Source organism: Sciurus carolinensis, chromosome X (assembly GCF_902686445.1).
Source record: "Sciurus carolinensis chromosome X, mSciCar1.2, whole genome shotgun sequence".
In the NCBI taxonomy this organism is placed as follows: Eukaryota; Metazoa; Chordata; class Mammalia; order Rodentia; family Sciuridae; genus Sciurus; species Sciurus carolinensis.
In genome coordinates this window covers 15,970,083-16,096,571 of record NC_062232.1, presented here as the reverse complement: position 1 = coordinate 16,096,571, position 126,489 = coordinate 15,970,083, and the positions used below count along the sequence as shown (strand labels likewise).

The window sequence follows — 126,489 nt, the reverse complement described above, 5'->3', positions numbered from 1 at the left end:
CTACCTTGGGAAGACTCTAACTGCCCTGCTCAGCTCCGATAAGCCACCTCTATCTGGGCCTGCCACCCGGGCCGAGCTTTACCCAGTGGGCAGACTCACCTGTGGCTCTATTTCAGTCCGAGTCTCTCAATGCCTCCCCTTCTTAACTCCTGGTTCTGGAGCGACTGGGGGTGCAGTCACCCTCTAGGCTGCCATCTTGGGTCGCCCCGTGAAGAGAGCCTGCGGCCGGAGTGGGCAGAGCCGCCTGAAGAGGTGTCTGGCTGCCCTGCCCTGATCCCAGAGACTGCTTGCGGATCGAAGCTCTCCATTGGTTCAGGGACTTGTGGCTGGTTCTATGTAGAAAGCCTCTCACTGGGCGGTCAGCTCCGAGAAGCTAGACTTGAAAGGCACCTCCCACCGCAGGGGTCCAGGCTACTTGGGGAAGTCTCTGGCTGCCCTATCCTGATCCCTGAAGCTGCTTGCGTGCCGGAGTACACTGCGCTGCACTGGCTCCAGGACTTGGAGCTTGTTCTGATCAGAAAGGCTCTCACTAGGGGGCCCGCTCTGAGAACCTGGAGAAGCTGGCTGTGTGGGAGGGGCCCACCGCCGGAGTGCGCAGGGCCGCCTTTGGAAGACTCTAGCTGCCCTGCCTGGCTCCGATAAGCCACCTCTATCTGGGCCTGCCACCCGGGCCGAGCTTTACCCAGTGGGCAGACTCACCTGTGGCTCTATTTCAGTCCGAGTCTCTCAATGCCTCCCCTTCTTAACTCCTGGGTTCTGGAGCGACTGGGGGTGCAGTCACCCTCTAAGCCGCCATCTTGGATCGCCGAAAGTTGCTTCCATAATATTATTCTTTATGGCTGAATAATATTCCATTGTGTATATATCCACAGTTTCTTTATCCGCTCATCTGTTGAAGGGCATCTAGGTTGGTTCCACAATCTAGCTATTGTGAATTGAGCTGCTGTAAACATTGATGTGGCTGTGTTACTGTAGTATGCTGATTTTAATTCCTTTGGGTATAAACTGAGGGGTAAAACAAACCAATCCCAAAAAACAAAGACCAAATGTTTTCCCTGATAAGTGGATGATGATACACAATGGGGGTGGGGGGTAAGAGAAGAATAGAGGAACTTTACACAGAAGGAACTGATAAGGGGAGGGGTGGGGGTAGGGAAAATGGTGGAATGAGATAGACATCATTACCCTATGTACTTATATGATTACATGAATGGTATGAATCTACATTGTGTACAACCATAGAAATGAAAAGTTGTACCCCATGTGTGTACAGTGAATCAAAATGCAGACTGTAAAAATAAAACAATGATTTCAATAAATGATGGATGCAAAGGCTTTTGATAGTTCCTTAGTAATAGCTTAAGATATAATAGCATAATTATTTCTAAAGTTAGAGGTAGTTATTGTCACCTTAGTGCAATAACTGGAATGGAGCTTCCTATATGGAAACTGTTTGTCAAGGCTCTAAAGAGAAGAGATCTCAGCAATGACTTTGGTAGGTCACTTCAAGCCTTGCTGCTTGGACCTAGATAAGAGATGATACTGTCAGTCTCCTCTTTTCAGCATACTCAAAGAGTGGTTTCAAATAGAAAATCTTTTTTGAACTTAATTTTCCTGTTTTCCCCTACTGTGAATAAGAGTTAGCAATCTTTGCCTTCTGGGACAGCTAGAGCACTCCACCCCAAAGAAATTCATGAAGTAATGTAAAATTAATAAGTAAAATAATTATAAAATTTTATATGGTAGAATCAAAGTTTTGGTGGCCAGAAACATGAACTTTTCATTAAGAGCTCAGTAGATTCAAAGGTAGGGATACTCAGGAGAGATCTGACAGCTAGGCTATTAAACTGTAATTGTGGGCTAGGTATTGTTTCCCTTTCAATCTTTGTGTCCCCAGAACCTACAGGTTCACTCAAATATTACTGAGTAATTGAAATGGGAATGTATGGTAGGCCTTAAGTTAAAATGAAGATCAAGGGCCATGACAGGAAAATAAGTTATTCTGGAATGGAGCCTGAAGTAGCTTGATACTTGATGGCTTGAAATGAGTCCCAGTTTAAACTGACTGCAGTCAGCATCCAAAAGACCAGAAAGAGGGGAAAACAAGGGAAGAATATGAATAAACCATATCCCTGAGCTTGTTTCAGCAGGAGCGCATCCAATAATCAAAGGCTTTTGTTAGCTACTTTTTTTTTGGTACTGTGGATTGAACCCACGGTGCTTAACCACTGTGCCACATCTCCAACCCCCCTTTTTTTTTGAGACAGGGTCTCACTAAGTTGCTTAGAGCCTTGCTATGTTGCTGAAGCTGCCCTCAAACATGCAATCCTCCTTTCTCAGTCTTCCAAGCCACTAGGATTACAGACATGTGCCACCACACCTGGCTTCTTTTTCACTTTTTGTTTGGTATAGTCATGTATGGACTGGAGGATATGCAAAGAGAACAGGAAAAGAGGACTCTCAAATTTCCTTCTATATTGGTCATGGCCCTGTGTTCATGAGTGGAATCCTCATGGACCAAATAGCATGTTTATTTGGGTCAGACATCTCTCATTGTTATCTATTCTGTGCTTCTCTTGTGGATGTCAAGAATTGAGAAACATTTAAGCAAGGTCATCTTACTAGCTATCAAGAATTTAAATGTTAAATAGGAATATTAGAAAAGTGGGAAATCAACCTATCTGCCAGAGGATAACTGTTCCTTCAACCTGGAAAAAAATTCAGGGGTTTATGATCACTCTCCTTGGACACCCTAGACAAAATAATGACTCCCAAAAATGTTCAAATCCTAATCCTCACAACCCTGGAATATGTTGTATTACAAGAGGGAATTAAGGATTCTGATAAAATTGCTGATGGACTTAAAATAGGGAGATTTTCCTAGATCATCCAGGAAAAGTGATCACAAGGGATCTAACAAGTGGGAGAGGGAGTCAGAAAAAGGAGTGTCAAAATGATGTGAGGCAAAAAAGATTGGACTGGCCATTACTGGCGTTGTAGACATTAGGGGGCCATGAGTCAAGAAAAAAAAAAAGGAAATGAATTCTCTCCTAGAGCCTCCACAAACAGGAACTGCTGTCACCTGTCATCACCTTAATTTTAGTACAGTAAGACCCATTTTGGACTTTTGACTTCCAGGACTATAAAATAATAAAGTTGTGTTGTCATAAGTCACTAAACTTTTCATAATTTGTTACAGCAATAAAAAACTTACACCTCTTCAACTTCTTTCATCTATCATTTATTCATGGGCACTGAATATGGAAACAAATGGAAAAATCAGAGACTCAGTTGTGTTAATGTGAGTTTGTGTTCAGGCTACTAAATGGCATCTCATCAACATTTGTCTAATGGAACATGACTACCAAACAAGAAAGGAAGGCTGGTTATCTTTTCAAGGTAGGTAATGAGCCATAGCCTGCCACATACCTGATAGATGATGACAGGTTTTCTCTAGCCTTGGAAATTTTAGAGTAACATGATTATTTGCAAGTATAGTAAGTTGAAAAAGGTCCTTGTGGAAAGGACAGAGTAACTCCATATTCTTTCAAGTATGATTTCATCATTTCTTTTTAAATGAAAGGTTACATATCAAATATTTTTGTTGTATCTGATCATGAGAACTCTTCTCTTAGAAACATAGTATGTTAACCTTGTGGATTAATTCCTTCTCCCCTACCACCCAAGAAAGAGTAAGAGAAGGAGAATAAAATGGCTTATAGGGGACAGCACAAGTCAACCCTACTCTCATCAACTTTACCACTTTTGATCAACTGTAGCTGAGATTTAGCCTACATGGTGTCTTTTCTGGGATATAAATAATGCAGTACAGAAATATCCAACATATGCCCTAGTTACTATCTACAGATTTGTGTTGTTAATGGTGTTTTTAGATTTCATGGATTATTTGTTGGTTTGTACTTGATGGTTTCTAAAACAATTTGATCACTGGGTTCACCAATATGTGTACAGATTGTCATATTCTGTCTGAAAAATGTCCTGACAGCTCCTGCTGAATACCTGAAGTCCCTTAAATATTCAACTCCAATAGCCAGTGAGTACTCCAACACAATGTGTGGAAACATTTTTTGTAGTGTACCTTTTCCATGGAGTTCTGTGATTTAACAAAGGTTAATTCTCTTTGGGTCAAACATCAAAGTTCTTAAATATAAGTTTTTTCAAGCTTAGAATTCACTGTTTTCCCCTGGAGAATATGTCTGAGGTATCAAAAAGTCAAGAAAAACCAGTAACTTTTGCTTTAAATACAGTTTGTCAAGATCATGTTTAATCTGTATGAAAAGACCAAATAATGTGGTCCACAAATAGCAGGTATTGCTTTAAAATTTATTCCCTTGATCACTACATCCCTAGCTTTATTTATTTTAGAATCCAGGCTAATGTTAGAACTAGTCATTTCCAAGAACTAAACCCCTCCATATGGACTTAATGGAAGCTCCTAAATTCAGTAAGGGGAGGGCATAAGCACACTGTTCAGAACATCAACATCTGCCTTCACTATTGACATTTGGGCATGATTTAGGACTTCCACCTCCATCTGCCTGTCTCCAGCTGATCAAAGGTTTATTCCCACAATAGAAAAGTATTAAAAATGACCACTTCCCAAAGTCTAGGTACACTTGAAAAGCATTCCATTAAGTGGCAAAGTAGGAAAGGTAAATGGAACCTGAGAGTCTTTTGTCTTGATGCTCCAAGTATGGAAGTGAGATCACCAGTGATGCTGGTTGTGGAGGCCCCAGAGGACTGGAGAACCACCTCTCCAGCTTCCTACTCAATGAGAGGTAAGCACTTTCTCCATGCAGAGACAGCATGATAACTTATAGAAGCTTGGGGGAAATGCATGGTGCTTCACAGCCAAAGGAGACTTCAGAAACCATTTCCTCCAACCCTCTCATCTTACAAAAGTAGATAGAGACCAGAGAAGTGAAGTGATTGGCCAAGGTCACCAAACAAGTGAGTAGTAAGACTAACAATTCAGGTTCCTGACTGGGCTCACCACATGACTTCCCCTCCAGGTGGCTCTGTTCTTAAGTTCACCTTTTTTTTTTTTTTTCTTTCCACATTCTTTAATGGGTGCATTACTAACTTAGCTTTTAAATCAAGATGTGGGACATTTGGCAACTTCAAGACTTGGCCCTGTTCTGCACAGTGCAGAGTCAGATCCTTCCCAGTGCTGGGGCCACTGCTAGGCAGAGCCAACCAGTGGGCTGGAACAGCTGCTCCAATGCCTGTATTTTTTCCACATTGAACTAGAATTTCTAAATAGGAACACACAACAGCACGCTCAAGAAACACAACAGGCAAAAGTGCAATTCTGCATCCCTTTATTTATAAACAAGTTGGAAATGCTGTATTTGGGAGCAGGAGTGGGGATGGAGAAGGGGTATGGGGAAGGGTACTGATTCCAGTAGTTCACATTATTCAGCACCAGAGCAAATGCTTGGGCATAAGGTTGGGCTTTAACCCAGACAAGTCATCATCGTCTTCTTGTCTTATATGTACAGCAGAGTCTTAAGTATGTATGCTCTTCTTATGGCTTTGTCCCCAGACACATTGCAGTGACACAACAAAAAACTAGAGAGGCATCTAGAGAAACGGAGAATTGCAAATGCCTCGTAAGCTATTTTTTAAAACCAGACAGCCAGGACTAATGCTGCATGAATGCCTGAGAAACAGGCACATCTCTGCTAGTTAGGGGCTCATCTGATTCAGCTGAGCCAGTGATGCCATTTTTGCATCTCTCCCTGGGGTATGACTGGGTGCCAAAATAAGTCCTAAAGATGGAGAGAAAACAAAACTATGCTCTTCCTGTTCCCCTCCCCTTCAAGGATGAAATACAGCATATAGGAACCTAAAACATGGAGAAAGTTCCAAATTCCCCAGCTGTGTCTTCTACACAGAGCAAGTCAGAAGCCAGGCTCCATCTCTCTTGTTCCTCATGAGGCTGGCTCCCCTTTGCCTTTGTAAGGTCCTGACACACAGGAGTTTGCTTGCCAGAAACAGGCCTTTCAGTGTGACTATGGTGTTACAATTCCACCCTTTAGCTGAAGGAAGGATCAAAATTTGATTTCACGGTTCCTGTTAGGAGGATGTGGAAGCGCTGAAATGTGAAAGGCAGAGAGGCAGGGCCCCACCTGACACCACCTGTGCTGCAAGCATATCCATTGACCTTGGAGGTATGTAATAGGAACGCTTCCTCCTTTGCCTGTTATGGGTCAAATTAACCTTGGAAAGGGAACAGAAAATACTGACCCTCCCACTCCCACCTTTCTTCAGTTCCATTTTCTCCCAGCTTCATAAACTGCCCCATCCACAATCCTAAATTGCTCTCTTCTAGCTCTTCTCAGTCTAAAGTTTCCTTCCCTTTCTACAGCAAAACAAAATTTATTTCCTTGCTTTTTGTAACTTCTGCTTACCTCACCACGTTTGTAGCATACTTCATATATTTCCTACTGCAGCCTTAACTTGCTCTTGGCCATGACTGTTGACTGGATGACCCAAACAAAGGGCAACTCCAGCTCCTGGGTGCAGGGCAAGTGAGGATAGGGGCTGGGAGAGACTGAGAAATGGCCAAAAAAACAACAAAGGTTGGATTGCAGAAATGTCCCCATTCCCTTATCAGTAGACTTGTGGTCTTAGGAAGGTGGGGAGGTGTTGTTAGAGGTTAGGAGGACGAGATTTAGAACCTATTTATGGGTTGTTGGGGCCTGTCCCTGCAATATCCCAGATATTGGTCATTTCCCATAATTGGCAGCTATGGTGGCACTATCTGATGAGTCACATATGTGGCACCTGTCAGTATGCTGTATAAGCCCTGCAAATTTATAGTCAGGCTGGTTTATCAACCACATACTGTTTGCTCCAGAGCAGGACTCAGGTAGAAATGGATCTTTCCACCCTGGGTCATGGAGTCAGAGGATTAAAAGACCTCCCCAAGAGAGTTTAACCTACAAAATGAGGTTCTGAAATGGTTTAAGAGAGTGAATGTTCATTATCCTCCTTCTCTCTCTCTAGGAGCCTCTTTCCTCATTCACACCTTATTTCTCTTTTCTTGCCCAGCTGATCCCTTGTCCTTTCACTGGTACAAGTATCAGTTGAGTGAAATGACAGGCATACAATACATGCACAGTGTGCTCTGGGTGCATGGTGGAAGGCAGAGGCCAAATGGACAAAAAAGGAAGAAAGGAGCCCTTGCTGCTCTCTGTAGAGCTATGCTCTGGGAGGGTCTTGACTGCAAAAAGAACTTTACTTTTCAAAGGCCAAGGTCCTGCTAGCCCTCTGTCTTGCTTGAGTGCTTTACAGAGTTCTGGAGAAAATCAGGAACAAGGAGGTTCCGAGCCAGCTTAGCAGCATAATTTTGCTTTCCAACAAACACCACTAGTCTCCAGGTGGGCAGGGAGGTAGTTTGACCCCAATACAAAGGGGAAAGACACGCCACCTTCCTTCATCAGTTGCCCCCAAAAGGATGGTTCCCAAGGCCTCTGAAAAGGGATGCTTCTGTCACAAGAGGTGCTGGGCTGCACCCACATGTTGCTGGTTGGGGCCTCTGCTCAGGTCCCAGCTCTGCCTGACATTACCAGGGTAACTGGGCAATATCTACATCTGCCCAAGAGTTTGGTTCTAAACCTTGATTCTACCTGCCCATTTCCTACATGTGATAGGAGCAGTAACTTCAGACAACTCTACAGGAATCTTAAAGAGTCTTCATCCCATTTAACAAAGCTATGGCCAGAGATAACTAGCCCATTCAAAGAACTAGCCCACTGTTCTTTGCAAAACTCTTCAGAGCCTGCCTTCACCCAAAAATGTTATGGGAGGCCATGAGAACAGTAATTTCCTGGTTGGAACAAAACATTTCTACAAGAATCTGGTATTAGCTCTTGACAAAGTGCCTAAGTCACAAGGGAACCAGATGGTTCTTTAGATAAGGATTTCAGCAGGCTATTAGGGTGGAGAGCAGGAGAGGAGTATATCATAAAATGCCACCACCACATATTCATATTGCATATGGTATACACCCTGGGGTGGCATATTTGGAGCATACACAGAACAGATACGTGCAGGTAGCACCCCCTATCAGTATACTATGTGTTTGGTACATCAAACTGTTACTTGAGGTCTATGAAACTGTTAACTGGTCAGAAATGGGAAGAGCCATTCCATAGTAGCATCCTTTAAGGAGAAGCTTTGAGAGATGTTTCTCATCTGCCAAACTCGGAGCCAAAGCAAAGCAGCTCCTCTTTTTTTTTTTTTATACAGGATATTTTTCCTTGTTGCAGTTTCCACCGATTAAGGTAATTTCTGGAAAACAATAAAGTCACACCAGTAATGAGAAAGTACAGCCAGGAGCACATCAGGACTTAGGTGGAGTTCTTGCCAACACTGTCCTCTGAATGAGACATTAGAGTTCACACTAGATCACCGTTTTTATCTGACCCAAAGCGAGGTTTTGGCTCTGAGCCATGGTCCTGGCACTGGAAAGAGTTGATGTGTTGCCACATCAGGTCTTAGTGGCTGCACTGAGAAGTCTGGAATTTGTTTTTAACATGACTATTTCAGAAGCGCTTTTCACCTCTGTTGGAAACAAATTTATTCTGGCAGAGCTTGGGTGGTAAGAGGCAACGTGCAAGGCCCTTTGAAGAGCCAGAGTAGCAGGTTGAGGAAACAGCCACTTCCAATGGGTGGTTTACTTGATAGGGATGGGGGTACGGATCAAAGCAGAAGTCACCTACTCAGTGCAATTCTCCCTGGGGTGCTCTGCTCCTTTCTTTAGCAAGGTTAAAGTAGAGTGATTCTAGAGGATGCTAAGAAGGTTTATGGAGGTTCTCTGACTGGAAACTTCCATGCTGAGCCCAGCTGGGCTGCATGGAGGATGAGGGAGAACAGGTCAACCTTCCCTTAGCAGAGCTCAGGGCCTCCCTACTGAGCTGCAGCTCCAGTGACTCTTCCCCTTCAAACACCACCCAGGCATCCCCATTGCCCCTCCTGCTCCTGTGTGGTGTGGCTCTTGCCTGCCAGCCACCTTTACTTTTCATCCTCATCCCCCTCACTCATGCTGCTGATGGAGGCTGAGGCTGCTTTGGGCGAGGAGGGAGGTGAGGTTTTGATCGGAAGCCACGAGAAGGTGGGTGACGGGGAGCGGGAAGGGGACCGACTCCTGGTTGGGCTGCTCACAGGGCTCTGCTTGGGTGATAAGGCTTGTAACATCCGGCTACTCCTCTCCTGGAACATCTGCTTCTAGAGAGAAATTTGAGAGAAGGCATCTGTTAATGTAGCAGTCTCAGGTGGCAGCGAAACAAAAAGGAAAGGCAGGAAGGAAAACCACCACCCCAAAACACCTGTGTCAGCATCACAGACTTTTACTACATTCCACGTTGCCAAAGACCATGAGTGGTAAGGCATTGACTAAAATTCTGAGACAAAGAGATGCTGATACATAAGATTATGATCACTGCTGGTTCTTGGAATTCTTTCTTTACTTCAGTCTACACAGTTTAACTGAGTATCTATTATTTGCCAGGCAAACAGCAATGTCCTAGGTATTGGAGGAGCAGGATAAAATAAAACAAATATCTCAGTCTTCATGAACTTGAGGAAGAATGCCACAATAAACAAAATATTTGGCATGTCAGATGGAACCATGGTCTGTGAGAGTAATGAGTGAGGATACAAGTAGGAGTAGGGGTGGGGGACTGCATTTGCAAATGGGGTGCTCAGGGAAGGCCTCCCTGAAAAACATGTTATTTGAGCAAAGACCTGAAAAAGATGAGGGGGGGACTCCATGAATGGAAATCAGGCAGCGAGCACCAAGAATGAAGAGCAAGCAGGCCCTGCAGTTGCAGTGCAGTCTGCTAAGTGTAACAGGACAAGGGAGGGAGTTAGGGGATCACCAGAGAAGTAGCAGAGAGCTGTTCTGCTAAGTGTGTTAGCAGCCATTGTGGGAACTCTTATCTTTCACTGTGAGAACCACAAGACATGTTCAAGGGGAGGAGGAAGGCCATCATGGCAGCAGTAGAGAGAGCTAGTGGGTGAGGAGTGTGGGTGACATTGGGGGATATTAGGCCAGTGAAATAACAGGGTATTGTTTTATGTAGGGCCTTCTCTGAGAAGAAAAACCTTTAGAGAGTTCTGAGTAAAGGAATAACAAAATTTGCCTTTGTTTTCTGAGAACCAATCTGGCTGCTGTGCTGAGCACACACTGTAATGAAGGAAAGGCAGGAGCAGTGAGACCAATGGGAACAGACCATTCCAACAAGAATCCAAGGTTATATGGCACCTAGCCCAGGGTGATGGTGGTAATGATGGTGAGAAAAGGTTGGATTCCCAGTATATTTTTTCCATATTTTCATTAAGGTATATTTATCTCACCTTTCTCATGTACAGTTCTGTGAGTTCTGACAAACACAGTTGTGAGACCACCACCATGATCAAAGTGTAGAAGAGTTCCATCAGCCCCCAAATTCCCTCATGATATGGTAGGCCTCTCTCCCCACCTCTGGCAACCTGTTTTCTGCTTCTACAGTTTTACCTTTTCCAGAATGTCATCAAAATGGAATCCTAGTCCAGAGCACAGTAGGTGGTCTGGCTATATTTTGAAGGTAAAGTCAACAGGACTCACTGACAGTATGATGAACACAGGAAGGTAAGAAATCAAGTGATTCCAGTTTCTGGAAAATGGCACTGCTATTCACTGGGGTAGAGAAGAGTGTGGGGTGGGAGTAAGTTTTGGCGGTAAAATTGGTTTTCTAAACTGGGACCTCAGGTGACTGTTGCCAGGTGCTTTTGGAAATGAGTCCTTCCCTGACACTGTCCTTCAGCTTTCTGGGAAGCCCAGTCCTGTCCCTGAGTTCCTCCCTGCCAGTCCTCCAGGTACTGGCAGGCTACTTGGCCTCCTACCCTTTGATTAATGCTCACCCTCCCCTCTCCCCAGTAGCTCCATTGCACCGCCTTCTGAGTGTTCTGCCTATGGTGGCTGGGGTCTTTTGATTGCTCATAGTTGACCTTGACCCCCAGAAGCTCAGTCCAATATTTTCATCCTAAACTAGTGCTGAAAGCCAATTTTTCTATAGATTGAGTATCCTTTATCCAATGCATGAAACAAGAAATGGTTTGGATTTTGAATTTTTAAAATTTTAGAATATTTGCATATATATATATATATAATGAGAAATCTTGGGGATGGGACCCAAGTCTAAACACAAAGTTCATTTATGTTTCACATACACCATATACACCTAGCCTACAGTTAATTTCACATGATACTTTCATGCATCTGTGTTTTGCCTGTGACCAGTCACATTAGGTCAGGTATGGAATTTTTCACTTCTGCATCTATTCAATGCTCAATAAATTTCAGATTTGGGGACCTTTCAGATTTTGTGTTTTCAGATTAAGGATGCTCAACCAATATTAGCCATTTTAGATTTTGCTTATCATTTGGATTATTCTGTTTTACAGATTATTATGAACACCCTCTCATACAGCCTGGGTGCTGCACAAGAGAAAGGGGAAGCAGAAGACAAGAATAAAGCAGGTGGCCGTGTCTGAGCTGGTTCTTTGATAATGTACAGGAAAAGGGGTTAGAGTTGGGGATAGGTTTGTAGGGGCTGGTGGAGAGAGGACCAGCTTTCCAAGCAGAGGACCCAAAGTAGAGAGTACTAAGTGAAAGTTGCTTGGCATGACTAGAATGTATGGGGTGGCAATAGCCTGGGCTTAGAGCTCCAGAAGGAGGCTGGACTGCCTCCCTAAAATCCCTGGGAAGATTTTAGTCAAGGGAGGGCTATGATCCAGATTTGTTCTTTAGAAATATCTTTGGGTTTAAGTATAAAAGAAATCGTAAGGGAAAAGATTGAAAGAAACCATGAAGAAAAAGGTCAAGTTTAAAACTTTGGTACTTAAAAAAATACCATGAAATAAGATGAAAGGCAATGGAAAAATAGGGGGAAATTTTTGCAACATTTAACTTCAGGGGCTGGGGATTTGGCTTAATGGTAGAGTGCTTGCTTAACATGCATGCAACCTTGGGTTCAATCCCCAGCACCATAAATAAATAAATATTATAGATCCTGATATATAAATAGAGATCATAAATTAAAAAGAAGGTAAAAACTATTAATAAAAAAGGAGCTTGGGATATTCCATATTGCAATTCACACAAAAAATTTATAAATGAACTAAGCATGTTTAGAATCACTGATAATCAAACAGATGCAAATGATTGTAAGGAGAGACTTTTTTGTATATTGGATTGCTAACTTTCTTAAAAAAATTGCAATGGCTAGTGTTGATGGATGAGTGCACAGGAAAAGTAGGAGGACAACACAGTAGCACCTTTCTCAGGGGTATTTGGCAATAGGTACAAAAGTATTTTTTCTTTCCTGAGGAGATAATCAGAGATGTATGTGAATATTTATTGTTTATATGAATATTTATTGCAATGTCAGACAAAACTGCAAACATGGACTCAGTGGTAGGGTACCCACCCAGTGTGTACAAGGGCCTGGGTTCCATTCCCAGCACTGTGAAAAAACAAGCAAAACAAAACTCATACAACACCAAGATGATATACTAAGCAGCTGAGGAAAGTCAGGTTCTTAAAAAGTATTTAATGTGAAAAAAATGTTCATGGCCAATTGTAACATGAAAAGATTTTAGAATATGTTCTGCATGATTTAAATGTTACACAAGTAATGTATATAATGCAGAAGGAAAAAGATATGGGCAATGGGACTACAAGTGATTTTCAGTCTCCTTTTAGTCTTTATTTTCTAATAATTCTATGATGAATACAGTTGACTCTTCATGTCTGTGAGTTCAACGTCTATGGATTCAACCAACTACAGACCAAAAACTGCACTTGTGCCAAACATGTACAGATGTTTCTCTTGTTATTTTTCATTAAACAAAATAGTATAAGATATATGTATGTAGCATTTACATTGTATTAGTATTATAAGTATTCTAGAGATGATTTAACGTATACAGGAGGATTGTACAGGTTATATACAAATATTATACCAGTTTATATAAGGGACTTGAACATCTGCAGATATCAGTATTCAAGGGAAGTCCTACAACCAATCCCCTGCAGATACCAAGGGTTGGCTGTATATTAATTTTATGATCATAAAAAAAGTATATGGTAGGAGGGAGGTGAGGAGTGATACTGGCCAATTTATATTGTTATATTGTGTGCATATATAAATATGTAACAACAAATCATTATGTACAACTATAATGCATCAATAAAAATGTGGAAAGAAAACAAAACAAATTATCAAAAAGTATATGGTAGGAATAAAGAAAGATAACTCAGATGTCTTGGGTAGGGAGATCAAGCAGAAGGGCAGACACTGCAATAATGATGTAGGTGAGAAAATATTAAGACCTCAGGCACATCATCAATTCTTTCAGGTACTCATTTTTCCTTCCTAAGCTCTAGCCCATTACTTCTTAGAGTCTCAGGTTTCCTGTAGCAGACATAAAAGAGATGACTTGCTGATCACTAAAATCCTTTCCAGATTTAAAATTCCACATGCTTATGAATACGCCAATTATTTACCTTCCATTAAGGGCATTGATAATTCTGTCCAAAGACATCCAACTCCCCTCAAAAATCAAATAGAAAAAAAATAGTGCAGTACAACAGCATTACCTTAGATTAAGCCCATTTATGAGACAAAATCAAATGCCAAAAGGATCTGGTGGCCTATTATTAACAGCAACATTAAAAAAATCCTTGAACTTCTAGTAAGCACTTTAAAATATGTGTTTTTATTACTGTAATCTTTAAGTATATTTTTAGTGGCAGCCATTAGCCCTCCTGCTGTTAATGGATTGTCACCATTTCCATTAGAAACCCACTTTCTAAGAAATCTACCTCTTGTCTACTCTAGTTTGAATCAGACTCATAAATGAGAATATTCTGCCTAAGGGAATGAAGGAATTTGAATCCTTAATGATAAACAATGGTGTCACACTTCATAAAATGTGATATCCATGCAAAACAACTCCAGGCCTAGATTTGCAGCCTCTCTGATCTGTTTCTGGTACATTTTGAAGGGTGGTTCCCCTGCAAAGGAGCTGAATTAAATCAGGTCAGGAGACAGTTTGTAATGAGCTTCCTGGGAAGAAAAGCACTTTAGAAATATAACAAATAATGAAGACCATGGCATGGCATTTTCAAAGAGAAAAGGTATTTAAATTCAGTCTTTTACTGTATTAAGAAGTTTCCATTTATAAATTTCCACCAAGAAAATAATCCCATTTATAGTCCTGTCCATATGAAAGTAATTTTCTATTTCCCTCCTACAAAGTTTTCCCTTTTAAGAAGTACTTAACATCTAGTGAGGCAATAAATGTCTTGACAAATGCCTTTAAAGGTTTCAGTATTTCAGATATATTCTAGCATGTCTGCTAGAAATGAAAAATATTGTAGTATGATTGGTTTGAACCTCTGCTAAGCAAGATCAAACTCAAGGAGAGAGAGGGATGGTGTTTCAGTTCTGACCAAATTGATAAACAATGACATCATCAACACTAACCCTTACACAGTGCCTGATGTGCATCTGGGTGCCAGGTACCATTATAAGGGTTTTACAGTGTGAACCAGTTTAATCCTCCCAACAACCCTAGCAGGCGGCTAAACTTACTTTCCCCATTTACAGATGCTGTGACTGAGGCCTGGAGATGCAAAGGTACTTGCCTAAGACCACCCAGCCAGGAACTGAGTCCATGCTCATGACTACCTCTCTTGTAATTAGCCACTTTCACAGTAAGAAGCTTTTCACATTTACTTACATTTTACTTGTGCATTTGTTTAAAATTATCCCATTTTTTTGTTTAAAAATCCCAAGTGGGAAATCTATCTTAGATACACAGACTTCATTTTATCTCCTTTCACAAAATCAAAACAATCTTTGAAATTAGCAGTGCCTAAAATGAAGATGGCTATTATAAAAAAATGAAACAAAACAGTAAGTGTTGGTGAGGATATGGAGAAATTAGAACCCTTGTGCATCGTTAGTGGGAATATAAAATAGTGCAGCCAAAGTGGAAAACAGTATGGGATTTCCTCAAGAAATTAAACATAGAATTACCATATAATCCAGCAATTCAATTTCCATATATATACCCAAGAGAATTGAAAGCAGGGACCCAGACACATGCACATAGCACCAATGTTCATACTAGCATTATCTACCATTGCCAAAAGGTGGCAACAACCAAAATCCATCAACAGAATAGATATACAAGATGTGGTATACACAAACATATAACAGAATATTACTCAACCTTTGGAAAGCTGCTACAACATTGATCCATGCTACGACATGGATGAACCTTGAAGATGTTGTATGAAGTAAAATAAACCAGACACAAAATGACAAAAACTGTATGATTCTACTGATATCAAAGTGTATACCTAAAGTACACAAATTCATGAGACAGAAAGTAGAATTATATTTGTCAGGGGCCAGAGGGGAGTTGTTTAAAATGTAGAGTGTTTTTGTTTCTGTTTGGGACAATGAAAAAGCTTTGGAGATGGATGGTGGTGATGGTTGCACAATAATGTGAAGGTACTATACACTTAAAAGCATTAAAACGGGAATGTTTATGTTTTATATACATATTTTCCATGATTTTTAAAATTAGCAATGGTCCTCACATTATGTAAATCTGTTCTTTGAAAAAATGAACACACAGTTCACTTTATTAAAAGGTAATCTCATAGGGCTGAGGTTGAGGCTCGGTGGTGGATCACTTGCCTAGCATGTGTGAAGCACTGGGTTCAATTCTCAGCACCACATATAAATAAATAAATAAAATAAAGGTCCATTGACAACTAAAAAAATATTTTTAAAAAAGGTAATCTCATATATCAGACGGTGCCTGCCTGCTTGGTTGGCAAAGGATCTATCCAATTGATTGGTCTGGGACAAGAAGAGTTTACTGATCTAATATGAACTAAAAACTTGCACCTAGGGCTGGGGTCGTAGCTCAGTGGTAGAGCGCTTGCCTGGCATGTGTGAGGTACTGGGTTGGATTCTCAGCACCACATAAAAATAAATAAATAAAATAAAGGTCCATGAACAACTAAAAGAATATTGAAAAAAAAAACCTTGCACCTGGCTTAAGAATATTCTCTCTTAGTTCTCAAGGAAATAATCTGTATTTGCATGGTAAACTCAAATAGAGTCACTTCATTTTAAACAGGAATGAATTCTGTTTTCAGAGTTAATGAAGCAATGGGGCAGGTCATTCAAAATAATGCATAATGTTTTTAAAAACAGCATATGTGGCTGAGGTGCTAATATTTCAAAAGAATGTGTCTAATCTTAGAAGTTGGATACTTCAAACAAAAACAACAAAGTTTTGCTAGGAAGACCCTACCCCTAAATCAAACCCTAGGTCAACATCTCCTGACCTAGGTTCCTCGACCCTCAGTACTAAGTAATACTTTGGAAAGTACTACTACAGCATCACTTCCAACATGTTAACAAAGCTTCAAAATTAATCTTATTTAAAGACCCTTCCTTTAGATGGTCTGTCTTTCAGAAACACACCCACCAAAGAGAGGTAATACTGTGTCTCTGTTGGAAAGGTGCTATAGTTTGGGTTTGGAATGTCCCCCAAAGGTCCACTTGTTAAAGGCTTGGTCTTCCGCTCATAGCACCACTGGGAGGTGGTGGAAACTTTAAAAAAAATGAGGCCTAGTGGGAGGTCTTCCTGTCACTGGGAGGAATCCTCAAAGGGAATTCTGAGACCCTCTCCCTTCTTCTTTCCCTTCACTTCCCAGCTGCCATGAAGTGAGCAGCTTCCTCTATCACATACTGCTATGATGTACTGTTTCACCACAGACCCAGAAACAATGGGACCAATCAACCATGGACTGAAGCCTCCAAAAACTGAGAGCCAAAATAAACCTTTCCTCTTTTAAAGTTGATTTTGTTGTTGTAACACAAAGCTGACTAACACAGAAGGCTTCCCTTTGTCACTCTGGCTGGGTTATAGGCTACCTTCTGAGTATGAGTCAAGACGCCTTAGAATTAAGCAAGCTGGGTGTAGCAGTACACGCCTGTAATCCCAGAGCTCAGGAAGCTGATGGAAGGAGGATCTCAAGTTTGAGGCCAACCTTGGCAATTTAGTGAGACCTTGTCTCAAAATTTAAATAAATAAATAAATAAGAAGGACTAGGGGTCTAACTCAGTGGTAATGTCCCTGGGTTTAATTCCTAGTACTGGGAAGGAGGAGGAGGAAGAGGAGGCGGTTGCACATGCCTGTAATTCCAGCTACTTGGGAGTCTGAGGAAGGAGGATTGTAAGTTCCAGGCCAGTCTCAGCAACTTAGCAAGGCCCTCAGCAACTTAGTGAGACCCTGTCTCAAAAATAAAAAGGGTTGGGGATGTGGCTCAGTGGTAAAGTGCCCCTGGGTTCAATCCCCAGTAGAAGAAGGGGAAGGGGAAGGGAAAGAGGAAGAAGAGAAGGAAGAGGAAGAAAAAGAAGAGGAGGAGGAGAAGGAGGAGGAGGAGAATCAAGCAAAAATAGTTGAATAAGTAGAGTGATGAGACTGAAAAACAGCAGCTTGTACTCTCATAATTCACCAATAAAACTGAATAAGTGGCAAAGATAATCCATTATAGCATTTAAGACATCCATGGATTGCTTGCTTTAAATTCTCAAAAACTGTTGTGGCTGACAGCCTCCAAGATGACCCCCAATGTTTCCACTTCCTACTATTCACATCCTTATGCAGTGTCTTCCCATGATGGATAAGGAGCAAATTTAAATATTCCTTGGAGTCAGGTGGGCAGCATAAATGTGTGAGTCAGGTTGGGGGAGAGGGAGAAACCATGGGGAATGATGTGGCCATAGAAAAGCAGAGAAGTTCATGCCCTCTCAAAAAGAAACTGTAAAATATTGTTGAGGGCCAAGCAAACCAACTCTGCCTATTGAATTTGATCCACCAAATACAAAGTTTTAATCCACACCATAAGCAATGAAAAGCTAATGGTATGGAAGATTCACACCTCATCATATTCTTTGTAGATGCTGGAAGGTTCTATGAATGGGTCCTCCTCACACATCTATTCAATCATATGTCCATTCAATCCAGAAACATTTATGGAGTACCCATTATAAGCTACATACTATGCATACTGATCCTGTTGTACCAAATTTTGTACTTTAAATCCTTCTATTTTGTGCCTTTCCAAGTTTGGGTAATTTGTATCAATACTGTATTTGCAGGTAATGCAGATCTTCTAGTTTAAGAAATGAGTTCCAGTCCCAAATCCACAAATAAAGAATTATTATAATAATAGCATATTCATGAAAAGCAAATTACTTATCTTGGCGTTTAACATCCTTGTAACTATTTCCGTACTTTTAATGTCAACAGGAAAAAAGTAATGTCTAAGTCTGGCTGATACAGTAAATTAACGTTAATAACAGTTTTGACACTAATAGCAAGTTTGAAAAAGAAAAACCTCCAGTCTCTAAGCTGGGTTTCATTTCTTAAAAATCACCTCAGCTCACTGTCACCAGACTCCCCAAGAACAATTCCAGCTACTATTTTGCCTTCACTGGATGCTTGAAAAGACTAGGGCCATAGAGTTGCTACAAAATTATATCCTTCTCCTGCCTTTGCTCACCTCAGGTGGAGAAAACATCCACCCCTTGTATTACAATATGAGGGCTTCTCAGCAGATACACATTTCTGAATCCCTGTAAGCAAATGAATACCTATATGGTTTCATTAAAAAACCACTAGCTATTCCTTCAGAGTCTGAAAGTTAGTTGTGAAAATGTGGTAAGGTATGCACGAGATTAAATAAGAAATTTCAGACTTCATGTTATAGAGATCAGAGAACAGTCTTCATTTTGCCTATCTTAGTGTTCTTCCATAGTGCTGTGCACAGACAAAAACATTAATAAATGTCATGAATTAAATTGTCTGAACTGAAAATTTTAACAGGCCTGAGGAAAATGGAAAGGAACCCAACACCTGGCTCTTCCACTCTTGCCAGCTCTTTCTAGAAGTTATTAAAAGCTCAAACAGCCCTTGCATAGTTTCCACCTCTCCCCACTCAAACTCAAATAGGTAGGATAAGGTTAGCCTATAACATTCACCTCTGTAATCACTTAGAGGCTACTAGGTTTTAAGCAAGTCATCTCTTCCCAAACATTGTTCTTTTTCTATTATTAATTGAGTGTTTTACTTTTAGATAATCCTATAATGAATGAGCTCAAATGAGCAGAGGCAGCAGTGACAACCCATCAATAAAATAATTAAGTCAATGTGGATTTCATTAGAGACTTCTCATATCATAATAGGAAATCTAGGCTACTTAAAATCAGGGAAAGCAAGCGGAATCATGTATTTTTGTTTTGTTTTACAAGGAAAGTCAGCCTTAAAAGTATTTGTTTCATAGAACCCCCCTCAGTTCTGCTGACTATGCCAGTTATTTACTCAGGAAGGGCAAGCATTGTAGAAATACCAGTGGAAACCTAGGTGATTTCCAGAATATTCTTTTTTCCCTTTCCATAGTTATCATTCAAAGTTGTCCATAGAATTTAGGCAAGAAGATGATTTACATTTTTTTCTCAGTTTATGGCCTCAGTCCCTAAGATTTTGTGACTTATCCTAACCCTTGTATGCTATGAAAAAATAAGAGAGTCAGGTCATGATAGGCACAGCTACAGGGCAAAATTCTACTTCTTCTCTCTTCCTCTCTTCCAAAAGAGAAAGGAGAAAGATTCCTGACAACGAAAGGTAACCAAGGCAGCTACGCTTCTTTTACATTCTCCTCCTCAAAACATAATTGCCTCTGGTAGATCCAAGAGCCAATGGCCTTGGCTTGCAACACAAGCTCCATGCCGCCAATGATTGGTTTACCCTTAATCCCAAGCTTTACATCATCTCCAACTGGGAGATTGGGATGAGCTACTAAACTCTGCAATAATTGACATTCAGTGATTACTGAATGGCTAGTAAGCTCTGGACAAGAAAGAGAAAGAGTCCAGGCCTGGCTTTGGGTGCTACTATATACCATATTGAGGAGTAAAGCCATAACTCAATAAGGAAGTGACATGGTCTTAAAGTCATTTGGGTTGATGCCCAAGCAGAGGTCACATAGTGGTCTGAGGTAAGGGAAGCACTTGTGTGGCTCCATGGAAAGGAAGATAAACTGAAAACACTCATTCCTGTGGGACCATGTGAAATAATTACATACCCATGCTCCATCAGGTCCAAACAGTTCTAGGAAGTTGCCAATGAATTCCCTTGACTTTTCTTCCCACTTTTGAATTAGATCATGACTCTTTTCTTCCACTCTGTTAACAAATTCCTTTGATCTTTCCTCCACATTCTTGACCTTTTCTTTCATCTTGTCCACCTGGTTCTGGAAACGGTACTTCTTTTCCTGAACACAATTTATAGAAGAAAGAAGTGGATTTATCCAAGAAGGCATGAGAGAGATCACACTAATGGTAACATTTTATGTCAACTTGTGTTTGTTCCTAACATTAAGAGTCAGGATGTTGCCATTTCCCAAGGGCTAGATTGACAGGAAGGGCAATTCTTGTAAGAAAGTCATTTGTCATTAATCTATTTGGATATGTAAAGGGAAGTAAAAGTCATTTTAATATTTCCATTCTGTTAAATGTCTATGAGCTAAATTCACTTATATAAGACAAGAATAAAAAAATATACAGTTGCCCTTTATTGGGCAAATATCTCACCCAATTCTTCTGGGACTTAGACAAAAGTACAAGTTGTGTACAGAATGTTTTTCTGGTTAGGCAGGACATTGTTAAAACCAATATTGCTTGTCATAAGTGGACCATTTACTGAGTTTTTGAACCTGTGTGTTATACTGAAATTTTCATTGTAATGATATTTTCCAGTAAGCTAGTTGGACTGCATCAGTTTCCTTGGTGATGAAGAAAGTTTTTGTTCTGATAGCTTCTCTGAACCTTGGATTTTGTTCTTAGGGAATTTATGCAGCAGTTCTGTCTACCTACATGCCTGGAAGCCACTGTGTGTTTCGGAAGTCATACATCACCTCTGAACCTGTTTTCTAATCTGTAAAATGGTGGTAATAATCCTCCCTACCTCACAGGGTCGCTGTGAAAATTAGGTAAGACACCTCATATAAGTGCTTGACACATGCCTGGCATTTTGGAAATTCTCCATATGCATTGGCTGTTTCATTGAGATTAAGTGGCACTGGCATTTATCTGTTATCTCATAAACATGATATCAAAACAATGAAAATAACATGAGGCAAACAGTCTTCCCCCATAAAATCATGATATGTTTTCTGCTTAAAGGGTAATAAGATATATATATATATATATATATATATATATATATATATATATATATTTTTTTTTTTTTTTTTTAATGTGTGGAACTCAAATTCATTTTGAATTTCAGAATTTTCTGAAACACCTTGAATATTGTGAAACTGATACAGATCTTCCTTGGATCCCTGACTTAGATCTTCCAAACCTTACTGCAGCCTCAGGGTGAGGAATGAGCTATGTAAATGTCACCACTCAGTAATATATATACACATATATGCTGTGGGAAGTCATTCAGTCTTTTCTGACTTACTGTGTGAACTTAGGTGAGTTGTTCAACTTCTCTGGGCCTCTGTTTCCTCACCCCTGTGTTGGATAAGGTCATTATACTCAATGTTGTAGGCTTATCATGAAGAGTAAATTAAATAATCCAGGTAAAACACTCAGATGGGCACATGATATGCTCAAGACATTTTAGCTGTTGTTTTTATAACATTCTCTTCCACAGTTCATTTTGCACAGAAAATGGTTACTATGTACAGCTCTCAGGGGCAGCATGGGGAGCACTGGGCTAGAAGTCATGATACTGGGAGCTGCTGCGGCCTCCACTTCTCCCTTATTTGAGGGATGTTGGCCAGGTTCCCTCTCTGGGTTCTGCTTTCTTCATCTCTGAATCAAGGGACTTAGACTTAATGACTGGCCCCCGTCAGGTCCCTGCCACTTCTGAGGTTCTGTGATTCATCTACACGCCCATCCAACACATTCAATTTCATCTCTGAGCTGCGGCCAGGTTTGTTGTCACAGAAAGGCAGGGAGTGCATCCACACTGTCTGCACGGTTCCTTGAGCTAAGTGGCTTATCTAAAGACCATTTAAAGAGAGTGAGCAATAACTTTTGGAAATGGCTTGCCATGCTTGGATGGTTGACTGAATTCAATTTAAAAGAACAGACAGTTTAATTTATTGAAATAACCAGGGCTTTATTCTCTGTAAGATACCAAATAATCACTTTGACTGAATTCTTTTCAGCCACTTGTTCTGGTGCCACTCAAACCCGACATTTTCCATTTTGTTGCCTGGCTTGTGCGAAGCAACAAAGCTGGACTCCCAACACTCTCTGCCTCAGGAGGACAATTAATAATCACTGATTTACAATTAATGAACCTCTCCTAGTTTGAAGGTACCAATGATCAATTATGTAGATGCTGGATAATTATGTATGCATGTGATGACAAGTACCTAGTATGGAGTTTTTAAATTTTTTTTTGTACTGAGGATTGAAACCAGGGGCATTTTACCTCTGAGCCACATCCCCAGCCCTTTTTATTTTTTATTTTGAGACAGGGTCTCGCTAAGTTGCTGAGGCTGACTTTGAACTTGTGATCCTCCTGCTTCAGCCTCCCAAGTAGCTGGGATTACAGGTATTCACCACCTAGTATAAGCACATAGTTTTCAAGACAAATCACTCTTTCAAACTATAGTATCTATTTGTGGGAGTTGAAATTATGTATGTATGGAGGACTGTCATTTTCATCAAAGGTATCAGCTCCTTGGAGGCCAGGCAAATATAGTTGTCCAGACTCGCTAACATCACCTCCAGCCATGGGGCTGCCCTTTTGCTTTGTAACAGCTTGTTTTGCTTGTTTTAAAGATTGTTTTAATAGTTGCTCTATTATTAAACTAACAACACCTCTGTGGGAACAATACAGTAGAAATACAAAAGGAAGTCAAGGACTTTAGACTTTATTTAAGCAGCTGTAATTTCTCTGGACAATAAAAAATGGTTGTTAAGGTTTCTAATGAGCAGGTGTAAGCCCTAAAGAAAATGAAAAATTTTAAATGTTAAAACAAGACAGCATTTTCTCTGGGCTTAGCCCATTGTCTCCCCTTGCCCTCCTTCTTTCCCTTTGAGCAGAAGACAAATCTTGCCTTTTACAAGGGGAAGGTTTCCCAGAAACCCTTTATGCAGGTCTGAAAACTTAAGAGGGAGGTTGTGGCGAGGGAAGGGAAGTGAGGAAACTCTATAATAAATGTGAAGCTCACTACCTGTTTCTTGTTAACTTATTACCCCTTTGGAAATTGATTTCCTCAACTGTAAAATGGGGATAAAAACACATCATTGGGTTGTGATGTGGAGTAAATGGAACAATAAATGTAAATCATTTTTTTTCAGTACCAGAAATTGAATCAAGGGGCACTTAACCTCTGAGCTACATCCCCAGCCCTTTTTATTTTTTGTTTTGAGACAGAATCTCACTAAATCGTTGATGCTGGCCTAAAACTTGTGTTTCTCCTGTCTCAGCCTCCCTGAGTCACTGGGATTACAGGCATGTCCCACAGTACCCAGCTAATACAAAACATTAAGAACACTGCATGGCACATAGTAACCACTTGGTAGATGGCAGCAGTGGTAGTAGTGAAGGTGTGATGTGGTGGTCCTCAGGGGACATGGAGGGGCATGCTTACATTTATAAAGCTGACATTCAGTTCCTTGGCTGTGTACCCTCTCTGAAGGTTGCGTCGGGCATACACATCATAGTCCCGGACAATTCTGGTGATGATGTCTGATGTTGAGATGCCTTCTGTTCTCTGGGTGGGAACAAACATTCCTGTTCAAATAGGAAAGGAGATAAAACTAAGATCAGTTTGGTTGACCCATTTCCTTTCATGGTCCTCCTTTCCAGGACAAAGTTGGAACTCTTAGCTATGCCAGGAAGGCCTTCAGGTCTGGCCCCAGATCTTCCAGCCTTAGTTCCAAACACTTGCCCCCTACCATAAACCCTGTGGAGTCATCTCAGTCCTGTTCACAGGGTACACCATGCACTCATCTGGCTCCTAATGTTAACTCATGCTGAGCCCATCCTTTCTGCCCTGGATACCACTTCCCTGCTCATATCAACTACAGAGCTCCTCCTCATCCTGCATGGCCCAGCTTCAAGTTTCTACCTCTGGGAAGTCTTTTCTGATATCACCAGGCAGAATCCATAACATTTTGGACATAAACACATCTTCTGTTAACAAAGGGATTTTTAATATTTGACTCCGCATAGAAACAGACATTTCAAAGGTGCAGATTATGCCTTGTCATTGCATCCCCAGCACCCAGCTCAGAGCCTCTGTGTCTAGCACATGAAATATGCCCAATAAATGCAAATCTAATGAGTAAGTGAATGAAGAATAACTGAGTCAATGAATTAGTCATATCACAGCAACTCCTGTTCTTCCAGGGAAGTCTATGTCACATTATACTGAAGGAAAAGAGGAGAAAGTATACTGCTTTCGTTATCTCTGATCTAAAAACATGTCTGTGCAGGTCTGGATGATTTTATCTAAGAGTCTACTCTGCATGGAAGTTTTACCACACAAAGATCCTTTCATCTGGAATATGTGGGACTGAGTAAAATAAGCACACAGGGTGCCAAGATCTAATAGTTCTATTAGATTTTTTTAAAGTCTTCAAAGATATGTTTGGGTATGCCAACCAATACAGGGTATAAAGAGGTCATAAATATTAATATAGAAGTGGATTCATGCTCAAAATTCTGTTGTCAACTGAAATGATATGTTAGCAACTGGGATGTTTCTACCCAACATCATTATAACCACTTAGACACATCACTCATGGGACAGCATGATAAAGCCTGGGGAAAAAGGTAGTGGGTTCTCAGTTTACAGGATTGGGCAAGTCACTCAAACCCTATGAAGGCAAGTTACTTAACCTTAGTCTTCTTAACTGAGAAATAGGGTAGCCAGACAGAGTGACCTGGGATTCATCTGTGCCTTTTCTCTTGCCCTCAGTCCCCATAGCTGATCAATTTCCAACCCATTTCTCAAAAGTTTTCCTAATTCACTCACTTTTCTCCATCCTTATCCTCAACAAAACCAATACAATCTTGTTCAAAGATCACAGCAGGAGCCTCAAAAGCAGTCTCCATTTGTATCCTTTGTGTGTGTGTGGTGCTATGGATGAAACCCAGGACTTTATGCATGTGAGACAAGTGATCTACCACTAAGTGACATCCCACTTCAACTCACTTAACACGATCTACAAAGTTATTATTATTATTATTATTATTATTATTATTATTATTATTATTTTGCAGTACTGAGGATTAAACCCAGGGGCGCTTTACCACTGATCTACATGCCCGGTCCTTTTTATTTTGAGACAGGATCTCAATAAGTTGCTTAGGGCCTCACTAAGTTCCTGAGGCCGGCCTGGAACTTGCAATCCTCCTGCTTCAGTCTTCTGAGCTGCTGGGATTATAGGTGTGCACCACTGTGCCTGGCTCAGTGATCTTTCTAAATTGGTGAGGCTGGCTTTGAACTTGGGATCCTCCTGCCTCAGCCTCCTGAGTTGCTGGGATTACAGGTGTGTACCACTGTGCCCAGCTCGAAGTGAGCTTTCTAAATCTGCCTACTCAGACCCCTTTATTGACTTTCTACTGTCCTCTGAATTTAGAGCCAAATCCTTAATTTGGTTCTGAAGCAGTTTGCATGATTTCTTCCTTGTGCTTCTTTCCAGCCTCATCTCAGACCCTCTCCCCTTCACTGCCTAAACTAAGGCCCCTGTGCTGCATTACTGCAGATTTTGTTCTTATTGTATTCTGTGGAGCTAGAAAATACATGAACATGCCTAGCCATACTGGACTTTGGTGTTCTGAAAATGTTGGCTCTCCTCCCCTCCCTCTGTCACAAACACAATCTATCTGGTTAATTCCTGGTCATCCTTTGGGTTTCAATTCTGGTGTTACTTCCTCAAGGAAATCCCTCAACCCCCAGACCAGGTCTTTTTGTTTGTTATCCCCCACCCATGTGCCACTGCTCTTTGTCTTCAAGTACTGCAAGATTTTTATAGAACACCTTGTTCAGTAACTGTTTTCTCCACCTGCCTAGAAGATGCATGAAAGAAGAAACTCTTTTATGTTCTCAGCACTGGGTGACAAGCAGACATAGGAACGTTGTCGAATGAATGACTAGATGAATATTGATCTCTCAGTGACCTCGTTCACCCTGAATTTTTCATCCTTATAAACACAACTAGGATGTTCCTTCTAGAACTTTCTTTTGATGTCATCTATTGGTCGTGCTGCTAATGTTAGGAATGGAATATTCAGTTTTTCATGTACCTTGGCTCAGAGGACTGAGTTAAGGTTTACCACTAGGTGAAAAACTTTATCATCTTCTAGGGGAGTGGAATCAAAAACAGAAAACTAAATGGAAGGCAGAGAGTGCAAATATCTAAACACATGGGCATAAATAGCACTCCAACGACCCAAGTGTGTAGGGTGCTCTGGTGAGTAGAGGAACCCTGAGTGGTCTCAAGCTGGTGGTGGTGGGGTGCTGGAAAAACATCCCTACCTTGGTGGGAGCAGTGGAAAACATTCTGTTGAGAAATCCATCCCATCTTTCAGCAGGCAGATATTTCACCCACACCCCAGCCTGCTGTGATGTTAAGAAGACTCTCTAGCTATGAACAGATTTTAGCAAGTGATTTAGACATTGGTGACATGAGCTCACCCCTTCTTTGAAGCCAGAAGGTGAAGTGTCTAGTTGAGTAACCAAAAGTAGGTTTGGGGTTGGGGAGAGATTTGCTTTGGGTGGTTGGGAGGTAGGTCTCTGAAAGAAGCCAAGCCCTCTGCTGACATAATGAGGCACCCGGCTTCCTCCAAATCCTAATTATTGCTCTGCTAAAAATATTCAGTAATGAGCATGATCAGAGAACCTTTTTTGTCATGCTTTTTAGAACTGCAGCGTTTGGTTATGGAGTTATTTTAAGAAGCAGCAAAGCACATGTTAATGAAGGAAATTTTCAACAGTAGTAGGCAATATTAGAATGATGATGAGTAATGTGGACCTTACAGTCTATTTCATTTCAGCTCCATGGTTTCATCCAGCCTTGCTAGAGGATTTTGATATGTAGTTCTGACAAGCAGAGCAGAGTGTTGTAAAGCTTAATTCATGCTCTTGATATCTCAGGCTTCATTTAAAGTGATTTTTTACTTTCAAAACAAACCACAATTAGAGTGTAAAAGTCAAATATGGATGCTCAGGCCATTTCTGAGCATCTTTATCTCACAATGAACTCTGGTCCTCTCTACCTGGGCTCCAAATAGATCTATACTGTGACTCTCCCTCCTGGAAAGCAGTCAACCGAGCAGGATAATGGACCAGAAGGAAAAAAATCTTCATGTACATGACATGTCATACAGAATCTTAGGGCCCAGAACAAGTAAAATACCACCTGACTATTTAATTTGGAAAAGGAATTGTGGTGGATTAAAGATGGTCATAATTCCCTTTCCCTTGAATTTGGGTTGGCTCAGGTGACTTGCTTGTACTGTATAGAAAGGTATGTGACACTGTGTGATTTCCAATGCTAGGTCAGAGGAAGCCTGTGGCTTCTATCCAGATTGCTTGTGCTCTAGATAGTTCCTCCCAGTTACCATGCTGTGAGAAGCCCAAGCAATATGGAGATACCAAGTTTAGGTACTCCAATGACAAACATGACTGAGCTCCCTGTTGACAGCCAGCATCCAAGGCCAGCCGTTAAGTGTGCAAGCTGGGAGCCCCAGCCCAATAAGCTTTCAGAGAACTGCAGCCCCTTCCAATATCAGACTACAACTATGTGAGAGGCCCAAGCAAGAAGCACCCAGCTGAGTCCCTATTAAAATCCTGCCCACAAAATCAAGAGCAAAATAAAGTGACTCTTTCAAGCCACTAAATTTGGGAGTCATGTTGTTACACAACAATAGGGATGCTGGATTGCTAGAGTTAGAAAAATGTTGGACTTGTTCTTACACACAGTCAATTGGAACTCAGCGTTGATTTTATTCCCTAAAATCAGGAAAGCAACTTATTCTTCACTCACTAGAGGTCACTCACTGCAAAAGAAAACCAGCACCTAACGCTTATTCCTATATTACAAGGTAGCTGAGTAACCCCAGGAAACAGTGATTCAGTTAGCCTTGGGGGATATGTGACTGGACCCCAACTGCTAGTCTAGATCCAAGTGGCTCTAAATAAGGTCTATAGTCCTGCAGCATTTAGCAACATGTGAGCTCATTAGAAATGGGAATTTCAGGCCCCACCAGACTTCCTGAATTCAAATCTGAATTTTCACAAGATCCTACAGATGATGTGTAGGCATTTGAAAAACAGAGGTCTATACCAGGTCCTTATGGGGATTTTAGGGAAGGAGCACCTGACTCACAGCTCAGATCTTAGGAAACCTTAAAAAGTCTTCAATCACCCTGTGTCATAAAATCCATCTTCATGTAACTGACAGTTTTTTCTCCCCTTCTCCCCACACTGTGTTTCCCAGCTTCTCAATGCCTTCCAAGTTTGAAATGTAAAGAATTTCCTTTTTTGGAACTCCTTACAAATAAGATTAGGACTTAAGAATGTCAGTTCTCCCATGCTTATCCAATGCTCCTGAACCCTGAGAAAATCCCTTACTAAGAGGATAGTACAAGCCTGACTGGGAGTGACATGGAGCTTCCCCAATTGACCAAAAGAGTGGGAACAAGCCAGAACACCATTGTGGAGAATAAGTACATTCTATGTAGCAGAATAATTCCCTGAACTATTATCCAATGTCATTTTCACTTCTGGTATCATGTCTGTCCTGAGGCCCTGTTCCCACTGACACTAAGACCTCTATCATTTCAACAGAAGGTAGATCTAGCTGAGATTACAAGAGAAAGTATTCAGCCTTTGACTTCTCTACACAGGCTGTTTTTAAGGCTCACTGGAAAAAAAGAAGAGTTAATAAAGGCAAGTACAAAAAGAGTTTTCTAAATCCCAAAAATGTTCCTGGAATTATTAAGGACCAGAGGCTGAGCAGACTCAGGCTATGGAATGTTTTACCACAAGCCCTAAAGTGGGAAAGTCATGAAATTAACAAAGGGGTGGTTTTAACCATTTTATGATTTTAATCTGATGAGCCCTAAAATCGAGCCTCAGACCTGAGCCTGAGTACTTTGGTGCTCAGGCTAATTCTTATATAAATGCTTAAATGGTGTCTGTGCTGTGACTGAGCCTTAGCACATGTTAACAGAGGCCGATTGGGAGACTCTTGATATTCCAATGTACTGTATAGCTATGCTACAGTCCTAGGGCAGATGTCTCTTCTTGCACCTGATTAGTTGGTGTGGTGGACAGGTGAGCACAGGGCAATACCTCACCTGCTTCCTTTATATGCTTGTAAACATCATCAGAGCCAGCAGAAGAATATGGAATATCATCATGAGCCACAAAGTCAATCTGTTGGAGACAAGAGTAACATTACCGATGGAATGGATGGGCATGTCTGAAGATTTGAAGGGATCTGGTGACTCCAAAATGCCTTTTTTAAAACTTAGAGCTTTATGGTTATACATAGTAGTTGGGTTCACCTTGACAAACACATACATGCATGGAAATCAATTTCAATCTATAATTCCCCCTTTTTCCTCCCTCTCTTCCCTCCCATCCTCCCTCTCCTCTCCCAGTCTCCTTCCTCTACTAGACTTCCTTTCACTCATCTATTAATTTTTATCAAAAATGCCTTTTTGAAATAGGGCAACAATATGTTACATTTATAGTGCAGATCTGAATCCTTGACTGAGAGTTTTATAACTGTCACCATTTCCTTGAGATAACATGAACTGAAAGAATAAATGTTTGTTTCTCCTACTTTGCTGACAGTAGATTTCTACCTCTGACAGTAGGTTTTCTTGATCTTCTTTTGCCTCTAAACTTTCTCCTTCAAAGAACTCATACATTTCTCAGACTTTAATCATTCTTGCTATGAAAAGGACCCCAAATCTCCGTTTCCTGTCCCAGTGAGACCATAGTCCCTCACACTTAGGTCACATTTTATATCATGAAAATGAACTTATCTCTTTTCTTATTTGATCCTCATAACCTTGCGAACTGGGTAGGGCATATAGTACTACTTCAGTTAGGATATAAGGTGCTGAAATGAGATAATTTCTTAGATATGTCCAAAGTCACACAGCTGATTAGTGGTTTAGAAATGGGGGTGGGCAACCAGGGAACAAGGCCAGGCTTTCTTAACTCCCACTACAGCCTATTCTCTTTTTTCACTTCTTGCTGTCACTTAAAAATCAACCTGTTCTGAATTTAATTCATCTTCCTGAAAACTGGTGCCCACTTCCAATGGCACCTCCATTTTCTGTTTTCCTTTACCAAAACCTTGGAATTGACCTTCATTCCCTACTTCCTTCACTTTCCATAGCACATGCACATACATGCAAGTGCTTGTTCCCATCACTTCCTCTATATTGATATCATAACAAATCCAGGGTCCTGTCACCTAGATTACTGACACCAACTTGTATCTGGACCTCCTCAATGTAGTTACAAGGGGTGTCATCCTTAAACAGAATTTCCTTCTGGTCTTTGTCTTGCCTGCTAATCTTCATCCCTGTTTCCTACTACATCCAGCAAACTCTCTTTGCACAGCTTTCAAAGTCTTTTACAACAAGGCTTTACTCCATTCTGAGAGGTAGTTTAGAGTAGTAATTTAAATTGCTGGGCTATGAGTCTTGTCCTATCACTTGCTAGCTATACCACTACCAGGTTGGCAGGAAGGATTCAATCAGTATTTCTCAACCTCAGTATTAGTAACATTGGGGACCGGATAACTTTTTGGTATGGAAGACTGTCCTGTGCACTGAAGGATGCTTAGCAGCATCCCATGCCTTTACCCACTAGATGCCAGTAGCACCTTCTAGCTATCACAACCAAAACTATTTCCAGACATTGCCATGTGGAGAATTACTGGATTAAATGATATAAATATGTAACTATGCCTAAAAATAATAACTGGCACATAGAAAGTACTCAATAAATCATTATTATTGTTATTAATTATATTCTCAGTACTCAAACTTAGTTCCTCCTCTCCAATGTATAATAATAACTTCTTGGGGTAGTCGTGAGATTGAATTGAATTCATATAATAACAAAGTCTTTAGCAGAGTGCTGGGCACAAGGTAAATAAATGGCAGTCATCATTATCATTATTAGTATCTCCTATAATGCCTATCACATGTTGAATATACAATAGATGCTTAGTAAAAATGTGGCAGTGATTACTGGAAGTCAATCATATTGTAGTTTTTCCCTTTTCTTTTCATTCTCACTAGGAAATTGTCTCCTTTGCTATTACCCATGCACATTTATCACTGTTCTCTATTCTCTTCTGCATTGTGAATTTAAAAATAGAAAAGAAAATTCTTAGAACAGCTTAATCTTATTTTTTTTGTACTGCTTATGAGAGGAAAGAATAGCTCCTAATGTGGGGCTGGTAGGGAGATATAGCACATAATTTGATGCAGATCAAAAGAATTTCTCATGTTTTCAACTAATAAAAATCTTATGTCAGTAGGAATCTTAGGGTTGCAAAATCAGAAATAGAAAGTTCTTTCCTTAAAGGCTGGCCCCTGACCTGGATAAGATGTATGTTCATTTGTTCTACATAAAAGGATGCCTGTGAATCTGCAAGCAATAATGATGGCAGTCATGGTGATGAGGATGACACCCTTGTAGCTCTTGCTACAGACCAGCCAGGTTTCCAAGCGCTTAACTTACATTATCTCCTGAAGTCCTCAACACGGACTCCAGGAAGAAGATACCACTGTCACCCTATTTTATAGATAAGGTAAGTGAGTAGCATGGTTAAATATCTTGTTCAAGGTTGCACAGTTAGGAGAAGAGAGAGGCAGCATTGGACCTGGGTGGTCCAGCTCTAGAACCTATACTCAAGGAATTAAGAAGACAGTGGTCCCCACGATCAGGTAGAAGACAAGTGCTACATCAGGTGACACCACATGACAGCTTCCAAAGCTACCTCTTTTAGAAAGTGGAAGAGTTTGGGGGGGCTTCTGCATCCTCTGATGCAGAACCAGACTCCCTAATCTTGTTACTTAAAGAACATGGGAGAATGAGAAGTACCTTGTGTTTTTCTAGAAACTCTGGTGTGAGAGTCCACGGAGCGTCTCTGATGACTTCATCCACATAGCGACAGTGTCTGAGAGCTTCATACCTCTCTGCTTCATTCATCACAGTGAAACCTTTGAATTTGTGGGTGAGATCATCACTGCAAACTGAAACAGTCAAATGTATTAAATACTGTTACCAGCTGCCCTGGTGCAAACATGGTTTCCTTAGCAAGACAAAAGGAGCACAGGCTGACTAGGTGCTTGGCATAATTGAACACAGCCTTTTTACAGGAACAAAGGATCAGGAGAGTGAAGCAAACTTAAATCCACTGGGAATTCAGAATTTCATTTCAGTGCTAATTACAAGTACATTCTCCATTGAGACTTTTGTTAAAATTATTCTCCACTTACCCAATGTGATTTTCATATCTTTTTATCTCCCTATCCCACCCTTCAGTGAAAATTACCATTCAGAAATAAAATGACCAGATGAACAGAGAAAGGAGAGAGAAGTCAAGAAATCTGAATTATAGAAGGTGTGAAAAATCAGTTCCAATTATTTTATTAGATTGTTCATACTTAAAAACCCAAGTGTGATCCCTCCCAACACACTTCTATTCCTTGGATGGAGGTCCACTCTTTACACATCAGCCTATACAATCAATCAAGAGGAGAAAGTCATAAAATAGAAGGTCTGATTCAACAGAGTTCACCCTTCCCATATCACTTATCCATTCTGGATCTCAGGTTCCTGAACCCTCAAATGAGAATAGTAATATATTTACTATCAGTCTTAGGTAAGAGTTTTTGAGGGTTTACATAAATGTGTTTTGAAATAACCTGAAAAAATTTTTAAAATATTCACTATTCCATCTTTTGGTTAGCCAAGGAAACTTTCCTAATGTTTGCTACATGCCAGGAAGAAATCCCACCGTGGGTATAGTCCCCATTTGCACAGATCCTGGTGAGGGTCTTGCTGCAACCAGTCAGAACTACCCTGACTGGTCCTTGTAATGAGATTTATCTCTTTAAAGTATTATGTACACACAATAAATTCTCTAATTTTAAGTGCACAAGAAGTGGTTTACGAACAAAAATATGATCATTTTCATGCCTAGAACCTGTTTCATGCCTAGAACCAAAGCTGGCCACAGAGTAAGTACAGTCCACAGCAACATTCAGCATCCTTGGAAACCCTCCTTTTGTAGCCCCTTCCTATACCCCACATCCAAACCATCAGCAAAATTACTAGATCTACCTTCAAAGGAAAAAGAGGAGAAGTTGATCAAAGGGTACAAAGTTTTAGACTGGAGGAATAAGTTTCATTGATCTAGTGGACTGCAATGGTGACCATAGTCAATAATAATGTACTATATATTTTTAAATGGCTAAAGTAGATTTTTAACATTCTCACCACAAAAAATGATAAATTGGTGAGGTAATAGATATATTAATTAACTTGATCAAATATTTCTCTAATGATTGAAACATCACATTGTACCCCATAAATATACACAATTATTATCTGTCAATAATAGTCATGTGTTGCTTAATGACAGGGAAAAGTTCTGAGAAATGCATCATTAGTTGACTTCATTGTTGTATGAAGATCATGGAGTGTACTTACACAGACATAGATGGTATAATAGGTCCATCACTCAATATAGCCTCTTGATGTAATCAATAGACACAGTAAACATTAAATGAATACATCTACTACTGGCAAACCTAGCATATTATTTACGGTAAACTTTTTAAAAATAAGTACACTCTAAATTAACAACAGAAAGTATAGCATCATAAACACATGAACCAGAAGCATAGGTGTTCCTTATCATTATCCATATTATATACTGTACATAATTGTATGTGCTATACTTATGTCTTATGACACAGGGTCTCAATATGTTGCCAGGACTGACCTCAAACTTGCCATCGTCCTGCCTCAGCTTACCAAGTATCTGCAATTACAGGTACACACCACCACACCTGGCTTATACTATACTTTTATATGACTGGTGGAGCAGTGGGTTTATTTACACCAGCAGCACCATAAACATGTGAGTAATGTGTTGCGCTGTCATATTCTGATGGCTTAAACATCACTAGGCGATAGGAAGTTTTCAACTCCATTGTAATCTCATGGGACCACCTTTATATATGTGGTCCACTGCTGACTGAAATGACCTAGTGTGGCACATGAGTTAAAAAATCATTTTTAAAAGTACACCTGGAATCTAAGTTCTTCTCACCACCTTCACTGCTCCCACTGTGGTCCACTCACTTTTATGGATTAATACCAGGGCCTCTTAACTGGTTCCAGTTTTGCTCACCCCCAACAGCCTATTCTCATCCAGAAAACGCCCATTAAACCTGTCAGATTATGTCTTTTCATATTCAGAACCCTCTCCATCCCCCTCAGAGTAAATGCCAAAGCCCTATAATGGCCTACGGACCCCCTATACGACCCAGAACTCTGCCCACTCCTTGCCTCTCTGATCTATCTTCTATTGCATCCCAGCCCCCAGTCTCCTCACTGTTTCCTGCAGCCACTATGATGCTTCTCCTCAGGGTAGGGTTTTGTACTTCCTGTTTTCCAAACCTGGAATGGATGTGCTCCAAATACCCATAGGCCTCACTCCCTCTCCTCCCTCAAGTCTTCCTCTGGCACCCTATTCTAAGTTACAATCAAATCACTCCCTGCCATCACACTCGCGGTCATGCAACTGTCTTATTTAATTTTATTGTTGGTATTCTCTTCTAAAATGCAAGATCACTGGGGGGGAAGGGACTTTCAGCCATTTCATTTTCTGATGGAACAGTACCTGGCCTCTAGTAGGCTCTTAACAAATACTTGATAAATGAATTAATGGTACCTGATGCATATAGATGCTCAATAAATGTTCATTTTTATTTAAAATAATAGATGTATATTCATCACAGGTACATTTCAACAACATACATGCAAATAAGAGACTAATGCATCTCCGAATATGTATATATATATATATATATATTCAGAGATATAAAATATATCAGAAAAATAAACATTAATGTTTATCACCTATAAATATTTTCTGAGATATCTTATTGTAGTAGTTTACATTACCAAAACAACACCAACCATGTGGCTGGCTCAAAAACTTTGATGAGTATCAGAATCACCTAAAGAGCTGGTTAAATACAAATGTGTGTGGGTTCTGCTCTTTGACAGTTTGATTCAGTGGGTCTGTAGTGGGACCCAAGCAGCTCTGTTTTTCACAAGCTTCAGAGATGATACTGATGCCCACTATATGTGCAAACCCCTGAGGAATATTATGAACAATTTGAGTAAAGAGACTTGTCTGTCTTTGAATCATCCATCATGCCCAGAGGCAGGAGGCAATGGGGGAGGCTGGAAGGCAGGGTCATAATGACCATGTATTGATTGACTAATTGTATCAACATTTGTCTCCATAAATAGGAATTATTAGTGGGTGGGTCACCCTATACAACTTTAAAAAACTGATCTAGGACTTATTAGACGTTCTTTTGGAACTTTATTAAAATACAAAATCAAGAATCATACTGAGGGCCTGCAGTTGTAGCTCAGTGGTAGAGCTCTTGCTTGGCAAGTGTGAGACACTGGGTTTGATCCTCAGCACCACATGAAAATAAATAAATACAATAAAGGTATCGTGTCCATCTACAACTAAAAAATTTTTTAAAAGAATCATACTGAGCACAAAAGGGATTTCAGATCCATCAATATTCTATCTCAAACAGCACAAAACTAGGTTAGCTGATATCTTCCCCCCTTTTTGAATCTGCACCTGAGCAATTTAGTATAACTTCTGCATGACCAAGATAATGGCCTCCTGATAGATCACAAAGAAAACAAACATCCTGTTTATGCCAATACAGGGCTCTATTTTCATATCCCAGGAGTGACCTCAAGAAGCAGCTGAACATGCTGACCAGTTATTGTCTAAACATTAATTACACCCAAAGCAGCACTGTTGTTCTTGAGTCTTGGCAAATGCACTCTGACAACCAGATGGAGAACTGTGAGCAGTGGTATTCCATGGATGAATTCATTGAGCTCTCTGGGAGCTCATGCTGCAACTAACCTATCCTGGCAGCTCACTGCGCTCAAAATGAAATACCCTGCAGGAGAGAAAAAATAGCATAGGGGTTGAACTTTAGAGTCAACAGATTTGGATTCCAATCCCAGCTCTACTACTTATTACTTGCAAAGTTATTCAAACTCTCCAAACCTCAGTTGCCTAATCTTTGAATGTGGTGAAGTTTTGAGAATTAAATTTGATAAACCACATGAGCAGAAAGTAATGCTCGATTATGTTAGCCATTTATTAACAGTAGTAGTATGCAGGATCATTTATAGGAATATTCCTTTGGGTTTTGTGTTGTCTTTTCCCTGTCCCAGCTCCACACAGGTGTCCAGACCTCTTGGTACAAACTCCCTTGCAGAATTTGTAAAGTTCAAGTTACTGGTAGACAGCCTGTCTTCTTGGCAGCTGTTTTTTACAAAGCCAGAGCTCCTTGGAGGAATTATATAAGGAAGAACACATGAGAGAGAAGATTCCTCCATATAGGGAGGAAAAGACCAATTGACTGTGAATTCTACAAGCAGCAGGGGCCAGTGGCAGAGCCTCAAGGGGGATGAGGACTTGAGGCCCTAAGCATCGGAGCTTCCACTTGGGCATAGACCACAGGTGCCTCACTTGCAACGGATCTACTTTCTGCTATTAATTATGTGGGCTTGGACAATGAGGGCAGTGCAAAAAGTGTCACTGAGTTGAAGACTAGAAGCTCCTTTCCTTTTTTTGCAAATATTTTGGACATTTGTTGATTCTGGGGAGGTAAAGAGAACCCAATAAAAACTGCAATTGCGTTTCTCACTAGTCATGCAAAATGGAATCAGAAATTTTTTACTGTTTTTTGCTTGTTTGCAATACAGGGGTTCAAGCCCAGGGCCTCCTCCCTGCTAAGCAGGTAGTCTACCACTGAGCTACACACCCAGCTGTATTTCAATTAAAATACAATAAAGTATAAACCCAAGCTAGTGGAGTAATATTTACATCAACTATAGTAGCAGTACTAATATATCTATTGCTCCTATTTTTATTCCCCTCCTATGATGCAGAGGTAGATGCTTGGTGACTCTCATCCTTTAAAAATATTTTTAGGGGGAGAAAAAACTGCTATAAATTGTAATTTCTTGACCTGTTTTCAAATAACATGAATTTTTAAATTAAAATGAAGAAAAAAGTACTTTACAAGTGGATCATTTCATTTCATTAAAATAATGCTAATAAGCTTGCACAGAAAAAATTTCAAATCATTATTGGCTATTTGCTCAAAAATTGTAAATTCAGGTATTTTAATCTTAGTGTGAAATCATGACAGTTGTGGTGTCTATTACTGCCTAAGGTTGAGAAGTATAGTACCTACAGTTATCCCAGTTTCTGATCTTTTGATAAATTATTTCTGATAACTACTAAGTATTTCCACCAAATACCTGTCCATGTACTTGCCACAAACAGAGTGACTTCTTAGGGCAAAGCCTAAGAAGAGTGCGGGTTCCTACAGTGAACCTACCTGTAAATATAAGGGGTACTACAATTGACATGGCAGGCTCTTTTGACTCACTGTAAGCATTTTTATTTGTTAACTACACACATAATATCAAGAGCCAGCCTTTCAACTGACAACACAGTATACCTATTCTTCAAGGGCTCTCTGAATGTCCTCAGTATATAATTGTCTGCCATTAAATTGGTTTGTGATAATCCAAAAAGATAATCTAAGGTGAAGGTCCCCTCAAGCTAGGGTAAATATACCAGGGACATGCCAAGATTTTCAGGAGGTAGTCAAACACACAGTTTTAAAAGAATCAGTGTCTGGAACCTCAACTTCTAATAGCACCCTTCCCTAAAACTAATGGGTCTGAAAAAGTCTATATCCAAAACCACTCTTACCTCACTTCATAAAAGAGAAGTGCCATCTAAACCTTACTATGTTGCATTTCAAGGGACAAAGGGTTTCACCCTCAGGCCAAACCAAATGGAAAGCTCATTCAATGACTCTTTGAAGTACCATGAACCTATAAAAGTTTCCTGTATTTCCCTCTCATGTACATACTTCTGTTACAGGTGAAATCTGGTGTTAGAAACTGAATCTGGTAGAATGGAGAATAATGCAAATTTTGACCCAACAACTTTGCTTCCTCTTCTCCCAACTATTATCAGAAAACACATGGAAATTTAGGGATAAGGCCCAGGAGGAATTCAAAGCAAAAGGAGCACTGGAAAGAAATATTGAATGCTAAAAATGGCTTTTTCATGTAGTTATGGGTAAGCATTTTTCCAGCTATTCTCAACACTCATATTGAATCCTAAAAATGGCTTTTCTCTTGTAGTTAAGAGTAAGCATTTTTTCCAGCTATTCACTTCAAAATCACTTTAATAAGCCAAAGCTGTATAAGCTGGTACTGCTGCTTCTCGGAAATGTAACTGGAATATTTTCTGGAATTATCAAATTTTTAAAGATACACTGGAATAAATGTATGAGCAAAACATTAACATGATTTTTCCAGATTTCATATATGCATTATTTAAAAAGGAAGTTAAAAACCTATTTTATAAATTCACATTATAAAATATTCCATTTACAGATAATCTTTATTCTATTTCATCTTCTAAAATGTTTATTTTCTATCTCCTTATAACAAAAAATAAAATTACATACTTCCAGAGCAATTACTTTTAGTAGGTTTTTTCCTTTCCATCTTTAAATACATAGGGAAAATTTAATCATGATGTCTAACAAAGATAGTTATTTCTGATTTTTATATTTGATTTTATGTAATTATTCCCCAAAGTCAAATACAAGAATTTGTTATACACACACATACACACATACCAATAATTAGAGAAGGAACAGCATACCTTTAAAAATTGTGTTTCTCTCCTTATTAATGCCATATGATTTTTTCTATAAATTACATTGCATTACTACAAATTAAGTACATTGATTTATTGTCTCATTTATAATTTATTATATTAGATCTACAATATTTTAATCTTAACTCATTCTATTGCATATAATCCATTCTATAATTTATTTCTCAGTGGTTTTATAAAGCTTCTTGAAATACATTAATACATTTGATTTAAGATATTTTCTTGGCTTCTGGTAGTTTTGATCATGAGGACTACTTTTACCAATTAGGTTAGAAAATATGCTCTGAAAATTTAGTAAGCTAAAACTGCAGCCCCAAAGTTTTCCCTTTTAATTTTGCTTTGAGACAGGGTCTAACTAAGTTTCTCAGGCTGGCCTGAAACTTGCAATCCACCTGTCTCAACCTCCTGAGTAGCTGGGATTGCAGGCATGCACCACCATGCCTGACATACCTGATTTTTTTTAAGCAAATGATAAAATAAATTGTTTCAAAAATTATTGGACTGATGCACAAGGTCCTGGGTTCAATCTCAGCACACACACACACCCCCCCCCCCACACACACACATACACACAATACTGGCTTGGTAATGGTGTAATGAAATTACCAGTATTTCCATTCTCCGAACCCTTTCTGCATAGATCTGGTTAAATAAGTTGCTTTCAAGTAAAAGAGTAATGGTTATAATTAAGAGTCATTTGATAAGTCTTGATATAGCCTTTTGTTATTATTCCCAGAAAGGGAAAAAGCAAATGATTCTAATAGCTTTAACAATTCCTTTTGCAGATCAGGTCATTTCCAATTCATTGCTTGCAACAGATTTGAAGGAGGTTCTTAGCAAATAGTCACTTGATAAATTACATTGGGTGACAAAATAATAATAATAATAATAATAATAATAATAATAATAATAAAAAATTATTTTTGTGGGTTTTTTTTGGGCCAGTAACTCTGAAGGAATTCAAAGAATTGAGTGGCATCACTATAACAAACATCCCATTCTGATCTACACAGCTGTGCGAACCAAATATTTCAGTACCTACATGTATAACAAGGAAAATAGGAATAAAATTTATGCTAAACATTGTCTCATTCTAGCAATAATTATATTTATCCACAGGTACATCCACATATAAAGAGATCCTACTCATCTCATTAAAAGACAAATTTAAGGACCTGGGGATATAGCTCAGTTGATAGGGTGCTTGCCTTGCAAGCACAAGGCCCTGGGTTCAATTCCCAGCACTGAAAAAAACAAAAAAGAGAGAGAGAGACAAATTTATGCTGATCAAATTTATGTTCATTTTTAATAATTTATTAAAAGGTATAATGCAGTATTTTGGTTAGTTGTATGCTAATTTATATACAAAATTCTGTTTCAGAGGATATGATAGAGTGATCACTAAAACATTTCAAGCAGTAAAGCACCAAATTAGGAAAAATTATAGGACAGAAAAGAATGAATGTATAAATGTGAGGAGAAAAAAAATTTGTAAAATATTTGAAAGTTTAAAAAGAGCTTGATATATTTTGTGAATGTATAATGGTGCATTTCAAAGTTTCATATGTTTTAAATGCCACTGGTACATGCAAGTGATTAGGTAACAATTTTGTTTTAAAATGTCAAAATTGATTACACTACTGGTGTGACTCTGTACCATGTTCATTCAGAGGAAGGAGAAGTTGTGCTCCATTTGTGTACAGTGTGTCTAAATGTATTATACTGTCATATATAACTAATTAGAACAAATCTGAAAAAGATAAAAATTTAAAAAAACAATACCTTGTAAATCTGCCATGATCAAAACAATATTACTGTCATACAAAACAGGTGTATAGATCAATAGAACAGAGCAAAGAGGCCAGAAATAACATGTTATCAACAAGTATTTAACAAAGGTGCCAGGAATAAACAACGGGAATAGGATAATCTCTTCAATAAATGGTTTTGGGGAAACCGAATATCCACATGCAAGAGAATGAAATTGGACCCTCATCTTACATGATACACAAAATTAACTTGAAATTAAAGTCTTATGTAGAACACCTGAAAAAATAAAATATTGACATTGGACTTCTAGTTTCTGGTCTGGCATGTAAGAAGCTTGGACATTATCACTCCATTCTAACAACAAGTGAAAAGGAGAAGCAACTGAAAAATCAAAACTCTTCATAGATTTGTGAGAGAAATTATGTCACAGGGTAAACTGTTGCCCCCAACGTTGGAGAGACAGACAGATAAAGAGAATCACGATTTACTGGAGCATAAACCTACCAGCAGAAACCTCTGAGGGATCTGGTGCAGGGGAGGAAAATTTAAACTGACAAATTGCTGGGGGCTCAGTGTGGACAAGTGTGAGTTTAAAACTCCAGGAATGCAGAAAACATTCACTGTGATCCACACCAAACCATCTCCAAGCTTAAGTTGCCAAAATGACCAAAACCCAAACACAGCAGAGGTCTCCCAGGTTTCTGGTAGCCTAGGACCAGCCTCCAGGTATCTATGCTCAATCAAGAAAGTTTTCCACTCAGGACGATGGGAAGCAAACAAGAGTTGGGTTTTCTGCCCATTTTGGATATTCTCTGCATGATTTGTTCATTAACTGCTGCCTTTCACCCTCTCTTCCTTCTGAAAGGACTCCATTCATTAGCCACATGATCAGCACCCTTAGCAAAATCTGCAGAAGAGTTCCTCTTAAATATACAAAGAGCAGTTTTAAAATTTGCAGAAGATACCAAAATACTTAAAAAAAATAGTGTTACCAGCACTGTTTTTTTCTTACAGTAGAAGTTTTAAGATGGATGGTGAAAAAAATTAAATAAATAAAGGTGGATGGTGTCCACTTTATACAGTGCCACAAAAACTGATCATAGTGAATGGATATGCCGCTTCCAGAAGCTACAGAAGTGAGACAAAAGTCTCCCAGTCAGGTACTATCCCTTTTGCCCAAATTGAAATAGGTAGGCCCTCCAGGGGAGGAAAATTTCTATCTACATTTAACCATCCTTCTCTCTCCATAAACTTAGAAAGTAAGTCCATCCCTTCATTATGAACCAAGATTACTTGGATACATAAATCTCCATTTCTTTAATACACTGAAAAAGATTCAACTAATTAGGGCTATCTTAAGCCATTATTGTTAGCACGATACTGTCCTAAGTGCTATCTGTAGGTCACACAAAGGAAATAGACAGTGACCTTGTTTGCCCTTAATCATTCTAAACCTCTTCAACCTCTTCGCCAAGATTTTAAATCAGAATAATATTGCTTTTCTCTTAATCATGCCTCTGGATCATACCCCAAATACCATTTGAAAGGTATTGGTGGAAATCGCAAAGCAGCTACCCTTAGTGGAATTATTAATCTGTCTCTCTGAGGATCAATGGTACATAATCTCATGATGTAAATTTCCCTATGGTCTTTAAAATGTCATTTTAAATTTCAGACAGTGAACAAGTGAGCCAATATGGGATGAATTGGAAGCATTAACAATGTCAGATTTTACTTATGGAACTCTGAAAGGGGCCCTTTTCTGGAAGCATATTATAAAGGAGTTTTCTGGGCAAAGAGAAAATGCACTTCTTACCTCCCACCAACAAGTAGCTGTTAGGAAACAGTGTTTTTGCTTGCATAAGTGCCCTTGCGTGACCTGAGTGAAAGAGGTCAAATATTCCATCTGCATATACTCTGACAGGCCTGTCAACTGTGGAAGAAAGAAAACACTGTTAACAGAACTGCAGAATAAGGAATTCCAGTTACCTTCTATTAGGATAGTGCCATAAGAAGGTTTACCTAGATAAGATGCAATCTCTATGAATCATCAATTTCATATTAGTGCATGAAATTGATTTTAAATACAAGTTCTTCTAAAGACATCAAAGCAAAGCAAAAACAAAATTAAGATCAAACAAGAACACACATTGTTAGCCAACAGGAAAGACAAACACAGAGCACTGGGGAGTTCTCTTGACTCAGAGTGAAATCTAGATGTCTGAGCTGGCAGAATCGGCCTGGCAGGAACATCAAGACATGAGTAACTGAGGAGCTCAATGGAAAGGACAAATGACTATGTCCTTGAGTCTGGCAGTCTTGAATGAAGACTACGAATCCTATTTCAAAGGCAAAGCTGTGCTGGAGTTTGTTCATACTGCTCAAACACTTTTCTTCCCAACTTCAAGTCTCATTGGTAATCTGTGAGACATAGTAAGGGTGTTTTCATTGTAGAAATTGGCAAATGCTACAAATCAGGGTTTATTTCCCTCTGAAGGTCCAGTTGTTAAACATGTTCCAGAATATCATTGCACAAAGTCACTCCCTAACCTTTTTGGTATCATAAGAGATGGGGCCCTATGCCCCCAAATGGAGGGGAGTCAGGGAATAAGTGTTGCATATAAGGATGGTGCTTGGAGGTAAGCAATCAACACTATAGTCCTTCATGGTCCTACAGGACATTTGCTGAGCCAGGCCAAAGACCTATCCCCTTCAAGTCAGAAGGGGGAGTTTAGGGGTTCCATTAATTTGGTGGATGAAGCAAGTCACACATCCTGCTAGTCTGGAAAATGCCTGTTACATTTGTTGAAAGTTTTATCTGTTTGCAACTTTTACACCCTTCTCTACTCTCAACAAAGGAACAAGAAAGTGAAAATCCAAGAAGATCCAAAATTAGATAACAGGAGAAAGAAGTAGTTTCTCATAACAAAGTACTCTTGTCCCAAGCACATCTGTCACCTCTTCTCCATGGTTACATATACCATAGAGACATTTTATTATCTAAGAAGGAAAGAGATCTATGTGGTCACAACAATACTTCCCCCGAAACTCCCCAGTACTGTGGATGGAACACGGGGCTTTGCACACACAAGGCAAGTGCTCTATCACTGAGTTACACCCCCAACCGCACAATGGGTTTTTAAAAAGAGGAATATGAGAAGTCAGGTGTAGTGGCATGCACCTATAGTTCCAACTACTTGAGAGGCTGAGACAGGAGGACTCCATCTCAAAGAAAGGAAAGAAAGAAAGAAAGAAAGAAAGAAAGAAAGAAAGAAAGAAAGAAGAAAGAAAGAAAGAAAGAAAGAAAAGAGAGAGAGAGAGAGAAAGAAAGAAAGAAAGAAAGAAAGAAAGAAAGAAAGAAAGAAAGAAAGAAAGAAGAAAGAAAGAGAAAATAAAGGAAAGGAAAAAGAGGACCATGAGAACTTATTTTTCCTAATATTAACATTGTACCTATTAACCAACCTCTCACCCTTCCTTCACTTCCTACCCTCCCAAGTCTCTGGTAATCACTATTCTACTCACTAAACAATTTGATTTTATTACCCAATATATACATGAATCAAAATGTCACACTGTACCTCATAAGTATGTACAATTATATTCAGTAAAAAAAGATAAAATATAGAAAAACAGAACATGAGGATTATCAGTTAAATATGGTGAACTGAACATGTACATTTATCTCTACCTCCTCCCGGACACCAAAACAAATACAAATAAAAGAGTTTAAAAGGTATCATTTTGCAGGACTCAGTGGCACATGCCTGTAATCCCAGCAACTCAGGAGGTTGAGGCAAGAGGATCACAAGTTTGAGGCCAGTCTCAGCAACTTAATGAGACCCTCAGAAACTCATCAAGACCCAGTCTTAAAATAAAAATGACTAGGAATGTAGCTGAGTGGTGGTGTGCTTGTCTAGCATGTGTGAGGCCCTGGGCTCCATCCCCAGTTTGGTGAGGGGGAAGGCATAATTTTCACCAAGGTTAGAGAGAACAAGGAAGACAGTGACAATGAATGAGAGATGTCAAAAACATTTTGTAGTCAGTTGTCAAGTGTTAAGTGCCTACAGGAAATAAGAATTAGAGGTGGGCAAGAAAGGAAAGGGATTGCTGATTTTACTTATAAACCTAAGTGTCCTACTGACTTTAAAAAATAAATGCATGTATTATATTGATATTATAAATGAATTTTTATTATAATTAACACATTAATTGTACAAATTAATGGAATTCACTGTGATATTCCATACATGCATACATTGTACCTTGATCATATCCATTCACCCTTTTATCTTCATCCTTTCCTTCCTCCCTATCCCCTTTCCAGTCCCTAGTAATCCTCTTCTACTTTCAGATTGTCTTTTTGTTTGCTTGTTTGTGAGAAAACATACTTGTCTTTCTTTGAATGCTTTAAAAAGAAAGAAATCAATGGAAACCTCTATTGAATGATCTTTAGAACTTAGATTTCAAATAGTGATTATTTCTTGATGCAATTCAACTGCATTAATTTAGAAACAAATAAATGTTACATTAATAGATTCAGATGGTACAATGTTTTTAATAAATTTCTAATAAAATATCTAGATATTTATGTCAGATTAGGAACTGCAACTATTTTCAATTTTACACTATTTTGAACAAACAGAATTGCCTTCACAGGATCATACTGTATTCTAAATAAAGCACAGTAAACAGAAAATGCTTCGAAATAACAAACTGTCTAATGAGGGATCCTTGGTTTCAATGCTTTTATTCAATTTGAATTCAATTGAGAAAATTTGTTTTAAGATATAAACCCCATGGGACAGCAGATGGCAGTTTTGTAGAAGTTTTGTTAATGATTCAGAGGTGATCAGGATAAATGAATTCAGGAAGCAGGGAAGAAAGAAAAGAAAGATGACATAATTATGGGGAAGAAGGACGTTTCGTAAATTTGAGAGTATTTGCAGAGTTGATTTTGCAGTAAGTTCACTTTTTAAAATTGTAATGTTTCAGCAATTTCTAGACTGTGAGAAGCTTTATGAGACCAAAAACAAGAGAACCTGGTGTCTTTATCTCTTCAAAAATTAAACTTCAAGGGATCAAAAGGGGGGAGAGAGAGACAGAGAGAGACACAGACAGAGAAGGAAAGAGGACCTGCAGATTGAAATTTAAAAGACATATCAATATCAACTTATTGTAATGTGTGGACATTACTCTTTCTTGTTCACACACCATCCATCCTGAAGGATAGTGTTCAAAGCCCGAGCATGTTTTCACTGAGCTCCATGATCATAGGCTGAGGACCATGCCTCACAGAGCAGCCCCTTGTGATGGACAAAGCAGAGATTTGAGGTGAAAGGGACTCAAAGTTGAATCCCAGTTCTACCCAGTTGGGACATTTAACAAGTTACTTTTCAGTTCTTTAAGTCTCATTTGCCTCCTCTGCAGAAAGGACAAAGTCATAAACACCTCACATAGTTTTTATAAAGATTAAATGAGATGGAGTACAACAGATGTAAAATAAGTTCTGCTTCCTTTTCTTTTCCCCAGAAAAGTAAGGTCTTTTTATGCTTGGACCTGAAGCTCACTATTTAACTTGAGGTCAAATCTGTTTTCTTCATAGCCACCTTGTTATGGATTGGATCTTAAATGTCTCCCACAATCTCATGTGTTGAAGACTTGGTCCCCAGCTGATGTCAGTATTGGGAGATGGTGGAAACTTTAGGAGGCTGGACCCAGTTGGAGGAAATTAGGTAATTAGGGACATGCCCTTGAAGGATATATTGGAACTTCAGCCCTTTCCTTTCACTTTTTCTTGCTTCCTGTCCACCGTGATATGAGCAATTTTGCTCCACCATATGCTCCCTGTCATGATGTTCAGCTTTGCCATAGGCCTGAAGCAACAGGGCCAAGTGACCATGCAGTGAAACCTCAGAAACTGTGAGTCAAAATAAATCTTTCCTCCTTTTAAGTTGTTTAACTCAAGTGTTTTATGACAGAAGCAGAAAGCTAATACACACCTGGACTTTCATTTGGCATCACTTGGATTTATTGCTGGGTAAGACCAACTTAAGAATTATCTGGGCTCTTTGTTAAAAATGTAGATGTCCAGACCCTGTCCCTGATTTGAGGTTTTGGTGTGGGTGGGGAATAGAGCATGGATTCTACTCTAACAAGCTAACCAGGTGATTCTTGACACATTAAAGTCTGCTCTGAGTTACCTCCCCAAGTCTCTGGTTGCCCTTTTCAAAAGAAGCTCATGAAAAAGCTTACTAACTCGGCTCATCTTCTTCCTCACTTCACTCTTTTCAAGGCTATTCTTAAAGAAGAAGCAGAGTGTCATGGTTAAGAGGTTAAGCTCTAACAAAAATAGGTTTGAGATATCAAATAGCTTTACCACTTAGAAGTGGTTCTCCAAGTGTGCTCTGAGAGTGGCAGTATCACCCAGGAACTTGTTAGAGCAGCAACTCTTGGAATCAGAAACTAGGGGTTGGGCCCAGCCATCTGTGGTTAATTTTAAATTTTTTGGTACCAGGGATTGAATCCAGTGGTGCTTACCACTGAGCCACACCACCAGCCCTTTTTATTTTTTTTTATTTTGAGACAAGATCTCACTAAGTTGCTTAGGGCCTTGCTAAGTTGCTGAATCTGGCTTTGAACTTGCAATCCTCCTGCCTCAGCCTTTGGAGTCTTGGGGATCACAGGCATGCAATCCACTGTGCCCAGTAGCTATCTGTGTTTTAACAAATACTCCAGGTGATTCTGATGCAGACTCAAGTGTGAGAATCACTGCCACATAGTAGCTGATAAACTTAGGCAGGTTCACAACTTCTCTAAGCCTTCATTTCTTTATCTGTGAAATACTAAGTCCTAGCTGTATAGAACTATGATAGTTAAATTGCATGATACACATAAAGACCTTAGTACATAGTAAGGATTTAATAAATATCCATTATTGTTGTTAAGCAAATTGTCCTTTGTCCCATGTATTCTTCTAAGTTTAGATTGGTTGTTTTTGGCAAAGGCAAGTAAATAATAAGTTATGTTATTGTAACTGGGTCAAAACTTACCTGTTCAACTAGTCTTATTTTTTACTCATCCCAATCAACTTGAATTACACATTTATTCTCATAGACCTCTCTATCTCTATGTCTTCATTGTTTTGGTTCCATCCTTCTGGGAATACTTTTGCCATTTCTGCCCACACAGTTCAAATCTTATTTCTTGCAAAAGTATCAACTCCATTTTTCTCCCTCACAGACATCTTGCCTGACCACTCCAGGCCAAATAAATTTGCCCTTTTCTCAACTGTCAGTCATCATATGTGTTGCAGGAGTTAGCCCCTAAGCACATGCAAGCATGCTACTTGTGGTTTTTATTTCATATCTAATTGTCTTGTCTCTTTAATTATCATGAAAACCTTGGGAGACAAATGATATTTTATATTTTTAAATCTCTTCACTATTCATTCTCTGGTATAGCCTAAAGAAAGAATGAACGAATTTCTATACCAGAGCCCAGTCTTTTTAAGGCATGATTGAAAGATTTTTTTTAAATGCTGACTTTTAAGAATAGTAATAATTACAGTAGCTTAGGTTCATAAAAGCCTTCATGGTTAAAAATATGCTTTGGACCAGATGTGGTGGAACCTGGTATAGGAGGATCGCAAGTTGGAGGTCAGCCTCAGCAACTTAGCAAGACCCTGTCTCAAAATAAAAAACTAAAAGGGGCTGAGGATACAGCTCAGTGGTAGAGCACCTGTGGGTTCAATCTCCAGTACTGAAAAAAAATGCTTTGGTACTTTTAACTGAATTTAACTATCACAAAACCCTTGCAGAACAGGTATTATTGTACCCATTTTGCACATGAGGAAACAGACTCATATCTCTCATGACTTGCCCATGGTGTTGAACTAGTAAATGGCAGAGCTGGGGCTCAAATTCATGCATTAGGCTGCATCTTTTACTTGGATAGTTTGATTGGTCTAGGTTACCAATGGTAACATTTACCCTTCTTGCACTGTGCTATAATCTTTAAATTCAACTCTAATTAAAAACAAGCAATGCTCAAATAATGATGGGGCTTTATGATACTTCAACTATCAAGATAGAACCCATTTGAGGAACAAGAACAGCCTCACCTGGTGTTCCTAAGCGGGCCTGAGCAATGGTCAGTTTTTCATGGGGTGCTTGGCACTGGCAGCTGGTTTCATCTGCAAATGGGCAGGTGCAGTCAGGGTCTAGAAGGGAAAAAACAAAACAAAGGGAGCACAGTCTCACAAGTTTTCCTTCAGCACCATCTTCCCCTGAAGTTGACTACACAGGTATGAATAAGAAGTAGAATATATCTGCTAAACCTCTCAGAGAAATATTGTACTGCTAGAAATAAAGATGGTATTGTCATGACCTCCCCGCTGCTTTCTTTTTTACTGATGCTTCAGAAATAATAGCTTTTCAGTGTCTACCTCTGCCAGGTACCAGATGAGCTACTCTGGATCCATACTCTCTTTTAGGCTTCACAACACCCTATGATGGAGGCACACTTCTATAGTGCAGGATAAATACAATGACTATTTCACAGAAAAGGCAACTGAGGCTCAGCAGGTTTAATAAAGATGCTAAGTCAAACCCTTGTAAAGGCCTAATGCCCAGCTTTGAGCATTTCCCAAGCAATGAGGGCAGTCTTCAAACATTTAGACTCACCCACACCCCGGGTACTCGGCTGAAAGGAGCATCATACTCGGAAGCGTGGCACGACATCTCCTTTATTTCACAGGCCAGCCTGGCCAATCATAAACTCTGACGTCTCTTCAGTGCAAAGACCAAGTCCGTTATCTGTGCTCTGGGAGGGCCTAAATATACAGCAATTCTGGCGGGCTGCAGACAACTGTTACTGTGGTAGCTTTGCCAGCCACCAATGGCTGGAGGCCCCGCCCCAGGCAGCTTAGGCTGGAGCTCTGGGGAATGCTATGAGAAAGATGTAGTCACTTGGAAGCCTGCCCAGGAAGTGGCCCTGCATTTTTTAGTCAGCCTCTTAAAATGAAAATCTCACTCTCTCCAGACAGGGGAAGACAAAGAAGGCGGTGTTTTTGTAAACAGGGTAGATGCAATCCAGAGTTGTCCTTTTGTAATCTTTGAACTATGTCATTACCACAGTCAGCACTACATCATCTTTGGTCATTTTTAAGCTCAAGTTGACTAGTCACTGTAAACAGTAGTCATACTGCTGCATGAATAGTTTCTTAGAGATGGAGACAGGTGTTCCTTAAGTTGGGAAGATTCAACTGAAGAAGGATCCATACATTTTCTAAAAAAAATTTTATTGATGTATGATAATTATACCTAATAGTGGAATTCATTTTGATATATTCATACATGCATATAACATAATTTGATCAATTTCATTCCCTAGTTCCTCCCCTTTCTCTTCCCTCCTTCTCTCCCTGATTCCCTTCCTCTACCCTGCTGGGCTCTCTTCTATTTTCTGAAGATTCCATTTTTCCTTTTTTCTCGCTAGCTTCCACATATGAGAGGAGAATCCACACACTTGAACAGAAACTGAAACCCACTTCTGCCATTCATTTATTCAATCATTCATTCATTCAAATACAAATCAGGCACTGTCTTAGAATCTGAGGCTAGAAGTGGGGATAAGACCAGTCCCTGCCCTTAAGAAGCCCCTATTCTCTGCATTGACTAGAATGGATCTATGTCTCGGCCCCATCCCTTCTCCCCATTGTAATGCCTTCCACCCTAGAAATGGGAGTCCTACCCCAGTTTTGTTTGGAGACCTTCCAGTTGCCTGAGACTTTCTTAACCCACACCCTCTTTCAGGGCTCTGGAAGCAAACCAAAACTTGGGACAAAGATTCAGAAAGCTTGAGTCCACTGTTGATTCTTTTTCAGACTTATTAAGGTGACCTTGTGGGTCGTGGTGGATCAGTATAGCATTTGTAATGTGGCAAAGGGGTATAGTGACAAGAGTAGGAACTCTGTGCCTGCAAAACCAGGGTTCAAATCCCCTTTGCAGCACTTATTGGCTATGTGTTTTAACTTGGCTCTTCTGGTAAAAAGGAACTGGCACCCACTAAAGTTAGCCCAAGGGATGAGGAATTTATTTTAAGGCTACCCTGGCACAGAAACTATGGAAAAGGAAGAAAGGAGCAGAGTGTGGCCCCAGAATGCCAAGTGTTCTGTACCAACCTGGTTGTTCCCCAAACATGATTCTTTCTATTCCATTTCCATTCACCCTATATCCTTCTACCACACTGAAGTGTCTGCTTCCCTTCCATTCCCCATAACTTCAGCTTGATGATGGTTTATCATGGCCTTCTCAGCCTCCCTTCAGAACACTCATTTATCAACTTCTGATTGTGTCTTTCAGTCTCATCTCCTGCTACCAACTTATTGCTTCTTTCTATGTTGCCTGATTCAAATTCCTAAGGCAGGGCTGGGGGTAGGGCTCAGTATAGAACCTTTGCCTAGCATGTGAAAGGCCCTGGGTTCCATTCCTAGCATCACACAGATATAAAAAATAAGATCCTAAGGCAGATTTTGACTGGCCAAGCTCATCTTTTCACATCAGGCCATAACCAGGATGAGCTGGAGTTGGAAGGTGAACACCCTATAGACCAACAGCGGTGGCGAGGAAAGTCATGAGTGGCCTATTGCCACTTTAGCAGAAGCTTTGGATGGGACAAGACAAGTCTTTCACTTTGTGTGCTCTTAAAAGCAAGTTCCTTAGCTTATTGGAACGTCAGCTTCATCTGCAAAATGGGTAACTATCTTATAGGGTTATTATGAAAAACAGATAATATGTATAACATACTTGATACTCAATAAATTATTGTTATTGATACCATTACTCATTCTTATATAACATATACAATACTACATATTTTGAAATAATAATAGCATAGTTCTCCATAGGAACAAGTAAATTGACTTATGAATGGACTTATAGTACATGATCTAAATGGGCAAATCAGTTGACAAATGAAACTAGCTTACATTAAAGATGCATTACCCTTTAATATACATGGACAGTGAAACTTCTTCACATGATCTAAAATAAATTACTATTTGGAGAGCTTTTACACTCTAGTTACAAAGTTTATTAAAGAGATGAGGGTTGCCATTTTCTAAGAAAGGTGTATTCTAGAGGGTGTGAAATCTGATAATTAAATCAGAGATAGATAAATTTGTAAAGTAACAATAATTACTCAAAGGTTAGGAAACGGTTTATGTACACTATGTATTTTGGTCCTAATTATTTTGCCCTAGCAGTAGGAAAAAGGGGGAATTGAACTGAAGAAACACTCAAGATTCTTAGACAATTAGAATGGAGAGACCTCAAAAAGGAGATACTGAAATTCCTGATAGAGAAGAGGATCCCGAAAAATTAAGTGAAGAAATAAATACATGACATATTTGTACCTAGGTTTGTTGAAGCAGATCAGGTGACTCACACATAGTAACTGGCAAGCCTCAGTTTAGACTCTAAATTACCCAGATCATGTTTAATTGATGCTAGATGTTTTGAGGGTAGATAAATGGGAGAAAAAATAAGAAAGGAAGAAACAGAATTGGTTCTGGGACAGTAATCTTCCAAATTGAAGAGTAGCCCTTTTAGAATGGGAGAAGGTATTAGTTTGAAAAGATATGTTCAATTTTCAATATTTTCATATTTGGAACAAAAGTCCTACTCTTCTCAACATGCAAATCATAGACACTAAGCCACTGAACTATTGGGGATGATCAGAGAATACATAATTTCCACCTAGAGAGCCATATCCCAAATTAAGAGTCTGGGGAGGCATATGACATTATTGCTAAGCAGAAAAGAGTGAGGATTTTAAAGAAGCCCAGTAACCTGGACCACACATGTACAAAGGTCTTGCAAGACCACAGACTTGGAGCTAGCTCATAATAAAACTTTTTTCTACCTAATATGTTGCTCATTCATCATGCATGTTCTGCTTTTGTAAACTGCACCATAGTACTACACAGAAGACATATTCCCAGCAGGTTTTTTAAAAGGAAAGATGTTATATGTTGGACATTTCATTTGCAGAATCTCTTTAATTGGACATTTAATTGGACAAATATTTCCTTAAAAGCTATGAGGTAATATATAAAATATACAATGCAAATATTACTTGAGTGCAAAACATGACTGGTAGGATCTATACTTACAAAATGTGCATTATTGACTGAAAATTGGACTGATTAAACTCTAGAACCATAAACTGAGAGCTACCAAAAAAACACACAAAATCTCATTCCTTAGTCTCATACTAAAGTTTGTTATTTACTCATCTCTGAACATAATTGCTAAGACTGATTTAATTTGGGATCAGAATGTTTTAATCTTTTTGGAGATAGAGAAGAAAATAGATCTTACGGCTTTCCGTAGGTCTGACACATATGAATCACTGGATTCTTTGTCATTGATTATGTAGAATCTCACATCAGACAGCTGGAATGAAGTCCTCACCAACAGACTTCAATGGAGTGGAAGAAAAAGAGGCCCAGAACATGGCTCAACACCACAAAGTATCCATTTTTCATTTAGTTAAGTATGGTATGCACGTGCTATAAAGTAATTGGCATCATTAAAATAGTAAGACAAGGCTGGGGATGTAGCTCTGTGGTAGAGCACTTGCCTAGCATATATGAGGCACTGGGTTCAATCCCCAGCACTGCAAAAAAAGGAAAAATAGTAAGACAGGTATGTATGTACTAACAGGGAATGATTTCATCGCAAAAAGCAGGTCACAAAACAATATGTATATATGTTAATAGTATGATGCCATTTATGATGAAAAGAGAGGGAGAAATGGGCAACAGTGGTTAGTGCCTATAATCCCAGCTGCTTGGGAATCTGAGGCAGGAGGAGCACAAGTTCCAGGCCAGCCTGAGCAATTTAGTGTGGCTCCGTCTCAAAATTAAAAAATTTAAAATAGGTCTGGGAATGTAGCTCAGTGGTGTAGCGCTTTCCTAATTTGCTTGAGGCCCTGAATTTGGTCTCTAGTACCACTAAATACTGTTTTAAAAGGCCAGTATGTCTGGAGGAAGTGAGCAAAGGGAAATGTAGTATGTGATATAGCCAGAGATAAGGCAGGGAGGAAGTTGGTAGGAAGCACATGGGTAAGGGGCTTTTAGAACACTACAAGCACTGATTTTCACTCCAGGGAGATGGGAACCATTACAGAGTTTTGAAGAAGCCATGATCTGATCTGACTTAGCTTTAGCAGGGCCACTTGGCTGATATGTTGATAATAAACAGTAAAAGGGTAAAGGTATAAACAAGAAAACCATTGAGGTGTCTGATGTAATACTCAGGCAAAAGAAAACAGGCTGGAGTGATAGTTGTGGTCAGATTTGGGGTTGGGTGTATGGCTTAGTGGTAGAGTGCTTACCTAGCATGCACAAAGCCTTAGGTTCCATCCCACAAACACACACACACGCACACACACACACACACACACACACGCACACACACAAAGTGGTCAGACTCTGGATAGATTTGGTATAAATAAAATTTGGAAGAGATTGATGGAGAATGTGAAAGAATGAGAAGAATCAAAATAATTCCAAATTAAATGGCCTAAAGAACTGGAAAAAACTATTGCCATTCCCTAGGATGGGGAATACACTGGAAGAGTAGGTCTGGGGTGCAAGGAACAGGGATGGAAAGATCAAGAATTCTGTTCTCTCTGATTTGATTTGACATACCTACTAGAGCTCCACATGTAGAAGTCTGGTAAACAGTTGAATAAATAAGTCTGGAGTTTGGGAGAGAGTACTAAGCTAGAGATATAGGTTTAGAAGCTGACACAATGTTTAAAGGATTAGACTCAATTTGCTCATTCAGCTAAGGGTATAAGTGCATGTAGAAGAGAGGTTAAGGTTGTCAAATGAGCAGACAATATGTGTTTATGCTCAGGCTCTCCCCACTGTTATAGAAGCTCCAAGAAACAAGGACTTGTTCTGTCGTGTTCATTGCTGTATCTCTACCCACTAGAGTGGTATCTGGCACATAGAAGGTTCATCAATATTTTTGAATGGGAACTAGAGAGAGAATAATTATTGATAAAGACAAAAGACTTTAAACAAGAAAATCTATGTATTTATCAATGTTTCATTGATTTTTTCTTATCTTCATAATATATATTATAGAAAACTTGGGAAGATTAAGAGAAAAAACAGAAATTACCAATAATTCTACTTCCCAGAGATAGCTATTGCTAATACTTTTTATATTTAATTTCAGCCTTTCTGATATGTCATATATACATATCAACAACTCTGGAATCTTACTGCATAGGCAATTTTTCAATCAATATATCAAGATTATTTTATCACATCATTTAAATAGTTTTTAACCTCCCTAATTTTGAGAGCTATAGAACATTCCACTGAAGAGAAAAATCATAATATGAATTCTTTATTTTTGAATATTAAAATATTTATATTTTACTAATAACATTCTAAACATAATTCTGAACCTCTGATTATTTTCCTAAGATAGATGTTCAGGAGCTGAATTACTTAGATCAGGAATGTTTAAACATAAACATTTGAAGAACGTTTTAAAATGTATTGGTAAATTACCTTCTACAAAAGCTTTATCATTTATACTCACATTACAATGTATGAATGTACCGATCTTGCTGTCATCTCACTAGCATTGAGTATTATCTTTGTCAATTTTATAGACCAAAAAATGGTATCATGCTGTTTCAATTTGCATTATTTTGATTACAAGAAAGATTGAACATTTTCAAATGTTTATTAGTCATATGTATTTTCTTCTGAGAATAATCTGTCCTTTGCCCACTTTTCTATTGTTGAGAATAAGTATTTTGACGTTCGTTAAAAGCAAAACAATAGCACAGTTAAAAAGTTACCTGAAATATCCTTTTTTAACATATTTTCCAACTTTATTTAGAGTTCCTTCAGAAGAAATCCATCTTTTAAATCAGTGTGTAAACACCAACATCTAGGACAGTTTAATAATTAACTGCCCTTCTGGAGATCAGAATCAGAATTTTTATTATGCTCTGCGATACAGGCTTCCTTAAAACACTGACCACCTAAGCCAGGTGTGGTGGTGCATACCTTTAATCCCAGCTACTCGAGGGACTGAGTCAGGAGGATCACAAGTCCATGGCCAACCTCAGCAACTTAGCGAGACCCTGTCTCAAAATGAAAAATAAAATGGGCTGGGGACATAGCTCAGTGGCAGTGGTAGAGTACCCCTGGGTTCGATCCCCAGAACCACCACCACCAACAACAACAAAAAAAAAAACATAAAAACAAAACACTGACCCCTCCTAAACTGCAACTCCCTCCCATGTGGCTACCTTTAGAAACCCAGGGCAGCGAATCGCAAATAACCACATACTTTTTAACATCTTTGAGGTTAGGAGGGGTCTTAACAATAAATATTGTCTTAAAGTCAGTGTTGACCAATTTTTTACATTGTCACACCTCTGAAATGGAAGTGCAGTTTACAATGAATAGCACCTTAGATTTATGAAATGCATAGACACTATTACTAATATAAAATAATCTTTGTCTAGAGATAAGAAATTCCATACCTTAAATCACTTTTTCCTTTGGCAGTTTTACTTAAGGAGTTTATAATGAACATCAACAATAATCATGTATCTCCCTAACTCCTAAAACTTGAGGTGACTTAAAAATAATAAAATTTGAAAGTTTAAATAGTTGCAAGATCTCAGGTAAAGGAGGAAATATTGTTTTTTTTTTTCTTAAGAGGTGAAATGAGCACACTGGGATTCATATCATGGTTTTCAACATTTTATAGATAGACTACAAAAATGGCTTTAACTCGCAGCAGTCATAGTAAAGAGGGGAATAAATTCAATATTATCCATAAGTGAAAACAAAGGAAAGCTATCAAGAAAAAGCACAGCATTTCTTGATGCCAGGTTCTGGAAGAAATTCCTCCTGTGGTACCACCTTAAAGGATATACAGGTGATATATTCAACAACCATATATTCAATGATAGCCCCCTGATAAAGACAGTTTGGGTTTTTATGCTTGTCTTTATAGTGACCTCCATGCAAGGCAGAACCCAGAACCAAAAAGCAATTCAGAAAAGCATTTCTAAAAGGATCCAAACATGCCAGCTGAAAATTCAGTTCCTTCTCTCTGATGGCTGAATCCAAGGGCTGGATTTAGAATATCTAGACCAGTATTTTCTAATATGGGATGAGCAAGACAATTCACTGAAGAGCAAAGTCTGTGCTTACATTTGTATTTCATGTCAAAAATCAAGAAAGGAAGCATTATTAATATCTAGTTCTGGGCTGGGGATATAGCTCAGTTGGTAGAGTGCTTGCCTTGCAAGCACAAGGCCATGGGTTCAAATCCCCAGCACCACACACACACACAAAATCTAGTTCTGGGGCTGGGTTGCGGCTCAGTGGCAGAGTGCTCATCTAGTATGTGTGAGGCCCTGGGTTCAATTCTCAGCACCACATAAAAATAAAATAAAGGTATTGTGTTCACCTACAGCTAAAAAATAAATATTTAAAAAATACCTAGTTCTAATACATTTATACCGGTGTACCATCTCTGTTACTACAAAATGTACAAGATGTCCCAACAGGACAGTACAAGTTGGGTGGCCTGGATTGCCTGATATTTTCATTTGTTTCAGTTTATTACAGTATGTTACAATTTACCTGGACCTTGATAAATTTCTTTGTGGATTATATCATCTAGTTTGAACAAAACCAACACTCACAAGATCAGCAGGTGACTTAAAATAGTTCCCAAAATGAAATAAGGAAGCAAAAGATAATTCAAGCACAAGTGAACTGTAAGAAAATGGTAAAGCTGATCCTTCTACTTCCTGTATGAGTTCTGCATCAGCCACATTATCAGGTATAAACAATGACCATTTAATCTGAGCTGACAAGACAAGTGAATCAAAATTATCACACAGAAGACTATTAGAAATACCTGCTGCCATTGGCATTAGACTTCACCTTCAGGGATGGGAATGTGTCTCAGTGGTGGAGCACTTGCTTAGCATGCATGAGGCACTGGGTTCAATCCCACCACCAAAAAAGGTCTATCACCTTGACTATATATATTAGCTAACTATAGTATGAAGCTATTATAATTATCATGATATTCTAAAATGAAGCATCCAAAACATGAAGACAAACCTCCATGATTTTTTTCACACTTCAAATCAGATGATACTCAATCGAGTAATTTACAGAGTACTGTTACATGTAATGATAAATGTTTAGAAGACTTTTCTGAGCTTCCCACAATTCAATAGAGAAAAAACCAAAGTCCCATACCATTGTGAAAACACCTGTTCTTCATCCTACGTAGAATTGACTGCTCTAATGTTTTGAAAAAGTCAAACTCTAATGCAGCCCTTTGTCAGATAATATATTTAGAAGATATACAGAAAACATTGTTGAAGACTGGAAGAAACAAGCATTAGAACAAATTATGGAATATGGAATATAGGATGTTTGTATAGTCAGATGGAAGTACAGATATTTCTAACATGTCTCAGTTTGAAGTATTTGCTAGATTTTTAATAATAAAACACCCTTTTTTCCTGAACCACTAAAAGAAAGATGTTCCAAGGAAGATAGATATATTGTGCAAAATGGATGATTTCTTTAACACTTTAACAAAAATAATTTGGGGGGGAATTATGTGTTTATCAATGAGGTGATTGCTTTGCCCTTTGACCCCCCTGATCTCCTACCTACTTAAGAAATAACTTTTCTGTCTTCTTTTCATGATCCTTCCTCTGTTGGCTCTCTAAATGTTCTTCCTCAAGGTTCCATCCTGGAAGATTGTGAGGTAAAGTAGATTAATTAAACCAAATTTCATGTAGAGACAGGCAGATACAGGGAGGATTCTAATAACTTTAATTATAGCTCTTCTATTTTTCCCCCTCCATGAACCTGATAGGTAGGTTCAGGATCAGTTACTTTCAAGAATCAACCCTGTGGTAGGATTATTCTGAGACACTCTTGCTAGCTAATCATTTCCATTCATTCCCTTCTGAGTCCAGAAACTGACTGCAAGACCAGACCATTATTAGAAAAAGCATAAAAGTTGGGGACCATGGATTTTAATTCACAGATTATATGAATAGAACCGTACTGGTCCTAGAAATAAGGCAAATTTAGTTCAAGGGCTCACCTAGGTTCTCACTGGGGCTTGGATATAATGGTCCCTAAAAGGGCTGAGCACAGTGAAGTTCTGTTAGTAGCCAAGAGCTATAACTTGAGATGGGTTCTGATACCACTCTTAGAGTGTTAAATATTAGATCACCAGAAGTCTTTGGAAATGGGAAATATGTGGTAGAATGTATTATTTCTCCATTACTATGGTCTGGATATCTTCAAACTTTGTACTAAAGAATAACATACATATAGAAAAGTACACATGTCCCAAGTGTGTGACTCAATGAACTTTCACAAGCTGATTACATGCAGCATCCAGATCAAGTAACTGACCACTGCCAGCCTGTTTCATATGCCCCTTCCTCTATTGCTGACTTCTAACATTATAGAAGAGTTCTGCCTCTTTTATATTTTGTAGAAGTGAAATTGGATATATTATTTCTGACTTCTTTTATCCAATATTGTTTGTGAGATTCAGTCACAGTCCTGCAGGTGATTATATGTTCTTCATTCTCATCATGGATATACTACATATTGTATGAATATACTACAATTTGTCTATTCCTCCACTTCTGGACATTTGGGTAGGTTCCAGCTTGGGGTAATAATGAATAAAGGTTACTAAAAATGTCCTAATATCCTAATATTGGTTTTTAGTGGTCATTATAAAAATTTCCTATGAGTGGAACTGCTGAGTCAAAAACATTTACTTTGAATTTCTAGTGGTACTATAAAGAGCCTAGACACCCTATTTATTTCTTTTCCTTGTCCTAAGAGCAGAAGATATGACATGGCAGGGCTAAGTACAGCCTAGCTCTAAGTACTGGCAGGTACATCTTACTTCCAAATCACCTGGGGATTTGAGCAGGTAGGTGACTCTTCACTCACTGATGTTTAAGAACTGTATGTAGTACAAATGAGATTTTAGAAGTCAGATCTGATTCTAAATCTCAGTTTAATCAGTTAGTATCTGGTCTTTGGGAAATTATTCTTGATTTTCTTATAACATGGGATATAGTAATTCTCATTGCATGGGTATCCAGCCTGTTTAAATGGGATAACACACACAGAGCATTCAACAAAGTGTCCAACACACTGCACACTATGATTGGTTGTTCCATTTCCCCCACATAGAAAATGCATGAGATCTCTAGCCTTGGGACCTAGTATAGAACAATTACCTTATAACTAAACAATTTGGACGTACAATAAAATTTATTATTATGTGACTGTGCCTACAGTCAATATTAGGCACACTAGAGATGAAGCACAGAAGTCTACGTGTGCCAGGAATGGGTTTTTGACATCATTTTGTTGGCAATAAGCTGTACACATCATTCATGATGTTTCTATTAACCTATTATTGCTGTTGTTATTTTTCTTAAATGCCAGTTTAAATAACCCTTGGCGTCCTTTTTACACTGATGTTAGGTTCAGCATGCATGAATTACCTAGTGGAAAACAAAAACACCAAGTCAAAGACTTTGGCGGGAGGAAGGAGATTATATGAAAATGAATCCTGCTCAATAGGCTAGCCTTGTGCAGCCCTGCACATTATTATACAGGCACATACTACTAGGGCTTGCTGCTTTATTTTCTAATCACTGTGTTTTCAAGTCTGCCTTCAAGATTGTTGAGTGCTAAGTCTTTTTAACCCCAAGCAAGGTCAGCTTCCCCAGCCTCCCATACAACCCAGTTCATGCTGGGATAAAGAGGAAGGTAGGAATGTTAAAACAATAATACTATGGTCTGAGGCCAGCAACGGGTAATCAGACTCTAGCAAGGTAGAGGCTGTTACCTGGGAGATTACTGGAAGAAAATAGGCCTAGCCTGCTATGACTTAGTTTGTTCCTACCTTCCTTGCTTTCTCCTTTTCATCTTGCTCCTAGTGATCAGACAGAATAACTTTTTCTGCATTTATTTCCCTAAGGGTCACTGAGAAGCTTTGTGCAGGACACCAGCTAAAGATGCAAGAGTTTCAAGACTATAGTCTGACCCACTGCCAGGCTTTAATCTCAAATATTAAGCTTAATTGGACAGCACCTGTTAAGAAAGGTTCCACTAGTTCAGTGTCACTGCCACACCTCAAAGAAAGCCCAATGTTTCAAACTTCAGTATAATGAAATAGATAAATTAGAAAGTTATTGTTCACATTAAGAAAAAATTCAATATAGGTTTCTTTAAACAATGAATATTATAACATTCCAAATACATTTGAGAATATGTTCAACATTTTTGAGGATGTAACTGAAGAATAAAGTGGAGGATAGCAGAAGTGGTTTATATAACATTAATACAAGACTCCGAAGTATTTTGTGAACATTTGTCATTCATATTTAGCCAATGTCTTACCATAAGATTATTCAACCTATTTTTACCCCAAATGGATAAAACCAAAAGAAGGTGAGAAGTTGGGTAGTCCTGACTTTATTTATTTTTAAACAAAACAGGGAATTGAACCCAAGGGTGCTCTATCATTGAGCTACAGTCCCAGCCCTTTTAATTTTTTTTTTTTTTGAGATGGGGTCTTGCTAAGTTACCCATGCTGGCCTTGAGCTTGTGATCCTTTTGTCTCAGTTTCCCGAATGTCTGGGATCACAGGTGTGCACCACCACATGTGTACTCCTGACTCTGATAGGAGCATCAGGATAAACAGAGAACACTACAGTGGACCATGTTCCATGATGATGGAAGTCAGAATCACAGCCTAAGAACTAGAGATCATCTAATTCATTATGGGTTATAAGATTGGGGTTCACAAAAGAAAAGTGATTTCCTTAAGTCCACACAATAATTCAATGACAAAACTGAGATTAGAATGAGACTACAGGAGCCAGCAAGTAGAGACGAAGGTGCAATATATTTGTTTCACTAGCTCCTGGCTCTTTCATGGTAGGCCAGTCCAGTTTTCCATGACCAGTTCTAGATTTGCCTTGATGTGAGTTGATGTGGAATCCCACAGGACACAAAGAAGCAGATCAATTTGCTCTTGTCACTACACATCCAATCAGAAATCAACCCAGCCTTTCCACTTTTTCCTATTCTCAGACTGCTGGCCTCTGAAAAGGAAATATGGAGCTGGACTCAACTTTCTAGGCTATCCCAGAATTAACTCTGCACCTGCCAGAACTAAATCACCATGACTTTGCCTTCATATTTACAGATAAAATGGAAGTCATTAGATAAAAGGGTACATCATTTTTTAGTCCTCTTCCTTTTATTACTTTTTCTTACCCAAACCATTCTTGCCTGCATCACACAGTGGGAAAGGTATCATTTTCCCTTCCTGAAGTCTATCCTTCCACATATGCACTGGAGCCCAATCCCTCCAGCATGTGGGGCACTCCCTGCATCAGTTGTCCTTATCACCTTCACCCTATCCCTCTCTACTGGTTCTTTCTCATTTTATTTAGGTTAAAGTTACTATCACCTTAAAAGAATGAGCCAGCTAGGCACAGTGGAACACACCTCTAATCCCAGTTACTCAGGAGGGTGAGACAGGAGGATTCCAAGTTTGAAGCCAGCCTCAGTAATTTAGTGAGACTGTCTCAAAAAAAAATAGGACTTGGGATATAGCTCAGTGGTAAAGCACTTGCCTAGCATGCTTGAGGTCCTAGGTTTAATACCAGTACCACAATATAAATAAATTAATTAAATAAATAAAAAGACCGGGGTTGTAACTTAGTTGTAGAACACTTCCCTACTATTCATGAGGCTGTGGGTTAAACCCCAAGTACTACAAAAAATGCCAACCAAGAGTTTTGGCATCTTGGATAAAGGGAAGGAAGGAAGAAGGGGAAAAAACTAGATGCTCTTGACCCTAAACTTAATTTTCTCCATTTCTTGGCACTATACATTCTATTTGCTTCCCATTCAGTTAAGTTTCCACTCCCCTACCTCTTAGAGTCTCTTCAACCTACTGCCATCTGGTCCCTACTCCTACTACTTCACTGAAACACCATCGCTGACTTTTTTCTAAATCAAATCTGAAATTCTTCCTTATTTCTTCTCATTTGACTTTCTGCTACATTTGCTTCTTTGGACATTCTCTCCACGGAACTTACCCTGCCCTTGGTTCCCTGATCTCCCAGCCATTTGAGAAATACCTCTCTCTCTTCTTTTCATGATCCTTCCTCTATCGGCTCTTTAAATGGTCTTCCTCGGAGTTCCATCCTGGAAAGATTCTGGGATAAAGTAGATTAATTTAACCAGATTTCATGTAGAGATAGGCAGATATAAGGAAGATTCTAAAAGCTTTAATTACAGCTCTTCTATTTCCCCCCTCTAAGAATCTGATAGAATAACTCACAGTCCGTTACTTTCTAGAATTAGCCCCTGTAGTAGAATTATCTGGAGGCATTCTTCCTGCCAAACATTTCAATCCACTTCCCTTTCAGTCCAAAAAGTGATTCAGTTTCAGTTTCATATCCATGTGCTCCATGCTGATGTCTCCCAAGTTTACATCTCTGGAGTTCCAGAACAAAATATTAACTAGACACCTGTAAGTGGAAGTCTCCATGGTATTTCCAACATAGCACTCAAAATCCCTTCTCTCATAATCCTTCCATTTCAGTGATGGTACCCACTCACTGAAACTGGAAAACTGAGTCTTCACTGACCATGTCTCAGACTCAGTTATCAAGTCCTGGATCATTTACCTCCATAACGCCTCCCATATTCATTCAGTTCTCTTCTCCCACTGCCCCAACATAACTTCAAACTTATTAACTCTCATTTAGATTACTCTAACAGCTTCCTAATTGACACAGATTAGGATAACATAGAAAAGTTATGAGTGTAAAATATGAAATAAGTGATGTTTGGCTTTACTTATGACTACATATATGTATATGTGTATTGTACAACATGAAAAGCATTTGTTGTTTTTGTTCCTCAGAATTCATCCTGCACAGGACTGGGCAGGCAGATGACTAGGAATTCCTCTAAAGGCACATGTGGCCACTGAGCACTTGACACTGGCTAGTCTCATTTGAAATGTATTGCAAGTAAAATAAACACACTGGATTTCAGACTCAGTATGAGGAAAAGAATGTAAAATAATATTTGGGATATATTGCATAAAATAAGATACATTATTAAACTTAAATTTCAACTTTTTTTTTTTTTTTTACTTTTTAAACTGTGGCTACTAGAAAATTTTAAATTACATATTTGGCTCCAGTGGCATTTCTATTGCATAGCACTGCTGTAGAAGAAGTTGGGATGTGCCACCTATAATAGAGACTTAAGAGCCACTCAAAAATAGACTGATTGTTTCCATGTCCCAAAATGTTTTCGGTCAGAATATTTTCTTCAGATGGAGTGACTTAACTTGGGGATCAGGTTAAAAGATCCCTCCCTGCTGGGAAGTACTTCTGCTCAGTGGATAAAATACAGTTTTTAAGAAAGTCCAATATATTAAAACCAAACTTACAAAAAGACTCTCTTAAGGGATCTCAGTATCCTGGCATGTTTCCACATAACAAACTACTGTCTTCTACTAAGTGGAAATGATCTTTAAGGGCAGGGGCTTTGAATTCTCTTTTATATCTTCCCACAGCACCTTGCTGTGCCTGGAAGTTGTTAACCATCTGGTTGACTGTGGATCCTGTTGGTAGGAGTTGGTAGGCAACAGTTTACTGTTACCTTCTAAAGCTTTGCATTATGGAATACTTAACACTCTCTCACTGCCTGAATGATGACATGTGTACCTTTTGATTTCTATATGCTCAAACACAAAAGTAAAACAGATTACCCATCTTATATTTGAATTAGGTTTATTTCTTCCACATGAAGTTTGCCATTAGGCAAATGGAGTCATGGAGGGATAGTGAAAACAAATTTAAAAGAATGGAAGAAACTGATTCATTGATCCCATGCTCAATACACCTGACTATTATCAATCTGTAAGAAATGGATGTTGCATCTGAAGAGACCAACAGAAAGATGTCTAATAATAACCTTGGGCAGAATTCCAGTTGACCACAGTAAATGCCCAAAGAAGCTCATGTTTGTTTATTTTCACCAACACAACACATTGAAAACGTCTCACTTGCAAAATGCATGCTGCTCTGAGTGGCTAAATAGATGATGATACTAGTAAAGGAAGTTACTAATGTCTGGAAATCCAACCATCTTTTTGAGTACTACTGGTGAGCAGCCTACATCCCAACTGACATAATGCACCTTCTGCAAGACAGCAGTCTCTTGGCACTGCTCCGCTTTGAAGTGAAGCCCAAAATGAACTCCTGCTAACGTGGCATATTGAACCAGCCCTTTTTTATTTCTAAGGCCTTCTCGGTTGATCCGTGGCACATTTATCTTCATGGAAGTGACAATTTCAGGCTAGAATTACAACTTCCTTCTGATGGAAGAATGCACCCCTTGAAGAACCTGACCAAGGTCATTAACCAAATTCTCAAGCAGTCAGCTTTCAGGGTGGCTAGACCTTATTAGAAAGGGTTTATGGAACACTTGCTCAGCTCAGAGGTTTTGTCTAGGTATAATTAGGGCTGGGGAGATAGAAGGACAGTTCTTGCCCACAAGGAGTCCTTATCCCTCAGGAGTTAGGTTACATCATATCACTCAAGGTCACTCAGTTTCTCTTCTTGACAAGCTTATGAGTCACCTTGCTTCATGTTCAAGCAGGAAAGTATTGAGCAGAAAACCAGTCAGATATTAAGAATATGCATTATAACAATGGAAAGAAGAGTTTTCAGAGACACCTCAAGCCAGAACACCATGGTAAGGAGATAAGAGTAATAAGATTGCATTACTATTCATGTACAACCAGAGAAATGAAAGTTGTACCCCATTTGTGCACAATGAATCAAAATAATAATTTTAAAAAGATTGTTACTAAAATATAGGCTCTATCATAAAACTTAAATGATTTTCTGTTTCTACTTTTCTAATGTGTGTATGTGTGTGTGTGGCACTGGGTATGGAACCCTGTGTATGCTAGGCAAGCATTCTACCACTGAGCCACATTCCTAGCCCTTTTTATTTTTTATTTTGAGACCATGTCTGGTGAAGTTACCCAGGCTGATCCCAAACTTGTGAACCTCCTGCTTCAGCCTCCCAAGTGGCTAAAATTAGTCATGTGCCACCATACCTGGTCTTTTCTAATGTCTTTAACAGTGTTATTTTATCCTATTTTCCCTTCTCCTTTCTTGTAAGGTACCTGGGAAAATACATATATTCCATTCTCAAAAATTTCCCTTTGAAATATGATTCAATTTTATCCTCAATATCACCAATATGCTATTTACATGGATCTAAAATATAGAAGGCTTTAAAGCCTTTTTCACTCAGGGATGGTGGCTTTCTTCATTTCAACAACTGGGAGAGGAAATCTGATGTCTGAAGGGAAATCTAAGTGTGGAGTTTCATTCCTAAGCAGGTCCTCTCAAATTCTTCATGCACTTCACAAAGTTAGTTAAGCAACTCAGTATCATACCTATTGATAGCTATGGATGGTATGACCCACATGTGATTAGGGGAGATATGCTTGGGTATCAGGAGAAATACAGAATTAATAGAATTTGAAAGATGAAGATATTAGCAAAGCTACAAGATCAACAGAAACTCTTAAAACCCACAAGACTAATTTCTCATTTTCACGTGCCATACACTGTCAACAAACTTTGAAATAGTGAGCATGTGCCTTAGTTATTAAAGTAAAATCATTAGCAAAGGATACTTGGGTTATCATGCATAAATCTAAAGTTAAAATATAACCAACCTTACAGTGATCAAAGTTTGATAACAAGAGCAAAGGTGCTTTAATAATTAAGTGGCTATTTATAAATTGGTTACAAGCCCCTATTTAAACAGAAGGAATTTCTGCAACCCACAATGATGCACAATGTGGAAAATTCTGATCAAAAGTAGATCAAAGCAATTGTTTCAATTTCTGTACATCCCTATCAAACCTGATCTTGTGTGTGCATGCACGCATACTCTCTCTCTCTCTCTCATACTCATTCACACACTCACTTACTCTTACTTTCAATCAGAACAGCCAAAAAGATGGGAAGGGAATGTATCTCAACAGTGTTTTTTAGGGCTGGGGATGTAGCTCAGTGCTAGAGCATGCACAAGTCCCTTGGTTTGATTCCCAGTACTGGGGATCGGGATGTGGTGGGTGGAAAGCAGTGTCTTATAAGGGGAAAGATCTAAAGACCTTGTGGATTCAATTCCTAGCTCTGCTCCTTCAAAGCAATATGACCTTTGATAATGTCACTTACTTTCTCTGAACCTGTTTCCCCATTTCTAAAATGGATGGGAGGTGTGGGCATAAACTGCAGCCTTTATGTGGTTCTTATGAGTTACCACCTGGGATGAGCTGTCAAAAGTGAAAGTGGAAAGCAACTTGAACTTTCTTCCCTTGATTTCCTCTGCCAATCTCTCTCAGGTAGAAGCAACCAAGGAGCAGAATAATTAAGTGAAAAAGGAAGAAAAAGTAGACACACAAGGCTGAAATGTACACAAAATGGAACCACCTCTCTCTCCCTCACCCTTTTTCTCTGAAAGGTTTGAGATCCAAATCTGAACACAGTTTATTTAAAAGTACATTGTGGGTGATCTTGCAACATAATTTTAGTAGCCATTTTTTTTCCAATGCCAAATCATGAGTTGTTTGTTGGCTCCAAGGAATCCCTCAGTAACACACTTATTGGGATAATTTATACCCCATAAGAACATGAATGCTACATTGTGTATGTCATCCAGTAACTATCTAAAGGGCTAGGAAGCATTAAAATTCCCTAAGAAAATATTTCAAAAATTAGAAATGTAACAAAAGTCCACAGGGCTCTAATACAACTTGGTTTTACTGCTTTTTAGGAAGTAGTTCTAAACTGTCTTGGAACCCTTATTAACCCTTAAGAAATGACAATTCCAAGATGGGTTAGCTTTGAAATCTGTAAGCCCTTATTTTGGGGTTTCATAGAAAATGCTACACCACACAACCCTTAAGAAATGAAACAACAACAAAACTCTTCCCCAGGGTCAAACTTCACAGCCAATCAAAATATTGCACCTTTTAACTCGAGAGAAAATGATAAAGGATAGATATAGTGTGCCTCTTGGACTTGGGGGCTCAAAGAGAGATCTCCCCAAGTTCCGCAAGACTTCAAGCCACAGAAAACTCGCCACTTATTTGATGTTTTTGATTCCTTGAGCACACATGCTGAGGTGGTTGAGAAGGAACTTCCACATCTACTTAAGGGATCATGACTGGTGCCGGAAGAGGGACTCATCAAATTTGAGATACTGGTTACTGAGATGGACGGAAGCTCTGAGTGCCCCGTTTCCACACTTTCATTATTAAAGGCATGCAGCCCTATTCTAAATAAATGTAGCTTCCCCAGGTTTCCACTATGTGAATAGAAACCCTCACCGTACACTCCGGAAATCTTTACAATTCATTTTAAATGCCTGTTATTTCTAAATACAATGTGAAGGGACCCCTATTTATTTACTTTTTATTTTTCAAACGAATGAGGGGAAGTTTTGCCTCCATGTCGCTTTCATTTTTCCAAAATTGGCATCAGGCACAAAGATGAGTTGAGTACCGAATCATTCCTGAGCTAGAATTTAGAACTTAACAAGGGACTTGTTCCAAGCTTTGCGTAGAGAAAACCATTTTAAATTTGCACTATAGGTTTTTTACCTCCAGACGAGAATACACCCAAAAGGAAAAAGGCCATCCCCTCCTCCCAAAGCACAAAAACACAGCATATCCCAAGCAGCCCGTTTCCTACCCAGCCAATACAATAATGCTTTGTAAGCTGAGAGCAGCACCCGGTATAGAAGCTAAGTATAAACAGCTGAGAAGGATTAGGCGGTAGCTCCATTCTCATTTACATGAAAATCCTCTAAGCATCGTTTTCCTCGCTGGCTGCGGGCGCATAAGGAACTCTTTTGTGCCATAGCCACGCATACATTTGCATCCTTTGTCTTTACTTACCAGTCGAGGCTGTGGGCATGTGTGCTCTATTTCCTCCATGGTTTCTGAGGGAGGCTCATTGGAAAGGGATTTTGGGATACCTGTTTCTGACTCAGCATCAGTGGTAAGTACTGGCATGGCCAGCGAATGCTCCCTCCAGCTCTACACCCTCTGGTAGTCGCCTCCCAAGCAGAGAATGTTTTCTTTGTCACGTATTTTTTTCTTCCCTACCCATCCCCCTTCTTCCCTTCTTTCTCTCTTCCCTGGGGGAAGTAAAGAGGTTACCCCCCTCGCCCGCCCCTTTCTTTCTCCCAGAAGCAAAGAGGCAAGGCCTCAGTTTATCACTATAACAACCAGAAGGCACTGGAGCGGCTGGTGCGGGATACAGTATCCTCATTTGCATGGAGCGCGCTGGTTGGCTACTGTCATCATAGTACCACTCCAGCGGGGAGCGGCCAGGTCCCATTGGCTGGCCAGCCTTACCCACGGGGCCGAACTTGCTGCTTTTGTTTCTTCTATTTAATTCAACTGCAAAGGTCTCCGTGTAGATTGGGCAAGGGACTGGGCTGCACTACCCAGATAAGATAAATCCGCTTCCTGAGGGGCCTAGGACGCCTCAAGAAAGAACATAGCAGACCTTCACTTAAAAAGGGACCAGGTCCCTGGCGTGTTATGATGTGCAATCGCCACAGTATTTGCCAAATAGAAGTCACCCTGAGGACATGGCCACTTTTGAGTCCAAATTCACTGTGCCAATTGCCAGCTGGCTTCCAAGGACCTCTCAGGGAATTCACTGTGGGCACCTGAATGTTCACCCCCTGGACTGCTTGCAACAGGTACAGGAGTAGATCCCCTATAGTCTGATGTATCCCTGGAGTCTGTCTATCCCTGGGGCTGCCCTAGGATCAACTCTGAAGGAGGTAGATTGTCTTTGACAGCCTGCCTGCCACTTCTGGTCACCCTCACCAACTGCTTCCTGTCAGCCACACTTGCTGTTGTTTGCCCTTGAATATACTGCTCCATGTGTTGGTCTATTATCCCTCTACTCCCATTTTATCAGTCCTATTTCCTAAGTACTCTGTTCTCAGCCAAATGCTCATGCCACTCAGAGAAGTATCCCAGAAGGAATGTTAAAAATGATGTGCCTGAAAGTTTAAATTGTCTGGGAATATTCACATTTCAAAAGGAGTTTTCTGAAGATACACACTCAAAGGAAAGAACTTACAAAGGTATTTGTTCTAGTGAAATGTCATACATTCAATATTAATAAAAGTTATAATCACTAGCATTTATTAAGCACAAGCACAGAGTACTAAGTCTTTCCCTTAGATCTTGCTTAATCTTCACAAGAACCCAAAGAAGTTGATCCTATTATTATCCCCATTTTACAGGTGAGGAAATTGCAACTTAGCATAATGACTCAGGGTCTCAAAGCTCCTAAGTAACGGAGCTGGCATTTGAAAGATGGGGTGGGGGAGCAGGGTTACAGCAGGTATAGTAGAAAAAGAACCCAGGAAGGAGTCCTCTTAAGACAAGTCCCTAGGCTTTTAAATATTTCATTTTTATCTGTAGTTGTGGTTTTTATCCAAGTGTGATCCAAGACCAGCACCATCAGGGAACTTATTAGAAATACCAATTATTGACCCCACACCAGACTCCAGACCAGATTCAGTAGGTCTAGGGTGCAGCTAGATTTTGCAGTTTTAATAAATGCCTGGGTGATGCTAATGCTCCAGATCTAGGGACAATACTTTGAGAAACAGTATTCCAAAGAATGCTATAAAAGTACCAACCCTTCTTCTCTCATAGAATTGTGGGAGATCAAATGAGGTATCATGTGACTACTTTGTCAATTAGAATGAGCAATGCTAAAGTAAAAGGACATTATTTTTGTTATTCCTCAAATAAACAAAGAAGGCTAGCCCTAAAAGAAGAAAATGAATATTACATCAGAGAATTATATAGTTTTACAGTTATAGATCCTCCCACATTGTCAGGGTGTTGTCACCTGATAGTATATTGTCTATGCTCAAGAAAACTTCAGTGATGCAATAATTACAGGGATGTTTGGGTCATCTGAAGAAGGATCACTTTCTTTTTACTTTATCTGCCCTTCTAGAAACACAAAATACCTCAAGCTGCAGGTTTGGCTTTAAGGAGCTAAACAACATGGAAGGTCCAGGCCCTGCATTATATTTGAGAGCCCCATTTCCACCCATGCTGGATGATGGGAGAGTGAGATTGTCATTCTAATCTCAATATTTTCTTTGCCTTAGAGCAGTGATTCTTAGAGGGTGGTCCTCTAAGGAGCAGTAGCATACCTGGCAACTTGTCAGAAAAATTTCATTCTCCATCCTAGACCAACTGAATCAGAAACTGAGGCAGTAGAGCCCAGAAACCTGGACTTTCACAAAAGTTCTTGGTTTGGGACACATTCTGATATACACTAGAAGTTTGAGAACCACTACTTTGGAATCATATATTTACCAAGGAAAGCACCTCGCTTATTGTATTCTGGGTTGCTGAGCTCCCACTGAGTTTGGTTCTTAATTGGTCTTCTGATTCCCTCTCTTGAAGACTTACCTCTTCACCTGTTTACTTAGCTGAGTTCTGATGTCTAGCTGAGTCCTCTGAACCTTTCTTCTCCCAGAGCCTGGCCCATGACCTTATGCCCCCAGACTTTTGTGTCTTAAAATGGACAGATGTCTCTTCTCTCCTCCTCATCTTCCCCTGTCCCATCAAACCAAGAGGCTACTTCTGCCTAGGATGAGTACCTTCATCACATCACTCATGTTAGATCCTTATTCATCCCAAGTCCTTGAATTTCTCAATTTGGACTTCTAACCACCCCAAAGGTCAGCCCTATAACTAATTGCAGAAGCATTAATCCTATTCTAGCCTAGTCTTTGATTCCTTCTGTCCCTCTCCCAGCAACCCAGTGGTTGAATCCCAGCATGCCTTGCAATCCTAATAGCAGAAATAGACTCTTTCAGGCACCTCTCTGAGAAGGATCCTTACTAGATCCACCCACTTTGGAGCCCAGTCTTGGCTGATACTGCTACCTGATTCAGGAATGTCTTAATACTTGAAAGGGTTATTTAACTTGGAAATCTTGTAATAATATCAAGACAATTAGCTGAGAATGGTCAGTTAATTTCACACTATGGAACTGCATATTCCACAATCCTCCAGGGGTTATAGTAGGGTGACTATAATGGGATAGCAGGAAAGAGTTTATTGGAGTGATGGAATTGTTCTGTATTCTGATTATGATAATAGTTACACAAAACTGATGTCTATATTAACATAATTAAAAACTCCACAGAGGCTGGGCATCATGGTAGTGGCACATGCCTGTAATCCCAGCAACTTGGGAGGCTGAGGCAGGAGGATTGAGAGTTCAAAGCCAGCCTCAGCAACTTAGTGAGGCCCTAAGGAACTCAGTGAAACCCTGCCTCTAAATAAAATATAAAAATGGGCTGGGGATGTGGCTCAGTGGTCAAGTGCCCCTGGGTTTAATTTCTCATAAAAAAAAAGAAAAAGAAAAGACAGAAAAGAAAAAGAAACTCCTAGGAGGACATTTGTCAGCATATGCTATAAGCCCTTAAAATATTCATTGCCTTTTGTCCTAGGGATTCCACTTAGGAACTTATCCCAAAAGGATTGTTTCTTATGGGATTATGAAGGATTTTTGTTTTCTATTTTTTTCTATCTATAAAAGTATTACCCTCCTTCCAAAAGGCATAAAGGGCTGAGTATTTGGAGGGGAGGAGGTAGGACTGGCTAGCAAGTGAGCAAATAGAAAGGTGCATGTATCTCAGTGAGAGGAAACAAGAAAACTGAAATGGAGGAACAAAGCTGTGGCAGAGACCTATCTCCAGTTAGCAGGAGTGTGTTGGAGTCAGGCTGCTCAGAAAATCTGCAGAGAATGCTTGGAAACAGTGCTCCTGAGTTCTGTAATCTCTCCAAGTAGGGCATGCCTTCTGTGAGACCTTGCTACATCAGTGTTGCCCTAGCAGGCACCATCATTATTGTTTCTGCAATTTGAGTACCTTTTACATTTTTAGCATTATGATAGGTACTTACCACCTGTTGCCCCCCCACAACACTTGATCATATAAGTGTAGTTGCCCCACTTTGCAAATGCAGACACTGAGCCAGAAAGACCTTTACTTCAGCTTAGAAGAGATCTACATTATAGATGTATCATTATTCCACCAGTGGTCTTCATATTAAAATAAAATTGTTGAAAATACCACTCCCAAAGATCTGCAGAGGAGAACTAAAATCTCTTGGGGGAAGACGCTGTCTGAACCTTGTCCAAATCCCCTCAGGCCTTACTATTGCAGGCAACAGCTGACCCATTGCCAGCTGCCAGCACCTGCATCTCTTTGCCTGAGGGCTCTCCCTGACCTTTAGAGATCCATGCCCTCCCTACATCACAGCAGAGGTAGAGCTGAAGAGCACCCCCAGGAGTTCTCAGCCTATGACTCAGTTTATGAATACCTCTGTTACCCCCCTCAAGCAAGTTGCATGTTCTACTACCAAACTGCCCAGTGGGTTTAAGTTCCAATTGCCATGCAGTAGCTTGCTTGATGGTGCACCTTATACTGGATGTCTTCTTTTCCTTGCCTTAGTTGCCCACATTCCTGTGGGTGTTTCCTGGGATCGCCTACCGAATAAACTACTTGAACTCAAATCCTTCCCTTTGGGTCTACCTCTGGGTCCTCTCAGACTAAGAGGCTATTTCAGTGCCCCATCATAAGATTCTAATTTTGAGGATTTAACCCAGGGGTACTTTACCACTGGGCTCCATCCCCAGCCCCCTTTATTTTTTGAGGCAGTCTCATTAAGTTGGTTAGGGCCTTGTTAAATTCTTGAGGCTGTCCTCAAACTTGTGATTCTCCTGTCTCAGCCTCCTGAGCCACTGGGATTATAGGTATGTGCCATGGCACCTGGCTCTAATGTTTTTTATGGTAAAATACCTTTCATATCCTCATCACTTGTGGATAAAAGTGAATCATAAGGCAATCTATAAAAATGTTTTAGTCCTTTCTTTTAAAAAATGCATTAATTTTAAGCTTTTCTTTTAAAATTCTATTTTCTAACCTTTAATCACGCAGCTGGATATTTTATATACATTGTTTTAAAATGTTAGGACAATTCTACTGAAAATTTAAAATTATTTAGCTATAATTTTCATGCCATTACCAATACCATACTGCTCTTAATATTTATCAAGAAGACCACATGTAAAACTTTCATCCCTAATCCTTCCCTAATATCATCACTCCTGATTCCACTATTTCTTCTACTTTTCATTTTTTTCTCACTGTCTGAAGTTTACAAAACAAGGAAGATGGAAAGTACAGGGTAAAGTTGACAGAAGAATTTAAGATTTCCTGGAAACTATTATTCTTAGAAACCTCTTAAGGAATTTCGTTACTTTTACATCTTTTAAAATTTTTAATTTTTTGAGACACATCTCCTGTACTCCAGATGTGGCTTAAGGTTAGGGTCTAAGACCTGATAGTGGGAGCTAGGCATGGTAATGTGCACCTGTAGTTCAGCTCCTTGGGTGGCCAAAACAAGAGGATCACTTGAGCCCAAGAGTTAAAGACCAGCCTCGGCAATATATAGCAAGATCCCATCTCAAGAAAAAAAAAATTTGACAGTCTGAAAAAATCTTCATCACACCAAGTAATGAAACTTGTGCATATATTCTTTCATTCAGTCTAGGGAAATTATGGTAATAAAAATATTTTGCAATGGAAAGCATTTCACCTCTCATGTTAAATTATATCAGATTAGCATACTGAGATTGCCAAATTTTAATACTGAAAATTTTCAAACAATAAAATGACTTGGCTGATGTCACACAGTGAATAATATAAGTATCACCTGAATCCAAGCCTCCTGAATCAAAGCTGAACACTTTTCTACCATACTCTACTGCCGCACTGTTTGATATAGTTAGATTTGCTTTATTAACCTGGTTATTAACTCATATACTTCTCACCATCCACTATTGCCCCCTCCCCTCTTTTCTTTCAAGTTCATGTAACTTGAAGTACTCTTCACTGTTATTCATTTAGTTCATTTTAAATCTGTGCATTCATGCATGTATCTAGATTCACTGTAGGTGCCTGCATTTACTTATGACAGAAAAACTAACAAAGCAGCATTGATGGATTCATCAGTGGATCAAGAACTGGGCTGATACAGGGCCATGACCCATAAAGGCCATAAGGAGAAAAAATAATGGTGAGATATAACGGAGCTTCAAGACTTTTTTTTGGAAGAAAATAAGATGGAAAGTGTTTTTATTTAATTCTTAAATGTATTTTCTTTTTTCTCCATCTTTTATAATCACCAATAAAATTGACCTTTGCTCATTCATTTGACCAAAATTTATCAATTTCAAGCAGAGTTGTAAGATGCTGGGGAGAAACTGAACAGATCCAACATGACAAACCTGCATAAATGAAAATATGACTAACAAAATATCATCTTATGTCAAATATTTTATATATTTGACATAAGAAAGATAAGCAATAAGGAGGTCCCAAATTCTTAGCACTCAAGGATGCCATACCGTGATGGTTGTACCTGTGTTTGAGAAGATATTTAAAAATGTGTTTTTAATCAAAATGAGATGTAGTTATCTAAATGTTGATGATAAAATGGTTATAAATATATTTTGTTTTGCTGTAGCAAAACAGATATGATGGCAGAGGGATTTTCTGGCATAAATTAAAGTTGCCCTTAGCTGGAATAAATCAGTCTAACTGACATTAGCAGCTGTGTAGTCAGTAAAGAATTATTGTTGCTATTACTTGGTGGTATTTATAAACACTTTTATTTTCTAAGTGCTTTACAATCACTTATTGTCTAATTAATATCTAATCATCTGTTTACAAGTAATAATCACACATGTAGTGCAGTTTAATCAAAACTTCAAATGCAGCCACCATCATACTCAAGAATGCTGTGTAAATTTTGGTTCCTCCTTCATGGGGTTTGGGTCTAGACATATGTCAAACTCGTAATACAACAGAAAAAAAAGGAATAAATATTCCTATTTGTATTTGAGCATTCTTTGAATTCACAACATGCCAAATATACTATCTAATGTCAGTGGATAAGTAAGACCGTAGGTGATTTTTAACAATAGCTTGATCTCATACATATATTAAATTACTTAACCCACAAAATTGGGTGATAAATGTACAAGGCCAGGCACCAAGTTAACATTGAAACAGATAGTGACAATCACTCTTACAGTGATTTTAATGAAAAAAGACCAAATGTACCAAAAGTGGTTCAAGGACCTTCAGAGGTTAATAATCTAACCAGGTTCAAGTCCAAACCAAGGTATGACCAGCATGAACACCTGCCAGTCTTAATTATTCAACATAAATGGATATACTGCTGTCACCCTTCAGTATCCCCAGGTGTTAATCTATAAGCAATTACAGGAATCATGAAAGGATTTTTGAAGCAAGTGAATGATATGCATATTAATCCAGGTTTTTCCCCTAGGGTGAATTTTCTTACGAGTTGCTGAGTCAGAGTACTTGCCTTTTTAAAGCTTTTGGTACATGCTTTTTTATAAATTTTAAAATTTTATTTGTTCTTCCAGAATAGTTAACCACATTTACACCTGTTCATATACTGTTAAAGAATTATTTCTTGGTTATTGATCTGCCATATCCAGTTTTATTTCTTCTTGCTGAACCACCAGGCTCAGTTTCCTAGCACTGCAGCAAATACTGCAGGGTCCTGAGGATTTTGCCTGGAGTCTTTCAAATGTGATACAAATGAGTTTCATTGGCCAGTTGAATAATGAAGACTGTCTGATGCCAGGATGGATGCATTTATTCACAATTAAGCTATTATTACAATGCTTAGATTTTGTACTAATAGATTTTGAAGATCTGGTCTCCAAAGTGACTCTTCATTTTGTAAAACCTGCACTCAGAATCTTTGAATGCTCAGAGAGATTTGGTTTAATATTCTGTACTAGGTTCATATGACTGCTATAACCATTGATTACAAAGTTAGTGTATGAAAGCAACAAATATTTATTATCATTATGTGTGGACCAGGGTCAGAAGTCTGAAATGGGTCTCAGTGAGCTAAAATCAATGTATTGGCACAATTGCATTTCTTCTGGAGGAGCTAAGGGAGAATCCATTTCCCTTCCAGCTTCTAGAGGCTGCCTGCGTTACTTGACTCATGGCCCATTTTCTTCCATCTCCAAAACCAGCAATTGCATCATTTTAGCCTCTGCTTCAGTAGTCTCATCTTCTAAGCCTTCTATTTCCCTCTTTCATTTAAAAGGACGCTTGCGATTACATTAGGCCCCCTGGATAATCTCACCTCAAGATCTTTAACTGAATAACATCTGTAAAGCCCTTTTAGCTATGTAAAGTAACATATTGACAACTTTGGGACCATTAACATTAACAGACATCTTTGAGAGGTCATTATTCCACCTACCACACCTTTCTTAGCATGAGCTAGACCTCCAGATATTCTGAACAATAGATTGTCTATGATTTTAATACTTAGTAATTTATGAAACCCTACTCTGTGTCAAATACAGGCATTATGCACAGTTTGCAGATAACAAGCAGTACTTAGGGACATTAAATAATTTGCCCAAGGTCACAGAGATGGTAAGGAACAGCCAAGTTTCCAGTTCAGGGCTGTGGGACTTCAAAGTCCAGGTACAACGCCTGCTGCCTCTGTATCTCAACACTTTCAATGCTCTGATCATTTTGCTCTCTGGATAGCCTTTATGTTGAAAACTTCTTATTTAGTTTGTTTGACATTTAATGATACAACCTAGCTAGATGAAACCTTTTATTAAGGCCCTATAAATTTAATATTTGTCTCAATCAGTAGATGCCAGAACAGAATGTCATCACAAAACACACTTAAGAAGATGCCAGGGATGGGGATGTACCAGTGTTGGAGTGCTTATCTAGCATGCCTGAGGCCCTGGGTTCCATTCCCAACAGAAAAAAAATGATGCTTTCACATTCTTTAATCTTTCAAAAAGTAGCATTGATGGATTCTTCCTCTGCAATACACCTGAAGTGGATTCACTATGTAACCTTCTCTGTGACATGTACATCTCTGAATAATAATGGGTGGTGCTGGCAAGAAATGATCTTTCCAAAACTCCTCAAGTATATCAAATACTGTATTTTTTTAAGTGATGTTGGGAATGGAACCCAGGGTCTTGCACATGCTAGGCAAGCACTCTATCACCCAGCTATAGCCCCAGGCTTTTTTGTTTTATTTTTGAGGTGGGCGGTACTGGGGATTGAACTCAGGGGCACTTGACCACTGAGCCACATCCCCAGCCCTATTTTGTGTTTTGTTTAGAGACAAGGTCTCACTGAGTTGCTTAGCACCTCGCTTTTGCTGGGGCTGGCTTTGAACTCACAATCCTCCTACCTCAGCCTCCCAAGCCACCAGGATTACAGGCATGCACCACAATACCCGGCTTATCCCCAGCCTTTTTAATTTTGTTTGGAGACAGCGTCTCAATAAGTTGCCCAGGCTGGGGCTGGGGCGATAGCTCAGCTGGTAGAGTGCTTGCCTCACAAGTACAAGGTCCTGAGTTTGATCCCCAGTACTGCAAAAAAAAAAAAAAAAAAAAGTTGTCCAGGCTGGCCTCAAATTTGAGATCCTCCTGCCTCAGCCCCCAATTAGCTATGATTATAGGCATGCACTGGGCCAGGCCTAAATATCCTATTTTTGAAAAAAGAGAGTCTAATACTTAAGGGATCTGATATCATGTCTTAATGAAGTATCTTATTGTCTTCACTACCTATGTTTGTCAACCTTGGTTGTACATTAGAATTACCTGGGGAGCTTTCAATATTACTTAGTCTTGGTTGCTACACCTTAGAGATTCTGGTCTAATTGACCTGGGGTGCAGCATCCAGACTTTTAAAAGTTTAGAACCATTGAGGTAAAGCAGAGATGAGAGACTTTATTAACATATGGATTTTGACCCCCAAACAAGGTTTTCGTTCAAGACTCTATTTTGTTTGCATCAAGAGAAGCCCTATTAGTGTATGTGTCCCAAGAAACTGGTTATGTAAAAACCTTCAATATGTCCAAATACAATCCTTTTACATGCCTACTCTACTAAAGTACCAGATGTGAGGCTATGTCAAATGGCTCACCCGATGGTGCTTGAGAGTAATACAGTCAATGGGCTTCCAGAGAAACCCATCCTTGTACAATAAAATATTCTCTTAAGTAAGCAAGACAGCATGAGATAAGCATAACTTCAAAGAAAAATAATACTTTAGGCAAAATGGTTTGAATAAACATAAACCACCCTCAACCATAGAAACTCAAAATGAGCATAACTATGAGCAGTCCCTAGCACATGTAATATTATCATTGCTCAAAACACATTTGGAATAAGTCTTTTGAAATTTCCATCATTACAACTCATCAATAGCTGAGAATCAGTTATTATATAATCATATCTAAATTTTTGAATCCAAAGAGGTATTAAGAAGATTTATCAAAAACCTCTCAAACATTCACTGACTTATAGTTGATTAAAAATATCAAACACATCTCCCCCAAGATGATTATGCCTCTAGTGATAGCCAATAAGAACAGAGGGTGGCCTATTATGGTGGGAGATTCTTAAAGGGTTAGGGATAATTCCTGTGACCCTGTCTTTAAGTGGAAAGCATTAGGTACCCAAAATCAGGCTCTGAAGTCAATTGTAGAGCAAAGATTCTAGAACTTTAATGTGCATAAAAATCACCTGTAGCATTTGTCAACCACAGTTTTCTGGGCCCCAAAGGTTCCAACTCAGTAAGTCAAGTAAGGTCCATCAGTTTGAATTTTGATCAAGTTCACAGTTGTTGCCTGTGGTTCACACTTTAATATCATTGTAAAGAAATTATAAAAATATAGTAGTACAGGGGCTTCCCAGGTGATACTGTGAAGATAACAATACTTATGTGCATATATATTTTTTAAATGACATAAATTGTCAAAAGGATTTATGAGCCATCTTGAAGAGATTCCTGCCAAAGATGGAAAGTTTAAGTATCAATAAGGACTGCAATGGATTGAAGTCCATTAAATATGTTTAAGTCCATGAGTTCACAGTACTCTTGTGGGTGGTAACCCCTAAAACTTTGTCTACCTTGGAGGGTTCTAGAAAACAAATGCATTACTTTGAAAACTGGAAACTACAGAGAAGGAATCAGGCATTCATCTTACGTTTCCTATACAAACTGTCCAAATAGGAGTATCTCAGAATGAATAATTAAGAAGGTAAGAAAGTAATGAAGAACATAATGAATTATCCCTGCTTCCTAACCCCCAATGAATGATTAGATCTAGGCACTGAGCATTAACCTCTGATAAGATGACATAAAGGCAACCCTAAATATTTTGAACTTCTGCACTATGTATGAAATAATATTTGAAGTAAATAGAACCTGGCTTTGATCCCACCTCTTGATCTGAGACCAATTTACAGAAAGTACAGAAGGGATAAAAGATATATTAACACAATGGGGAAGCAATCAGCAAAATCCAAATTGCAAGAAACTCTGTAGAACAAATTTTGTTTCTTCAACCAAAAAAATTTGCAAGAAATCTATGGGTTGAGATCTAAAAACCATCAATTAGTCACAATGTGTAGAGTATGTTATTAATATCCCAATTCAAAAAACTATAAAAAATACCATTTGGTGGCCATACTACCAAAAGTTCTATACAGATTCAATGCAATTCCAATTAAAATCCCAATGATGTACCTTACAGAAATAGAGCAAGAAATTATGAAATTAATCTGGAAGAATAAAAAACCCAGAATAGTTAAAGCAATCCTTGGCAGAAAGAGTGAAGCAGGGGGTATTGCAATACCAGATCTTCAACTCTACTACAAAGCAATAGTAACAAAAACGGCATGGTATTGGTACCAAAATAGACAGGTAGATCAATGGTACAGAATAGAGGACATGGACACAAACCCAAATAAATGCAATTTTCTCATACTAGACAAAGGTTCCAAAAATATGCAATGGAGAAAAGATAGCCTCTTCAACAAATGGTGCTGGGAAAACTGGAAATCCATATGCAACAGAATGAAACTAAACCCATATTTCTCACCATGCACGAAACTAAACTCAAAATGGATTAAGGATCTCGGAATCAGACCAGAGACCTTGCATCTTATAGAAGAAAAAGTAGGTCCAGAGCTTCAACATGTCGGCTTAGGACCAGACTTCCTCAACAGGACTCCCATAGCACAAGAAATAAAAGCAAGAATTAATAACTGGGATAGATTCAAACTAAAAAGCTTTCTCTCAGCAAAGGAAACTATCAGCAATGCGAAGAAAGAGCCTACAGAGTGGGACAAAATCTTTGCCAATCATACTTCAGATAGAGCACTAATCTCCAGAATCTATAAAGAACTCAAAAAACTCTACACCAAGAATGCAAATAATCCAATCGACAAATGGGCTAAGGAAATGAATAGACACTTCACAGAAGAAGATCTACAAGCAATCAACAAACATATGGAAAAATGTTCAACATCTCTAGTAATAAGAGAAATGCAAATCAAAACTACCCTAAGATTTCATCTCACCCCAATTAGAATGGTGATTATCAAGAACACAAGCAACAATAGGTGTTGGCGAGGATGTGGGGAAAAAGGTACACTCATACATTGCTGGTGGGATTGCAAATTAGTGCAGCCACTCTGGAAAGCAGTATGGAGATTCCTCAGAAAGCTTGGAATGGAACCACCATTTGACCCAGCTATCCCACTCCTTGGCCTATACCCAAAGGACTTAAAATCAGCATACTACAGAGATACAGCCACATCAATATTCATTGCTGCTCAATTCACCATAGCCAGATTGTGGAACCAACCTAGATGCCCTTCAGTTGATGAATGGATAAAGAAACTGTGGCATATATACACAATGGAATATTACTCTGCAATGAAGAATGATAAAATTATGGCATTTGCAGGCAAATGGATGAAATTGGAGAATATCATGCTAAGTGAGATAAGCCAATCTCAAAAAATCAAAGGACGAATGATATCGCTAATAAGTAGATAATGACACATAATGGGGGGTGGGAGGGGTTAGTGTTAGGGTTAGTGTTAGGGTTAGGGAGGGGGGCAAGAATGGAGGAAGGAAGGACTGTATAGAGGGAAAAGAGGGGTGGGAGGGGTGGGGGGGAAGGGAAAAAAATAACAGAATGAATCAAACAACATTACCCTATGTAAATTTATGATTACACAAATGGTATGCCTTTACGCCATGTACAAAAAGAGAAACAACATGTATCCCATTTGTTTACAATAAAAAAAAGTAAAAAAAAAAAACCATTTGGGAGGCAATTAGAAATCTGAACAATTTCTGGATGCATGAAGAAATTGTTAATTTTGGGGGCATGATAATGACACTATGTTTATATTTTCAAATTTTTAGAAGCATATACTGTAGTTGGGCACAGTGGTGCACACCTTCAATCCTGGGAACTTGAGAGGCTGAGACAGAAGGACTGTGAGTTCAAGGTCAGTTTCAGCAACTTAGCAAGACCCTGTCTCAAAATAAAAAGGACTGACCGGGCATGGTGGTGCACACCTGTAATCCCAGTGACTTAGGAGGCTGAGGCAGGAGGATCTCAAGTTCAGGACCAGCCTCAGCAACTTAGTGAGGCCCTAAGCAACTTAGTGAGACCCTGTCTCAAAATTAAACAATAACGGTTAGGGATTTGGCTAGTGGTTAAGTACCCCTAGGTTCAATCCCTGTACCAAAATAAATACATAAAAATTAAAAGGACCAGGGATGTAGTTCAGTGGTAGCCTGTCCCTTGGTTCAATCCCTAGTACCGAAAAAAAGTATATGCTGTAATACTTGCACATGAAATATATTGTGTGGATGTGAGGAGTGGATATAGCTCTAGATCAGTGGTCCTCAATTGGGTGCAATTTTGCCCCAAGATAAATTTAGTGATGTTTGGAGACATTTTTGTTTTTACAATTTGGAGGATGGAGCTATAGGCATCCAGTGAGTGAAGGCCATAGATGTTGCTAAGCATCCTATGATGCACAGGGCACTCTTCCACTATAGGGGAATGGTCTTATCTGGCCCTCTGATGACTTTGGGTCATGCAGGCAGAGGCTTAAGGTGCAGTTCATGTGAGCCCTGGAGAATGCTTTGTGATCCCCTGGCACAGGAGAGGATGGGAGGCCTGAGAGGAGTTGCTTTAGGGCCATTTCTCACACGCTTCCTTATCTTCCTTGAAATGCTTTTGTGAGGTGGTTTCTAATCACCCCTTACATTCTGTTGGGAGAGGGGGCTTCCTACCCTGGCCCTCTTAGTATAGAACTGTAGATAGAAATCCACTTAGTTGCAGCCTGCAATGGGCTCCTGAGCAATGAGTGTGGGAGTCATCTGATCCATTTTCTTTCAGTGTTATCTTTTTCAGTGTGTGAGAAAAGGACCATGAGAAACTGGCAGCAGTAGCTACTGTTTCTTTTGCTGTCTATGTAAGTAATAAACTGACTGAATCTAAAAGTGTCTCATTGTACTTTTGCCAGACAAATCAGTCAGAACTTGGCCTGGTCTGGCCTTGTGTGTGTGCATGACACACGTAACAAACAATTATCCTGCCCAAAATGTCAATAATGTTGAGGTTGAGAAGCTCTAGCTGAAGCAAAATTGATCATGAGTTGATCACTGTTGATGTGAGGTAGGTAGGAAGTATGTGAATAGTACAAATGGGAATATATCATTTTGTCTAATTTTGTATCAGTCTGAAACTCTCCATAAGAAAAATTATATTAATAGAAAGAAACATTCTATTAAAAAAAGAAAGAAAGAAAAAGTGGTCGCCTTGGTTTATTCAGTTTCTGGCACTCTAAGTACGTAAACTCAGGCAATGTGCATAAATGCACAAACATTGATGTCAGGCTTCTAGCTCCACTACAAAATTAAAAACTGTGTCCTTGAGCATATATCTTGACCTCTTTTAGCCTCAGTTTCCTTCACAATAAAATAAGGCTAATAATGCACCTAAGGATTTTGTGGGGTTAAATATAAGTGCCTTGAATAAATACTTTTATTAGATCTTCCTTTGTTCTTTTTGTTTGCTACTTTTCAATACAGAAATGTAATGAGACCCTTCTGTTATCCGGATAAATCATTTTGATCCACTCAATTTCTTTTCAAATAATTCCCTAAAAAGTATAGGTGGCATTGGTATGAGGTTTTGTTCCCAGGGTTTTTATTTTATTTTATTTTAGGTACTGGAGTTTGAACCCGGGGCACTTTGCCCCTGAGCTACATTCCCAGCTCCCTTTAAAAAATTGTTTTTGAGACAGGGTCTCACTAAGTTGCTGAGGGTCTTGCTAATTTACTGATGCTGGCCTCAAACTTGGAACTGTCCTGTTTCAGCCTTCTGAGCCACTGGGATTACAGGTGTGTGCTACCTAATCCTGTTTTTTTCTGAGGGTTTCAAATAGCAAACCCTAGAAGGCCCCAAAGGACAGGGAGTGAGAAGGAAGGTAGTAAATTTAGTAGTTTACAATACTGGTGATTTTGCCCCACAGGAGACATTTCAAAATGTCTGGAGGGGGCAGTACTGGTATCTAATGGTTAGAGATCAGGAATGCTGTTAAGCATCCTACCATGCACAGGACAGCCCCTCAACAAAAAAATCGTCTAATCCAAAATATTAGTAGTAGCAAGGTTGAGAAACCCTAGGGTAAGGTGACCAAAATTCCTTGATGAAGTTTTTCCTGGGTAATTAACTTTGCCTTTCTTTGTTCTTCTTACCCAACACATACAGGTTATTAAAAGCATGCTCAGGAGAAATCATTCAAAATGTGATTACTCTAACTCTGAGGCCCTAATTTATTATTCATTTCTTTATGAAGAAAAAAATCTGTGTTCTGATTTTATTGCCTTTGAGTTTCAAATACCAAACTCCAAGCTTGCACTGATTACCTTCTTAATTAATAGACTGTGAAGGCAGGGCATCTCTTTATTAACTAGTGAAAAGTACCATCTCCTGACAGCTCTGCAGTCTTTGTTCCCAACTATGGGGAGGATTGGGATAAAGCAGATTCAGACACTGCCCCCCAAATGGATTATATTTCTCTTGTTAAAATAGCCCAGTTCCATTTAGATGATGCCTACCTGCTGTCATTATTTTTAGAAACCACTATGAGTAATGTGCCCTCCATTCCCTTTCTGAAGTCAGGGAACTTGAAGTCAAGACCACAGTGTTGTTGGACTGGGGATGTAGCTCAGTGGTAGAGCACCTGCCTAGTATATGTGAAGTCTTGGGTTCAATCCCCAGTGTCCAAAAACAAAACAAAACAAACAACTCCACAGTGCTATGTGGACTGAAGGAAAGAGTTTAATGGTGATAATTGTGTATTCAGTCGGCAAACCATAGAGTAAGGCCATTTCTATAAGGCATATTGTGTTTTGGGGGTAGTAAAGTAAAATATTTGAGAAGATAATGGGGGGAAGTGGGAAAAAATTCTACAGAAGTGGAATGGCTTAAGTATCTAAGATGTGGTACTTATTTCTTTATTTCTTTCACCACACCCCACCCCTTTTATGAAAACTGCTTCACCCCACAGCCCAGAAAAATTGTGTTGGACACATGATTAAGAGAATCAAGCTGGGCATTGTGGCATGTGCCTCTATTCCCAGCTACTTGGGAGGTTGAAGTCAGAGGATTGTTTGAGTTCAGAAGTTTAAGACCAACCTGGGCAGTATAGTGAGACCTGGTCTCAAAAGAGGGAGAGAGTCAAGTCACTGCCTTTTCAGTGGCTTCTCAGATCTTCATATTCATTTATTCATTAATAAGAACTAAGAGTGGGCTGCAGTGGCACATACCAGCAACTCAAGAGGCTGAGGCAGGAGGATCTCAAGTTTGAGGGCAGCTTGGGCAACTTAATGAGACCCTGTGTCAAAATAATTTTTAAAAAAAGGGGCTGGGGATGCAGCTCAGACATAGAATGCTCCTGGATTTAATCCCCAGTATCACATACACACAAAAAGAATAAGAAATAATAGTTGGACACTAAATGGGTCAAGAGCTGACCTGTAGGCAGAGCATTAGAATAAATGGAGTGATGTCTCTTCTGAGGGCTTCTTAAAACTGCCCTGATTCCTGTTTTAGATGAGGTATGATTTTCACTTTTCTTTGGATTCTATAATAAAATCCTTTGCATTCTCCACCCCACAATCACTCTTCTGAAAGAGCTAACTTAGTGAGCACCATTCCTTTAAACCATGAAGACTGTGTCTGAGATAGATATATACACGTCTCCACTAAAAGATGAGACTAGCATGAAAAATGAAATCAAGAGCTTGCCTAATTTGTACTTCTTACCTAGAAAGATCAAGTGATGATATTCTGCCCCAAAGACCAGGTCACAGTGAATTTCCCTTCTCAGAAACCAAATCAATCTAGATACACCACACTCCTGATTGTCTCATATATGGTCTTATAACTCCTTTGTTTTGTTATGTTGAACTATGGTTTAGTTCATAATACCAAACTTATTCTCACTTGTACTTTGAGAGTTATCCCTTACATGATCACTTAATTCACTGATCAGATTTGGGAAGGGCAGTTCATACACACAGAATTATTCACTTGTTTACATTTTTACATTATCTTCAACCCACTCAGACTGGCTTCTGCCTTCACTACTCCACTAAAACTGAGTTATGTTTCTGTGTGTTTCTAAGTTTCTCAGAAGGATCATTTATGGCAGTGAATCTTGACTAAAACAGATTTCCCCACAACCACCACAAGAGTTATTTTGCAATGTCTAGAGACAGTTTTGATTACTATGTGGGTGTTGCTACTGGTGTCTGGTGAATAGAGGTCCGGAATGCTACTAAACATCCCTGACATGCTCATGACAGCCCCCACAAGGAATTATCCAGCTGAAAATGTCAGTAATGATGAGCTTGAAAAATCCTGCTTCAGGACCAAGATGGGTCTTTGAGATAAATGACACAAGTCAAAATAAGCAAAGGATTTAAGTAGACATTTCTCCAAAGAAGGTGTACCAATGGCCAATAACCAAATGAAAATGCCCATCATTAGCCATTAGGGAAATGCAAATCAAAACCACAGTAAGATGATATTTCACACCTGCTAGGACATTTTTTAAACCTGCAAAATAACTGGGCACTGTGGTTTATACCCATAATCCCACCAACTCAGGAGACTAAGGCAGAAGGATCATAAGTTCAAGGTCAGCCTCAGCAATTTAGCAAGGCCCTAAGCAACTTATAAAGATCCTGTCTCAAAAAATGAAGAGGGCTGCAGATGTAGCCCACTGGTAAAGTGCCCTGTATGTTCAATCTCCAGTACAAAACCAAACAAACAAACCCTGTAAAATAACAAGTATTGGTGAGGATATGGAAAAATTGGAACTCTCATGGATTGCTGGAGGGAATGTAAAACAGCGTGGCCTTTTTGGAAACAGTTTGTCACTTCCTCAAAAAGTTAAAAAATAGAGTTACCATTAGACCTAATAATTCCATTCCTAGCTTTACACCAAGAGAATTGAAAACATGTCAACAAAAAAGATTTGTATTGAATGTCATAAGAAGCATTATTCACAATAAAAAGTGGAAACAACCCAAATGTCCATCAACTAATGAATGGAGAAACAAATTGTGATATATCCACACAATGGAATGTTATTTGGCCATAGTGGGAACTAAGTGCTGATACATGCTACAACATGGATGAATCTTAAAATCATATGCTAAGTCAAAGAAGCCAGACACAAAAGACTGCGTATTACATAATTGTACTTAATATGAAATTGTTACTGAACCAGGTCATTTTACTTAGCATGAAGTATGCCAATCTATGAAACAAAGAGTTTTACAAAAAAAAAGTTAACTCACAAGGCAACTAATTGTGAAAAGCCAAAAGACCCAAATCTCAAATCTACCCACCAAGGTTTGGGTTTGGGGATATTTATGTTTTGAGGCATGATAAAAGGGGAATGGAGATTAACTAAGAGCAGGTCAAATGAGTTAAGCCTAGAGAGTTCATTCAGGTTTTCCCTTGATTTCAAAACATCCAGAATGGGCAAATACATATAACAGAGAGTAGATTAGTGGCTTACCTGCTGCTGGGGGCATGGGAGGAGTTGTGTGGGGAGTGACTGCTAGTGGGTATGGGGTTTCTTCTATGGATGATGACAGTGGTCTAAAATTAAATTGTGGTGAATTTTGTATAACCCCATGAATATACTAAAAATATTGACTTGTATACTTTAAATGTGAATTGTATCTTTTAATTGTGTCTTATTTTAAGCTAAATTGTTTTAAAATGAAAAGACACAATTATGTGACCTTTAAAAATTGCTGTTGAATTGTTTTTTGAGGTCAAGACAACTTCAAAAGTTAGAGGATGAAATTGGAAAAAGTCTAGGATTCTATATGCAGAGTATTTGAAAGCATCTTTAAGTTTTCATTCCAATTAGAACAAACCAAAACCAGAAATAATAGGCACTATGTTTTTGTATGCCTAATGAATAAAGACAATACCAAGAGAGCTGAGGGTGTAGTTCAGTGGTAGACTGTTTGACTAGCAATGCACAAGGCCCTGAGTTCAACCCCCAGTATTAGAAAAAAAGGAAAGAAGAGCTAACAGAACTTTAATCAGTGGTTCAATCAAAAGACTGGCAAATTAATAATATTTTATATTTAAATAAGATGTTTAATGTATGTATTTATCATTTTTAAATGAGTTTCTATTATAACCATTCTATTTTTTAATGAAAAACAGAAAAAAATCCTTCAAAATTTTTATTAATTCTCCATTTTTTGTACCAGGGATTGCACCAACAGGCACTCAACCACTGAGCCATATACTCAGCCCTTTTTATTTATTACTTTGAGATAAGGTCTTGCTAAGTTGCTGAGGCTGACTTTGAACTTGTAATTCTCCTGCCTCAACCTTCCAAGACACTGGGATTACAGGTGTCCACTACGGTGCCCAGTTTAATTTTCCATTTTTTTTATCTTGAATTATTTGTGATATTGAAGAAAGTACTTCAATTGACACCCTTAGATAAAGGTGTAGCAGCCACAAGAGAAAGAATTTAGATAATATATACAAATCCTAACCATCTCTTTGATGGGTCCAGCTCCTGCCCCTCTGGGTAAGCTGAGGAAAAGTTGTAAAATGTGAGCCTGCCATCTATTGTATCTCTGAGACAGTCCTTCCGGCCATTAAATATCATAAACCTATAGCAATCCTAGAAGACTGGCAGGGATTGATGAGGAGAGCATTGTAAATGTTGATCACAACATCTTTGTTACTAGTGCTAATGGTAATGTCAATCAATTTAGAGTCTGGGGTCAGGTTGAGGTCAGTCCACCTAATATTGAATCATGCTTCAAAGGCTAGACTGAAACCCGTTCATTCTCCTAAATGACCTGGAAATAACCCTAGATGGACAAACTCAGGATTCCCTGGACAAGAAAGATACAGAATAAACTATGATTTAAATTCCATTCACTCATTCAACAAACATTTACTAAGCACACTCGGGAGCCATGCATCCAAGATGAAAGAGAGTTTTCATTTTCAAGAACATCTAGAACAAGAATATATATGTAGAACAAACTCTTAAAGATTGATTTTGGGGTAGCAGATGTAGCTCCATGGTACAGCACATGTTTAGCATGCAGGAAGGCTTGAGTTCCATCCCCAGCACCAAAACACAAACAAAACAAAGTGTGCTCCAATGAAAAAAATTAAAAGATTGATATTTTTAGTGAGTACGATGGTACTATTAAAATTCTAATCATGTGGGTCTTTGCTTTCAAAAGAAATTATCATTTAAATTCCTCTGTGCTTTTATTTATGACTTAAAACAATGGAACTAAGGAAAACAGATTTGAAACATTATTTTTCTCTTGGGCCTGGACCATACTTTCCAATTTTTAAAATTCTTTATCTCCTTCTCTCTCTGAGGTATATGGGGGTGTGATTTGTCATTCACAGAAAGAGAATTTTAAAATGTTCTAATACCTGGGGCAGGATGAGCTTCACCTGTCCATATTCAGAGGGAAAAATGTCAGAAGAGAAACCTCTGACAGTGATCATATATTTGCTAATTGAGTTAAGAGGACATGTGACCCTTTAGAAAGACACAAAGACTATGTTGAGTTAGCTGAAGTCTGTGCAAATCCAAGCCTGTTCCTGTAATATTAGGGTTCGTGTGCAGGAATTACAGAGAGATGAGAGGAAAGAAGGTCTAATGGTGTTTTGGAACAAAAAGTAAAAATGTAACTACTTTTCCTTTAGGTGGTTTTTAAAAATGCTCAGCTTCATAAATCTGGAGGGTTCTAAGTTGTTCAATTCCTTCCAAATAAAGTCTTAAATATTTAATGCATATTTACATTGTTTCTATTCATTTTTCTTTCTCTGATTATGGCCCACAGGCTAGAAATTTTCCCTGTGGAAGACAAGGAAGCAACAAAACATGTTCTTTGAAGCTTACAGCTAAAACTGAGGTGTCAGGTTTTATTTTTGCTAAAAATGCATTAATATTTGGTATGATGGATCTCAGTAGGCTGTAAGAAACCACCTCAGCTAAGGATTTAGACATATAAGTGCCAGTCTGGGAGTGTAGCTCAGTGGTAAAGTGCTTGCTTAGTATACACAAGATCATGGGTTTGATCCCCAGCACTGCAAACAAACAAAACTATAAGTATCATTCTTCCCTAAACAAGTCAAAATTCTCTCTTCCATCATGTTTATTATCTACAACCAGCACAGTACTAGCAAATGCACTCAACATGGTGTTTTAGGACTGATGGAGCTAACTGATGAGTGGATCCTTGGGCATGTTTGCTGCCTATCTCTCCCCTCTGAAGAAGCTGGCAGATGTAGTTTCCAAATCCATAGGCCAGATCACACTCTCCTCCCCCTCACCTGAATGCCCAGAAGTCATCTTTTTCTCACAAATGGAAAGCCCTTATCTTACCATGAAGACTTGGCAGCAAAGATTGATACAGGAAGAAGAAAAAATGGGAGAGAGTTTTCCATTTGATTCATGTATTCTCTGTAGAAAATCAGAGTCCACTTTAGTAAATGGTATCTTGAAAGAACTGTGTCAATCAACAGATATTTAGCCAATCTTTGCTACATGCCAGGTGCTATCCTGGGTCCACAGGAGCACCCCTTCCAAAGAATCACAAAATATAGAGGGAGAAGTGAGGGCTTTGGTATTAGATATTGAGCTAGTCAAACTTTCAATGTGGAAGTATGTTGTGCTACCAATTTCTATATGATCCAAAGGAAGAGAAGAAAGAAAGAAGGGAAATCAATAGCATAAAGTGATTTTACATAGAATTTAGAAATAAAAGGGTTACTAGAAATAAGTAGGCTAGCCACATTATTTCCTACAAGGGCACCTTAGGGGATCCCTGTTTTAATGAATAAATAAAAATGATATGTAATTATCATATCAATTGCTTGCATCTAAGTGAGTGCTTCTGGAGTTATTTGATGGTGCTTAAAAATCTTTGGTCTCTGAAGTGCATTTAACATTCTCCTTGACTCTTATCTATATTATTAATTTGCAGACCAAAGTTAACTTGTACTATGCAAATGAGGAGATTTTAAATGAATGAGATTTTAATATAAGATTTTAAATCTATATTATTTGTAACAAAACTGCAATATATTTTGAGGACATGTGTCAACATATCTAAAAGAGACATTATGATTTTGAACAGTATTATTTAAAAGAACTTTCCATGATTATGGAACATTTTGTAATTGCATTGTCCAAATGAGGTAGTCACTACGCATGTGTAGCTATTGAGCACTTGAAATGTGGCTAGTGTGATTGAGGAAATTAATTTCAAATTTTGTTTAATTTAAATTTAAATAGACATATGTGGTTAGTGCCCACCTTATTTGACAGCACAGGTTTAAAGAAAAAGTGAAACTGAATTTGAGGAACCTGAATTTCAGCTCTACCTTGGACAATTTACTTAACTCCTGGGAGTTCCAATTTTCTCACTTGAAAATGAGATTATGAATAATATCGACTTCATAGGACTTAGGGCAAGAGGAATTGGAATAATGTTTGGGCATTCTGTTTTTCCAAATAAGTGCTAACCAAATGTAAACATGTGAAAAGTAAATAACCAACTTTCTCACTTAAAAGTAGTTTCCAGTCTCAGAAAGTTCTAAGATATTATTAAATTCATAGTTATCCAAACTTTTCATATACAATATTTAACGATGCTTGTAACTATTGGCTGATAAGCAACCCATTAGCAATAACCAGAAATGATCATGTGTCAGCGTGGGGTAACAGTGCATGATGTACAAAAATGCCGACAGAAGTTAAATTTATAAAAGTTGCGATCACCTGTGTGAGAAAAGCACAGTACATTGAGAACTGAGAAACATGATAAAAATGTTAGTGCAATCCCTTCTTTAGTATTGTTACATTTAACAATATAATCCATTTAGATTGCCCACAGAGGTTAAATAAACCGATTTCATTTAACTGGGAGGAACTCAGCCACAAATAGCAAAATAGAACAGTAGCTAGGAGCTTGAGCCCTTCCAGTGAATGTAATCACATGAAGTAAGGTATAGAATGTACTTAGAACAGGGCACGCCACCGAAGGACTAAAAATGCTATTGGGTGATCATGAAATTGGAGGCCTTTGTCTATTTTTCAGTTTATAAACAGTATGAGGGTACAGAGTGGTATTTGTACAGATTTGATTCTACGTGACTCCAACATGGAAAGATCATCTTGATTTTCCATATCTGCACTAGTTGAGAACTGAATTTAGTTGTTTTAATACCATTTCAAATCTATTTTTTGAACGAAGCATGAATCAATGATTAAATGCCTCCTGATTCTCCCATCAACTGAATAGAATAAATGATAAAATGGTGGGATAAAATTGACCAAATTATGCTACATACATATATGAATATGCCACAGTGAATTTCACCTTTATGTATATTTATATGGCACAAATTAAAATAACAATAAATAGAAGGAAGACTGGAAGAGTGGAGGAAAGGGAACAGGAAGAGGAAAGAGGATAGGGAAAAAGGAAGCAGTGGGGACTGAAATGAAGCAGATTATATTCCATGCATGTATGATTATCCCAAAATGAACCCCACTGTTACATATAACTATAATGCACTAATAAAAAACATTAAATATAAACCCATACACCTTCAATATGCAAATTTCTCCAAAGTCAAGATAACTATGAGGGCTATGTGGAAAGGGAAACAACTAGGGAAAATGGTTTACCAGTCATTAACTTAAGTGTTCATTGGATGTGGACCTAGATTACTTTCTGAAGCCTATGGTGCTTAAGCTAGTTATCCATGTCCATTTCAAAGGACAATGGGAAAGTTTTGAAGGAGTTCTGGGACAGGAAAGAGTAGGGCCATGTTGTAAGGTTTGAGAAACCCCTTTCAGGTTAATGGAGTAAAAGTTGTTTCACTGTTAACCAGAGAAATCATGCCATTGCTGGGAAAACTGCCTTTGGTCCTAAATTTCTTTACATTATCTGGATTCCTTCTTAAAATTTTGTCCTACTTCCCACACTTTCTCCATCTAGGACTCATTTTATTTAACAAAGTCATCCTTCAAACCCATGTTCCTATTGGCAGTCCCCAAAATTAAAGACCACATAAGATGACCTCATTTATATGGTAGTTAAACAGCATGGAACTGTCATGTATAATTAAAAAGAACAAATAAAATTTTAAAAAAGAACTTTGGAACATTTCTATTATAATTTATCATTTTATAGGATAATGAAAATTTTGTTAAAACATTTCTTCAATGTCCTCAGGCTCCCACAGCATCATTCTTTGCCTTGAACTACCTTTATTTCCTCATATTTATTTGATGACTTGACTTTATTTTTGGTTTTGGTGCTGGGATTGAACCCAGGGCCTCATGTATGCTAAGCACACACTCTTACCACAGAGCTACACTCCCAGATCCTGAAGTTTTTTTTAAGAAAGTGAGTCTGTGCCAGTTGTCTAACTCTATCCAGGGAACTTACACATTCTGTAAGGGGATAAAGAAATATTAGCCACATTTTGTTTTTCTTTTTATCACCTTAATAAGATGGAGAGGATATAATTCCATTTTTAGTGTGACTCTATTAATTAGCACAGGTCTGTTACACTGGCAGATACAGAAGACTTAACTCTGAACCAACTTTGATATCAAAGGCAAAAATCAATAAGAAAACATCTTTATTACCTTGCGCCAGAGTTTGGGAGTGCAATTGTTCCTGGTGTCCTCTTCCATGGTGCATTCCTGGCCCACCATGTCTACTCCTGACCTCTTTCCCTTTTCTCTAGGATCCTCTTCCCTTTTAAGTTCTTTTGAATCACTGAGTGAAATTTTTGTTTTTCTGGACTTACCCAGAGCACTTGACCAAAGAGGTCAAGCCAGCTGTGTATGCTCGGCACTTAAAGATGAGCTCGGAGGAACTAGGAATGTCCAGTTATTGAATAAGCAGAGATTCAAGTTGCTCGGCACTCTTGCTTTATTTACCACAAGCCTCCTCTTGTCCCCTCTGGACTGTTGTTCATTGACAATCGCTGTGCTCTGGACTGGTGCTATGATGGCCTGTTGTGTGGGGACAGGCAGGTTGTGGTGAAAGCTGCAGTTGTGAAAAAGGCCATTGTTTAATCTACCCTGTCCCTCGCTGGAGCTATGGCAACAAATTCCGTTGGTGAATTAACTATGTCATTGTGTGCCAGCTCAACTGATTATGCTCTTGGAATGACAAACATTTTCTTTTTTTTTTCCAAGATAAAAAAGTAGTCAAAACCTTGAAGTGTTAATATAAAACTCAGCACTTTAAGTATAAAATAAAGATGGAGAAAATAAATCACTCAAATGTACTTTAATTGATTCTAATAAGCATTTTTATTCCTTCCAAGGAGTTATTCTAAGCACCATTGATAATGAATTTGTGCATTTTAACGATGTGGAGTCTTCATAATTTCTGTTAGGATAATGTCCCCTCAGATAATCTGGGTGTGTGAAAAGAACTCTTTAAATATGCATGTGCTCCAGCCTTTCTGAGAAAAAGATTCATTTAAAATCTAACTGCACTAAAGTGCTATGGTGCTGATCATCACCTCTGTTCAGAATGAAGACATATGTGTACCTAAATTCATCTTAGCTAAGTAAAGATTTCCTTGGTCTCATCCCAGTAGGAAAAGTCTCAGTAATTTTTGTCTATATTCTAATCTCCAGGACAATAAAATATGCTCTGATTGGTTAATGAATACTCTTTAGGCTTTCTGTCCATCCATTCATCCTGTGCCATCTCTGACCAAGTATCATGCCAATTGCTAGGGTAGTTCTGTTAGTAGATCCACTATGAGTTTCCTAGTGGGGTAGAATGTGGTATGCCAATTTGGTAAGCTGTAAACACGTTTTCTAGGATCCCCTTCCCTTAAAGCTCTGTGGGTTAGAGTTGGCAAAAAGAGGAATTTGCATAAGAATTGGAAGGCAGGAGTGAAGCAGGAGTCCTTACTTCCCTAAGGTTGCTGTGGTAAGGCATGGTGACAGGTGTATGTGACACTGAGTCCCAGCTTGTCCTCATTCTCATTGTGTCCAGATTTTCTTTCTAATTGCTGATCCTCTTGACCAATAGCAGTCATAGTCCTACCACTGGACACTTGGCTGCAGGCCTAGAGGTAGGAGTAACTCTCCACAGGTCTCCCCACTGGTTTCCTCTTCCACTTGGGTAGCTGGATGTTCTGAGCTTCTCATGTTGATGGTGGGTGCTTTCTCCCATCCTCCAACTTCCTCCTAGTCTTCCATTCCCCCACCCCTCTTTCAACAGTGCCAGGACTAATTCCTATGTTAAATACCTTCTTCCACAGTTCATAGTGCTTCCATGTTAGAACTTGGACTGATAGGCTTAGTTTCCATATAATACAAGAACTATTAGGAGATAATCCTTAAGCAGGGGCCAGGAGGGAGAGTTGAGAGAGAAATAGGAAGAAAACCTGATGGAACTTGAGTTTAAAATCACGAGTAGTCCAAGGAAATGAATGTTCTATTTGTATGGGATCTTTCCTCACAGTTCCCTATAGCTCTCCCCTATTTTCAAATATAAGCAGATACTTCTTCCTTCTTCCCTCCTTCCCTCCTTCATCCTCATTCTTATGCCCTTCAGAGGGTGGGGTTGGCCATCAGAGGTAAGCCACACACGAGGGTGGGTCCTAGATAGTGAACTAAAAAAAGGCCTAACTCCTAGGTATATTATTTTCTCCAGAGTGATCCACTGGATCCATTGAAATGATAAACCAACTCCATGCAGCACAGATAAATCAACTTAAATTAAGTTTCTCTGAAACTAACTGAAGCCTGATTCAGTCAACAGGAAAAATCATCCACCTTTAGGTTGTTCCTAAGTGTCTGTGGGAATTGTTCCAGGACCTCCTTCAGATACTGAAATCTACAGATGCTTAAGTCCCTCTTGTAAAATGGTGTAGTATTTGCACATAACCTATGTACATTCTCCAATACACTTTAAACAATCTCCAGATGACTTATAATTTCTAATACAATGTAAATGCTATGTAAATAGTTGTTATACTGTATTGTTTAGGGAATAATGACAAGAAAAAAATGTCTGTACATGTTATGTTCAGTACAAACGCAAGCCTTGTAGTCATAATTACATTTTCTATCCACAGCTGGTTGAATCCATGAATGTAGAACAAGTGAATGTGTGGAGCCAACTATATTTGCATTGGTTTGTTCCTTTTAGTAACAGAAAATCATTCTTGTGTCATAAAGGCCCAAAGGTTCACAACAGAGGCCTGTTTTGAAATCATCTCCTATTGTCATGTCTTAGCATTACAGTGTGTTTGATCATATTTCCAAGTTTCTTGACTCACATCCAAAAGAAGAATCCTGGCCAATCTATTCTCTTGGTTAACTCCTGCTTAGAATAGGTGATTTTTTTTCCTTAGGAGCATGAGAGAGGTGAACAGATAGATTTTGATTAATTATGACTATAAAGCAAATGGAATGGGGGCAGGAAAATGCCAACTCATTCATTTCTACAATGATTCTGAATGTCTCTATGTGGGCCTACTTCTAATATTTGTAGGGTCAAAGCAAGAATATAAATGGAGGCTAATATATCTTGGGTCTAGATATTTAAAAGTTCAAAATCATGCTAACAGAATATATGCACGAGTATGTATGTATTCCATATCCATAACTAAGCAAATATACCTTATAATTGACAGGAGGACAAGTGGCTTGGAATTCCTTGCTGGAAAGGTGGGGAGGCAGGAGCCAGAATACTTTATCTATCCTACACCACAGGGTAGAGCCAGCCCAGATAGCCAGGTTTTTTTTTTCACTCCCCCTGCAAAAAGTCCCTGCTTGGGGGCTGGGGAGATAGCTCAGTTGGTAGAGTGCTTGTCTTGCAAGCACAAGGCCCTGGGTTCGATCCTCAGCACTGCAAAAAAAAAAAAAAAAAAAAAAAAAGTCCCTGCTCAACCACCCCTTGTGTCTAGGGATGTTCAATTCTGCTGCAGTAAGGTGGTCTGTCATCAAAAGTCTGACCACCTCTAAATATGTGAACAATATGATTGTTCAAATCTTAAGTAGTTGAGAAATTTTGTACTGAGGTGAAATAATCCACCCCTAGCACAGTTCCTGGTGCATAGTATTTGCTTTAAAATGATTATTAAAGATAAATGAATCCCTGCAATATTTTGTAGGTGTACCTCATCATTTGTCATGCATTTGTTGGTTAACTGGGGTGTGGAAACCCTGTGACTGATGACTTCATTCAGGGCTGCTCTGGATTAATGTAATACTGAGATGAAGCCAGGCAACAACAGATAAGGAGATGGTAGCCTGCTTTGTCCTGGAAAAAAGTGATTATGTGTGAATTCCACCCCTAACTTTTTGCTTTACCTGATCTAGAACTAGCTATCAACAGTTCTGAAGAAGGAATGCAAAGTATGGACTTTGCATTTCCAAAATCTGTACTAGAATCATAATGTATCCTCATGATGTCAAGATATGTCCAAATTCAAGAGTAGAAGGTAAGTATATTTGCATATTATTGTTTCTGTTGAATTTATTGTGAATCTTGTGCCAAGTCTGAAACAAGGTGAAAAATTGAAGCAAACTTTTCTAAATTTATTGTTTTTGTTAGAGGATTATAATCTTACATAATATTTGGGTTCCTTCTGATAAAATTATACATACAAGGAATTTGATTTCAATCCCCATCCCCTGCTTTCCTCCCAACCTCTTCTCCCTTTTCTCCATCCTCTACTGATCTTCCTTTCACTCCTTCACTTATTCATTTTTGATTGGTACTTTCTACATACACAAAAAGGTGAAATTCCCTTTGGTACATTTATATACATATATGTTAGATTCATTCCATATTTCTTTCCCTTTCCCTTCCTTCCATCTTGTTTTCCTACTTCTACTTCACTGATGTTCCCTTTATCTTTATGAAAATGAAGGCAATTATGACAGTACCCACTTTCATGGAAATTATAAATCAGTAAATGAGTGCTACTAAGCAGAATAGTCCCCTGAATTAAAAATAAATTTTATAACCCCCAACTCATCACTCTGTTTTCCCCCTTACCCTGCTTGGTTTTACTTCATAATACCCACCACCAAGGCATATATTATCTTTACTGGTTTACTATTTCCCAGCAGAATGGAAGCAGAGGAACTTTGCTTCAATGCTGATATCTCCAGTGCCTAGATCAGTTCCTTATACATACTAAGTGATCAATAAACATTTGTTAATAAACATAATTTGGTGTTGAAATTATTCTATTTTCCTCTGGTTCAATGTGGCTTTGGGTGGACAGGAGAACAGGGCAAGGAAAAGCAATCTGATCTGACAGTGGCAGTCATTTTTTTCCCTGAAAGAATGAAATTAATAATGCTGAGGATGGTGTTAGGATCTGGAGAACCATTGATGTCAAAGAAAAACATGTACTGAGAAATTGTACAGAGCAAAGACCTGTGAAATTTATTAACTTTCATTTTAGGCACACAGTAGTTTCAGTATAGCAACTAGGTAAAACAACTCAGTTACAAGCAAATGAATGTCTTTCAAGTTTGTTGATCTACCATTAACAATACTCTAAGCTGTTAGAGGGATAATGCAAGTAATTTTTTTCCTTTCCCTCACATCAAAACAATTATTTTAATGGATCACTGAGGTTTTGCAGACATTTTTTACTAAGAAAAATTGTCTACTTAGTGTGGGACTGATTTGGGGAAAAAACTGGACAGGATACATATTGGAATTGCCTCTATATCTTTCTCATGGCTTTTTGCTGTTTTTAAGCAGCACTTGCATGGTGAAAGATTTTGCTGCTTGATCCAAGAACCTAACATATCTTTCTCACTTTCCCTTCCCTCCTCTCCATTCTCTGACTTGCCAAGGCTAAAGAGAGTCTTTAAGTTCCAAATGTAATTCCCAAAGTTATTTTTTGGAAAAGCTACAAATTAAAGAATTTCTGAGAACTTCTCCACCTCTGAATGTCCACTTCTGGACAATGCAACTGCATCTCTTCGTGATTATAAGAGAAACACACTCAGATGTCCTATGCCATCATGAGGGACAGACCCTGACCAGATGTCAAATCTGTTTATGCCTTGATCTTAGACTTCTCAGGCTCTAGAACTGTGAGAAATAAAATTCTGTTGTTTACAAATTACTCAGTTTAAGGGATTTTGTCATAAGCAGTCCCAATTGACGGAGATATTCCCAAATTAGTCTATAAATTTAATGTGATCCCATTCAAAATTCCTGCAAGCATTTTTGGAGAAATGGGCTTGTTCCAAGAATTATATGAAAGTACAAAAACCCAGATTAGCCAAAAAATTTTGAAAAGAAGAACAGTGTTGAAAACTCAGACTCTCTGATCTTAAGAATTACATAAACCTTCAGTAGTCAAGACAGTGTGGAATTACCACAGTATAGACATAGAGGTAAACTGAACAAAATAAAGAATCTGGAAATAGACTCATACATGTATGTGGTGGTGTTATTTTCAACTAAAGTGCCAAGGTAATTCCAGGGTAAAAATATTGCCTTTTCAAAGAATGGTGCTATTCATAATACCATTATTCACAATAACCAAGAGCAACTGAAGTATATTGATGGATGAATAGATAAACCAAATGTGGTATATACATACAATGGAATATTATTCAACCTTAAAAAGGAAAGAAAATTCTGACATATGCTACAACATGGATTAACCTTTAGAACATAAGGCTAGGTGAAAAGATAAATATATAGGGTTCCTAGAATAATCAAATTTACAGACAAAAAGTGAATGGTGGTTGCCAGGGGTTAGAGAGAGGGGGAATGGGGAATTGTGGTTTAATAGGTATAGAGTATCTGTTTGGTAAGAGGAAAAATGTTCTGGAGATTGCTTGCATAACAATGTACACTCAATGCCATTGAACTGTGCACTTAAAAATGGACATGAGGAACTGGGCAAAGTGGTACATGCCTGTAATCCCAGGAATGTGGGAGACTGAGGCAGAAGGATTGCAAGTTCAAGGCCAACCTCAGCAATTTAGTGAGGCCCTAAGTAACTTGGCAAGATCCTGTCTCAAAATAAAAACAAAAATGTACATAATGGTAATTTTTAATGGATACTTTACCAGAATTAAATATAGAAATGAAATAATGATGCAAGAACAATCTATATGCTCCTGCTTAAGGGGTCAGTCTCATTGTGTGTTGATGTGTCTGCAAGGCTTTGCTGTTCCTGTAAAGGGTAGAGCAATGAGTGGAAACTTCTAAGTACTAATTCAGGGGGGCTGAAACAGAATGCTTATCCCTGCAAATTTTGCTCGGACTCGCAGGGGCCAAGATAGGTTAAGTAAATTTTGGGCTAATAAACCTTGTATTACCCACTTTTAGATGAACACTCCTTAAATGACTAACATGCCTATATGCAGAGTTGAGCAGATCACAGAGTTTAAGGTAATAGAGGAGACAGATACAAAATAAATGCAGAGATGCCAAGTTTTATCCTGTATGCCCCCATGGGGCTTTATCCTGTATGCCCCATGGGGCATCTGCAGGCCTAAGTAAAGAGTCACTGCTTTTAGCAAAGATAGCTTCTCTAAGTTCCTGTTATGGGCAAAAGAAATATTTAAGTAATAATTGTCAAGAATTTTCCAAATAGTATATCATTAACATGACAGTCACAAAACCACAGATCCAGGAATCTCCAACAACACCAAGCAAGATAAATACCAAACCTAAACAAAACAAAAATATGCCTAGTAATAACATATGCCAACTGCAGCAAATCAAAGACAAAGTGAAAATCTTGAAGGAAGCTGGGTGGCGGGGGGAGAGAAAAACCTTATAGAAGAACAAAGATAAGAATTATAGTGGACTTACTAGAAACCATAGAAGCAAGAGGAGAGTATAGAGTAAAATCTTTAAAGTGTTGAAAGAAAAAAACCCACCATCCTCAAGTTCTACAACCAGTGAAATTAAACTTCCAAAGGGAAGAAAGAATATGTGACTGAGAATAATGTATAGAATTGAAGAAATGCAAGATTCTTTTTACTTGCTTAAAATGAAAGCAACAAGTGGAAATCCTAATGTGATTCGAATGCTCTTGACTTTCTTTATTCTGATTTTGATAATAAAGACTAGAGAACAAAGGATGTTGAGTAAAAAATTGTGTAAATTTGTTTTCATTCCCATTACCATGGATATGTATTGTTATGCTTTTAAGGTTTATTTGTTTATAATTTGTCATTTGATTTTTTATAACGTTTTGTGGAATTTGAAATATTGATATAATAAAAATGTTATTCAACTATGAAAGTTTTTTTTATTATTCTTAATGCTATTTAGATCCTGTCCATCTATTTAATATCAAAAGACTGAGACCTTTAGTGATTGCTGTTTTTTTTTTTCAGTGTTTTAGATAATTATCATGTTTGAGTGATAATCCTCCACTAGGAAGTTAAATGCTGCTTATAGTGCATTTATGGTTGTTTTCTTTTAAAATGCTGCTTTTGAAATCTTCTCATTATATACCTGGTCTTAAAAAAATAATGCTGCTGAAGCACCAAAAAAACAAAAAAGTGAAGGAGTAATAAAGACTTTACTAGACAAAACCTGAGAGAATTCATTGCCAACAGACTTCCCCTGCAAGAAATGTTAAAAGCAGTTGTTCAAGCAGAAGGAAAATTAGATAGGTCAGAAATTGGGGTCTACATAAAGAAAAGAAGCACATTTGAGAAAGAATAACTGAAGGTAAAATTAAATCTATTTGTATTATTCTTTGTTGATCTAAAAGATAATTGTTTAAAACAAAATAGTAACTATGTATTAGTTGGTAATAGCACAAGGATAAATTTAATGAATGATAGCTATGTAACAGGGAAGGAAGGGAGGAATTGGGGGTATTCACTTACATGGTGCCTGCACAATAGTGTTATTTGGCAGTGGACTTAGATTGTTTTAAAATGTGTATTGTAAACCCTAGGGTAAACACTAAAAAAGTTAAAAAAAATATAAGTGATATGTCAAGAGAGGAGATAAAATGGAACCATATGAACTGCTCCATTGAAGCCAAAAAGTAGAAAAAAGAAACAGAATAAAAGCACCAAATAGGAAACAGTTGCAAATGGTAAAAAAAAAAAAATCACACAAAAAGATCCTCAATATCATTAGTCATCAGAGAAGTGCAAGTTAATACTCACAATGAGATATTATTTTATATCCACCAGGATGAAAATTAAAATAAAATCTGATGGGCTGGGGATGTAGTCAGTGGTAGAGTGTTTGCAAATAAACAAAGCAAACAAATTATAAACTAACAGTTCTACAGAGAAATCTATGAGGAACTCTTATACATTGCTGGTGGGAATGTAAAGTGGCTCAACCATCTTGGAAAAGCTTGGCAGTTTATTTTAAAATTAAACATATACTTACTATATGACTCAGAAGTTTCACTCTTAAGTATTTATCCAGGAGAAATGGAAACTGTCTCTCTGAATGTGTGTGCACAAAATTATAGAAACAGAGAACAGGTTAAGCCTGGTGCAGTGGCACACCTCTGTAATCCCAGCAACTCAGGAGGCTGAGGCAGGAGGATTGCAAGTTTGAGACTATTCCCAGCAACTTAGGGAGATACTATCTAAAAATAAATACATAAATAAAAAGGGCTGTGGATGTGGCTCAGTGGTAAAGCACTCCTGGGTTCAATCCCCAGTACCAAAAAAAAAAAAAAGAAGGGAAAGGAGAACAGGTTAGTCATTGTCAGTGGCTAAGGATAGAGGTGAGGAGCACGGGGGAAGCAGATAGGCCTGAATAAAGGCAATATGAGGAATCCTTAGTGATAAAAATATCCTATATCTTGATTACATAAATGTTAATATCCTAGTTGTGGCTGAGGTTGTGGCTCAGTGGGTAGAGCACTTGCCTAGCACTGGGTTTGATTCTCAGCACCACATAAATGAATAAGATATCCTAGTGTGATGCAATACTATAGTTTTACAAGATGTAACCATTGGGAGACCCTGGTAAAGTATATACATATTTGTGACCACACCTTGTTTGTCTGAATATTTATGTACCAGGTAAAGGATACATGGTTTTTTCTGTATTAATGTTTACAACTGTATATAAACTTACAATTATCTAAAAATAACATTTTAAAATGTAAGAAACAAAGTATACATATAAAATACAATTTTGACAAAAATGCTTAGGAATGGGCCCATTGTATCAAAAAGGTACAGTTTTAACAGTAAGTTATTAAGTATAGCTTAACCATTAATTATTGATGTCAATGGAGGAAAATGAAAGTAAAGATCAATCAAGACATAATTTTCTTGTAGCACTAAGGATAATTTATACATGTCTCTGTGGGCATTAGATTCATACACACAAACAAAACTTTTCAGCAGATTTACCTAAGAATTTTGACTGAGGAGTCAGTCAACCTCTCTCTCACTTGATATTTCTGAACTATAATGAGTGTTTGGGTGAATTTGATTCACTGGTGAAATTATTTAATATGTAGTTAAAAACTAAGGGAAATATAAGTTGTTTTTACTATTGAAGGAACAGGGAAGATAATATGATAAGCAACAAGTAATGACTGCTTGAACTAAATATAATTTCCCAATTTCCTAAACCCAAACCACAGAAATCCTGTCAGACTATGGTTTCTATTGGTGACAGATGCTTAACAAGAAGAGTTGGATCTTTTTCATTATTTCTAGTAAAGCTAGTGCTGACCTGAAATTTAAAAAAATTTAGGTAACCCAGATAGCATTCAATTCATACAAAGCCATAATACCTATAAGATAGAGGTGGGAGATGAGCCCTCTTTTCTCAAGGGAAGAGGTATGTCCAAGCAATTTTGACAATATATAGTTTGAATATTTCTGTCCAAGTTAGCCATTCTGTCAAAAGTTTAGCAATGCCTCATCTAGACTACATGTTCTCAACTTTGGTTGCAAATTGATATCTCATCCTCAAGATTCTGGTTTAATAGGTCTGGGGAACTACTGGGCATTGGAATTTTAAAGAATTACTCAGATATTCTAATTTACATCCAAGAGCTGAGAACCACTGCTTTATAGAACATTGGCTAGATGTAAATTATGAAACCCTCATGCTGCCATTCTCTGCTGAATTCACTATTGACCAATTTATATGATCAATGCTTTAACTCATAATTCTTAACTTCTTTCTAATAACTTTGATACCTCCTAGATGAGTTCTGGTTTTCTATTCCTGTTCAAAATGCTAGTTTAGAGGGTTCTGAAGTATGTAGCTCTTTCTGGGCAGGTTTTAGTCACAATGACAATACATATTTATGCTGTGAGTCATGGCTCAGTTATCACAAGGGGTCTACTTATAGGTCAATAATTCATATTAGATCACTTGAGAGCAGGGATCTAACATTGCTCTCTAGGAGGGAAGGACTAAAGACATTCTGCACTAGTGGGTCTGAGGAAAGGATACAGATGCATTGATCTGGATGGCTAAAATTAATTCTACATAAAAGTGGGACTCAAAGATGGTTAGTTCTCACTGAATTCTTGGCTTAATCAGTACTCTTAAGATATACATATAGGTTTCTTTGTTTTTATTATTTGCTAATTAATTGATTTTCATGGCTATCCTAAGAAAATGAAATTTTCTGTCCAGAAGCCACTAAGGTTGTGGGGGTTAGGATTCAAGTCATTCAAGAATATGCTTCTAAATACAATGTTTTATATTCTAGTCTCCAGGATTAAGTCTCAGAGGGTATAATAAGCAACAACATATCTACTTGACCAGGACACATTAAATTGTTATTGGTTTTTCTGGAATCAGATAATAGCTGAATTATTACTAACAGATATGAGATGGAATAGTTTATGAAGTGGAAAGATTAATAGCTAATTTTAGTATGTCTCCCTACTTCTCTCAGTTTAATAGATTTAGAAGACCATACCTTACAAAATGATTTTTTTGTCTGAAAAGAATGAATGAATACAAATGTCAAAGTCACTTTTTAATGAATGAATACTGTGAGAGACAAGACAGAGATGTACTCATGAAGGTCAAGCCTCACAAGAAGGTTCCCTGGGTAGAGAATGTATATCTGTGGATTGTGGTCTGGAAGTGCCAGGTTCTTATTATTGTAGGGAAGCCTTCTTAGGGTCATCTTTCTTGGTCTTAACAGTTCAGGGTCTTGTCCTTAGTGTTGTGGGTATTGTCAGGATTCCTTCAGAGCACCCAGAGACGGTCTTTTGGGGACAGTTCTACTTGACACTTGAATTAAACCTATAACAGTCATTTTATTTTTATCTTTTATACTAGGGATTGAACCCAGGGGCACTTAGCCACTGAGCCACATCCCCAGCCCTTTTTATTTTGTATTTTGAGACAGGGTCTAGCTAAGTTGCTGAGGGCCTTGCTAAATTGTTGAGGCTGGCCTTGAACTTGCAATCCTCCTGCCTCAACCTCCTGAGCTGCTGGGATTACAGCAGCCATAATAGACATTTTAACTAGAATAGGCACTTATTAATTGATTGTGGGACCCATCATAGTCTAAATGCTGCAACTGCAATACTTTCATCCTGTTTAGCATTTTTCTGCCCTAGTTTTAAGCTTCTGAAATACTAACCAGGAGATTTCTTGGTGAGCCTGGCATGAGAATAAAGTAAATAAATAGAATGGTGTGTCAGCCAGGAATATTATTTACAAGCAACAGTAATCAACTTCTGGCTTGAGAAAAGAGGAGGAAGAGAAGAGGAAGAGAGGGAGGAGAAGGAGGCTGAGGAGGAGGAGGAAAATAAGTTTGTGAGAGAATATCAGATAGCTCACAAAATCACTTGGAATCTAGGGGAACCAGGTTGAAGTGGGCAGACACAAAGGGAGACTCTAAGTTGAAATCATGAGGCACCTGGCAAATGGTATCCTTACCATTTCTGCCATTGCATGTGTTCTGGATGCTGGCCTTTGCAGTGACCCTGAAGACTTTGTTGCCCACAAGGAAGTGGGAAAGTACTGCCAACACAAAGAAATTCCCCTATTTTTGTGCCACTAGCTCCAAAATTAAAATCTCTTGTGGAAGTGAACTATAAGACATGTTCTTGCTGTAACTGGTAGGGTATCTGGGACAAAAATATTTTCAGTTTGTAGTTATAGTTAGGTCAGCCTCCCTCAAAACTCAGAATGTGGGAAATTCCCCAGACATAGGAAGGGGGCATTAGGTATTAGGCAGCTAAAATAATGACAGGTATCCACTATGAATTGATTAAGGGGTTATTTGTCATCAACATCAGGAAAACCTAATGTGTATATGTATGTGCGTACTTATGTATGTATGTACATCTATTTAGAGATTATATCTAAGGAACAAGTAGTTTGTTTTTCTTCCCCATGTCTCTCCCTTGAGCAATGTTAGATTCATTTGATTTTTAGGGTGTTATCCTGTCTTACCTTACAGGTGATATGGAGTCCATTCTTAAGCCAAAGTTCCTCTTCTGTTGTGTGTTGATTCATTTAGTCTCAGCCTCAGAATTGTTGTTTTAAGCAAATAACTTAAACAACCACCTTAAAGATCACACAGCATAGGCACCACATGAACACAGGATGGCAAATGCCATCCAGAGAGGTGTGTTTTGTCCAGGAACAGTGAGATGCATCATAGGTTGTGCTAGTGAGAAGGCCTACACACTGTCATTACACCTTTTTATAGGCAAGTAAGGTAAGAAGAGGGATCTTGCAACTTACGTGGAAGGGGAAATTGAGCTTGGGCGCTGCCAGCTGTCAAGGAGAGTTGCATATCTTTTCCTATCACTTGGATGCCTTGTGGGATGTTGAGGGCATATGCAACCCCTGTCACTGCTTGCCTATTTTCAGCTAGTAGACAATCCTCTCGCCATATCTGCATGTAAAGAACATTACCTAGTTACCTAGTTGAGCTAAGAATCTTTACATGGCCACGAAGTTGATTTTGACAATACAGCCAAAGACAATCAGACTCAGGGATCAGACTCATACTAACAAACTCACAGATACTGACACCAGAGTGCTAATTTATTGATTTGCAATGAGAAATATACCTGACAGTATGCCAGAGTATAATCCAGTTGACTGTTTCTTTCCCTCTGTTTTTTTTTGTTTGTTTGTTTTTGATACCAGGAATTGAAACCAGGGGTGCTTAGCCACTGAGCCACATCCCCAACCCTTTTTATTTCTTATTCTGAGACAGGGTCTTGCTGAGTTGCTTAAGGCCTTGCTAAGTTGCTGAGGCTAACTTTCAACTTGTGATCCTCCTGCCTCAGCCTCCCAAGCTACTGGAATTACAGGCATACACCACCATGCCTGGATGTTTCTTTCCCTCTGTAGAAATGAAATCTAGTTTACAAAAGGAAGATTGCTTGAGGAGTAGAAAATATTTGTTTTCGCTCACCATATTAACCCTAGGGTCTTGAGCACTGCCAGAAAGAGAGTAGGCACTCAATAAACATTTGATGAATGAGTGCTATGAAGGTTGTTCATATGGTCTTAACTGTTGCTGACACTGAGATGAGATAGACACCCATTTACCAGAAACAGAGAAGTTATATGATGGAAAAAAATGTCAGTTTTGGTGTTAGACAAATAAGAAGATAGATTTCCCCATCTGCTACTTACTTTACTGAGTTGCAATTAGTAAAGTAAGTAAAGTAAAAGTAAAATAAGTATAATTTACATAATTAGGTTTGGTTACATATAAAACCCCCAAACAGTTTCTTTGAATATGTTCAATGTTTAGTTCTCTGTCATGGAAAGACTGGCGGTAGGCAGCTTAGGGATGGTGTAATGGCTTTGCAACAATACAGACCTACATTTTTACAATTCTGTTCCACCATCTCAGTGTGTGATTTTCATTTTTATAGTTATATCATGACTCAAGACTGAAGCTGGAGCTTCAGTCATCACATCTGTGTTGCAAGAAAAAACATTCATAAAAGGTAAAATGGTAAAACAGAATCCCCTTGCAGACATACCAGGTTTCTTTAAATAGTCTTCCTCCAAGTCCCTCACAACACTACCACTTACATTTTGTGGGCCAGAAATTTGTCATATAGCTAAACCTTGTTGCAAAGAAGGCTGGGAAATGTGGTCTTTTCCTTCTTCTGCCAATGTGCCCAGTTGAAAACCCACATTCTATTACTAGGAGAAAAGGGGGAAATGGCTGTACAGATAAATAACTTGACATACCTACCTCACATGATTGGTAGGAAATTCAGTATAGGTAAGGCACCAACATGCTCCAAAAAATTGATCATAGCCAAATATGTTGACTGAAAGAAGTTTCTGCCAGTTGATACACTTGATTAGTTTAACTACCATGTCCCTTTGGTTATATTGACACCAATACCCTCATGAAGTGAAAAGAATAATACCTATTATTAAATGCTTTTTAGTTGTGGGCTTCATAATGACACTGTACACGTATTATTTCAATTAAATTTCACAATAGCTCCTTAGGTAAGTATAAACATTTTATAAAGGAAGAGCCTGAGGTCTCAGTAATCAGCACAAGTTTACAAAGAAGTAGAATTCTAAGGTCTGGGGTTGTAGCTCAGTGGCAGAGCGCATGCCTAGCACATGCAAGGCACTGGGTTTGATTCTCAGCACTACATATAAATAAATAGAAGAAAGGTTCATTGCCAACTTAAAAAAATTTAAACAAAAGAAGTAGAATTCTAAGAGTCAACCCCCAAGTCTGACTCTAGCTGATGCTTTAATCCTTCCAAAATAATATTAAAGAGAACAAATTATAAACAATAATTTAAACAGTAATTCTATAATCTCAGAAAAATAAAGTCCATTTTGCATATTGAATACACATAACTATTCAATATATTGCTGAAATTAAATGAGCATATATCATTTTTGCTCTCTGCTGTTTTCACTTTATGAAATATCATAAACACTTTTCAGGTTTTGCATTTTCCTAATTATTTTCTTTTTGAAATCACATCTTTAAACCACTGCTCTGGAGTGGAATTTAGATCCCAAAATTTTGCTAATAGAAATGGCAGCTATTAAAATCTTTGCATTTCTTTTCATCTTATTATTTCTTACTAAACTTTTACATGTGAGTTGGGCATGGTGGTACATGCCTATAATCCCAGCTACACAGGAGGCTGAGACAGGAGAATTACAAATTGGAGGCCAGCCTGGGCAATTTAGAAAGACCTGCCTCAAAATAAAATAAAAAGGGCTGGGGATGTAGCTCAGTGGTAGAGTGCTTGCCTAGCATGCACAAGGCTTGAATTCAATTCTCATTACTGATAAAACAACTTTTACAAGTGGAAATACTGGCTTATAAGATATAACCATGCTTATGGTACTTGTCACATTGCAATATCATGTTCCAAAAGATTGTACCAATTTACACTGCTACCTGTAATATAGGAGCAGTACACACTGCATATTACCAGCAGTGGATAGTGTTTATATAAAGAGTTATAGATACAGTTAAAAAGGCCAAATTATATTGTTATATTGGGTACATGTACAAATATGTAACAACAAATCCCATCGCTAAGTACAACTCTAATGCACAAATTAAAAATGTAGAAAAAAATCAAGACCAGGCACATAGGAATTTTGAATGGGGTTTAAAATATTTTGTAGGTTATGTTATGGACTGAATATGTGTCAGGAGAAAAGGAGTAAACACAGGTTTATTGGGTATTAAGTAATGTTACTACCAACATTTAAACAAAATGATCATCACAGAAGAAGGGATCGACAAGCATGTGGGTAAAAGTGTAGGGAAAACATTACAAATGTGCAGTAAGCATTATTTAATAAAATACATCTATTTGGAAAAAGAAAAAAATGAGATGCATACATTGCATGCATTGTACCACACACAAAAATCTAATGATCTTTTTGTTTTTATCTTTCATAACATTTAACTCCTGGAGGAGTCCAGGCAAGATGCTTTGTAAGTCGTCCTGCAGTTTGCATCTGTAGGTTGTCCTATACTTTGAATAGGTCTGATTGTTTCTTCATGTTTAGATTCAGCTAGACATTTGTGTGTGGTGTGTGTTTTGTTTTTGCAAGAACACCATATATGTGCTGTTGTTCTTTTCTCAAGAGCACCACATCGGGATGAGGTCAGACTGCTGCTTATAGTGATGCTTCTTTTGGTCATTTGGTTAAGATGATGCATAGATTTTTTGTTTTTTGGTACCAGGGAACTGAACCCAGGGGCGCCTACACACTGCGCCACGTCCCTAGCCCTTTTTTAAAAACAATTCGAGACAAAGACTCGCTAAGTTGCTCAGGTCCTTGCTAACTTGCTCAGGGTGGCTTTGAAATCACGATTCTCCTGCCTAAGCCTCCCAAGTCACTGGGATCACAGGCGTACACCACTGAGCCCGGCGGTGCATATGCCTTTAAATTGCGACAGACACACACACACACACACACACACACACACACTGTTCACACTCCCTGAGTCAAAGTATCAGGCAAAACTCAGAGTGCGCACCAGGAGGCAGTCGTTTTCCGGGTTTTGGGGCGGGGTACGAGGGGGACTGTCCAACCACCTTCTTGCCCGCCCGCGCCTCTTTGCCCAGAAAATTATTTCTCAGAACCAGAGAGCCCCTACTCCCACGCGCCCAAATCTTTTCCCAATAGCTTGCGTGCGCCTGCGCAGATTCTCCGCCAAGCTCCTTTTCAGAGCCCGACCGCTTCTTTCTCCAGTTCTCTTCCGGTCTCTTCCCTGCTCGTTTTTCCCTAAGGGGTCATCACAGGGCGCCAAACGCGCGCCCGCGGAAAGGCCCGGGGCGGGGCGCGGCGCCGTGCGGCACGTCAGTGGCCTTCCGGGCGGAAGTCCGTAGCCTCCCAAGCCTCTGATTGGCTTTCAGGCTGGCGCCTATCTCGGCCCCCGCGCCAGTTTCGGGCTGGTTGGCGCGGAATCGGGAGACTGCGGGACCATGGCGCCTGTGCACGGCGACGACTGCGAACTGGGGGCAAGCGGTGAGGGATGACTCCGCGCTCAGGGCACTGGTTGGGGTATGGGGACAGCAGCATGATTGCGTATGGTGGTGGTGGTGGTGTCTCTGCTTTATTTCTTCTGAAGGAGGCGCGTGCCGGGTTCGCCCTGCTGGTCTGCTTGTGCTCAGACCTTAGTGGTTCAGGGCGGGGGCCCTTCTGGTGTCAGACTTGGCATCCTTGCAGGACGGCTTGCAAATCCGAGCCACCCACTGCAGGGTTTTCTGTTTTGGAGACTGTCACATCTCTGTCAGTGGTTCCCCCCGTACTCGCTTGCCTTTTTTTATTTCCTTTGGTAAGTCGTACCCACGTGCTGGGAACAACTTCAGCAAGACTGAGCTCGGTGGGGCACTGGCCTAACCGAGAGTATTTCATTTCTCCCACTCTTAAGTATCCGCTTGAGGACCAAGACAGAACGTATGTGCCTTCCCCTTTCTAGGAACTCCCAGGAAAATTGTTACACTTTGTAACTAGGCAGGAAAGAAAAGCTGCAAGTGCTGACATCAGTCACAAATGGTTTTTGTCTTTTTAGGTAATGGATTTCTACTTTATGCATTAACACTTTCTTTCAAATTATTCTATGGAAAGTTCTTCAAGTGCTTCATAAAAATAGCGTTCCAATCTAATCATTTTGGCAAAGTTCCTAAAAAATACAGCAGTTCAGCATTTCGGATACATTGTATATCACTCAGTCAGTGGTAATCTTTTATTTCCAAAAATAGAATACAAAAATGCAAATGGCTTTGTCTGATTTCTGATTTTTGAACAGTGTTCAACTAAAATGTGACTTAACTTCAGTGAACTTCTAAGTTAAAATCAGATGCTTCACTTTTTTAGCCCAAGCATTACATCTCCTGTCACTCAAATACATCAGCATTAATGAGAACTTGCTTCCTAATCAGCTTCCTTTGCATTCAGCTAGTTGTAAATCACAGATTTCAATTTGGTCTTTAGCCTTTCGTTTTTTAAGACAATTTATTTTGGAGAGTCAACTAGCTGGGATTACAAATCGGATATGGGATGTGAGTATCTGAACAGTCTTTGCAGCCCTCTATCAGTGATTTGCCACTAAGCCCTTTCTTCACCCTAAAAACTGTACGCCATCCGTGAACATCAAGAAATCACTCTCTGGAGGATACTGTGCAATCTTGAGACCCCTCAAGTCATGATGTTGATTAAGTACTTGCTGGGAACTTGTGACTGGAATTTTTCTGTTAGAGCAGACTAAAAGATTGTTACCTGAAAGAATTCTTTTGCAAGCTAGTGTCTTTGCCTGTTTTTGGGGAGGATGGAGGTACTCCAGATGGTAATTTTGAAGCAAATATTTAAATCTTGGTAACTGGATTTTTTCATGCTTATTTCCTTTTTGCTAGTTACTTACATGAAGCATTAGAGATGTGTTCCAAAAAGAAAAATCTGGGTTTTGTTTTTCATAAGTGTTAGCAGGTGGAACAGCTTGACGGCAGTGAAAAGTTGAAAGATTTATAACTGTTTTATGTATGAAAAGAGATCGGGGAGTTTAGCGATCAAAAAAGTGGGTACAGTGGTTCATTTGCAACATTTATTATGTGCATACCAGGCATAGGCATTCTACCAGGCTCTGATGATGGGAAGACTGGACATGGTTTCTGTTTTCATGGAGTCGAAATGAACATCCAGTTATATGCAGTGGTGTGTTGAATCTTCCCTGAAGAAACTGCTTTATTTTTGCTTTCTGAAACTAGACTATGTGCGTGGGGGTATATGTATATGTATGTGTGTTTGACTGCCATGCATCTACACACACAAACATAAACACTAAATGAATTTCTCTTATATTGCTAAGTACAAAGATAACCATCCTCATGTAATCCTTGCAGCTTTATGAAGCAGACAAATGGTTTATTTCCATTTCACGGATGAGGACCCTCAGGTTCTGCATTAGTCAGAGTACTTTGGTGTAAGCTATAAGAACCAATTCTAGCTAATTTAAACTGAAAAAGAATTTATTAGAATTCCATAGCATTTGCACAAATCCTGAAGGACTGGAAATCTGGTCTGCAGGTTGCTTCCCCAGAAACAGTGATTAAAATTGTGCCACAAAACTGGGCCAGTGAGGAGGTCGTTGCCAACCGTGACTAAGTACTTGATGCTAGATCTTGTACCTGGGGACATTGCTGGCACTGTTGTCCAACATTCTCAATCTTCCTGTAGCTCTTGCTACTTCTAGAATCTTCCTTAAGCCCACATCTCTCATTGGGACATTAGCCACTGATGTAAAGTCTGAGCAGGTTTTCTAATTGTTAGAGCCTATTTTAATGCCCTTGCCCCAGCTGCAAGAGTGTTTGGGAAAGGGAACTTTCAGCTTGTAAACGAATAGGCTTTGTGAACCCATGAGACTTAAGATGCAGGGATGGGGGGTGTCCAAAAACTTTCAGATGCTGGGCAGATTCAAACAAGACAGCTGTCCACTGCTGAACTGGTTAACTGGTAGTCTCATGTCATCTACTAAATGGTAGAACTGCGATGTGCTACTTATTAATTTCTTAGTTCTTCTGCTCACTCTATACTCATGTCAAACTTACCTTCTGCACTGATTTTTTTCTTGGTTCCTGGGTACACCTTGCATTTATATCCCTTTGTAGTTTGGCTCACACCTCTTCCTCTGTTTGTTCCACTTTTTTACCCTGTTCTCTGATGGTGAAATTCTTTCTAGGCCTGTACTGGAGACCTCCCCTATGAAAACTTCCCTGATTTCTCAGGCAAAATTAATGGCTCTCTTCTCTACATTTCCTTGTATGCTGTTCTTATCTCTCCTACGGCACTGTATTTATATTATGATGATAATCTCATGGTCTTTTGCTTTACTTGACTGTGAGCCCCTTGAGGCTACAGGCAGCTCTGTCTTGTTTGTAATTGTATGGCAAATCCTATTTAGTGGAGCAGTGTTTCCTGTGGTCCATTTGAAGACCTACAGGTTTTGTCAGATATCAAGGGAGTCTTAAAGGGAATATACTGAGGCTAGCTTTTCACTCTTATTGATCATGTTTAATAATCTCTGAAACCTTTTCATGTAAGCCTGCTTAAGATTTTTAAATCATTTGAATTACACACAAAATTTTGTGACTGTCATTATTAAGTACCCACATTACTTAATTTTTACTTAATGCCTTTCCAAAAATGAATTTAAAAGTCAAATGTGAAAGTCAAACAATAGGCTAAGATGTTATAGAGATTCCATTTACAAAAAACTAAAAAAATAATATTCTCTAATTATACTTGACCTTTAAGATATAATTTTCAACAGTTTATTGCCAGTATTTGTTACATGTTCTTTTAGATTGTTTCTTATGCTTCAGTCAAGCAAACAACTTATTGTTATGAATATGCCATTGGGATTGGAACTTTTAGGATGCCTCTTATCAATATATCTCCCTTTTTGTGCCTACTCATTTTAATAAATTAATTAGTACCAAATACAATAAATGGCTGCTGAGCCTAAACTTATGGCTGGCAGGCAGCACTGTTGTCTTGATTTGCTTATTCATCAGCTGGTATGTGAAAGTCTTAATTCTGTGTATGAATTCTTTTCAATATGCATGTGGGGTGGTCAGTTCATAATGACCAAAAGCATGAAGAGTTCAAAAGTTTAATGAGTGAATGCTGGGATCCTCTGATATTTCAATCATTTTTGACAAACACATTTTAACCTTGGTAGTTTTTTACTATCATCCTATAATATCATAATCAACTGAGGTCTTAAAGTCAGTGATAGAATTAATAATCTCCTTAAAACCATCTTTGTTTTTGTTGTTGTTTTGTTCTCCTCTTATCCTGTCATGACCTTTCAATACCTCTGTGAACTTCTTTTTTAAAAATAATTCTACTTTTAATTTGTTAATTTTGCATCTTTATATAGTACCATCTTTTATTAGAATTATGATACCATCTTTGTTAAATACCCCTAAGCCCCCATTCTGTTTCTCTTTGAAATTCAAGGTACTTTATCTGAATTCTATTAGGGCATGTATTCTAAATAATTTTTTTAGACCCAATTGCTACTTATCTCCTACATTAGATTATAAGTAGGGTGAACACAGGCACCATGTCTTTTGATCTTTTTGTCCATCATAGCACCTAGTACTTTGCAAAGAACAGAGCCTTCTTAAAAGCTTTCAAATGTTGATTAATAGGAAACAAAATGAATTGTTCTTTTATGACCCACTGGATTAATTGTGGCCTGTCATTTCTAATGGAAAGGCTATGGACTAGCTAATAGCTAATCTCTCTTCCCTAATATTTCTGTAGGATATCAGTTGGATTTGAGATTTTTCTCATTTTATTTTGTGGAAAAAATTAACATTGGCTTCAGTTGTAACAGGATCTTAGAGAAGATTTTTGAAGAGTTACAGGATCTGCATATTTGGCCATGAACATTTTGAATTATTTTACATTATAATAATACATTTAATATTACATATAATATTAAAATTGTGTATTGTTGACTAGAAATGTTCTTCATTTTGGGGGAGGAGGGTACTGGGGATTGAACTCAGGGGCACTTTACCACTGAGCTACACCCCCCTGCCCTTTTTATTTTGAGACAGGGTCTCACTAAGTTGCTTAGGGCCTCACTAAGTTGTTGAGGATGGCCTTGAACTTGCAGTTCTTGATTCAGCCTCCCTAGTCACTGGGATTATAGGCATGCACCACTATGCCTGACTGTTCTTCATTTATGAGGGAAGATGACTGAAAATTTTATAACATCTTCCATACATTTGTGTTTCTTTCACTTGTGTCAGATTCAGGAAGTTTTGTAACTTCTCGGGCCCGGCGAGAAAAAAAGTCAAAGAAAGGTCGCCAAGAAGCGCTAGAAAGACTGAAAAAGGCTAAAGCTGGTGAGAAGTACAAATATGAAGTAAGTAACCACTTTCTTTTTTCTCCTGTGCTTCATGTAATTTATAGCTTGCAGGTAGTCTTATATCAACTCTGTCACTGTATTAGTCAACTTTTTGTCCCAGTGACCAAAAGATCTGACAGGAACAACATAGAGGAGGAAAAGTTTATTTTGGCTCACTGTTTCAGAGATTGAGTTCATGGTTGGCCAACTCCATAGCTCTGGGCCATAGGTGAGGCAGAACATCATGGCATAAAGGCATGGCACAGGAAAGCAGCTCAAACATGACAACCAGGAAGCAGAGAGAGAGATCTCTGCTCACCATAGACAAAACATAAACCCCAAAGGCACACCCCAGTGACCTAACTCCTCCAGCCACACCCTACCTGCCTACATTTAATCCCTAGTTAGTCCATGTCAACCAATCCACTAATTAGGTTAAGGCTCTCATAACCTAATCATTTCACCTCTGAACATTCTTGTATTGTCTCACACATGAGCTTTTGGTATATGCCTCATACTTAAACTGTAATAATCACCAATTAGAAATATTCATGTGTTTCAAGCTTCTCGTAATAGTAATTTCTTAATATTGAACAAGTGTGGGAATGAGGTAGATTTAGAGATTATGGAGAGTACTCAATCCTTAAAAGTTCCTGAAAAGTATTTTACAGATGAGTTTAAAATTCCAAGATTAAAGTAGTTATATCTATATTTTCCTTATTTGGTATGATGCATCTCTGTGAAGCCTCATGGCTTCTTTGGGGGAACTGAGAGATGCTTTTACTTTAAAGTCTTCAGCAGTCTAGTTAAGTACCTTGTCCTTGGACAGTACTGTTTTATTTGCAAGGGAGTGGAGACTTGAACCTTACTTCTTCAGTGTTCTGCTTGTAAGATTGAATTAATGCTTTTGTGACCATTTTCCTCTGCTCACTGCTTTTGGCCTGTAGATAAAAAATAAAGTGATTACCATCTGCATATCATTGTCTAGCTTCACCATTAGCACTCTCTCTGGGTATCTTAACTGCCAAGACTAGAAAGTGATTAATGCTAGAAAATAATAACAACTAATATGTTTTTGAACTAACACACTATTCTAAGTGATTTTACTAATATGTTTATTCATTTAATCCATCTGGTTACCATATGAAATTAGATTCTATGACTAACAACAGTTTGCAGGTGAGCTATCTGAGGCACAGAAGTTTAGTGAGGTCACAGTGGCAGATCCTATATTTGAACCCAGGCAATATGACTTTGGAATATGCACATTTCACTATGGCCTTTACTGTACTGGGCAATTAAGCAAATAGAAGAGGATTTTTGCCATGTGGCTGGCACCATTTGTTCAAGTTAAGGGAGGCAACCAGATAATAAAGGGTTGCTAAAAGAATTACAGTGAAGCAAGAGTAAAGCATTTTTAATGTAGGTACTTCTATAAAGGAGTTTTGTGGGGCATTTCTGATATTGGCACAATTTGGCCGATTACTCTTTTAAATACTGTGATATTAATTGTGTGATTCCAAGAGTTCATGCTGAGCAGTAGCAATATGGTTTTTTAAGGTAGAGACACCTGGGGTGGGATTGTAGCTCAGTGGTAGAGTGCTTGCATAGCATGCACAAGGCCCTGGATTTATTCTCCAGCACTAATAAAGAGTCAAAAGGACTTTTTATTCAAAATTATTTTTTAAAATAGTTTTCTGAGCCAGGTGCAGTGGTGCATGCCTGTTATCCCAGCAACTTGGGAGGCTGAGGCAAGAGGATGACAAGGTTGAGGCTGGCCTCAGCTACTTAGTGAGACACTGTGTCAAAAATTAAAAGGGACAGGATTTAGCTCAGTGTTAAAGCATCCTGAATTCACTCCTCAGTTTTCTGGGGTCTTCCTAATAGTATATAAATCAGCTAGGCACAGTGGCACACACCTATAATCCTAGTGACTGATGAGAATGAGGCAGGAAGATTGCAAGTTCAAAGCCAACCCCATAAACTTAGCAAGACCCTGTCTCAATATAAAAAAAATAAAAGGAACTGGGGATGTGGCTTAGTGGTAAAGTGCCCCTGGGATCAATCCCCAGTACCATCCCCTCAAAAATAGTATAAAAATTAATTACTTAAAGGAGAAACAAAGTATGCCTTCAGCCAACAAAAATAATTATGCCAGCTCCCTCCAAAAAAGAAATTTGGTTAATAAAATAGTATTAATTAGACTAGTTTGCATGTGGCTTGTTAATAATTTAGGGTAGATAGTTTTTTACCAAATGGTCAAAGGCCAAATCAGTATTTGCCAGTGATCCCTACAGAGTAATTTGGAAAAGAGGTGAAATGAAGTCTAGTCCTATAATTGTTATAAGCCTTATAGGTGTGGCAAAAATTCAGTCAGCTCTGGTCACCAAGCTCTCAAATCTCTGTGTCCCAGGTTTTCTCCTAGAGGCTTAGCTCTTCAGGTAGAGTTAGGCATCTTCCCCCATACTCTATTTGAAAAGTGGAGAACTCTTGAGAGAAGGTGGGTATTTTTCATGAGGTATCTATGAGAACTTGCTAATTAACTCACCAGATTCTCATTTGGGCTGTCTGTGACCCCCATGGGCGGTGGCAGCAATGGTGTGCACCTATTATTTTGTGAAGAGGTATTCTGCTTTATTTGTACCAGTAGCTCTTGGTGCTCTGACCCTTTGGCAGTCAGGCAGCTAGTGTGATTGGAGGACCTGGCTACTTTCTCTGGACTTGCCTTTCAAACAGCTCAGCATTTAAGTCCCTGTCCAGTTTCAAAACCCGAGAGTGGTGGAGGATCAGTGGTGAAGCAAAGAGGGATCACTCAAAAACATTTTCTTGTTTGCTTATAAAAGAATATGTTTGTTTTGCTAAATTTTTGGAGGGGGCTGGATGAGGGAGATTTTCCTTTTGCATTTTATTTAGTTGGTCAAACAAGCATTAAAATTATTGACTATTTGTAGAACAGCTAGTGGAGAAAGAGATGGTATGCCTTACAGGTTTGCTAAGTATAGGAGATTCCAATCTAGAAATTACAAGTGAATAATCCCCAAAGCAGCTAATGAAGAATTGGCTATAATTCAGTTTGTTTTTTATGAAGTAGTTGAGTAATTGATGGTGTGACAAGTGTATTATGCTAATGGAGTCATTTAATATCTTATGTTAACACCCACCTAAAAGGAATACTAAGTTAATTGATGTCTATTTAAGGAAAACCCTGTAGTGGTGTTGAATGTCAGAACTCATGATTTGGTTGCAGCTTCTCCGTCAGGCTGCCATTCCCGTTTCAATTTGACAATTTTTTTTCATAAGAATTATTTAACACTTTCACTCCGTTTGAAGCTTTTTCTCAAACTTGTATAATGGCAGATTGAGGACTTCACAAGTGTTTATGAAGAAGTTGATGAAGAACAGTATTCAAAGCTGGTTCAGGCACGGCAGGATGATGACTGGATCGTGGATGATGGTATGTAGGAAGAAATTACCTGCCAGGCACTGTGTTAGTTGCTTTTTGTAGATTTTCATGTGGAGTTGCTCCTTTGCCTGGGTAGATGTAAGGCATTGTTAGAATCGTACCTTTGGTTTGGATCATTTTTAGTTATTTGAGGATGAGGAAGCAGAACAATAAAAGTTTGATTTGGCAACATTTTGGAGAATCAAGGCACATACCTGAAGATAAACTATAAATCCCCCAGGAAATGATTGTTTGGGAATTGTCAAGATGTGCAAGACTCTGTGTTCAATCCTTAGCACCAAAAAGTGGGGGAGGGTGAATTGGGAGGAGCCATGTTCCTGTAGGGCCAAAAGACAGCATCTGAATTAAGGAATACAGGTTCAAGCTCTCTTTTCTATTTTCCCACTCTGTGACTTTGACCAAGTTACTTAATGCCCGTGAACCACAAGTTTTTGTTCTATAATGTGGAGATAAGAAAACTATCTCCCGAACTGCTGTGAGGAATACATGCAGTTTTAGGTATGAGAGGTAATATGAGCAGTGGAAAGCACTGGAACAGCTGGTCTTGCTGGGTGCGATGGCTCATGCCTATAATCCCAGTAAAGCACCTTTTTTTGTGGGGAGGGTACTGGAGGTTGAACTCAGGGGCACTCAACCACTGAGCCTTGCTTTTGCTGAGGCTGGCTTTGAACTTGTGATCCTCTTGTCTTAGCCTCTCAAGCCGCTGTGATTACAGGCGTGCGCCACCATGCCCAGCTAACGCAACCTTTTTTTTTTTTTAAGCTGAAGTTTTCTAGCACACTCTTAACAAAACACCCTTGCAACTTCTTCCCTCCCACCTCCCTCAAGCCAGTGAACAAGTACAGACAGTATTCTGTTCAGAGGTGGCTTAACAATTCCAAACAGTATTTCCCATCACTTTTTTTTAAATTTATTTTTATTGTAAACAAATGGGATACATGTTGTTTCTGTTTGTACATGGAGTAACAGCATACCATTTGCATATTCATACATTTACATAGAGTAATGATGTTTGATTCATTCCTTTATTTTTTCCTTCCCCCCCACTCCTCCCACCTCTCTTTTCCCTCTATACAGTCCCTCCTTCCTCCATTCTTGCCCCCCCTTACCCCCGTTATGTGTCATCATCCGCTTATCAGTGAGATCATTCGTCTTTTGGATTTTTGAGATTGGCTTATCTCACTTAACATGATATTCTCCAGTTTCATCCATTTGCCTGCAAGTGCCATAATTTTATTATTCTTTATAGCTGAGTAATATTCCATTGTATATATATACCACAGTTTCTTTATCTATTCATCAATTGAAGGGCATCTAGGTTGGTTCCACAGTCTGGCTATTGTGAATTGAGCAGCTATGAACATTGATGTGGCTGTATCTCTGTAGTATGCTGATTTTAAGTCCTTTGGGTATATGCCTAACACAACCTTTTGTAGCTAGGTTTTTGATCCTGTGGGCCAAATCATTTCCCTATTTCACCTAGCTAGGTATAGTATATATTTGGTTTTGATGCCACATCTGCTGTGTGGATGACTTGCCACATCTGACACCTGTTTGAACAGGATTCTGCTGCACTTAAAAATGGAACAGACCAGGAGACCAGGAGTGGGTACCAAAGTATTCTTTTTGCTTTGGCTAAAATATTATTGGTTACTGTGGAAACTTTATCTCAATATTAAATTTTGCTCCTGCAGATGGTACTGGTTATGTGGAAGATGGCCGAGAGATTTTTGATGATGACCTTGAAGATAATGCTCTTGATACCAGTGAGAAAGGTACCTCCAAGAGAATGTCATTTTGAGATTTAAAGAATTATCTAAAGTTTAAGATGACTTGGTATTCTGATACAGTTTCCCTTTGAGGGAGGAGGGCCCCCTGCAACTATTTTTAGATAGAGAATATGTTCTAATAGTGAGAGAATCATAATTGTGTAGAAAATTAAATGTAAGAAACAAATCACCACCAGAAAGTAAAAAGTTTCATGTTTCTATTGAAATTTTTAGTCCTCTGGTCAATTTAGAGTTGCTGGTATTGAGGGCTGCCACAGTAAGTGATGTCTTTTAATTCCTACTGAAATGATGGTCTTGGAATTTTAGCTCTTCAATAATAAGTTTAGAACTAGTGTAATCAGCTTGTTTTGTTTAATTGAAATTTAAAATGGTGTGAATGAATGTGTCAAATTTTCTTAACTGCACAATTATTGGTATTTTTTTTTTCAGGGAAACAAGCCAGATTTAGTTCTGTAAAATGAGAATGGGAAGTTCTCATTGGTATTTTTTTTTGTTTAGTTTGTGAATTAGTCTTCTACCACCAAGTGATAGATCAAGGTTCAGCAAACTATGGCATATTCACAGCCAGTTTTTTGAAAAAAACAAAACAAAACTTCATTGAGAGATAACTCACATGCCATACAGTTCACCAATTTAAAGTATACAATTCATTGGCTTTTAGTGTAGTCATAGAATTGTGCAGGTACCACCATAGGTTATTTTAGAACATTCTCCATTAACACCCCACACATCTTACCTGTTTTTATATAGCCCTTGAGTTAAGAAAAGTTTTTATATTTACAAAGTGTGTTTTTTGAAAAAAGAAAAATGTAAAGAATACATAGTTTTGTTACAGAATCCTATTTGACCACAAAGCCTTACATCTGTGCTATCTGCTCTTTACAGAGGGACTGGATTCTAATTTGCACATTTGTGTTTTGCAACATTTGTTTCCTCTTTCCAACCATTGATACAGACTAATTTTTGATGAATATTTTGAACTTTAGCAGTGTCTAAGAATAAAGACTCTTGTCTGCTTAACCACAGTATCATTATTGTCTATAGTAAAATGTCTCCAGTTTGCTGAGTAATGTCTCTTACAGCATTTTTTTTGTAGTATTGGGAATTGACCCAGGCCTTGCTTAGTGTGCACAAGACCCTGGATTCATGCCCTTCTTCTCTGGAGAGCATTCCGTTCCCTTAGCGTTGATAATAAATTCGATCTCCTGGTTAAGATGATACAAATTTCTTGTAAAACTACCTTTCCCTCTTTGTCATTAATGCAAATGTGTGGTGATGATTTGAGACCATGTATATATCCCATATTCCCTTGAATTTTCACCCAGTGCTTTCAGCATCTGTTGATGATTCTCTCCTTTTTAATTTTATTATTTTTGAGATGGAGTCTTGCTATGTTGCCCAGGCTGGCCTTGAACTTCTGGGGTCAAGTGATCTTCCTGCTTAAGCCTCCTTAATGACTGGGTCTACAGGTGCATGCCACTGCACTCAGCTTCTTTCCTTTTTAAAATTATCACTTCAAACTCATGGGTTTCTAGAGGATTTACTGTTAAAATTCATTGTTATCGCTTTTCCTTTCGATGTTCAAATTATCCTGGATTTGGCCAGTGGGAGTGGAACCCCTTTTAGGTGTCTCCTGTATCCTTTTGATATGATTCCATCAGTATATGAGCATTTCCTTGCTATCAGAGCCAAGAAGATGTTCAAGGTTACCTTGTACTCTTCCTATACCAGAGCTGGAATCAACTGCTTCTCTCCAGCCTCTTGGTTCCTTTCATGGGGAATGTTGTTTAAATCTGGGGAAGGGATACGTTCATTGCTCTTTGGTATGATGGCTTCTAGGCCCTTTCGGTAAACAACTAGGAAATTATGTTCTGAATTCATACTGATAAGTTTTATCCCAGTCCATTGCTACCGAATTCTTCATCTTCTCAATTCTGTATTTGTATACTTTCAATGAAAATCCTTGTCTTTTGAAATATACACATTTTTTTAGAATTACTAAACCAAAACCTCTGTTAACAACCTTTCTAAATAAAGTGTATGATTTCTTCACAATTTTCTAGTTCTTGGCATTTATCACACTAAAGGTCTATCTTGAGAGTTTTGTGTTTAGGAGTTATATTAAGTAGTTTTTTCTTTTATCATTTTACAGGTTCATTTGTTTTTGTGTTCAGATTTTTAAAAGTCTTCTCTATTTTTTTAAAATATTATAAAGTAACTATATGATATAAAAATAAAAAAGATACCGAGATATATGCAGAAAAGTCTTGCTCTTATTCCTGTGCCTTCTGTCTTATTTTTACCCATCTCTCTAAATAACCATTTTAATTAGTTTCTGGTTTATCTTTCCTTTGTTTACAGTTATAAAAAAATGTTTGATTTTCCCCCACATGGGATGTTATTTATTCATTCATCTATTAGAGTATGAATTGACCAGTTTCTGCCAACCTATGTAATGTAGAAACTCTATACACTGGTATCCTTTGGTTGAATTGTGGCTAATTGTGTATTTGTAGTTTATGTGAGTCTGGGAAGAATAGAATGAGCCTGTGTGCAGCATTATCTCCCAGAATCAAGGAGGCCTGTATTAGAGTTATGTCTATATTGTTAATTACATCAACTAGACATAGTCCCTATCACCTATATAGATTTTAGTTTTGGTCAGCTGCAACTTAGGAAGTTGGACTGGTTAAGGAGCTTCTCAAAGAGAGGACCCACATCCCACTCACTCCAGGGCTGATCACAGGAGCAGACATGAAGGAAGTATGCAGTATTTGTCAAATAAATGAGCCATCACTGTATGTCATATTGTTATCTTTCCTGGCAATATATTAGTAAAGAGAGTGATTTGACATTCTGGAAGAAAACTAGTTTTAGAAATTTGTATTTCATGCTTTTCCTCTACCATTCACCCACAAGTCCCCATTGTTTCAGTGTACCTCACTGGGAACCCAAGTAAGGTCACAAGATCTTAGGAAGGCAAATGCAATTCTGAAACCCACTTTATTTTTATTTTTATTTTTTTAGTTGTCGATGAACCTTTATTTTATTTATTTATTTTATGTGGTGCTGAGAATCAAACCCAGTGCCTCACACATTCTAGGCAAGCACTCCACCACTGAGCTATAACCCTAGCCCCTGAAATTCACTTTAAAAACTTATAAGAAATTGTAGTTTTGCCTAGAAGTACAAGGTCAGCTCTTTATGGTGTGTGGATCCAGTCCCTGGCATGTTGTTTTCAACTAGAGATGGAGAAAAATATTCATCAAGTTCAAATGAAGAAAAATAAGTGGGAAGGCACAATAAAACAAACACTAAGTTCTGGAACATTTTAACCCTTAGTTTATTCTGTTTTCAAACTGCTCCAGTTGGTCTCAATAAAGATACAATTTTCTTCATGCAATTCTCTGGTCTCACATTTTTTACAAATGTACTGCAAACCTTTTCACAGCCTTGCCATGTGAAAAATATCTGTTTTTATTGCAGTAGAATACATATAACAAAATATACCATTAGTGAAATTTAGTACATTTGCAGTGTTTGCAGCCATTACCATTATCTAGTTCCAGAACATTTTCTTCACCCCAGATGGAAACCCCATACTCATTAAATAGTCACTCTCATCTTACTTCCCTTAGCACCTGGCAACCATTAATCTGCTTTCTACTTCTTTGGTTTTGCCTGTTGTGGACATTTTATATGACTAGGATCATACAATATGTGACTTTTGTGTCTGGCATCATTTACTTAGCATACTGTTTTAAAGTTTAATCCATGTTACATAGCATGTATTAGTACTTGATTCTTTTTTATGACTGAATAATATTATGTGGATATGTGTCCCCTATTTTGTTTACCCATTCATCAGTTGATGGGCACTGGCTTATTTCTACCTTTTTAATGCTGCTATGAACGAAGTGTTCAAGTTTTTGTTTGAATACCTGTTCTTGTTTTTTTGGAGTATATACCTAGGAATGGAGTTGTGTTATGTGTTTCTATTTTCTTTCTTCCACAAAAGTTACTGTCTGTAGATAGTTTTGTAGTTTGTTTTTTTCACTTAGTATATTCTAAAAATCACTTCATATTAGTACTTAACAGACTTTTCTTTATTATTTATGTCTGTATGACTGCATAGTACTCCATTATATTGATATGCTGTCACTTATTAATTTCCTTGGGTGGACATTTATTTTCAATAATTTGCTATTACAAATAGTGCCACATCCAATAACTCTTATGCAGATGATGTTTTCCTCAGGGACAATTCCTAGAAGAGGGATTGTTGGCTCAGAGAGTGTGCACAAAATTTTTATTAGATGTTGACAAGACATTGCCAAGTTCTTCCTAGGAGTTGTCCTTTTGTACCCTCCCATGAACAGTGTATGAATGTGTGTTTCCCCAAAGCCCTGCTAACAGTATGTTGTCAAACTTCTGAATTTTTGCCAGTCTGATATGTGAGAAGTGGCATCTCAGTGTGGTGTTCATTTGCATTTATTTTATACATAAAGTTCTGGATTTTTTAATTTAATTTAATTTTTTGATTCATTGTACACAAA

General features: G+C 38.6%; 2 protein-coding genes across 3 annotated transcripts in view; one reads left to right on the top strand and one right to left on the bottom strand.

Moving 5' to 3' along the window:
- Window positions 1-5,338: 5,338 nt before the first annotated feature.
- On the bottom strand, window positions 5,339-69,355 carry Pcyt1b (phosphate cytidylyltransferase 1B, choline). The gene is given in 9 exon segments (XM_047535072.1): window positions 5,339-9,255; window positions 20,252-20,440; window positions 23,789-23,931; window positions 29,509-29,587; window positions 32,285-32,436; window positions 42,823-42,939; window positions 49,126-49,209; window positions 49,212-49,224; window positions 69,155-69,355. Coding segments are annotated over 9 exon segments (1,107 nt in total). The 5' UTR covers window positions 69,272-69,355; the 3' UTR covers window positions 5,339-9,042.
- Window positions 69,356-111,629: 42,274 nt separating this feature from the next.
- Pola1 (DNA polymerase alpha 1, catalytic subunit) overlaps window positions 111,630-126,489 on the top strand; it is a 288,260-nt gene continuing 273,400 nt past the window's right edge. For both annotated transcript variants that reach the window (XM_047536617.1, XM_047536616.1), the window contains exons 1-4: window positions 111,630-111,786; window positions 116,583-116,698; window positions 120,038-120,134; window positions 121,838-121,918. In XM_047536617.1, coding sequence (XP_047392573.1) covers window positions 111,744-111,786; window positions 116,583-116,698; window positions 120,038-120,134; window positions 121,838-121,918 — 337 coding nt within the window. In that variant the 5' untranslated portion in view covers window positions 111,630-111,743. The remainder of the gene's footprint in view (window positions 111,787-116,582; window positions 116,699-120,037; window positions 120,135-121,837; window positions 121,919-126,489) is intronic.